At 35.4% G+C, this 144179-nt stretch overlaps 6 protein-coding genes across 6 annotated transcripts in view; 3 read left to right on the forward strand and 3 right to left on the reverse strand.

The window, feature by feature from the left end:
* Positions 1-7600: 7600 nt before the first annotated feature.
* Positions 7601-38012, reverse strand: LOC121382223 (MOB kinase activator 3C-like). The gene is made up of 7 exons (XM_041511750.1): positions 37932-38012; positions 26762-26912; positions 25171-25264; positions 24284-24417; positions 23823-23938; positions 15070-15156; positions 7601-14366 (listed from the first exon to the last, which is right to left on the reverse strand). Exons 1-7 carry the CDS (start codon positions 37983-37985, stop codon positions 14337-14339), a joined length of 666 nt encoding a protein of 221 aa, XP_041367684.1. The 5' UTR covers positions 37986-38012; the 3' UTR covers positions 7601-14336.
* Positions 38013-39835: 1823 nt separating this feature from the next.
* On the forward strand, positions 39836-74342 carry LOC121381096 (RUN domain-containing protein 1-like). The gene is made up of 16 exons (XM_041510206.1): positions 39836-39895; positions 46855-47014; positions 48207-48351; positions 50385-50477; positions 51168-51275; positions 51980-52132; positions 54304-54394; positions 55067-55128; positions 56795-56881; positions 57386-57525; positions 58524-58647; positions 59170-59259; positions 59415-59525; positions 60333-60523; positions 67601-67695; positions 68259-74342. Exons 1-16 carry the CDS (start codon positions 39892-39894, stop codon positions 68363-68365), a joined length of 1761 nt encoding a protein of 586 aa, XP_041366140.1. The 5' UTR covers positions 39836-39891; the 3' UTR covers positions 68366-74342.
* Positions 74343-77484: 3142 nt separating this feature from the next.
* On the forward strand, positions 77485-84820 carry LOC121382140 (di-N-acetylchitobiase-like). Its single transcript, XM_041511648.1, has 7 exons — positions 77485-78140; positions 79559-79703; positions 80661-80872; positions 81356-81527; positions 81994-82091; positions 83036-83197; positions 84126-84820. Exons 1-7 carry the CDS (start codon positions 78012-78014, stop codon positions 84363-84365), a joined length of 1158 nt encoding a protein of 385 aa, XP_041367582.1. The 5' UTR covers positions 77485-78011; the 3' UTR covers positions 84366-84820.
* Positions 84821-86870: 2050 nt separating this feature from the next.
* LOC121381964 lies at positions 86871-100642 on the reverse strand. The gene is made up of 12 exons (XM_041511400.1): positions 100384-100642; positions 97479-98635; positions 96974-97098; positions 95808-95957; positions 95294-95438; positions 93102-93166; positions 92236-92335; positions 91034-91161; positions 90459-90572; positions 89100-89321; positions 88212-88321; positions 86871-87536 (listed from the first exon to the last, which is right to left on the reverse strand). The coding sequence occupies exons 2-12, from the start codon at positions 98578-98580 to the stop codon at positions 87470-87472; spliced, it is 2328 nt and encodes a 775-aa protein (XP_041367334.1). The 5' UTR covers positions 98581-98635; positions 100384-100642; the 3' UTR covers positions 86871-87469.
* A 7801-nt stretch (positions 100643-108443) lies between these two features.
* On the forward strand, positions 108444-118259 carry LOC121381989 (di-N-acetylchitobiase-like). Its single transcript, XM_041511442.1, has 7 exons — positions 108444-108652; positions 110770-110914; positions 111605-111816; positions 113618-113801; positions 115542-115645; positions 116633-116794; positions 117625-118259. Exons 1-7 carry the CDS (start codon positions 108527-108529, stop codon positions 117820-117822), a joined length of 1131 nt encoding a protein of 376 aa, XP_041367376.1. The 5' UTR covers positions 108444-108526; the 3' UTR covers positions 117823-118259.
* A 13073-nt stretch (positions 118260-131332) lies between these two features.
* Positions 131333-144179, reverse strand: part of LOC121382329 (microtubule-associated proteins 1A/1B light chain 3A-like) — a 14402-nt gene continuing 1555 nt past the window's right edge. The window contains exons 2-4 of the mRNA XM_041511913.1: positions 138380-138435; positions 137933-138039; positions 131333-136667 (exon numbers count right to left, since the gene is read on the reverse strand). Coding sequence (XP_041367847.1) covers positions 136502-136667; positions 137933-138039; positions 138380-138435 — 329 coding nt within the window. The 3' untranslated portion in view covers positions 131333-136501. The remainder of the gene's footprint in view (positions 136668-137932; positions 138040-138379; positions 138436-144179) is intronic.

Genomic DNA, 144179 nt, shown 5'->3' on the forward strand with positions numbered 1-144179 from the left:
TAATGTTAGATGTATGTGCATTGTGTTGATGCATAAAAAGAAATGAAACTTCATAACATGAGCTCTGTAGTGCCAAGTTCATTGTTTGTCACATATCTTCAAGTACGTTCTCCAACTTAATCTATTCTTCGCTAAATGTAACACGTGACTGAAAAGAAACAATCAGTATTATTAGGTTTCTTTAATGAAAGGAAAGAAAAGATAGTTTAAGGACACCTGAACTCACTTTAAATTACAGCTATTTGTTGTCTAGTATATCATTACTTCAACACTTGGTAGAGAAAGGAAAAATCAACACGGTATCTATTATGTGCACTTTTTCATAGCCAGCAGAGTACACATATAATGAAACCTCTCAAAACCTCTGTAAACTGAAATTCCTTCAAAACCAGACATTTTTCGTGGCCCCTTTTCTAAATATCTGTATGGAAGAAAACCTCTCTAAACTGGGTACCTCTCAAAACTGGATGTTTTGCTTGGTCCTGAAGTTGTTCAGTTTAGAGGAGTTTCACTGTAGCTTTAATAAGGCATTGATTGGGTTGGGGGGAGAATGAGTCCACTAAACAATTCTTATAATTACAAATAATACAAGGAAGGAAGGAAGGAAATGTTTTATTTAATGATGCACTCAACACATTTTATTTATGGTTATACGGTGTCAAACATATGGTTAAGGACCACACAGATATTGAGAGAGGAATCCCGCTGTCGCCACTTCATGGGCTACTCTTTTTGATTAGCAGCAAGGGATCTTTTATATGCACCATATAACAGACAGGATAGTACATACCACGGCCTTTGTTACACAGGCTGGAATGACAAATAGCCCAATAGGTCCATCAACGGGGGATCGATCCTAGACTGACCGCGCATCATGTGAACGTCTTACCACTGGGCTATGTCCTACCTCCAACAAATAATACAAGTGATTTAGTTAAAAATACACATAGATCAGTTTCTAATGTCCTTTCCTTGACCTAATCATGTCATTTTTAAAAATTGTATCAATGGATAACATTCAGTGTCAGCCAACCAGAATCAAGTAAATTGTATAACAGCAGGAAGTTTGTAGTTATGTTTATTTGATTATATTTCCATGCTTATGTCCATTGAAAAAAAAGGAGAAATTTTCTTTAATGACACTACTAGAGCACATCGACTATTGGATGTGAAACTTTTGGTAATTTTGACATAGTCATAGAGGAAACCCACTAAATTTTTTCATTAGTAGCAAGTTATCTTTTATCCAATAGCTGATGATTAATAAATTAATGTGCTCTAGTGGTGGCGTTAAACAAAACAAACAGGTTTTTTTTATAAACACCGTCCCACAGACAGGATAGCACATACCACAGCCTTTGATATACCAATCGTGGTGTATGTCCATTGAAGGCTGAAGTTTGGTGAAATGGTCTTACATTGCCTCATTTAGCTGTTAGAACTTGCTCTGAGCAGATGTGTGTGCCAAAGGCTGTGGTATGTGCTATCCTGTCTGTGGAATGGTGACCTTAAACAAAACAAACTAACTGTTTCTGATGTACAGGTTCAGTCATATGTAGTTTGAATCCTTGACCTGAACATTGTAAATATTGAAATTACATCATTCTTGGTTGTGAATTATGCATCACTTCTGAACATTTTTGAAACATAATGTTGTTAACTAAACTGTAACATCACAGGAATATATTAATAAATTAACAAATAAGGCTGCTGTATTTATTGAAGCATAAAATATTAGCACACATTAAAATATAACACAGTCTTTCTACACATTTTGCTTTGGGTGATCTACACCCCCCCTTGACTAACATGTACTTGACTTGAACGATGTATTGTACAAATTTTATTTTACTCCTATTGTTTGCTCATGTATTTTAAATTTATTCTCATGCATCTAGTTATAGGGATGTGATCTAGCTCAGTCAGGAGAACACATGTATGAGGTCACAGGATTGAACCTCCTCGGTGGACTCATTCTCCAATTGGTGCTTTTCTTATATCAACCAGTGCTCCATGACTAGTATATTAAAGGCCGTGGTATGAGCTGTCCTGTCTGTGGAAAAAATGCATATAAACAATCCCTAATGAAAAAATTTTGCTACTTTTTTTTAATAAGAGTAACCTATGTGATTCCAGCAGGTTTTCACCCAAAGTTCTTTACATACAGGATTGATCTTTGAAATCCAGTAATCATCAAGCATATAATATACCCGTACAAGAAACATATTCACTTTTATTTAACTAAATGTAAACACCCAAAATTATCTCACAAGACTTGGTCAGTTCACAATAAATAAACAGAAATCTCAAATACTATGAACTGAGTACCAGTTTGAAATAATGGACATTAAAAAAAAGAGACAGAGAAAAAAAAATTGGTTTCCTCACCAAACCATCTTCAACTGACAAAAAAAAAAAGCCCAGCAAAAAACCCCACACACCAACAAAAAAAAACTTACAAAAAAACAACAACAAACAAACAAAACCCACACATTATTTTTGTCACTTTTTTGTTACTATAGGAACCATATACCATATAATGCAAAAAAAGAAGAAAAAAGTAATATGTATGGGAGGGGGGGAAGTCATTTGATTGTATATATATATAATACCAAGTACCATTTTCGATCAAGTTAAAAATCATGACATATTGGTTTCCCCTCCTAACACTGTGTTTTATAATATCAGAACAACATGTACGTAATGCTAATGAGTCAGTTGATGAAGAAGTACAGAGAAGAAGACGACGAAATATAGACAGATGCAATAAGAAACATGTCTGGTGGCCATTGACCCTTCATTAGAGTTCGGACAATAGGTCTGATAACTGTAATAATGCACAATTCTATCAAGCCCAGTCTAACAAATTTAACAAGAAAAATAATAATTAGAGTTAGCTAATTTCACGGCAGATCCAGACATGTTGGCAGATGTGTGTGTATGTGTACATGTATATGTGTGTATGTGTATGTGCATGTGTGTGTATGTGTATGTGTGTGTATGTGTGTGTATGCATATGTACGTGTATGTGTGTGTACGTGTATGTGTGTGTACATGTATGTGTGTGTACGTGTACGTGTATATGTGTGTATGTGCATGTGTGTGTATGTGTATGTGTGTGTACGTGTATGTGTACATGTATGTGTGTGTACGTGTATGTGTGTGTATGTCGTGTATGTGTGTGTACGTGTACGTGTATGTACGTGTATATGTGTGTGTGTGTGTGAGGTATCTCAATATGCAGATTTATTTAATAAACTATTACAATGATTGAAGGAAGGAAACGTTTTATTTAACGATGCACTCAACACATTTTAATTATGGTTATATTGTGTTGGACAAATGGTTAAGGACCACACAAATACTGAGAGAGGAAAGCGGCCCCAGTAGCACCATGCAGTGTGCTACTCTTTTCAATTAGCAGCAGGGGATCTTTTATATGCAGCATCCTACAGACAGGATAGCACATACCACATCTTTTGTTACACCTGTTGTGGAGCACTGGCTGGAACAATAAATAACCCAATAGGCCCATGCACTGACGGGGATCGATCATCAGACGAGTGCTTTACCACTGGGCTAGGAGAGTAGCTCAGAAGAAAAATGCTCACTTGCATGTAGATACAAATTGTTATAGCATCGTTCACTCTTAATAAGACTCAAGATATTATTCTACCCCAACCAGGGATCAAGAGCCAGGTGACCACATGTATGTCAAAAAGGTCAAGAATGGTACTTCGTTCTACACAAACGTTTTTAAAAAAATTGTCAAAAACACCATCACCAAAATTTTGTTCAGTTATATGCTGTTATAATATATGTTATGCACAAGAGTATCATTACTACGAGAACAGTGATATGATGAATAGCAAGTATCAGATTGTGAAGGAATGATAATGGGAATTATAAACTTGAAAAATGTGTCATAACCTATAGGTTACCAGGCACTATGACTGTCATTTATATGAAAAACAATATTGCTTTTCAATGCAGTGGGTTTCCTCTCTCACTGTAGACCAAGCATCAAAATGACCGCATGTCAGATACCAAATCTCTGTGGTTTAAGATGTGCCGCGGAGTTGTCATTAAACAAACATTGTTTTCTTTCCCCTTTACAAGACTGAGAACATGACTTGTCGGATATCGGTGAAAATGACAATTTGAAAAGAAAGAAGGTAATTAACCCCTAGTGCCCACACAGACAGCTGGCGGTCTACGGCAAATGACCCACAAACCACCAGATGCGTTATTGATGACCAGAGCTTAATGTAAACATCAATTTTGCAAAAGAGCAATACCGCACTGTGCAGACGTAAACAGCATGATTTCTATAAAATTGATCAGTCTTAAGAAATATTTCAGCAAGGCAGTATTACAAAACGCGTAAATGTATTGATGAGAAACAGAAAGCAATCATAACATCATTTGTACAAGTGGTAAAGTTATTAAGCACTGTTTATGGATTTTCTTTGATACTCTTGTTTTTAAAGGTGCATAGTAGTCTTGTTATTAAAGGTGCACGGTCCTGTGATAACTTTGTACAGTGACAAGTCTGAAATACTTGTACTTGGGTTATTCTACTACCTAACTGTATCAGATGAAGACTGCTGCTAGAAAGCTGTCATCCTGGTCAGAATACGGCTCTTGTTAAAATATGACTTTTGTTAACAAACGAACAACATGGTCACAAGAATGCTGGTCAACTCACTCTCTACCAACTCGTCCCAAACTTTGCTGTCTGTAAATAAATTGTGACGAAATTATAAATGGATGTCTACAACTTTCGTGTCATTTCATTTATTAATATTACCATGAAACTCCGCTATTACGACCACTTATTAAAATGGCTTTATATCAGGTAAACCTGTCAAGCCTATTTTAACGATGTTTGTGAATTTGTCCCATATATCCTTAAAGGAATGATCAGGCAAGGCTTTTGTACTCCGACTGGTTTGCATATTCAACCATATTTAATCCACATTATTGTTTAAAATATTGGTATATTTAATTAATAAAACGGTAATGATATGAGTGGATTAAACAGGGTGAGGCGAGTTGACCAACAGCTGGGGCGAATTGGTTCTGGGGCGAGTTGACCTGCTCCCGGTCAGAATAAGACTGTTGTAAAATAAGACTGCTGCTAGCAAGTTATCATTATCAGAATAAGACTGTTGTTAACAAACTGTTGAAAAATAAGTCGGCTGCTAGCAATCCAACACCATGATCAAAATAAGGCTGTTGAAAAATAAGTCAGCTGCTAGCAATCCAACACCATGATCAAAATAAGGCTGTTGAAAAATAAGTCGGCTGCTAGCAATCTAACACCATGATCAAAATAAGGCTGTTGAAAAATAAGTCGGCTGCTAGCAATCTAACACCATGATCAAAATAAGGCTGTTAAAAAATAAGTCGGCTGCTAGCAATCTAACACCACGATCAAAATAAGGCTGTTGAAAAATAAGTCGGCTGCTAGCAATCTAACACCATGATCAAAATAAGGCTGTTGAAAAATAAGTCAGCTGCTAGCAAGCTGTTATCAGTATTAAATAGTTTTTTTCTCAGCCGTTTTAATTTTAATTCAAAGCAAATAAGCTCAATTGTTGGCTATTAGCAGTTTTGAATAACACCAAGTTAAACTAGATATGCTGGGGTATTTAACAACTTACTGAAGATGATTGTTATTATGACGTTTTCAACTCAGTTCTGTCTCGTGCTGGTTTTGCAAAACCCTTTTTGGGGAGTTTCAAATATCCTAAAGACAAAGCCAGAAGGATATATTGCACAAGATGAAAAAGTTAATTTGTTTTAACGACATCACTAGAACACATTAATTTATTATCCATTGGCTATTGGATATCTAACATTTGGTAATTTTGATATATAGAGATGAAGCACTTGTCCTAACAGTAATTCATGGAAGCGGAAGGAAGGAAGGAAATGGTTTATTTAACAATGCACTCAACACATTTTTATTTATGGTTATATGGCGTCAAACATATGGTTAAGGATCACACAGATATTGAGAGGAAACCCGCTGTCGTCACTTGATGGGCTTCTCTTTTTGATTAGCAGCAAGGATCTTTTATATGCACCATTCCAGACAGGATAACACATACCACGGCCTTTGATATACCAGTCGTGGTGCACTGGCTAGAGCGAGAAATAGCCCAATGGGCCCACAGATGGGGGATCAATCCCAAACTGACCGCGCATGGAAGCATTAATTTACGGTCATCTCAAATCATTCTTTGGCCTGCTTTGTTGTGTGATAAAATCTTAAAACAAGTTGATTACTAAATTGACAGACATAGATTTTTACAGTTATCACAACAACAAAAAGGTTGTTCATACACAAAGATACCCAAACCAGTTGATTACCAAATTGGCAGACATAGCTTTTTAAATTTATCACAAAAAAGGTTGTTCAAACAAAAAGATAACCAAACAATTCAAGTGAAGTCAGACTGTCTTTATTGAGCTAAAGTTAGACATGTAATTTTTCAACCATATACACAAATTCAGCTGTAGTAAAATCAAATTTTTATATAGCAAAACATTAGCTTGTCAATTATTTGAAGTTTTATATCAAAACAAATTACTTGCAGTTCAGACACAATTTTTCTGTTTGCAAGATGAAAGCTATTATGAAGTTATTTATTTAAAATAAAAAAGATGACATTTTAAATGTTAACCACTATTACATGTATATCAATTAGTAAATGAAACAAAAAAATGCTATTGTTTGTATGATTGTGAATATGCAAAATATACATGTACGGTATATAAGGTGAACTGACACAGCATTCTATTTAACAATATACTCATAAATCATAATAAAAAAACCTGTTTAAAATGACCTCTGACCCTTCAGTACATAACTGGCTGGTACATTTGCAACAAAGCTGCATAACATTCAAAGATCCACCAATCTTACCACAAAGATCACATGCAATTTATTAGCCACCACAAAAATGCTGTAGCAAAATATTTTATCAAAATATATTAGTTAAAAACAGTTGCTACAAAATATTAAAGCAATTTAAAAAGATATGTTTATTCAGTAGTTACAAGCATATTATTGAAAATATTATACTGAACTATTTAATTTTCAAGTGATGTTTACTGTAAGATTTTTGGTATAAAAATCAAAGCAATAGAAATAGGGAGATGGATACAAAATTTAATACATAATCTTACAAGTTGCATTCCACAGAAAAATGAAAAAGTAACAGTAGCATACGAATCATATACCATGCTTCAATCAACCCCTTCCTCCAAATTATTTACTGTCATTCCACAAATACTCATTATTTTTGCCATGAAACTGTATCATGTCTATGCTTGGTTATTAAATACAATGCTAAGTACTGGAAATGTGAGGGACAAGGAAAAAAAGAAGAAAATCCCCCCCCCCCCCCCCCCCCCCAAATAACATTTTATTAATCCACCATTTGGTTTTCACTATATCCAGATCAGGTTTTGTCTTATCAATTTGTGGACATACAGAGTAAACTGATTGCGACTTGGACAGCCTTGGTGTTTTAGATCACAGCTTATGTCTTTTATACCTTTGGGCATTAAAGCATAGCTGGAATTCCTCATCATTTTGTCAATATATATATATATATATATATATATATGTATGTATATATATATATATATATATATATATATATATATATATGTATGTATATATATATATATTTGTTTAAATCAGCATTTCATTTGTTGAAATATGGTGCAAACTTAAACAATTTTTAAATGTGACTGCCAGAAATATATGAAGCATTTTTCACAAATGTTATTAAGCCTAAAAGAAACCCCCCCCCCCCCCCCCACCCACACACAATTTGCATTAATTTAGTACATTGTATATGATGTACAAATACATACGAAAGTATTTAAACAGATAATGAAGACAACAGCATAATGGTACACAAGAAGTCTTCATTTCAGTTACCGGTAAGTTCCCATTATATTCCTTGCTCTGGAGATGTATGCCAGGAATCATATGTGATTTTGAGTCGGACATTGATATTATGATCAAAAGATACATTTGTATTCCCTGATTTAAATTAGGGATACAGATTAAGTTTTAAACAAAACAAAAGGAGCTATATCTGTACAAATATCTTTAAAACAAATTCAAATTTTAATCAAAATATTTATTTAGTGTTCTTAGATGTGATCCTATTAGGATACTGAAATAATTGTTTTTCAGAACTTCTAGTGTTAAGTTAAAAGACTGTAGTCACTTGGAATGAATGACAATTCACAGATATTCTACTGCTAACCGTAATAATATATTTAATCTTTAATCCCCATCATAGTGCAAACCCCCAGAAATACAGCTTCTAAGATATCCATCTCTTGATTGTGTCCAACTCATAATCAGTTTATCCTGACACCTCTGAAAATGCTAGCTGCCTATAGACTTTTGAGTATCATAACACAATCTTGACATAAAGTTACTAACATTAACATTTTCAGCTGGATTAAAACAAAAATCTTTAACTGCTTTTATAGCTGAATAAAAGTACAAGTCTTGATTTCTTACAATGAAAATTTATTGCTATGAAAATGTTTATGAATTACCCACATGCAGTATGAATGCATTAATTTAGTCAATATAACCAATGACTACTTCTTTTGAATTCCAAATGAAAAGGATACACACAAAATACATAAATGCAATGTGTATGAAATGAAATGACATACATAGTAACCATATGACAAGCGAAGTGGCATTATGCTCTCTAAATATATACATATCTGTAATATGCACAAAATGCAGGATTGGGTTGCTGAATTTTTTTTTAGAAAAAAGTCTTACTTCCTTCCATAAATAACTGGCTAAACACTTTATATGTATCATATTCCCTTAAAGGAAGCTCAATTTACTATATTAAAACATATTATACAACAAAGGCAAAATATTTGACAAAAACCCCCCAAAATAAATACTGCAAGTTAATCTTCCATAACAAATATCAGCAACCAACAAACTGCATCATAAATGGTATCTAATAATAAAGTCTTAAGACATATAATATTGTTACAGCACAGCTGAAAGCAAAAATCAATAAAAAAAAACCCCAACCTTGACCATGGCTCAGATTTGCTTCTTTCAGGTTAAAATTATTTACTGCATATCAAAAATATTTGAAAACGATGTTTGTTAAACAAAACAGTTCCAACTTGGTGGTTATGGTAATTCAGCTGTAATGACATCAAAACGCTAAAAATAATTTATAGAAGTCATTCAGTTATCTGTATGTTATGATGCTATCTTAAACCATGATCTAAAACCCCCCCCACAAAACAACAAATAATATATATATTTAAAAAACGCACAACTTACCACCTCCCTCAATTATCCCCAAAACCGTGAATAAAATATAATTATTAAGGTTCATCTTAGTGCTACTTTTATTGAAAGATTATATATAAAAATGTATCCTCAAATAAAAAATAAAAAATATATGAACAAAATTACTTAATGTGTGTATAATTATTTACCCTGATACAACTTTGATAATGTTACTTTAAACATACATGGTTCAAATTATAAATGAGACACAAGGGCTGGTTGTTTTATAGAATTTAAACAATGTTTTAACTAGTTTTAGTGTCAATGATACACATTCTAAAAGAACAGATACAACTAAAGCAAAAGCAAAAGCAAAATATTCAGCCTATTTGTTATAAAACATCAACACAGGCTTCAACCAAACAAGTCTACTTTAAATGCAGTCAATTACAGATAAGTATCCTGATATATATATATCTCTCAACTATATGACTTGTAGCCTATCATATAGGCCTACTGCAGCAAAGATGGACTTGCAGTGTACAGTATCCTGCCAATACATAGCAAAGGCAGACTTGTACATTACAATAAATATCCTGCCAATACACAGTAAATATGGACTTGCTGTCGATAGTATTCTGCAAATACACGGCAAACATTGACAGTCTACAGTATCCTTGCAATACAAAGCAAAGGTTGACATACAGTCTACGGTATCCTGCCACTAAACACAAAAAATGGGACTTGCAGGTCTACCTCTACACAACAAATATGGAGTTGCAATCTACAGTATCCTGCCAATACAGAGAAAAGGTTGACATACTGTTAAAACATAGCAAAGAATGACCTGCAGTATATAGTGTATCCTGCCAAAACACACCAAAGGTTGACCTGCATCCTACCAAAATACAGCAATGTTTGACCTGCATTCTACACCATTCTGCCAATACAGCAAATTTTGACCTGCATTCTACAGTATCCTGTCAAAATACAGCAAAGGCTGAGTATAGTGTATTCTGTTAGTATACTGAACTTGAAATTTTAATTAATTTGAAACAAAAATCAAAAGTATAAACCAATATAAAGTTTTCTTACAATGGCAATTGTCTGTCAATATGCAACACTAACAAATACTTGACAATCACCAATGAAATACAAATGATAAAATATTTTTAAAACTGAAGTCTCAAAACAAAACTCTGACCAGTATATCTTATTTTACAACAAATTTGTCAAATAAATTTTTAGTTAAAACTTACATACAAAAGCATCAATTATATCATTAAGCAAACATAGAAGATTATGTCAAGAGAAACTCCCACTAGCATCATACAAATATTTACATCCAATCAAATTAAAGTTATTTTGCATAATTATACTGTGAGGCCCACTTTCCACAAACACATTTCCAAGTGCGACACATTTCTAATTTTATCAATACAGTAGATAATATTATACATAATACCTTTCAAGTAACTGGTACCTTCAGTGCCAAAAAGAGGAAACAATTTGAGTGATGAGCAGTTTACCCCCCCCACACCATCATGTCCTAGGTAAGAAGAATGTACAGTTCCCTGTATGCCCACATTTCAACTTAGTCATCTTGAAACTGAATTGATGATCTACTAATTTGTTGGAAAGTTATAGAAAAGTAAGGAAGTAATTTTCTGTTCTATAAAACTTTGTTGTGGAAAGTGCTAAAACCACTAGTGAAAATGTCTGCATAAAAATGCACATATTTTAGTGCATAAAATCATGTGTAGCAATGCGTACGTGGAAGGCAAGCATCAGTTAGAAAAGTGTAAACAATGAATGCTCAACACCAGAAATGACCGTGGGAAAAATTCCATGTCAATGAAAGGTGATCCAAGTTGGAGTGATGACGTACAATACAAATGCAAATGAGGATACTGGATTCCTAGTTCAACCACAAAATACAAACAGCATCGATACACTGTGCATGAATATACTGGCAGCTAGAATGATTTATTACACAGCGATCGGAGAGATACCCATCTGATATCTTCCATTTCCCCACATTGTTGGAAACATATCTTTCTAGCATTCATGATCTCCAATCAGCTGATTGAAATAACCACACAGTATGACACTGCATACAGACTATATACATACATATATATAGATTTGATATATGATTGAAATAACCACACAGTATGACACTGCACACCGACTAGTGTATATATATGTGTGTGTGTGTGTGTGTGTGTGTGTGTGTGCGCGCGCGCGTGTGTATGGGTTGGGTAATGCACAATATTTTTGTGTTTTTTTACAGGTCTTACATTCATGGAATATATTGGTAGTAGTGTTTGCATCAACTTCACTACTTGTTTAGTTGGAAATGTCTTATTTTATTCATCGATGCAAGTTGTAACAAATAAAATACTGTACTAATTTCTGAAATAGTAATTTATATTTCAAGTCATTTCTTTTGAACTTTTGCAAGTGATGTAGGACTGAAAACAAACATGCTATAATATAAAAGATTTCTTATGAAGAACTCATTTAGCCTTTTCTATGTATCCTCAAAGTTCTCAAGCTTCTAATTCAGGAGACTGGCTTAATTACTAATTAGATTAATCGACAAAAGCATATGACATTAATCTAATTCTAACTATTTGTTAAAAATAGCTATTTGCATATTTCTATTTTTCCAACCCTTGTACGATTTGTAATACTTGTCAAATATGGTAATTTATATTTACAGTTAGAAATGAAAATATTTCAGTTTTGAGCCTTACATCTGCAAACAAAAGGCCAGTGTTTATAATATCAAGTATTAGGGACTAGATCAACAGTTCATAATAATAAATGTGCAGTTTATGTGCAAAAACACGAACTTAACAAAAAGATGGGTACTGGTTACCATGGAGACTTTTATAAAAACAAAATGTTCTAACATAGGCAAATATAAGGATTTTTTTTGTTTGTTTGTTGTTTTCATTTAATAAAGCCATATTTCAGAAGAAAATGCAATTTTGGACTGAACTTAAGATTAGTAAATGCATATTTGTATTTATGCAGATATTTAAAGGAATAAAAGTTTCAACTGCAGACTGTTCAATGCCAGTTAAATCAACATCATAGATTTCTATCCCATTAATGCACGGTTTTTTTTTCTCCAGTGGATTCTTTGCTATAATCAGTCAAGTTCATGTTCAATGAATGAAGAAAACCACCAAGAATTTTACTTAAGTCAGTTTTGGAGAAGATACTGTCAAGTGTAGGGACATTTCATGGCAAAGAAAACTAAAATTCAACCAACAAATCAAACTGCATAACAGCAAGTACTAACATATTTGTGTAGAACATAATGTTAATTCAATCAATTTATGAACATTTATTTTTTCCAACAAAAGTTTTGGAGACAGCAATAAGAAATGATAGGAGCAGAGTGATAATAGAAGTGCCTTGTCTAAACAAACAACAATAATTCTGCAGCATTGTAGTGAAGTGCTTCAAATGCATGTAAATCACATACCTTCATCGTCTTGCTATTATACTAATACAGTATAAAATTATTACAATTATAGTTTCCTACATACGAATGTATTTAATTTGGCACTTGATCACGATAGTTTCAATATATAATGATAATCCCAGCACATCTATACATCAATTGTTCCACTTAGACAACAATACCAAACAAACCAAAAACCAATTTTATAATTATTATTTTTACCATAAACCTAATCAGCTAAATTTGTTTCTAAGAACTATATTATATAATCATAACGCCTATATAATAACAATTGCACTGCAATTTACGATGTGTGCTTTTGTTATATATTGTGCAATTATATACATAAATAAATAGGTACATATGAGCAAGAATCTTTTTAATTTTGATTTTTCTTCTTTCCAATTCCCCACCAAGACAGAAACTACAAATACACCAAAGAATATTTTCAAACAGAAGCGGACTGATATTATTTTTAGCACTTGCGAGAATTCAGGGTTTTGGCCCTATATTGAAATAATGAGACACCTGCAAACTTCAAGTTGGACTACAGCGTTTTGTTCAAACATAATAAAACAAGAGAAACTGCTCGTTCAATGTCTGTTAAAAAAAACCCAGAAATAATTATTCGAGAAGTCTTTACAATCTTTTGTTAATCTCCAAAACAAAATAAAACAATATTCCATTGAATGCTCCTTTGCATTTTATCAAGACCACGAAAACATTGCATACCTATATATACATATCTGGTTGCTTGCTTTTTTTAATGTTCCCCAATTATTTTGTAAAATATTGTTTGTTATAATAAATATGTCATTATAACAATCTTGTATTAAATTGGGGGACAAAAAGCTTAAATGAATGTCAAAACTAAACATCAAGAAGATTTTACTGTCGCACAAAAGTGTTAAGTTAGACCATCTGTTTTACGATTTTCCCAATCCCCACCACAAGAACAAACAAAAAATTAAAATAGTTTTTAAAAACAAGAATTGTTTTTACATGCAATGAGTATTGTCCCCCATGAATTTAATTATACAAGAAACATCCCCACAAATCTATTATGATTTCATGACTTGTTATGTCTATATAATTCTTTAACATGTTTTAGTTATATTAGACATCTGTACAAGTTATACACTGCCAGATATCTAAAAACAAGTATACGAAAAGATGTGCTGTTGAATTGTTTATACACAAAACTGAAAACAGTCTCCCCCCCCCCCCCATACAAAAAGTTACAATTATTCTTGCAACATATAATTATGATGAAAACATATAAGACAGTAAGACACATCTCCAGTATGAGAACAGGCACAAAATTTTAAGTAGACACCTGTTCACCTGAATACTTCAATGATGGGTCAGAGAATATTACTGAAACAAACTAAAATAAGTCTTCAGATCCAGTGGAGTTGTCTCCAAATAAGTCTTCAGATCCAGTAGAGTTGTCTCCCTTGATGACTGAGAGTACACCCAGTCGTGTACATTGATGTATGCTGACAGCCTGCACACAGTTCTCTTTCCAAAACATACTACAGGCTCACGTTAGTGACATATTCGGTCAGTCATATCCCTCTGAAAAACAGAACAATAAAAATGGTTAAACCTCATTTTGTTTTACTCTCAAAAGATTCCACTGATGTGATTGTTGTTATAGCTCACTTGGCACTTTGTCCGTCTTGTTTAATGTGGGCACAGGACTGGACGCCAACGCATGTCATGCCATTTGTAGTTCATCAGTTAAGCATTGTTTGGTTATCGGCAGGATTAATTTTAGTAAAGCTAGAAAATACTAATTGTTAATTTCAATTTAAATGTTTTTAGGTATTATGACGACAATTTAATTTGATTCCAATAAAAATAAAGTGAATAACAAAGTAGTAAGTATGGAACATGTTTCATTATTGTATTTTGAATTTCTGCAACACAGGATTTCTGGAGAAAATAGAGTTTTTTGTGAACAATAAATAAAATGAGAGAAACCCCCCCCCCCCCCCCCCCCCCCCCCCCCACCAAAACCATGCTAAGATGGCGAGTACTTGACCGTGTATTATTTATAGTAGGTACATCGAAATTTGTGTCACAAATAAATACATGTTAAATGGCAATAAAAGTAATAAGTAAGAAATGTGTAAATTTAGCAAATTCATCAACATATATCAAATTTAGCTTTATATACCAATCTGTGTTAATTGCCTCTTTGTAATGAGTACAATGTGTTAAATATTTATAATTCCAGTTATTCTTAACCACATGAGTAATAAAGTACAATACTTACTAAAGGCTCCAGCTCCTTCTTGTCAACAAGATGGTACTCTGACACGAAGTAGTAGAAATGTTTATAGCACGTGTTTACATGAGCCTCCTGGGGGAAACAAATAATGAAACAAACATTAAACAAAAATAAACCCAGAAAACAACCACGTAATCTTAATAAAATGCATTACTAAAACAGTTCAGTCAACAAGCCTTATATAATGATAAAGATATTAAATACTCACAAAACAATCTCAGCAAATGGTGGTCGATACTTGAGGTGAGAAGAATATATATCAGTCTAGTGAATCATTAATTACTATGGGTATACCAGTTTTTTGTTGGTTTTTTAAATGTGACTTCTTTTTCTATCATAAGTACATATGGGGCGAGATATAGCTCAGTGGGTAGAGTGCTCACCTGAGGTACTTGGGTCATAAGATTGATTGGGTCCCCCCCCCCCCCCCCAACTAACCAGTGTCCCACAACTGGTATATCAAACAAAGTTTGTTTTGTGTAACGACACCACTAGAGCACATTGATTTAGTAATCATCAGCTATTGGATGTCAAACATATAGTTTTAGAGAGGAAACCTGCTACATTTTTCCATTAGTAGCAAGGGATCTTTCATATGCACTATCCCAGAGACAGGACAGAACATACCACAGCCGTTGGTATACCAGTCGTGGTGCACTGGCTAGAGTGAGAAATAGCCAGTGGGCTCACCGACGGGGATCAATCCTAAACCGACAGTGCATCAGGCGAGCGTTTTACGACTGGGCTAGGTATCACCCTTGGTATATCAAAGGCTGTGTTTTAGAAAATGTGTTTCTAATTTTCATTATTATTCATACTTACCTAGTACTAGCACAACAACAATGCTATACGACCCTGAGTTATAACCTCCACTGCAGAATTATCTCCCCTTGCCGGATGTATAACCTACACCCGCGCATGGGTAGACCGTATATCCTCGTTATCGATTCAAAGTCCGGAATGACTGAATAAAAAAAAAACCTCCCTCTGGGAGAGTGGGAGGTAACGGTTGTTGTGGTAGTACTAGGTAAGTATGAATAATAATGAAAATTAGAAACAAATTTTCTAATAGTCTTATTTAACTTACTGTACTAGCGCAACAACAATGCTATAACAGACGTGATATAACACCGTTAAAGCACGAGAATTTAACACTAAAGGGAGGAGGTAAGAAAACAAGGAGGACTTACCCATTCAACCAGTAGTGTTCGTCTCAAGTAATGATACAGTGAAAAAGCAACCCACATCATACGAGGTATAAAATGTCAAAGTGACTTTTAAATTGCAGAACTACAACCCCAATTAAAAGTAAACCAAGTTAACAAGGCGAGGAAACCCGCACACCAAGTAATGGTAAAAGACACTCGACTGCCCCAGATAGTCAACCATCCACCCCCCACTCTCCAAACAGGAGGTGGAGAACTATCTCCCAGAAAGACTGCCGCTAGCGACCAATCGAAATAAGGGTCGCCCCCTACTTGTGGCCCTGCACACCGAAACGACTTGCTGCCCTGCAATGACTGATTGAATCCGCCGAGTTCCATCCGGACCAACAGCCATATCACGGAAATAAAACCGGTCAAACGTGTGTCGACCTTTCCAAAACCCCGCACTCATGACATTGAAAATGTCCAAAGAATCATGGAATTAAGGGAAGCAGAAATCGCCCGAATCTCATGAGGTCGAACGGAGAAATTCTGCAGAACATGATCACCCGCCTTCTCATATGCCAGTTTGATGGTTGCAGCAATCCATCTCGACAAAGCATTCTTCATAATGTCTCCTAGTTGGCACGTGAAAGAGATAAACAGTCTCTTAGTGTTTTGCCGGAGATTTCTAGTATGCTCCAAATAGAATTTCAAAGCCTGCACCGGACAAAGAAGTCTATCAGAATTATCCGCAGAAAGCGTACGAGATAAACACTGAATGATGGCCGGAGGAAACTCTTCCCCTGGCACCTGGTTCTTAGCCACGAAAACAGGATCAGTACGTAATGTAACTGACCCGTCCGTATTGTAATCCACCAAATCATGCAAAAAAAGCATGAATCTCACTAATACGACGGCAAGCCGCTAGTGAGACCAGAAACTAAGTTTTCCACGTCAAATGACGAAGACTGGCGAATTTCAAAGACTCGTAGGGCTTGCCTTTGAGTGCATGCAGAACCAGAAAAACATTCCATTTAGGCAAAATGGAAGGCTTCTCAACCGTGTTTTGCAACGACTTAAGCAAGTCATGCAACACAAGATTCGTTGAGAAATCTCGACGTCCACACTGCCTCAGAGTAGTGAAAATGGACAACCGGTGACTTCTCACTGTTTGAACCTTCAGCTGTCTTTCTTGGACAAGAGCCAGAAAGTACTCAGCTAGCTGCTAAGTCATTAACAGTAGGCGACAATGGATCCACGTCCCTCTCAGTCGCCCAAAGAACTCAAGCGCGCCAGTGACACTGGTAGACCCTCTCCGTAGACTGGCACTTCGAAGAGGAGACGAGCTCAGCAACCCGTTTAGAAAAGCCACGAATGAAGTCGGAAAACCTCCGGCTTCGGATGCCACTCTGTCCGACGCAGTCTCTGAATGAGCAGATCGGGTATCGACGGCAACCGCACCGGCTCCTGCACTAAAAGTGACAGGAGCGGAGGAAACCAGGCGTGAGCTGCCCAACTCAGCGCTACGAGCGTGACACAAGGTTGCCAGAACCGTGCCAAACAGAACTGGAGGGGGAAAGGTGTAAAAATCCAGTCCCATCCAGTCCATGCTCAATGCATCGTACTCCAGTGCCAGTGAGTCTAGTACCGGCGATACAAACACTGGCAACTGACTGTTCAGGCGAGTGGCAAACATATCGAGTTGAGGACTCCCCCACAACTGAAGAACTCGATAAGCCACTGTCCGGTGCAACATCCACTCCGTCTGAACCGGGGAACGACGACTCAAAGCGTCCGCCAAGACGTTCACAGACGAAGGAATGTGTTTGGCTGATAACACCACTCCCCAATCGTCGCACCATTCCAGAATCTCCAAAGCCGCAAGACTCAATGACAGGGATTTGGTGCCTCCCCACCGATTGAGGTACGCAACAACCGACGTGTTGTCCGACCTCAACAAAATTCGACAATGTCGAATAACAGTCCTGAAATGGAGACAAGCGCGACGCACCGCTTCCATCTCCAACAGGTTGATGTGACGACTCCTCTCTGAAGGAGTCCACACCCCTGACAGATGTTGATCCAAAAGGTGTGCACCGAACCCCTCGAGGGAAGCATCGGTAAACAGGACCAACTCTGGAGAAAGTGGGTGTAAAGGAACAACCTGGGACATACACTTGTCCACTAGACACTCTTGGATCGGAAGAATGAACCAAGGCCCCAATGGTACCACCAAATCCCAGCTGAGACCATCCCACACTCGGGACAAATGCCATTGAAGCGGTCTCTTGAACCGTCTGAACCGCACATTCAGCGCCGCCAGCGATTTGAGATGGCCTATCAACACATGGAGCGTGCGCACTGACGCACTTTGCTCCACCAGAAGACACTGCGCCAACGTCATGAAATTGTGAAGTCGCGAATCCGTCGGAAGAACGGACATCTCCACAAGGTTGAAAACCACCCCGAGATAAGTGAAAACCTGCATTGGCACTAATTCCGACTTGACCCAATTGGGAATAAACCCCAATCGGAGAATCATGTCAATCATGAACTCCATGTCCACGAGACATGCCGTCTGTGACGCCGCCGGAATTAACCAATTGTCCAGGTAATTGTGCATCCGTATACCCAACAGATGTACATGCCCCACCACTGCCTTTACTACCCGAGTAAAGACGTGAGGGCTTGTGGCCAATCCGAACGGCAGAACTTGAAACTCGTAAGCTCTGCCGTTGTAGAGGAACCGCAAGTACTTCCAAAAATCCCGATGGATTGGAACATGCAGGTAAGCGTCCTTCAAATCGATGGACGCTGCCCATTCCCCCACCTGAAGCAAAGCGGGAACCGACTGAACCGTCTCCATCTTCATAGATGGAATAATGACGTAAGAATTCAGCGGCTTCAGGTTTAGAATTGGTCGCCACTCGCCATTCTTCTTCTGGGCGAAGAACAGATGGGAATAAAATCCCGGAGTGCCAAATCTACCTCCTGGATAGGTTTCTTGTCGAGAAACTCGACAACCATCTTCTCCACCAGTACTCGTTTGTCGACAGACGGTACCACAGGTAACCGGGAGGGGGGGGGGGGGGGGGGAGAGAGAGAGAGAGAGAGAGAGACAGACACGGGGAGGACGTCAGTGGAGGGGGTGATGAAAACGGAATTTTGTATCCATTGCGGACAACCGACAAAACCCATGGGTCCAGATCTGGCAGTTCGCGCCAACTTTGAACAAAATGGCGCAACCTGCCACCCACAGGAAGATCTGCTAATGGAACCTCCGTAAGCAGATGTCGATTGTCCACGCACCCTCATCCCGGCTGCTTCCCACCCCTGGGCGCCTTGCCCCGAGCGGAACCACGAAAACGTGCCGGCTTCCCACGAAAACGTCCCTGTTTCGATGCACCACAGGCATTACCCGACTGCACGCCCGAATCAGACACCACAGGGATCTAATAAGAAAAGTCGATTTCTTAACAGGTGGAGGCTTAAAAGTAGATGCCGCCTGGCGCTTACGAGCAATTCGGGACTGAGCAGCAGGGACGAATTTCGCCGCTTATTGGTTCATGACCAAGTTAAAATTGGTCCCTTACTGAGCGACTACGAAAGTAGGTTTTAACCACACCCGTCGCTCTCAGTCCCGCCAGGTAGTGATCCCGACACAGAAGTAGACTGTTGGCAAAACATGCCCAGCAAGCTAAGCGATGTGATGAGAGGCTTTAGAAGCCGCCAACAAACAACCCTTAGCCATCGGCGGAAGACCCGTGACTGCTTTATCTAACCCAAATAGGAACGTACCTAAATGGTTATTGACTTGAAAAAAAGAAGTTTAGATAACCTCTCCAAAGTCTCTAAATCCGTGAGTGGCACACTGACATTAGGAGATGGGTGGCAGTCTGCCTTCACCCTAGCGGAAACAACCGCTGGATGTGAAAGGAAGGAAGCTCCCGATGTCTTATACGAAGACGTGGACAAAACCTTCGCCGCAGACAACAGTTTCCCGGTAGCCAACGCTGCCGGAAACTCTTCCACTACCGCCCCCAAAATACGATCGCTACCCGCAATCAAAGCATCAATCTCCGCAAGAGATTCATGTGCCGAAATCCTGCCGCTGAGCGTCCATCGCTAAAGGCCGGTTTCCAAAAGAAACACCCTTGTAAGACTGAACAGCCTCCTTCGATGGAATTGCATCCGCACACACCAGTCGGACCTGTTCCCGTACAAAACCAAGAACCGCCTGGTAATCATAATCGCCGTCTGGCATACCATCGGCAAAAATGGGAATCTCATCGAGCACCGAACCTGGTGCCGACCCTTCCCCCAAACCACACACTGATTCAGGGGAAAAATCCTCTTCCGAAGAAGAAATGTTCTCAAACGATGCGTAATGCGCTGACCGTAACGGAAACGAAACTGCATGGGCGGGACGATGCGGACCGGCTGAATCCACGAACTGGTCCAACCCCGGTCTCGCTGGAAACCCCGGCGGTGGAGGGACTGGTATAGGCGATTCCCCTAGCCAGGCCATGAAATTCTCAAAAAGAGAAACATAGTCCCCCCAAGTCCACCCCTGAGGGCGACCCGAAACCATCGGACACTGAACGGAAGGTTCCGCCCACGCAGTCGAGGGATAATGCCTGGAACCTCTACCCCGATCTGACAGGTCCGGATTGACCATCGGTGTAGACACAGGCGCACCCAAGAAAGCTGCAGTTTCCCTGATCCCAGCTGAAGCAGACAATGGGACTGGTAGTGTCGGTTGAACCGGACCGTCAGGAAATTCGTACACGTACGAATCCTGCGCCGAATTCTGAACCCAACGTACCACGTGTGGATTAGCCAACCCAGTTGACGTAGCCACATGCGAACGATCTAAAAGTTGATGACGCTGTACAGGCGCCCCAACAACAGAAGGAACGCCCACTGGCGTCGCACCCGAAACAACGCCACCTGGCTCCGTGTCCGAGACAACGTTGTGATCACCGAAAGACACGTTGGCCGAAACAGTGCCCTCGGACGCAACGACCAACCCTCCACCAGAAGTCTGGTGAGACGAACGGCGCCGCGAAGCAGACTTCATTCTAGATCTAATCGACCCCTCCACAGAAGGACCGATAACCCTGCCCCCATCAGCAAGATGGGAGTCGGAACTGAGAGACACAGTCGTTCCTGCCACAACTGCACTCCCTCCGACTGACGCCCCCGTTACAACCATAACGGGCGCCGCCTCCACCGACGGAGGCAAAAGCAAATGCCCAGGTGGAACGGAGCCCGACCTGGAAGAAACCTTCGCTGCTTTAGCCGAAGCAAGGAGCAACAGCGCCCCCTCCGCGCCAAGCGGCGCTTCGGGTTTACTGGTATCACCATGAAGATGGCGAACAGACGAGGTGGCGCCCTTGCGCCTACCACTTGTCTGCGAGCTCTTTGAACTGGACACCGACTTGCCGACCGACGGCAAATCGGTATGGAGCACGACCCCAGAGGTTGCCACTGTGCTCCGCCCGTCCCATTCATGTCTAATCATCCTCTTACGCTCGGCGTCTTTTGACAGCTTCTTAGCCTTCCCCTACTTGGCGGGGGACCAATTTACACAGATATGACACTGGCGTTCAAAACAACAAGAACGACATGCCCGACATAACAAATGCTGATCAAACTGGGGCAGTCGTTTCAGACAACCCCCCCTCGGCACACACAACCAACCGGTTGGAGCCCGAGGAAGCCGTGTCAGACATTAACCCCCTGTGTAAATCACCCAAAAGACCTCGTATGACAGAGTAAAACAAAATTACAAATTAATAAACAAATTGCCAATTTGACCAAAAAGATTTACTACAGAACTCGAACACGACTGCAATGGAGGACTGCAGAATCAAAAACGAGGATATACGGTCTACCCATGCGCGAGTGTAAGTTATACATCCGGCAAGGGGAGATAATTCTGCAGTGGAGGTTATAACTCAGGGTCGTATAGCATTGTTGTTGTGCTAGTACGGTAAGTTGAATAAGACTAATGTGATATCCTGTCCATGGGAGAGTGCATATAAAAGATCAAAATTTGTTATTGCAGATCATGAAATGTTTGCTAAAAAGAAATTAATGCCAGAAATGCTGATGATATGTTCATTCAGGGAGTATTTTGTTCAGTATCGCGTTGCTATTCACTGCAAAAGTTTTAGAGATTGCTACACAATTTTAAACATTAAACTAATCAATTTTCAATCGACTAGAAATATTGCTAATCAAGATTTTGAAAACAAAATACCGGCCTCGGTGGCGTCGTGGCAGGCCATCGGTCTACAGGCTGGTAGGTACTGGGTTCGGATCCCAGTCGAGGCATGGAATTTTTAATCCAGATACCGACTCCAAACCCTGAGTGAGTGCTACGCAAGGCTCAATGGGTAGGTGTAACCCACTTGCACTGACCAGTGATCCATAACTGGTTCAACAAAGGCCATGGTTTGTGCTATCCTGCCTGTGGGAAGTGCAAATAAAAGATCCCTTGCTGCCTGTCGTAAAAGAGTAGCCTATGTGGCGACAGCGGGTTTCCTCTAAAACAATCTGTGTGGTCCTTAACCATATGTCTGACGCCATATAACCGTAAATAAAATGTGTTTAGTGCGTTGTTAAATAAAACACTTCTTTCTTTTTTTTGAAAACAAAATGTTCCTGGTCATTCACTGTTTATTTGAATATATTGCTTTCTTCTCGATTTGCTGCAATTTTTAAGATGTTATCGACTAAGAGAGATTTTTTAACGATTGCAATTACATATTAAATATATTTTACTGCATAAAAATATTAGTGGCTGTATATTAAACGTGTTTCTGATCGTTCTAATATTTGTACTAGGTTAAATTTCATTTTATTTGCACAAAAAAATTTCTTCCATACATATGAAATTATTTGAAGACAAAATCCAGTTACAAATATTACGGCGACAAGAAACACATTGAATATACAGACACTGATATTCTAAACAAGAAAATATATTTAATATGCAAGTTTAATCGTAGAAATATTTTATTAGTTGAAAACATCTTACAATGCAGCAAACTCAGGAATGTCCCTTTAAGTTTTGTTTTTAAAAAAAACAAATTTTTAAATGCATTATTATGGTAATTTAAAAATGGAAAGCATGGGTTTTGCCAATAGAGGTATCAATTAAATTTATGTTCCCCAAAGCCCAATTACATTTAATGGTTTACTTCATCATCAGTCAGTTGGTGATAACTAATAATCAATCACGAAATGTCATCCAATTCCCTACACTGGTTTTCATTCATTTTGTGTCACGTATTAAACAGAGCATTGTTAATGGACTAGGTCTAAACATTACTCAGTCTGTAATGACTTTTTCTTAATGTGGTTTAGAGTCGGATTTACAAAGACTGTTTTTCTTAAACATAGGTGTTTAAGCATAGTAAATACATTTAGTAACATGTGTTAGACACAAGCAGGCTTTACACAAATATTTAAACAGAAATACTGAAATACTTTTCATTTCAGTTACCATATTGTGATGAAAGTGATTTAACCATAGTCAAGTTTTGATATTGTGAAGTGAATTTACAAGACAAGACTACTTACTGCACCAATTGCCAGCAACTTGTCAAAATGGTGAATATAAACATGAACAAATACACGGAACAATCGAGTCAAGATCTTCTTCACTACACTGAAGTAATTTTTGGGAAATGGAACACCTGAAAATTGATATTAAAATACATAACAATTTAACGAAAATGTACTTCCATTATAATCACTCAACAGTGACATACATTTATTATATCATAGAGGAAGAAATACCCATTGTTTATTTTATGTTGTTAGAGAGGTAATAAAATATGGCTGATATAAAATATTCTGTAACATTTAGTTAGTTGTGAAAAAAAAAAAAAGAGAAGAAAAAAAGTTATTTGAAAGATTACACCCCCAAACTTCCCAACAACTCCCCAGCCTCAAGAAAGCAATGTAACAACCCACTCCCACCCCAAGAAAGCTGTGACTGACGTTACATACAAGAGATTAGGATTAAATTAATATCTGACCCTGTTTGACTGGGAAAACTGTCTCGTCGTTAATCTGTCCCTCGATCCACTCCATGAGCAAGGCAATGTACTGTGGGGCTGGTAAAGCAGTGGGTTTCTTGTAACGCACATGATCACACCAGTGATATTCATATCTGAGAAAACAAAACACAGCACGATTTTAGGATGTTTTACAAATCCTTTATATCCTTTGCTATAAATCTAAATCAAATTTTTTTTTGCCTCAAAATATATTAATGAATAATAATTATTATTCAACTTGGAATAAGAACATCTGGTTTTAGTTAAAGTTTTTATTATCATCCCTAAATTTAATTAAGGTGCATATGGGGCAGAGTTCAGCCAGACAAAACACAAAAAAAGATTAGATTAGTTTTTGTGCCTCAAATGACAGTAGAGGAACCAATGAAAATAGCATATTGTGCAATGTTATATGGTCTTTGTGAACAAGTAATAAGATTTTCTCTCTCTCAATGTTAGATATTTTTTTGTTATTCAAACAAACTAAATCACTCGCCAAATTCACCAATTGCAAATGTTAAAACAATTGGCAAATTTTATTTCAATTTGGAGAAATAATGTTTTGTAATAATTAGTATTTTGTTAGAAAATAACTAGATTTCTGCCATTTTTGAAGCTTTAACAGATAATTTGGCAACATTTTCTACTTGCCAAGAGCTAGCCCTGTAAATATACACCAAAAAACCCAAGACAATTACTTTAGTAATTAATATATTTAATTTAAAACATTGCAGAATATACCTGACAAATTAAAATTCTGAACAAAGAAATGACTAAAATCTTAGGCATTTATTTATCATTATCTACAGGCCTACTTTTTCTTTAAAGAACCAAATTAATAATGATGTATATCTAACAATACTTACTTTGGACCTCCGGACATTGTCGGACATGTTTGTTCTGTGCAGTGTTCACATATTGTGCCATACAACAGATTGATTCGGTTGAAGAAGTCCACAACTGAAAATAAAGAAAAGAAAATCTATTAAAGGTCATGAAATACAAGTAGGTGTCTAAGTGACCTTTTCAAAGAACATAGAGCATATGCTGTGCAGTTTGTGGAATAAGAACTCAATGAGTTACTGTGACTTACGTGACTTTAGATGTCATAGAACAAGTGTCATACATGTAATTACAAAATATTTTTTACACAAAATAGCCAGTCATCAAATTATGTGGCTAAAACTCCTACCTGCAGCGTATCAATCGACAAAAACACCACAGATATAAATACTACCACCCCTCACACTTAAAGGGAATCAGAAAAAATTGGGGATCAAGCTGCCCATTTCTGAGATAATGGGTAGTGTCTATGACTACCCTAGTTCGGCACAAAATTCGAGTACTTTTTTTTACAGGTACCCCATACATGTTTCAAGCACAAGGCTGCTTGACACATTGGTACTAGATGAAATAAAATTGCTTTTTTTTTATACCCAGATGAAACTATTATTTTTTTACAACCAACACACTCACAGGACTTGTGGTGTTCACTTCTCTATCAAAAGTTGGGTGCACTTCGAACTTTGACCAGCCGGAAGTTATTTGGTTTAGTACTACCTTTAATGATCATTTACCAAACAGAGTCAACAAAACACCCAAAATGTCTGTAAACTTCACTGGTACAGACTGTACAGAATACAGTTATTTTATTGGACTGTTATTTCATATTATCGGCAAGCATAGCAAATAATGGGCTGTACAAAATGTTTTAAATTAATCGCAGTGCTTTAAGGTTTTTGGGGGTTTTATATATACATAGTGTGCAGTCTCACATCGAGTTGGAACATGCTTGTAGCATACTTAAAGATATAATGAAATGTGTTTATTTTTCATTTATTTATTAAACTATAATTTCATACCTAAAAATTAAAATGGAAGAATAACAACATTGGCTAGAATATTGCTTGCAACAAAAATGTATTAAGGGTCACTGAGACATTTCTTTTGAATGATATTAAGTTCACAATCTTTAAAAAAAAAAGCTGGCTGAGCTCCTGTTAAGTATAGCATAATACACTAATGGAAATAAAATTAACAGAACAGGTTTCTAAGCTGATATTTTGAGTAGTGTTATTTGGATTATACGATCATACACTATTATGTACCATGTACCTAACATACAATGAGTACTTGCCATGTTCAGGGAACCATGCAGTGAGTACTTACCATGTTCAGGGAAGCATGCAGTGAGTACTTACCATGTTCAGGGAAGCATGCAGTGAATACTTACCATGTTCAGGGAAGCATGCAGTGAATACTTACCATGTTCAGGGAAGCATGCAGTGAGTACTTACCATGTTCAGGGAAGCATGCAGTGACTACTTACCATGTTTATGGAACCATGCAGTGAGTACTTACCATGTTCAGGGAATCATGCAGTGACTACTTACCATGTTCAGGGAACCATGCAGTGAGTACTTACCATGTTCAGGAAAGCATGCATTGAGTACTTACCATGTACTGCTAGCCAGTCATGGATTTCTTCACCAGGAGGTAATTTGACAACTTCTTTCAGATCTAAGCCGGCATTGAGAGATGCATTTGCCTGCAGGTGCAACTGGTACTTCAGCGTCCCTTGTTTAAAACTCTTGCGTGGACGGAACGTCTATGTAAAAAACAGAGGTCAGGAGAGGAAAGGAATATTTGTTTAACAACATTTTAAACTAAAACTATTTGGAGTCTAACACAGGTGCAATCATTTGTTTAACATTTTAAACTAAAACTATTTGGCGTCTAACACAGGTGCAATCATTTGTTTAACAACATTTTAAACTAAAACTATTTGGCGTCTAACACAGGTGCAATCATTTGTTTAACAAGGGGCGGGATGTAGCCCAGCAGCGCCCTCAGAAGTAGCAGGCTATAACAGTGATGATAGCAGGGGGCAAAGCGGGGGGTCTGGGAGCCCTCCCCAAGAAACATTTGAAAAATCGAACCTTTGAGATGCATTCTCATGGCCATGGTAAGTACTCAACGAAAAGTAGGCGGCGGCAAAAGCTGTTTCAGGTGGCGATTTGCCGCCGGAAACAGGGTACTTTTGAGGGCTCTGGCCCAGTGATAAAGCGTGGTCACTTGATGCACGGCCGGTGTAGGGTCGATCCCTGTTGGTGGGCCCATTGGTCTATTCCTTGTTCCAGCCAGTGCACCAAGACTGGTGTATCAAAAGGCTGTAGTATGTGCAACCCTGTGCATATAAGCTCCCTTGCTACTAATGGAAGAATGCAGCAGGTTTCTGTTCTAAGACTATGTCAGAATTAACAAATGTTGGACATCCAATAGCCGATGATTAATAAATCAATGTGTTCTAATGGTGTTGTTAAACAACTTTGTTGTTAAGTGTTTAACAACACCTCAGCACATTTTAAACAAACCATCCGCAAACCTATGTGACAACGGCTTTGCCGATTCACGGTTTGAGTATAAACTTTTTTGGGGTCATACCCTGATAAATATATATGATGTACTAACACTATGTTGCCAGTCTTTTATGTTAAAATGCAGAATTACACAATTCACAATATTTAGTCGAGTAAAAATATATATGACATTTTATAAAATGCTTACATCAGCAACATTTTTGTAAATTATGTTACTTACAGGATTAGTAACCCAGACATTCATCTTGATAAATGAATAAAAAATAAAACACTTAATGAACCATGGATATGAGATACAATAGATAGGATAGACACAACACTATTGTGTGCACTGAGTGGTGAGCATGGTGACATTTATAAGTGACGCCACTCTTGAGGACTGGAAGTGAAAGCTGTCAACAGTCTTAGGTTTTGGGTGATAATTTTCAGACCTGGATATGAAGGCAACCTCTCTATGGCAACCACTTTTCCCTGGTCCCGTGTATAGCCGCCACAGACAGGTTCGTCTGTATATACTAGTAGCAACGTATACAGATAGGAAATAAATAAAAAAAACCTCCTAATAATAATTTTAAAAAACCCCAAAAACCCTAATAAAAATAAATAAAAAAAAAATAAAAAAAAAGAGAACTTTGTGCATAATTAATTGTGCATTAATCTATACTCCTCAAAAAAAGATGGGGAACCTGAAATATTAATGTTAATATCAACTATTAGACCAAACATGTTTTGATCACAGACATTCTAGTAAAGAACATTCAGGTCTGTTTATCATTGTTTGCCCCGTACACGTGCGTGGGGTGTCACTCTCGATTTTAACAATTTCCAGGAAGGTCCATTAATCACTGTGGAATATTATTTCTGTCAATCGACTTCATTCTGTTGATCATACAGTTGTTATGGTTTTGTTTTTAGTCATTTTTATTGTTTGAACTTGCGATTTACTGATAAAAAACGTCAACTTTCAAATTTCACTTCTGACCCCAATCGTCCTTCAAGATCTTTGGTAGGCATAAAACCTAATGTAATACTGAACTACCGGTTGTAATGTTTGCCCAATTAATTCACTATTATCATATAACCATTCCCCACAGCTAATATACCTTACAAGAGTATATATATATATGAGAGTATCATTGTTTTGGCTTTATACGCAATAAATATATGTGTTGTTACATTTATTGTGTACAAGGAAATGGTTTATTTAATGACGCACTCAACACATTTTATTTACGGTTATATGGCGTCAGCTATTGTGTATAAAGCCAAAACAATGGTATGGGAGGTCCTGCTATCAACATTAGTTACACTATTAAAAGACAGTCTTCACAGACACATTAATAATATGTATGTTATTCATTCATTGTACTGATACTTATATGTATTTGTTATGTTTTATGTTAAAAAAACCCCACAATTGATTGAAGTGTACATCGTGGTGTTTTTGTTTAGTCAGATGTCAACCAAGCACAAAGTATTGTTCAACGTTATCATAATTAAATTTATTAACTTCCTGGTAACCTGAACGATTGTTCTCAATGCATTTATTTCTAATGGTCATAATGTCGATTTTATTACATACGTTTTACATAGGGGCTGTTCAACAATTATGTAATTCAAAATTTATTCATTCTTATACCCTCCCCGATGTAAAGATCTGTAATATGAAGGCCACTCCTCACCCTTAAAAATAAGTAATGCCACCCATCCCTCATTTCCTTGTTACAATTTGATCATTATTATTTGATTTTGTTTAGATTTATGTTTGGCTTAATACTAAATACAAGACAGAAAAATAATCTGTTTTAAAGAAGACTGTTGCATTTTAAGTGATTTTATAAATAAAAATAAGACAATTTTTTGGAAAACATTACATAACTCATGTCAAAAGCAACTTGCTTATCTTGTTCATAAACTTTTGATAGAAAGGCCTATTTCAGAATGTGTGTGTTTGATATTTTGACACCCCAGGCACCCCAACAAGTTGCAACTCGCCTCAGTGTTTGGTCAACTCTATTATTGTATTAATAATGATGATTGTTTGGTGGAGTTTGATAGTGTATTTTATTCTCCCAACTTATGTGTCGGTATCAGGCCTGCACATATTGTACGAATGACCGTTTCGTTTGTGCATCGGTTATGGCATTTTATTTGGCATAACCGATTTACCGTTTGTGTCAACTTTACTGAATGATTAATCCCGGCAATGTACCAACATATTTTTATTGCGAGTACAATCATTAGACTTGTTCCCGATGCAGTGCTTTTTCATAGCGTGTACCGTAACCAGCCAAATTTGTATAAATATCTTGCGAAATAGGTGCATTCCCATTGGTTGTTAGAAGGCGTTATAGCCGAATTTAACCAATCAAAAATCGTGATATTGTGATGGTCATTACAATCTTGAACTGGATCAGCAACCAGGGTAAACCAGAGTCACAGTGACCCTATTATTAACTGTAATTCCGAATCGGATAACGACAGTGACGATGACAAGTGTCAGTGATAATGACAGTGACAGTATCCACTGTTCCTCAGATGAGGAAGATGGCACTGAGTCTCCCACTCACGACTGAATGTCATGACATTATATACACATAAAAGACTAATATTATAAAATTAATGGTAAGCGATTGCCTTGCAATGAATTCTTATTTATTCACACGTTGTTATGCACACATGATGATGTGTTTTATATAATAGGTCAAACCTGACATTCACTATGTTTTGGTAACTTATTACAACAGTTCTAATCATTATTATTATTTTTAAATCTCTTAAGCATTTGTATACATATACTTTTTACTTACCACTGCCACTCTTGTTTCTCAAAATTAAGTATATATATATATTTTTTTTTTTAATTATAAAGAAAAAAACAGGTTATGCAAACCAAAATAGGTTATGCAAAATCTTTTGGCATTACCCCTTTAGAGGTTATGCAAATTTTTAATTTGAGCAGGCCTGCGGTATGAATACAGCACACTAAAAGCAATTTAATTTGTTCATCGATTGTTTTACTTCTATGACACCTTTGAACTCCTAGTATGTTCTGGCGTGAAATACATACATGTATATTGCAGTTTTATCACACCAAATTAGAAATATTGTCACACTTATGGACAGTAAAGTTGGGGTGAGCTTAGCCTGAGTAGTCAGTTAGAGAGCTAGACGGACATCTAGTCAGTTATCAACACTCTCTTATCATCAAGAGACCAATCTATATCAACTCTTCACAATCTCTGCCTACCAAACGGTAGTCAAATATTTTCGCTCTAATACAACAATCCTATGGTATGTATAATGTTCTGGTTAAATACATATTTCCAGGCAGGCCTAAGAATAAGAGGCGAGCGGTCGTTCAGGTTGCCTAAAGGTTACCCAGGCCTTCTAGAATATGGTGGCCCGATGCCCGAGGCCAGTGTTTTTTTTATTCGGGCCAGTGAAAGTTACTTTGTGCAATCCCGATGGCAAGTGATATATATAAAAAAAATATATAAAAAAATAATCTACAACGCTACGTCCTACAAAAACAAAAGAAACATCTATAAAGTGTAAACATTGGAAAAACAAAAGTTCATTGTTTTTGACAGTGGAATCCAAAGATTTGTTACTCTAATACTAATAATATGCAAAATGGTAACCAGTCTTTTATTAGTTTTAAAGGTTGTATGTCACTATTTACAAATACTTTAAATGTGTAAATTATTAATTTAATTTATAAAATATGACATAAATTGCAAAAAAGTTTTTTTTAAAGCTTAAGTACACAGTATCATGAAATAGATAAATTTAACAAAGTACCCAAATTGAAAAATTACTAATATTATGTGTGTGTGTGTGTGTGTGTGTGTGGGGGGGGGGGGGGTTAAGCCTTAAACTGCAATACATGTACACTTTATGCTAATAAAGATTCTTGTTTCTTTTCTCTTTTTGTTTTTTGAGGGGGTGGGTGAGTTCCCATTCAAGTAAATAAATAATGCTGTTAATTGTTGTCTCAGTAACATGGATTATTTAGGTGGTTTTAGTGGAAACAATTAGTTTAAAATTTTAATAGGTACAGTAACTTTTTTCTAAACTGATGAAAATTATTTGCATATTTTTCTAAACAAACCATAAAGCATGCCCTATCTGTTGTGTAAATTGACAAATTCACTAAACATGATTTCAGTATGAAAAATGGGCAAGTGAATTTTTCACCATGGCCAGTGAATTTTCAAATCCACTGGCCCTATCGCAAGTGAATTTTAAAAATATTCTAGAACCCCTGGGTTACCTGACTTCATACTGATGTGACCTAAAAACCGGTCACACAGATTTTGACCAATACATGCACTGTAGTCCTTATTTTATCCCACCCACGCGACATTGAATTTTCGGAATTTTATTTCCTCCAAAAGCACCATACAACAGAAAATCCGGTAACATCAAGATTCACCTTTTTCCCCATCAGTCATGAATAAAAAATAACATGATTAATTTCTGTCATAAATTGTTCATTTTTGTAATCAGGTAACCTACAACAAAAACAGGTTACCTGAAGTGTGATTTAGGCTAACCTAGTTTTGGGTTACTAATTCTCGGAACCGGTGTGACGTCACACGGCCTAGTTACCGATCATCTGGGTCTTTGGGGGTGAAGCAAAGCCTTAGTGATTACTGGTTTACATAGAATAAAGTTATCATATTAACTTTTTACATGCCTTACATATTGTCATTTATTTTCTGTAGCTAACACATAGTTGCAATACGTCTTATGTGTATTATAACAGCTTGGGTTGCCATATAAGAGAAACGAACAATGGGAATCTGAATTAGTATAATCTATATTTAGTACCGATGTGTGTCCGTGTACTTTGAATGTCGAGGGGACAGGGCAGGTTGGGCAGAATATAATTTTTGTTGATTACAATAGTATTATTGTCATATCTTATTATATAGATGTATTCGCAACGGTATAATGTTCCACTGAATACATTATTTTATTCTTAAAACAAAATACAGTTTCTTGAAATAATGAAATGCTTTTGTTTTTACAGATTGCAAAATTACCACATGATGTTGCCCTTCCTTACCGGTTGAATGCAGGTAACAAAAAATAGCAAAAGAAAGAAAGAAATGTTTTATTTAACGACACACTCAACACATTTTATTTATGGTTATATGGCGTCAGACATATGGTTCAGGAGCACACAGATTTTGAGAGGAAACCTGCTGTCGCCACTACATGGGCTACTCTTCCGATTAGCAGCAAGGGATCTTTTATTTGCGCTTCCCACAGGCAGGATAGCACAAACCATGGCCTTTGTTGAACCAGTTATGGATCACTGGTCGGTGCAAGTGGTTTACACCTACCCACTGAGCCTTGCGGAGCACTCACTCAGGGTTTGGAGTCGGTATCTGGATTAAAAATCCCATGCCTCGACTGGGATCCAAACCCAGTACCTACCAGCCTGTAGACCGATGGCCTGCCACGATGCCACCGAGGTCGGTCAAAAAATAGCAATAATAAAATATAGCCATCCTCAGACCTTGACATCTAGGGGGAGCAATATCTCTCTCTACTTACCCATCACACCTGAGATTAGTTTCAAGGAGAATAATATATAGTTTCCTTTGGCATGTGAATTTATATACATGTAGTATCAATATGGTAATATTTTAAATTGCCCCCCATAAACTACATTAGGGAGCAAATAATCAGTTCCCTCAGTTATTTTCATGTCGAGGTCTACAACCTAATAAAACGTAAGTGTTACCTCGTCGAACAAACATGCAAATGTTTTAATAATAGGGTTTAACCTGGTATATTTAGTAATAAAACACAAAAACTTACCTGAGTAAATAATGGTTAATATATATATGTATAACATTGGTGTTATTTTATATCTAGTCAATGGATATTGCAGATATTTTCTTGTTCAGTCTTGTTCTGTATTGGAATTGTTATTGCAGTTCAATTTAAGTATACAGTATACAGCTGGAGAAAGGAGACAAATATGGTTGTTAATAAACTGATCTATATCGGTATGCCTGCTACTAGATTACACATATTTAACCTAAGTTGCTTTTAACCTGGGTTAAATTACCTCATGTAGATGCACTTATGTAGCATATTCAAGGAAAATATATGAATGAGATAGTTAAATGCTATATTCTCCATGTCAAACAGTGAAAACAAATATCAGATATGGCAGTTGACCATTCATTTTATTGCAGGTAATTTCTAAAGCAGATTACACACACGAACACACAAACACACACACACACACACACACACACACACTGAACTGTAGAATACCATAAAACTACATATGTAAAAAGGTAAGTCCTCTAAACTTGAACAAGTAAAATTTACATTGATCCACAATAGAATAGATTTTTATGTATTTTTAGATTTATGTATATGTATGTGTAGTGTTTTCCCTAGCTTGTTTTAGCACGGTGCAGCACCATGCCTCAATAGTCTAGCACCATCTTGCCTTAATCAGCACCATGCTGCCCTGAGATTAAATAAGCCTTTTTCACTAATTAATTCTAAAATTGCCTTTATAAAACACCCAAAAAGGTATTATTAATTAATAAAATATGCCTTTTACATCTTTTGCCATTCATTTATTAAAGCAAGCACATAAATTACATTAATGTTTATTTCAATTAATTTTTGTGTATTTTTATAGAAAAAAAGTGCCCCGAAAATGGTGAAAATGCCCCAAAAGTGTTTGGTCTACCATGCCTTTACAAATTTCTAGGGAAATCACTAATATGTGTGTGTGTATGTGTGTGTATACTGAACGAAATAAGAAACTTCCGCTAACTTTGCTTGCACATAACTTGATGAAAACAAACTGGGGGAATAATTGTTATATATGCGTTTAACCTTCTGACTACTGCAGGCGAGATATCTCGCCCGATGTCACGTCAGTCGATATACTGTGCACTGTATACAGTGCATTCCCCAATTCATATTTCCCGCCGTTTTGCACACGACACTCACCGGAAACGGAAATATAATTTTTAAAAAAAGATTTTTTTTCAAAATGGTGATTTTTGTTTTGATTTTTTCAATTGAAAATACCTTGAAATTTTGAGTTCAAAAAGTGGTTTTTGGCAAGAATTTTCGCTTGACAACAATGGCGGCACGTCGTGGTAATTTTCAGGGATCGATAGCTGATTGTAACAGCTAATTTGATAATAAATTTGATCGTTTTACCAACAACGAAAATTACCAAATATTGCAATATGAATCGTAGTTCGGGTTTTAAAAAACATTCTGGTCAGAAAACCACTGTTATCGGGAATAATGGACATAAATACTGGACAGCTGGCCACAAATGCCCGTAAGTAAATGCAACTTTTTCGATTTTTTGCCTAATTTTAATCACCATTAGCCGATCTAAAATAATAAAAATTACGAAAAAAGACACGAAAATAATACTTACCGATTCATATATGAACTTTATTTCATGTATTTATGAAACATTTAAGTGAATATATGTGAGTAAAAATTATAAACTTGTACCCACTCAACGTGGTTTTTGTTAAAAATTAATCCAGTAGTCTAAAGGTTAAAGAGTGTTCCATGATGCATCGTTTGATGCAAAAATCATGGCCATAGGTTAACAGAAACTGGGAGAAATTTTGACCAAGTGTGGTAGGGGTTAAAAAAACAAACACCTACTTAATAACGGGTATGACCACCTCTTGAATTGACCACTGCAGTGCATCGCAGGCGCATAGACTTGACTAAAGTGTTGATTTCTGCCTGTGGAATATTGTTCCATTCCTGAATGAGCACTTGACGAAGTTCGTTGACGTTAGCGGGTGGGTTGGGACGACACCTCAATCGTCTGTCCAGACTATCCCAGACATGCTCAATGGGGTTGAGATCAGGACTTTTAGCGGGCCAGTCATCAATGAAATCAATGTTATTTGTCCTAAGAAAATTTACAGTGTCTCTAGCTGTATGAGAGGTGGCATTATTATGCTGAAAAATCGAAATGTTGGCGTTGTTATGGAACAGAGGAATGACGTGATGAGCGAGAATGTCATCGCGGTAACGTTAAGCATTTAAATTGCCATCAGTGACGACTAGTGGTGAACAATAACCATGGGCAATGGCTGCCCAGACCATGACAGAACCCCCACCCCCGAAACGATCTCGTTCAAGAACACAACAGTCAGCATAGCGTTCATTTCTGCTATGGTAGACACGCACCCTGCCATCACCACGTTGTAAAGAAAATCTGGATTTATCCGAAAAAAAGAACGGTATTCCAGCGTCGCCGTATCCGAGTGCTCAATTAAGACGATTTGACGAAGACGTTGCGTTAAAACGCATCCGACATAAGGAAAGAAAGAAGTGTTTTATTTAACGACGCACTCAACACATTTTATTTATGGTTATATGGCGTCAGACATGGTTCAGGACCACACAGATTTCGAGAGGAAACCCGCTGTCGCCACTACATGGGCTACTCTTCCGATAGGCAGCAAGGGATCTTTTATTTGCACTTCCCACAGGCTGGATAGCACAAACCATGGCCTTTGTTGAACCAGTTATGGATCACTGGTCGGTGCAAGTGGTTTACACCTACCCATTGAGCCTTGCGGAGCACTCACTCAGGGTTTGGAGTCGGTATCTGGATTAAAAATCCCATGCCTCGACTGGGATCCGAACCCAGTACCTACCAGCCTGTAGACCGATGGCCTGCCACGACGCCAGTCCGACGTAAGGACGTCGTGCATGTAAACCGTGCTCCCGCAGACGATTACGAACACGTTTGCACACTGATTAGGTTATTATGAAGCCCAGGTGTGTTAGCAGCAGTAGCAGTGGCAGTTTGGAATCCATTGCGCAAATGCGTGTTCATGATATAGCGGTCTTGACCACGCGTTGTAACACGCGGATGTCCACGAAGTGGCAAGTCGTTGGTGCTTCCTGTCGTTCGAAATCTTACGCGAAGATTTCGGATCACTTGACTAGAACTCCCAACATGCCTTGCAACGTCTTCTGTCGACATGCCAGCATCAAGCATGTCAATCACCCGTTTGCATAAAATATTGGGTATTTTTGGCATACTAAAACGATGGAATTGTGTATTTTATTTACAGTATAATGTGGGATTTTTATCACTGCACATGCTTTAACCATTTTGTTTGCTAAATTAATCTCTGTTGGCGTCAACAAGCAACAACATTAAAGTCAACATTTTTTTAACATCATGTTATGGTTTATGCAGCCAACTGCACAACATGTGTTAGGCATCGTGACCGTTAACTGTTGTAAATGATCGACCAAAGTTGCCTCATTCCACTATCAAACCATACGTAACTAAGGAGAAGCTTCACCGCGTCACATGATAAACAATGGCGGCCAGGGGTCAAAGTACCCGTATGTTCGGTTCCGAGAATACCCTAATTGTTCCTTAATCTCAGGCCTGATTTCCTGACAGGTTTCTTCCTGTAGTGTGTGTATTAGTGATTAATATGTGAATTTTTTATCACAGAACTCAAAAATGATTGATGTAAAGATATTTAACTCTGGCTAGGGTGCGCTGACCAACCACTGGGGCGAGTTGGTAACTGTTTTGGGGAGAGATTGCTAAACAGTATGGGGCGAGTTGGTTTTGGGGCTAATTGATCTGCACTCATTCTGAACACACAAGAATTGCATCTCATTGATCAGCTAACTCAAAAGATATTTAGCAGATTCCACTCCAAAAATTGAATCAATAGTTGAGAATCTGAAACAACCTGTTGACGAAACATGGTTACTTCATCTAGGCCAACTTTGTCACAAACACTCCGTTTTATACACAGAAATGAATCTGACCTCAAATTCAGTTGACCACAGTCTCAGATATATCAGACTTTCCTGGATATATTATTATTTATCAACAAAGAAAATAGTTAAAACATCAAATTATGAATTTATGGCATCAATTTGTTCTTTACCAAATTAATGTATCTTTCTTCTATGCTGCCCCAAACTAAAATTACTGAATAACTTCTACACAGTTGAAATAAATGGGAGTATATCGTTGGAGACGGCAAGGCTCAAATAACAGGAAGGGTTGAGTCACCTCGAAATCGGCTATTTTAATGTCACTTTTCTGGAGCAACAATTTTAATTCATGCAAAATGAAAGGCGGGGCTTTATTAAGGCAGAAAACGGCCGTTCTAGAATTTTTATTACACAAGTATAGTTGCCAATATTTCCATAGTATTTAATAACAATGAAATTACCTTATCCCTCGCAAAAAACATCTGAAAAGGAGAGGAAGCAGCCATTTTCATCATATGTTTACGTCTACTCAAAAATAGCAACACGTATGAACGCCTGCGACAAGTGGTGGCAGGTTTTAGTGTTTATCGTTTGGTTGAATCTTCAATATAGAGGACGGAATATTATATCGAAAAGAGTCGATATTTTACGAATGCATACTGTACCTCCAAAACAACAACAAAACCCACCCCAAACAAACAAATAAATAAAATAATAATAATAAAAAATAAAATAATAAAAAAGTAAATAAATAAGAAAAAATATAGGAGTATACTACTACTTTTAAGTACTACTACAAGGCCTACTACTAGCGAATACTACTAGGCTACTACTAGCTACTACTACCAGGGTCGTATCCTCCGGAGGCGGGGGGGGGGGGGGGGGCAGTTGTCCCCCTTATAATTTCACATTTTTTTCTTCTTTTTTTTTTTACTCCCGAAAATAGCATACACATCTCAGGGTTTAATCTGTATAGTGTTTCATTTGTTTATAAAAAGTCCCCCCCCCCCCTTCCCGGATTTTGATCAGGGTACGGCCCTGATTACTACTAGTAGGCCACCCTCAGTCATTGCAAAGATAAAATTAAAGGTGTTTTTATGTTTGTATGATGACATAATTAAGAAGAAGGGAGGTGGGGAAGGAACGTATTTTGGAAATATAATTAAAAAATTCTACCTTTTTCATAAAGAATTCTACATGAGTGGCTGTTAAATATCGTATTTAGCGGGCAAAATCGAGTTGGATAAGTTATTAAACAACGAGGTGCATGATAAAAGGTATCTAACGGACACAGCTTCATGTAGTATTCTATTTCTTACATATCGTCAAAAAACCCAGATTTAAAACATTTGTTTTTTTAAATGTCCAACAAAAATTAAGTTAAGGCGCTTGCAAAAAACAGGTCTATGCGTTACAGAGTAATCAGTTTCAGTTTTAACTTCAAAAGCTGTCATTTGCTGTAGTGCCTATTTGATTGAATGGTAAGGGTTTAATGACCTAGGAACAGTCAGTGTATCTTTTTAAATTGTTAAGTTGTTATCTGAACTGAGTTCAGCCAGACTGAGGGGAGAGATAGATACAAGCGATAAAAAAAAGAGACCCAACCCTCCCCCACCCCATCCCTCCCCCCCACCCCCACCCCGTTGCCAACACACATGGAAACTCCTACTGTATTTTGCAAGGGGTATTTTATATGCATGTGACCGGCCTCGGTAGTGTTGTGGTTAAGCCATCGGACATAAGGCTGAAGGCTGTACCAGCTCCCATTCAGAGCGAGTTTTATCGACCACTACACCAACTTCTCTCTCACTAACCACTAAAGCTCTGTCCTAGACAGACAGCCCAGATAGCTGAGGTGTGTGCCCAGGACAATGTGCTTGAACCTTAATTGGATATAAGTACAAAAATAAGTATATATGAAATACATGTATGTATATCACGATTTTTTAAATTTTCAAATTAAAGGACACTTGCTAAAAAAAGAAAAACACAAGTCCACTGAGGGCGATCGATCCCACGATCTATCACACCTCAGGTGAGCGTTCTACCACTAAAGCAATATTCCACCCCTCTAAAGATGAAACCAAACGATAATATTAATATTTAATCAAATCGATTTTCATAAATAGTTTGACAGTGATTCAAAGTACATGTTGTCGTTTCTTTAATTCATTTTCAAAAAGTAATTCTTGTACAGAGCTAGGGTTTGAAAGATAGAAATGCTCCGTTCCGTACGTTCGCTAACGTTTTTTTATTTTTTATTTTACGGGCATTCGTGTTTTATCGTCGACCAATTCTTAGTCGTTGTTTATTAATACATATGTGAAGCTTAGCAAATACTGCAAACCGGTCAATCATTGCGTAGGCTGGACATAAATATGGCTGGAAATTGAACGTCTGTTTAGAGCTACAACGAAATTTATGGGTATAACATTGGATTATATCTTTAATATATACTTTATCACGAACATACATTTATGATACTTAATGCTAAAACTATTTGTTATTTTTTTTGCTTTAGTAATATGCATACGACGTTTTATGTCGACTTCATATGGCTACCAATAATCCCAATTTTCATCTTCCAACATCCCAAAGAGTCGACTTATTTAACATATTTGCATGCTTTTGTCACTTTATATAGTTATACCCTTTATGTTTGACTAAATAAAATGCATGTATTACATTTGTACGTAGGTAGGAATGTAGGCGAACCAAACCATCTCATTTTTAAATTTGTGCATTTTATGATGCCATTATGATTAAGAATTATGAGCATTTTTTTTTAATGAGGGTTCAAACCATATGCTGAACTGAAGGTGTTAATACTATGGTAATAGGATGTTTTGGCCCCAGTGCATAATTAGCCCCAAACCAGTATAGCCCCAGACATGTTATTATGAAATATATGGCAAAGTAATGTTTGTTTATGTAAATATAAACCATAATTGGCATAATTTAGCTACAGTAACATACATCGTGAAAAACCATGAACTGAGCTACCTTATAATCCAGTCTTATTTACCTATCATTTGTTTTTAAGGAATCTGCATACGATTGTACTTCCAACATCAAAATATTTTTGTTGAATTAATTAAGTAAACCTTCCCCAAAACAAAGTATACAAATGAGGATAAGACAAGTAGACATTAAAGGAAACATGACACGAGACCATATTATAGCTCATTTTAAAAGAAAAATGATATAAAAATAATATACAAATAACTTTATAACAATAAAATACGTGTAGTTAATTTAAAATGAAGAAATTACGCTAACCAGTATCAAAGTACGATTTATGCATATTTCTTCGTGAGCGTTCGGAAAAAAAGGGAAGTGACGTCAGAGCCGCTGTACTCTTCCATTGTTGTTAACTGTTTATATATGGAGTAAGGGGCTTACGATCTTTTCAGTCCAACAGTGCCGTACTGCGCGGCCTTCGGGTGTAAAAATAAACAGTTTAAACGATCGGGATTGTCTTTTTATGGTTTTCCAAAGGATTGTATCCGAAGAAAGACGCGTGTATTTTATCGCAAAAGAAAAGATTGGACACCAACACCGCATAGTACTTTGGTGTCCGCCTAATTACAGCCCGGAGCCCGAACGTTACCCGGAGACACAGTACTCGGTTGCGAATGCCGAGGTGTACATTGTACATATTTGGCACAAAGATACACCTCAGCATGATGTATTTATATATGTTAAAACAAAAATGTAGAATTTTTTTATTTTTTTGGAAAAAAAAAGATTTTTCATGTTAGGGCTGTAGGCCTACATAACAAAATCTGTATTCACCGTCCGAAGAAGGAAACGTCAATAAGTAATTAAATATGGCATATACAAACATGGGATTTGGCATGAGGATACATCTCAGTACGATGTATTTAAATATGTTTTTAAAAAACGTGTAGAAAACAATAATAATTTTAAATAATGTTTTTAATCTTCGGGCGGAATACGTCACAAAAACGTTCCTCATCGCCCGAAGCCCCAAAGCAACACGAAGTGAACTTCAAAACTACAAAAAAACCCACTACTGTCGGTGTCGAAATAACTATTATGTTTCATCCACGGGCTGACTTGAGAATCGGAGTGTTGTTTTAGTTAATTGGTCCTTTCTTTCCGTGGCCTGCACATGTGATTCCTGATTGGCAGGTGTATATTGCAGGGTATCGACCAGGTAAGTGATTACCACGGTCTAGACATGCGTACAAAATACGTGCCAGTTTTTTTAAGATCACAGGGTATTGTGGCGTAACCTGTCGCGACTATAGTACAATGTTAATGGACATTATCAGCCGCCCTGCTTCATTACTGTAAATAATGCTGTAAAACCCTTGATTAAGTAGACTTTCCCATCTAAAACTACAAAACTGACCAATTACGTAGTATCGTGAGTGGTCGTTTTTACTCTAACGCACCCTACCAATAGGCCTAATAATATGCTACTTTTTTTTATGAGAGAAAAATACTATAATCCCATTTCGTTCTATTGATGCAAATAGAAATATATTTAGTTTAAAAGTTGATTATACTCTCAAGTCATTTATGTTGTTTTACAAGCCAGGTTAATGAAAGTGAAGCGCCTTGTCGTAAATTAGAGCGTTTGTTTACACTGTGCATACAGATTTCATTATGTACAGCCCGAACATAAAAAATGCGATATTTTCTAAAAAAAAAACAACCCAAAAATGTTTGTCCTACATTTATATTTTTTACATATTTAAATACATCATATCGAGGTGTATCTTTATGCTAAATATGAACAGTATACACCTCGGCATTAGCATCCGAGTTTTGGTTTTGTCTCCGGGTTACTTTCGGGCTCCGGGCTGTAAATTGGTCGACCGGTCTGGTCTGGCACCATCAGTTTCTCCACCCTCCGACTCGCTATCCGTTTTTTTCTTCAGTATCACTGTTGTAAGTAAATGTGTGTCTTTCTTCATTTACTAACAGCTCATATTGATACGGCAAAACGTTTTGCGAACGAACACTCATTGTTTTGGTAAGCTGTGCAAGTCTTAGATTCTTTATGAGTGGTACTGACTAATGCTTTTAAGTGTAAGGCTTCAGATCAAGCGACGCGTCTCTGACGTCACGGACCTCGTGATTGCCCTGCTCATTAAAGATCGGCAATTTCCGCTAAGAGCTCGTATCTGGGGTTCTTTTATGGAGATATTTTAAGTAATTAATTTTTTATAATTTTTTTTTTTTAGGTGATTCAATTTATAATTAATTGTACATGGTTGGTGCCAAATATGGTTTACGTGACATGTTTCCTTTAAAACATGTATAGATGACTACCATTTTGCACTGTACACACTATATTAAATGGTGTGTAATGTTTTACAAGTGTGCGATTTTGAGGAGAGTTCAGGGGCCTGAGGCTCGCAAAAAGCATATCTGACTCTCTAGCTTGGGTAGCATATGAGCCTGCATGGCTCTTAAAAATTATTTGTACAAATTACATTGATTAGACTTCGAAAAGACACAGTCAACATATATATCTCAAAATCCTGGGAAGCCATAGTCTTTTCCATGGTTTCATGCAAAACATTTAGCAGATCTTCTGACCTACAGGATAATCACGGCAGGGCTCGCTGGGTTGGATAAGTAGACTTTCCCATCTAAAATCACAAAACTGACCAATTACATAGTCCCAAAGAAAACAAAACCATCACTTGGGTATCATATGCATTTTTTCTTTGGATTTTTTAAGAGAAAAATACTATAACCATTTCGTTCTAATAATGCAAATTGAAATATATTTAATCAAATAGTTTATTGCACTATCAAGTCATTTATGTTGGTTTACAAGTCAGGTTGATGAAAACAAAGCGCCTTGTCATAAATTGCTGTGTTTGTTTATACTGTACATACAGGTTTGTATGAGCTGACATCACTTCGCCCCAAGCTATAGTACCGGACACCATGAAAACAAAACAAAATGGCTGCCCCGGGCAGGAATAATGACAGTTTTTTTATTAACTCTAAAACTACGAGTTTTTCATTTCTTAAAGTGTCAGTATGTGTTGGTAGGCACATAAGGCTCATGTTTGAGTTTACTTCCCCTTTAACAGTTATCTGCATGATTCTGTCACACTAAACCACAAAAAATTTGCCATGGACGCTGTTACTGGTGTATGTCATTCAGTAAATACTAAACCAGAATATTAAAAATAATATATATTATAGGTGTTAAAAAATTCATTTGTTTGCATAATTTCGACTGTCTAATGGTCTAGGATACATCCCTGTAGGTGGCCATAAGCTATTTCTTGTTCCAGCCAGTGCACCAAGACTGATATATCAACAGCTGTGGTATGTGCTATCCTATCTGTGGAATGGTGCATATAAAAGATCCCTTACTACTAATGAAAAAATTTAGCTGGTTTCTTCTATAAGACTATGTCAGAATTACCAAATGTGTGACATCAATAATTAATAAATCAGTGTGTTCTAGTGGTGTCGGTAAAAACCCCAAACTTTTAAACTTTATTTTTATTTATGCTAAATTACCAAATCTAATTTGTAATTTGCATTGACATGTATATATACTGTATGTAGCTGTAGTTAATAGATACCAGCAGTGAAGATTTTAGCCTTATATTACATCATTTATCGCTACATGCTTGTGGTGTGTGATTTTTGTACCTATAGTACATACCAACCTCGTACAAAAATCTTTTTGCTCAGAAATAATTATCTTGTTGTAAATTTCAACTTGTTGTAAATTTCAACTTGTAAATTCCATAGTATGAACAAAGGCTTTCCCAGTGGGATGGACTATAAATAACAAGTTTTCAGACAATGCTTCATTAATTTTATAGTTTTTAATGAGAATGGCTAAGTAATGCAGCACACATTCTCCAGTATCTTTTATATAAAAAAAAAAAATTGCTTAAATAATAGTGCAAGTGTCTGTGTTTTCAAATACTGGTAAATGTTTTTCATTTTAAAATTGTTTTTAAGTTATTGATTAAAAAAAATTATCTTAATTTTTGTATGTTGCATTGATATGCATGCATCTTCATGTTTCTTTTTTTCTTTCTTTTTAGATAACTATTTCACAACAATTTACATTGATTATTTAGAATTTTTGGTATTAAAGTTTATCATCATATACCATTGTTTGACAGTCAATAGGTAATGTGTTTTTTATACTGGGGTCTTGTTAAAACATTAATTCATTCACAGACCTGTGTGACATTTTTGTAAAATGTATGATTATACAGCATTTACAATGCATGCTTCATATGAAATAAATGTAAGCTGGTAAAACAGATGTTGCTAAGTATAATACATGTGTACACAAAGATATCCTACATCTTATGGTAATGTTTTACTAACACATGTGTTAAAGATGTCAATCTGTTGCTATTGAACAGTAGGTCTATGCAGCATCATTGATTGTGATGTGACCCGGAAGACGTTGTAACACCTGTTGCCACTCTACGTGCAGGGGATGTGAATAAATAGTTTCCTGAACAACACTCACATCTACCACACTGTTGTTTATTGATGCTCTTAAAATTTTTAAACTATTGTACATAGAGTATAACAAAATATTGTTTATTTTAAACAATGATCAAGAAAATAATTCAAAATAATTACTTTGGTCATTTTTGTGATGATAAAATTAGCATTAAAAATAATTTTTCTAAATAATATCTGCAGGTTTTACTCTTCTTTTTTTTTTTTTAAATACCCAAGTACCCTATATATATATATTTTTCATTTAATAGGAAACTAGCAACTTTATTTTTGGCCTAGGCTGCTTGTAAATATTTAAAGATCACATCAGGTTATAGGTCTTGAGATTGGGTTTTCTAGCCAGTGCACCACGACTGGTATATCAAAGACTGTGGTATGTGTTATCGTGTCTGTGGGATGGTGCATGTAAAAGATCCCTTGCTACTAATGGGAAAATGTAGCGGGTTTTATCTCTATGACTGTCAAAATGACTGTATATTTGACATCCAATAGCTGATGATTAATAAATCAATGTGGCTATAGTGGTGTTGTTAAACAAAACAAACAAACACACTTTTTAAGACTGTGTTTGCACCCCAGTACCAACTCCCACACACAAGTTCAGTGACTCGGTGGATAAGGCCACTACACCAACTTTTCTCTTGCTAATCACGAAATACTGATCATTAATAACCTTCTGTCTTGGACAGATAACCTAGATAGCGGAGTCGTGTGCCTAGGACATCATGCTTGAAAATAAATATACAAATAAAAAACTCCATTCAAACGTGTGTTACCATAAAGCGGTGTATTATAGTGAGATCTCAGTTCAGCAGTAAAAAGTAGCCTTTCGAAACGCATGGCTGCTTGATGGTTTTATAAACAACCATTTGTACGTACTACACAGATAGTGATTTGGGAGAATAGCAGAGTGACCTTAGAAAGGTGACAGCTTAAGAGACCAGGTTTGGCTGTATAGTAATAATAATAATGATTGTTGTTATAATTATATATTATGCTTTTCTCTGTCTACTGTTTTATTGTAAAAAGTCTCAAACTATTCTGTGGGGTTATATATACAGTTGGTGTATTATTTGTCCAGTCCTTTGATACATCAATAATTTAATAACAAATAACATCCACATACCGGTATTGCATTTTCAGTTGGGCCAAACTTAAAGAACTATTTGAAACCATGTGACAGAAATGAACCTATCTCATATTGTCATAAATATCTTTGTTGTAATTTATATTTTTGGTTATGTAAGAGATGAAAATGTATGTTATTTAAAAAAAACCCCAAAAAACCATATTTTCTTCACCACTGCTTCAGATACTGAGATAGTGAACCTAATTAGTGGCAGTTTTGTTTTTTAATTTGTGCTTTTATATTAATCATCTTGATAAACCTACTATGTTACATTTTGGAGATAAAAATGCCCAAATGTTTTAGTTGTTTTACAAATGGCTGATACTGATATCAGTTCAGAATTACACTTGCAGGGGTATTTTTAGAGCTCTGTGCCCTGTGTAGTGCCCTTATAATGTAATAGAATAAAACCCTACATTATATATTAGTTCATATATTAGTTCATTACTGTGCCCTGATACATTTTTTAAACCCCTTCTCCAGTTATTTTAGATTAATTAATTTTCCAAAGTCCATGTCATTGGCATCATATCAAATTTTAGAGACCCGGGACCTAATTCACTACACTCTCGCAACTTTGCGATATCGCAGTGCAATGCAAAAATACTTGCAAAGAGAATGCTTTATTGTCTAGCAGAGCCTAAGAGAGCTTTGTGAATTAGGCCCTAATTTTATTTCATTTTGACACACGTGTAAGAGTGATTGAATTTATATAATTTTGACACATATTTAAGACTGGTGTATTATTCTTGATGTTGTAGAGACTTCACCGATAATGATGTCTGAAACAAGCATTAAGACAGAGTTGGATGAAAGTGGCAGCTACGACAGTTTTGATGAGCAGAGCTTTGAACGCCCTGCAGAAAGATGGGCTCCACTTGGGGCAGCCGTCAGCCCCACCCCCTCTCCAGCAGAACACAGGTTAGTGTGTTGATAGTTACTCTTGTGATTTTTAGTATGTGCTGTTGATAGTTACTCTTGTGATTTTTAGTATGTGCTGTTGATAGTTAATCTTCAGATTTTTAGTATGGGCTGTTGATAGTTACTCTTGTGATTTTTAGTATGTGCTGTTGATAGTTAAACTTGTGATTTTTAGTATGTCCTGTTGATAGTTACTCTTCTGATTTTTAGTATGTGCTGTTGATAATTAATCTTCTGATTTTTAGTATGTGCTGTTGATAGTTACTCTTCTGATTTTTAGTATGTGCTGTTGATAGTTACACATGTGATTTTTAGTATGTGCTGTTGATAGTTACTCTTCTGATTTTTGCAGGTCTTGATAAATTGTTTTTTTATTTTGTACTGAATCATTTATGGTACTAAATGCCTTGGCAGGCTTTCAGCAAAATTGATAATTTATTATTATTTATTTATTATTATATTTTTATTTTTGTTTTTAAAATGTATTTTTTTTCCCCTATTGAGCTATTTCTCATTCTAACCAGTGCACCATGACTAGTATATCAAAGGCTGTGGTATGAGCTAACCTCTGTAGGATGGTGCATATAAAAGATCCCTTGCTATTGTAATGTTCTGGTTCAACTAGTAACTCAATGATAATAGTTTCTATATCACTATTGGTATTAATGCTATAAACATTACAGCTACTAATGAAAAATTTAGCGGGTTTCCTCTCTAAGACTTTATATGTTGAAATTTACCAAATGTTTGACATCCAATAGCCCATGATGAATAAATCAAAGTGGTCTAGTGGTGTCGTTAAACAAAACAAACTAACTTTAAAAAAAATTGTCTCAATTGTTTTAATTACAGTGACATTTCTTTTGTTTCATGGGATGGGTGAGATCTAGAGCTTGGTCTTAGTACCTGAGGTACTTGGATCATAGGATTGAACAACCTCAGTAGACCCATAGGGGTTTTCCTCATACCAACTAGTGCTCCACAACTGGTATATCAAAGACTATGGTATGTGCTGTCCTATAGAAAAGTGGATATAAAACTATTAACAAAAAGTGTAGCGGGTTTGCTCTATAAGATTTCATCAGTATATTGTCAGAATTATTAAATATTTGACATCCAATAGCCAAAATCTAATTAATCCTTGTGCTCCAGTGACTTAAACAGACTAAACTTTACGTTTCTTTTGTTTTAGCCATGTTGGTGAGATGGATCGGATGCAGGCGTTGGAGGAGGAGCAGGAACAACTGAACTCGTCCCTCCTGGCTCTGACCACTCACTTCGCACAGGTCCAGTTCCGACTCAAGCAGATCGTCAGCTCCTCACCGGAAGACAAGGAGGTTAGCACACAGCTTAGGAAGTCAGCCTTCTTCACAATTTGGGGTGGGACATAGCCCAGTGGTAAAAATCTCACTAGATGCGTGGTCGATTTGGAATTGATCCCTGTCGGTGGGCACATTAGGCTGTTTCTTGTCACAGCCAGTGCACCATGACTGGTATATCAAAGGCCATGGTATGGTGAATATAAAAGATCCCTTGCTACTAATGGCAAAATGTAGCGGGTTTCCTCTCTATGACTGTCAAAAATGACTGTATGTCCAGAGTAGAAATTTTCACCATCAACTGTCTATTTAACAAATTAATTTTATCATTAAAAAATATATATTAAAATTTTAATATTTCTTTGGAAAACAATAACCATTTGTCTACCTCCTTGTGATAAATTCTGGAAGTCTATGATGTGCGGTCGATTTGGGATTGATCCTCATCGGCAGGCCCATTGGACTATTTCTCGTTCCAGCCAGTGCACCACGACTGGTATATCAAAGGCCATGGTATGTGCTATTCTGTCTGTGGGATGGTGAATATAAAAGATCCCTTGCTACTAATGGCAAAATGTAGCGGGTTTCCTCTCTATGACTGTCAAAAATGACCGTATGTTTGACATCCAATAGCCGATGATTAATAAATCGATGTTCTCTAGTGGTATCGTTAAACAAAACAAAACAAAACTTCTTCACAATTTAATATCTGTCAAGTTTTAAAATTGGGAATGAATAGATTGCTTTAAATTCTTACCGATATCCGTGAACCGCCACATATCCCTCACTGTAAATAATAGCAAATCTGTCCTTTTTTCATCTAGGTTAAAGATTTCATGATTTGTCAGTTACAAATATCAGTTTGATGTACATTTTATGTGTATATTATGTCACTATCATTATTTTTTAATTGTTTGATGTCTTTGGTTTAGTTTTAGTTTTTTAACATCAAACCAGTTTATAGTAAGAAATTTAATTCCATTGTATTCTTTACTAATAAATAAGTACATAGAGGTTATTTGATGGGTTTTTTTTTTAATAGAATTTTATGTCAACGATTGATGTGTGAACACCATATTTTCACAAATAGCAATGCAGTGAGTGAAAATATGGTTTTCACACATCACAAGTTGACATAAAAATTGTATTCAGAAAAACACCATGAAATGGTCTATTTATTATATACATCTTTCCTAATTTTTGACAATATCTTTCACTTTTTGTTAATATCTTTTGCTTATCCTATCGAAAACACGTAACGCCATGATATATTTCTTCCGATGGAACTTATCCAGAAAATTTATTTGACCATAGACTTTTTAAAAGAACTTGTAATAAAAATTATCTTTATTTAATTATTAAATTAACATTTATTTAATAATACTGCTGTGCAAACATACCTGACAAAGCGATCCTCCAAAACACTCCACAAAAACAAAACTAATCGAACGCCATTAAATTTTAACTTAAATTTAATTACAGGACATTGTGTCATCATTATTTAGCTTTGTATTTAATTCATTTTAGATATTTTATTGTAATTGCACTTCATATCCATTTTTTACAGTTTTTTACAAGTACAGTTGTATAAATAAATTTTTCATATATGATCAGATGCATTGGTAATCATCAAACTTAAATGCGAAGAAACAACACAAAGAGAGATAATTTAATCATACTCTCATTTCCTGTCATGCCTAATGGCATTTAGGGCAGCGACGAAGTTCCTTCACGCCGGTCTATCCCTTAATCATACATTTTTACAAAAATATGATTTCTATATTATCACTAACTAATATGACTTTTCACCAGATATCACTTTTATGGTTTCTTTAGATCTATATATTTCATTGCTATGTATATAATAAATATATATATGTTATATATAAAACCTATTGCAGCTGAAAGAAATGACCAGTAGTGCATTGCAGGGACAAATTTGATGATCTATTCCAATTGGTTAAATAAAATAAATCCCCATATCCTTGAGAATTATAGCTTTAATGAAGCTGTCCATTTTAATGACAGATTAAACATTTTATTATATTCAGACTCTTCTTCTGGAACTTGAGGAGTTTGCCTTCAAGGGCATCCCTGATGTACGGGGCTGTCATGTTCAAGACGCACAGCTGCTAGAGGAAATGGTAAGAGAATTAGGGTAGAATTTACTAAATATCAATAAAAAAATGTAGATATGTTTAATAATTTACCATAAGTGCTAGGTGTTTAACCACAGTCATGTGTCTTGTTTTGTCCTTGTTTTTTACAACTTGCACATGGTGCATTGAACATGTTTTGTAAATTCTGCACTTAATGTTTGCTTTGAAGACTCACCAAATCAATAGCAAATCAAATCAAATCAACTGGTTTTAATGAAATTTTGCATATTTACTTAAATACAAAATGTTTAAGTAGACTGAAATTCAACATTACCAGCTTATTAGTATTGTTTTGAAAATAAGTCTTCATTACAAAATTAACAAAATACGATGCTGATTACATGTAGACTGACATGTAGTATTTAAATAACCTTGTGTTTTGAGGTTTTTTCCTGTTATCATTACTAAGTAATATCAGTTGTGCATATGGCATGCGGCCACCTATGTAACAGCAAAATAAGTGTTCTGCGGCTTAAGGATGGATAACTCCCATTTTTTGGTGATCAACCAACTGTTGGTTTTTTTTCACATTAGTAACAAATTAATTATATTTCCTTCAAATGGCAGCCACATTTGTCTCAATATTGTGACATTTTCAACAGAATTTATTCTGACAAAAATTTAATTGAAATGTATGCAAAGGTGATGAGTTGTATTCTGAATTTGCCTCTGCAGAGTGAAAGAGAGCACGAGTCCAAGATAGCCGAACAGAGAGAGAAGCAGCGAGAACTGATCCATCAACTCAAGTCACAGCTGGTAGATCTGGAGACATACGCATATGAGGTGAATGAAAATGTTCAACTACTAGATCTAGAAATTTGTACCAGCACTGAAGTTCTGTAAATGTTTTTCTTGCATTATCAGCAAAAAGACAGTCACGACTGCCTGTCAGATGTCATGGTTTCTTCAGAGCCCTTCCAGAACTGATCATATGTGGGAGGCAATTGTTTTGTATATCCCACCAACAATTTTATTTTTATTTAATCAAATATTGATAATGAAGCTATTGCTAGTTAATATAACAGAAAGGAAGGAAATGTTTTATTTAACGATGCACTCAACACATTTTATTTATGGTTATATGGCATCAGACATACGATTTAGGACCACATAGATATAGAGAGAGGAAATACGCTGTCGCCACTTCATGGGCTACTCTTTTCGATTAGCAGCAAGGGATCTTTTTTATGCACCATCCCACAGACTGGATAGTACATACCACAACCTTTGTTACATCAGTTGAAACGAGAAATAGCCCAATAGGGCCACCAACGGGGATAGATCCTAAACCGACCGTGCATCAAGCAAGCATTCCCCCCCCCTACTATAACAAGAACTTAAATATTAAATCAGCAACTTTACGAACAAATCAAAATCCTATTACTATGCTCATGGATCTTTTTCTGTGACAAAATTCAAGTATTACAAAAACAGACCTTAAACAATAAAATACTTAATATTTTATTTTAACAAATGGTTGTTTTTAGACTGGGGATGCTGAACTACCAACAAATCAGGTAATGGAGAAGCAGAAGGTCGTGATTGATGAACTGCGACACAAACTTGACCTTGACCTCAAGAACTTTGATGTTCTGAGTACAGATGAGCTACGTCAAGTTGTGGATCATGCCATTGGTCAGGTCAGTCCATACACATGATATTTATTATAACTTATTATTTACTCAGAGTAAATTATGCTACAAATAACAGAGGATCACATCTTCATTAATTTTATGGTTTTATGCACCTCTGCATTGGTATAGTAAATATAGAGTGAAATGTTTTTGCCAACAAAATATATATAACTAAGAATTGTTCTAAAGCACTTTTATATAGTTAATCTGTCAGAGATTTGCAACAATTGACAGTTCTGGTGCACATCTAATGATTTACAAGTAGTCATATTTTTTTGCACATGTAAATAAAGATTATCTTTATTAAAATATATCTTTGGTATCATGTCTCATTGAATTGAGGTACTCTTGTATACTGTAAATCATGAAATTAATGCGTCATGAAATTAATGCGTCATGATATTATTGCGTCCGTACATGAGTGAACACAAATGCGTATTTTTATTAATGCGTCGGGCAAAAGTCCACATCACATAAAAAACACAGTTGTGTTCTTATTATAGTTTGGGCTTCATCTTTCATGTTAAAAGAAGTCAGTAGTTGTTTTGACAGCTACTACATAATCTGAAGCTAATCGCATGGTAGGTCGACCAGAAAGCCCTAATTACTTAAAGTAGTGTAATTAGTATAACTACACCTTATTGTTAAGGGTATGCCTCGCACTTTTGTGTGGTGATTGCTTCTAATTAATCCACCAGTAGGAATAAAAGGTAAATGGGTCGCTATTGCAGGGAACAATATTTCACGCGAACGCAGACGTATTATTCTAACAAATATTTTAGACTAATTTTATACACTTGATGCGCAGCACAGGAATAGACGTTAACAAATGCGATATATTGCAACAGTGACAACTTGCGACCAGTCTAACTTAAAATCCCATGTATAGAGTCGAGCCAAATGGTTTGAAGAAATATGCAAGGATTGTTGGTTGCGGTTATATAAGTTTCTACTGTTTCATTTTTAAAGGACTATATTTAGTAATAAAATTTGTTGATGATAATTTTACAAATGTTCAAAACAGTTTAAATGTATACAGTAATCCAGAAGTGTAAGAAAATTTGAAAAATACTCACATCGCAAAATGAACTTTTTAAAAACAAAACATTTGGAACATCACTGTATTATATAACCGCTATGATATTCCAGGAAAGTGAAAATAGAATGGCAACATCGAAACGAAAGAAAGATTCTTGAAGTATTCACAAAACTTAAAATTGTTTTTGTATTTTGTTTCATCTTTATATTATAAAAGTTTTATTTTATTTAGAAGTATTATAGTAAAATCCTGCACATTTTTTGTATTGGGAATGAGACTAAACAAAATGCGCCGCATTTTTCGCATTAATTACTTGCTCGCATTAATTTCATGATTTACAGTAGTTACAAGAGATTGAGGTACTCTTGTATAGTTACAATAGATTGAGGTACACTTGTATAGTTACAAGAGATTGAGGTACACTTGTATAGTTACAAGAGATTGAGGTACACTTGTATAGTTACAAGCGATTGAGGTACACTTGTATAGTTACAAGAGATTGAGGTACACTTGTATAGTTACAAGCGATTGAGGTACACTTGTATAGTTACAAGAGATTGAGGTACTCTTGTATAGTTACAATAGATTGAGGTACACTTGTATAGTTACAAGAGATTGAGGTACACTTGTATAGTTACAAGAGATTGAGGTACACTTGTATAGTTACAAGAGATTGAGGTACACTTCTATAGTTACAAGAGATTGAGGTACACTTGTATAGTTACAATAGACTGAGGTACACTTGTATAGTTACAAGAGACTGAGGTACACTTGTATAGTTACAAGAGACTGAGGTACACTTGTATAGTTACAATAGACTGAGGTACACTTGTATAGTTACAAGAGACTGAGGTACACTTGTATAGTTACAAGAGACTGAGGTACACTTGTATAGTTACAAGAGATTGAGGTACACTTGTATAGTTACAAGAGATTGAGGTACACTTGTATAGTTACAAGAGATTGAGGTACACTTGTATAGTTACAATAGTTTAAGTTTGTCTTTTACATGCACTAGTGGTACAAGCAGATTTCAAGGATTCTTGTTGATCTATTATTTTTATACATCCATAAAATTTACATTTTAAAACAAAGTTGACATAGTTTTTATCAGTAATGTATATTTCTTACCTTACAGATTGTCAACCCAGCTAAAGTGAAAGAGAAACTTGTGGATCAGCTGAAAACACAAATCGGTGATCTGGAACGCTTTATCGACTTTCTACAAGGTGTGATACTAGCTTTTATCAGTTTTCTTTTTTAAAATAATGGAAATGCTTTACAGTTAATATATGAAATACAGCATAAATATACTTGAAAAAATGCAAATGTTATCTTAATCTCTTGTTATCTCATTGGCGCCAGGGTATGTTGAGGTGGAGAAATAGTTCCATGCCATAATTTTAACTAACAACTATTACGTTTATCTCAAGCCTGCGATTGTTGGAGCTATTCAGTTCAAACCTTTCAACATCTAAATAACAGAATTTTAATGCATTTGTAATTTAATGATGCTTTTATGAAAATGTTCATTGTGCTAGTTCACAAACAATAACATCACAGGAATTGGTGGTGGTGATGGCTTGTCTTTCCTTACTTCAGGACCCTAAAATTTATGTTTTTGTCCTTGCTTAAAGGTTACTTTGAAACGACCAAAAATTACTATCTAAAACATTTGGGGAAGGGGTTGTCTTCCAGATGCTAGGTAATCATCTGTAAGGCCACACAAAGATTTAAAAAAATTGTGTTGGAGAATGCCTAACCCCACCAAATAGGTTGAGTTCCCCATCAACAAATTTCCATAAACTTCATAAGGTTAAAACATTTCTGTTTGTGAATTGTGAACATATTTAATTTCTTTTCTGTCGTGTATATCTAGACTGAGTTGTGTTATTTTAAAGGTGAAGCAACCTCTCCAGGGCCTCTTGGTGAGAAGAGATGTGTGTGTACTGTGCATTCAAAGGTAACAGTTTGATCTTTAAAAATTAAGTAATGATTATTAGCTGACTTTCTGTTGAATACTGGTGAAGGTAACATTGTTCAAATGATTTTAAGTTGAGTTAGATGCTATGACTGTAACACATACAGACTTGTGTTGAAATGTTTTTAACCTGTACAAATATAGATGCACTGTTGGTTCTTATATAAAGGTTTTAGACATGAAATAGGTGTGCAAATTAATCATAAATGTACCGTATATTGCCGTGTATTAGCCGACTTTTGAAGTCTAGAAACACTTTTTAAAAAAAGACAGTCGGCTTATACACGGAGGCAACAAATTGGAGCATAAAATTCCGATCCACAATACTACCAACCGTGACTTATAAATTTTGATCAGACCCTTAGCCTTTCACAGATTATGTAACAATAATTTGTGCACAGTATAAATAAAACACTCCATCATGCAGTATTATGCAGTTTTTTGTTCTTGAATGCATTATAAGTTTGATAAATAATAATAAAAAATAACTTATTTTATTGTTATTTCAATGGTAAAAACGTATTCTTTCCAACTGTCCGCCATCTTTGTTTGACCTGTGCTGAGACCAGTCTTTCATATAGCAAATTTAAGATACAAAACGGTGTTTTTTCTTCAAACAAGTATTATATTTCGAATATTATTGTTTTGTTGGGAGGGTGCATTAAACTAAAGTAATGCCATAAATAAATTACGCTCATTATTAACATTACCAACTGAAAAAACATAACATGAATTTCAGGACGATAATTACTCCCACTATTGTCACATGACCATACCATTATACAGTGAACTGCAGTCACGGACCACATCTTTTGTTTTTGTGTGTGTGGTGGGGGATTAAAAATGCCTCAATGATTTTACTTTTTGCTGTCCAGTGAATAAATTAGTTACTTGTGTGCAGTGATATGTTGTTACAGCTTGAATTATTGATTTTTCTGTTATGCTTTATCAGTTCTAAATTATATTTCACGGCATGGTAGATGTTAGCATTGCTGCATTGATTGTGATCACGATTACCGTGTTTGTAATAATTAAAGGGAAAACAAATATAATGAACAAGAAAAGCACAAGTCTATTTGTTGACAGTATTATTGAAATCGATACAACATACAGCTTGACAAATGATGACTTCGGCTTATACACAAGGCCGATGATTTTGTACTAGATATTTAGGATCAAACTAAGAGGTCGGCTTATCCAAGGATTCGGCTAATACACAGCAATATACGGTAGTTCTTAACACCCATAACTTTAAGGTTTATAGGTACTGGGTTTGACATTGGCCCAGATAGCTGAGGTGTGTGCCAAAGATAAATAAAAATAAAAATAGTGTAACCTAGGAGTGAAGATTCTGTTTGGGTTTTTTTTTTCAGTGAAGATATACAAATAGACTTAAATGTTTGAAGAGCAACCAGCTGTGTTTACGGCCAAATTGACCTTTATTAAGTATTTTGTATACACTGACCTCTAAACAACCACCTCTATAAAATACCATTATTATACACCTTCAGGTGGCTGCTTACCACAGGTTTGACAATATTTATTACTGTCTGTTAAATTTTAAAAATATAAATCAGCTAGCATTTCATTGAAAATATTTTCTATTTCTTTACTTGTTTACAAATTTCATTACAATATTTGACTTTAGGATAGCCCAGGGGAAGTAGTCAGCAGTACTAGAGATGGCCACACAGCAAACTGCAGGGAGCGAAACAGAAAGGACAAAGAATCAAAAGTATTTTATGAAAATATTTTTCCAAATTATAAACATTCATTGGACAGATATATTCTTGAAAGTAGCAAATAATAGTTTGCAGAATTCATAAAAGAAAAGTCTTGAAAATTAAAATGAGAAAATTCAAATGTAATAAAATGATTTTCATGACAAAATGGAGAAAGTCCTGAGAGATTATTCTGCCTGTTGGCACAAAACAGTTGTTAATCTTTTATGCAGTGTATATATTTTTGAATAATTTATAAATTTAATGGAACCAAACATAATATTTATTATCATTATTTTTAAACATACATTTATTATTGGAATATAGAGATGAAAATGGTGATACGACTGTCAAACACTAAATATTAAATGTTATAAATATGAAATCTGCCCATATTTATGATCTCCGTTAAAACCGAAGTCCTACCTCAGAAAACAGTATCCATTATCTTGTCCTAAGCTTTACTCTCAGCCGGTAAACTGGTTTGTTTGTGTCTAACATTACATGAATTTTCACAGACCTTGAACGAATCGACAATCCAGATGATGAAGAAAACACTGGCGATAATACAAATCTACATAATCAGTCATCTTGGGTGTGGCAGTCGTGAGTTCAAACGCAACATCTTGAAGAAAACAAGTAAAGGAAATCACTGGGGGTAAGGGCAGCAAGTTATCTATTGGTTTTGTCTCTAACTAACAATAGCAATTGTTAGGTGAAGGGGGCAGGACGTAGCCCACTGGTAAGGCGCTCACTCGATGCACGGTCGGTGTTGGATCGATCCCCGTCGATGGGCCCATTGGGCTATTTCTCATTCCAGCCAGTGCACCACAACTGGTATATCAAAGGCTGTGGTATGTACTACCCTGTCTGTGGGATGCTGCATATAAAAGATCCCTTGCTGTTAATCGAAAAGAGTAGCCCATGAAATGGTGACAGCGGGTTTCCTCTCTCAATATCTGTGTGGTCCTTAACCATATGTCTGAGCCATATAACCGTAAATAAAAATTTGTTGAGTGCATCATTAAATAAAACATTTCTTTCTTTGTTTCTTGTTAGTTGAGAAATAATTGTAATAATCAATAATACAATTTAACTGTTTATATAGTATTTGAATTATTAGTGTAAATTTCTAGGAGTCCGTGTACTGTAAAGGTGGGAAGTAGCCCTGTGTACGGTAGGGTCGGGACGTAGCCCAATGGTAAAGTGCTTGCTTGATGCGCGGTCAGTCTTGGATCGATCCCCATTGGTGGGCCCATTGGGCTATTTCTCGTTCCAGCCAGTGCACCACAACTGGTATATCAAAGGCTGTGGTATGTGCTATGGGTAGTGCATATAAAAGATCCCTTGCTATTATATGTCAAAATTACCAAATGTTTGACATCCTATAGCCGATGATTAATAAGTCAATATGCTCTAGTGGTGTCATTAAACAAAACAAACTTTCTTTTCAATAACTGATGATTACCGGTAATAAATCAATGTGCTTTAGTGGTGTCGTTAAACAAAACAAACTTTACTGTGTACAGTAGGAATTGTATAATCCAGTTATTGAACACCTAAAAGGCTATCAAATATCCATGACCTTTATGTCAGTGCTTACCACTAATTAATCTAGCTAGTGAAATTTAACATTACCGGTATGTGTATTTATAGGGACTTGAGAGCAAAGCTGGAAGTCGCCATTAACAAAACACTGGAGGTGGCAGCTGTGGAGGCTGAACAGAAAGATGAGGAAACTACAACAGACACAGATGACTACTCATCTGATTCAGAGGAGGTAAACTTGTCTACATTATAGTCGTACTCGCAACCTAATCATATAACAGTTATTGTTGAATTATGTTCTGTGCCGATTACTCACCATCATACATAATTCGTGATTACATCATGAAGATATTGTTTTTATCATGGTGAATTAAAACTTTCTTAAGATAAATGGGTAAAGAATTAATTTTTAGAGTGAAATGTATCATGTGAATGGTTCATTAGTGTTGTAAGACATGTTTTAGAAGATTTCATTCTCAGCCTTGATATCATGTTTCTGTGAGACCTTCCTATTTTGGAAAGTCATGAAATTAGCAAATGTCCTTTCACAGAGCTGGACACTGATGGAAATTTGGGACTTGCAAAATGAAAATTGATTGAAATCCACCCCACCTCATTTGAAACAACACAAGCAAAGGGACAATCTGCATTAAATGATGACTGCAGAAAAATCCTTGAAAATCCTTCAAAAAAATAAGAGTCACGAAAAGTAATGGAATTTGATGACGAAGAATATGAACACTGTTTATTTCAGATCCCGCACAACAGCCCTGCCTTAACTCAGTGTGTTCGCAAAAACCTGGCCATGGCAATCAGAGATCTGGTACAGCATGGACTAATGGAGGTAGGTAGCATTTCAAATGGCTGTATGTATAATGCCTTATCTTCTTTTCTTTTTTTACACAATATACACAACTTACATTAAAGCCTACAGACTCTAGTTTTTAGATGGTGTGAAATACTTTCAACTATTACAAAAAGTTTTATGTTTGTTTACAGGTAGGTCAGAGTACATCAGTCATTCCACTGGGATGTTTTCCGAGTCGATCTGCACAGACCACGAAGATGCTTCACGCTTGGGACCTTATGCTCAAGTATTATGACATGAAGGTACAAATGATATTACACACTTAAAAATCTCCTGTTAATATTATTTTTTTACGGGACCATTTTAATTTAAAATATTTAGTGAAGTTTGTTGTCAGATAGCATAAAGTTCAAAATAACTATTATGTTAGACACCAAATAACCGTAGTTTGAAATGTGCTGAGGTGTCATTAAACACGTATTCCTTTCCTAAAGTGGCTTTTGTATAGAATTACAAACAAGCATGTCTGATGTCTAACTTCAATTGTGGTTTAAGACTTCATTATGCTTTGCAAAAATAAAGTGATTTAGTATTTGTATGTATACACACCATGAAAATGTGTGATATATGTCATCACACCAGTGTATTTATTACCTCCAAATAGTAATTGTGGGGATGTACTACAATGGTAGAGCACTACTCTGAGGTGTGATGGGATGCAGGATCCTTGTTGTATTTGTTTGTTTTCCTGCCTAACAGAAAGACCCCTTGCTGACATCAGCAGGTTTCCTCTCTTTTGACCAAGTGTCGAAATAATCCTATGTTATGGCAATAAACATATGGCACCAAATATCCCTAGTTTCTATATATATATATATATATCATACATTAAAAAAAATTGTCATAGTCTTTATCATATAATTACTTATATATGTACACACAAATGTATTATAATTTTATTTTATGTTCTACATTGTAAGACAATGATTCAAGGCTCCCCAACCTTCACATTGTCATTGGGATAACAAAATATAAAAAAATTATTTTATTTTTATTTTAAAAAAAAAGAAGACTATTTTTGGTGCTACTATAAGATATATTGTTTACAGCATGGTCGGGAGTATAATGAATCACCAGCCAGAAAGCTATCGCAGTCGTTTCACCTGGACATTGTTGGCGGTCGCCCCATCACAGCTAAACAGACTTTGCTAGGTGCTATCGACACCGTCATCTCCAGCCACACCCCTCTCAAGAGAAGTGAAGACTCGCACTTCAAGGCTCTCATATGTCTGGCTCTCAAGTGAGTGTTTATTTATGTACATCAGTTACAAGCTTCCTCACCATGTTATAACATCTCCAGTCACACCCCTCTCAAGAGAAGTGAAGACTCACACTTCAAGACTCTCAAGTGAATATTTCTTAGCATGTACTAAAGTTACAAGCTTCATCACCATGTTATAAATATACAGAACTTCACATACGTTGGTTTTACTTCCTATTTATTGCACGAGTTTATTTTGCATGAGTTTATTTTACGCAAGAATATATACCATAAGACCTCATGGATATGTCATCACACCAGTGGTCGAGTGGTATATGCTTTCACAAAATAAACGAGTGCAATAAATAGGAAGTGAAAACAATGTATGTCAAGTTCTGTAGTTATTACATACCTTCTTTTATGCTTTAGAAAAACGTTTTTAATTTAACATCATAAATCTATGATCAAAACGTTAAGAACCTTGCTCTGCGGCAATCTTGTGTAATGTTTCAAATACGATGTGACGGAATTTGTAAATCATATATGACGTCAGTAACAAAAAGGTGCTAACTCCAGTAAAGATAAAAAGGGAATTCCCCATTTGAAAGTTCCAGTCCAGATCGCACATATATGCTATACAAGATAAATTTCTTTTCACATTTACCTGTCCTCAAACAAGGGCACCTCCCCCCACACAAGTGGTCTGGTCCGAACATCCCAACAGCCAATGGGATGGCCTAAATTCTTCTACTGCATACTGCTCTCCAGTTCCGGTCACATGACTGTAACTTCCTTCTTTTTCTCTTCGCTAAAGGGTCTGGACGTCCATTTGCTTGGCTCTGTTTTGGAGTCAAATTTTTATTTTTTATAAGACCTTTGGTTTTGTATTCGTGTTTGGGTGAAATGTTTTTCACCTTCATTTTCGTTAGCTTTCGTATGTCTTTCGCGTATTCGCTTGACTTTCCAAGCGTTTAATTACATGAAATGTTGTTTATATCGCCGGTTGTCGTGTCGGACGCCATTTGCAAAATGGCATCTTTATTTACCGGCTTTGTGTTTGTGTTATGGTTGGTTTTTCTTTCTTTTCACAGATTGAAAAATTATTATTATCATGTCTGATAATGTTCAGCGACTAGTTCAAGCGTGTTTACGCTGCAAGAAGTTTACTGCCGGCGGCGACCCTCACGACTTATGTCCGGGTTGTCGTGTTTCGCGTGGCCTCACTTCAAGATGCGACCTTTGTTCGGGGTTGTCTTATGTCGAGTTCGTGGCTTACCTGAAGGTGGTGTCAGCGAGGACCAAGAAGGTGGAATCTTCGCCTTTGATTGCTGACTCCGTGGCGGAAGTGTTATGTTCAATTCTACCGACCATGCTAAAAGAAACAATGGCGTCAATGGCGACCTTACCCAAACCGGCGGTTTCGGGGTCAGGTCCGGTTCCAGTCCCCTCTTCAGGGGGTGCGGCTTCTTCAGCTTCACCGATACCTAAGACTTCGGATGACAGGTCTGCGGTCTCTACGCAGCCCTCTAAGAAGCCGGCTCATGCAGATAGACGTTCCACGGACTCAAGGCTCACCGATCTTCGGCGGGGAAGTCATCTTCGGCGCATCGGAGCCGGGACTAGCCGTTCCCCACGACCTGCACGGCTCCCTACGGGTTCCATGGATTGTCAGCGCCGACCTTTGATTGATGTGACTTCCAGGGCCTCCGAGGGTTCACCGGCGGCTTCCATTTCGGCAGATCGATTGGCCTGTGCTCGAGTGCTCTGAGACTTTGGGGATGCAGCGCCTACAGCGGTTTCTATCATTGATGAGCCTGACTCTACTGACCATATGACTATGAGGGATTGCTTGGCGGCCGTCTATGACATGTTGCCGTCCTTGCCACATCCACCAATGCCGTCCAAGAAGGGACCGACACCGATGATAGCGACTGATGTCCCTCCGGAAGATGTGGTTATCCGTTCCTTGGCAGCCGGTACACTCATATCCGACGTGGCGACAGATTTAGACCGCACCTTTAAAGAGACGGCGTCCTTTGTCGCCTTCCCGTCTTGGAATCACAGTATGTATCCGGTGTTTGACATGCCATTTAAAGATGGGGCTCTGTCTTTGGATGAAGATGTTCACCGTCTTGGGAAGTCGTCAACTGTGGATTTGATGGACAAACAGGTCCAAGCCATGGATACTGCCCAGAGACGTTGCTTGTTTGTGTTGTCTTACTTGGACGTTTTCCTTGCTGCGATGGCCACCCAGGCAAAAGATGCACGGTGCTACGCGCTGTTTCAACAATCGGCGCAGATGCTGGCTTTCCTGACGTCTTCGGTTACCTCTATGTCATCGATGTTGATGCAGTACCATCGCCAGGCTTATCTGAAAAAATCAACCTTGGATCTCCAGCATAAGGAGCTGTTAGCTCAACCGTGGTCCGCAACAAAGCTGTTTGCAGGCAAGGTTTCTGACGTGGTTACGGCCAATGATAAAGACCAGCAGTCGACAGCAACTGTCAAAGCTTTACAACTTATTTCGACGTTGGAATCCACGAAGCGAAAGTCTACGTTCACTGCACAACCACCATCTAAGCGCTGGAGAGGTTCCTTTCGAGGTCAACCTTCTCGACGGTTTCCGGACAGACGACCATCCGGTCCTCCCGCTCGGACCCAGGGGAAGCCTGGCCGACGTTGACGCCAGCCAACCAGTCTTGGACTACTCAGATTGTCTCGACCTACGCCCGCCCCTGATTTTGAACCAGAACAACGACTCGGTTTTGACGCTTCCGGTGTGCAACACACCGGTCGAAATATCCATGGTCGGAAGTCGACTTCGCTGTTATTGGCAAACTGGGAGACACTTTGCCAAGATCCGTCTGTCACGTCGATCTTGAAGACAGGGTATCGTCTGCACTTGTCTTCCATCCCTCCATTAACCACTTCACCTCGAGAACCGCGGCATTCCGTATCACAAGTCAAGGTCCTACAGGAGTCCGTCAACAAACTGGTGAAGGGAGCTGTTCGCAGCATTTCGGAAGCACGCCTAACACCCGGCTTTTACTCGGACATCTTCCTCATGCCGAAGAAAGATTCACCAGAGCTGCGAATGATCCACAACTTGGCGTTTTTCAACGACCACTACCTGCTTCCTCCTCCGTCCTTCAAGATGTTAATGTTGCGAGATGTTCTTGCCGTGATCAAACCGGGGGATTGGCTTACCTCTCTAGATCTCAAGGACGCCTACCTTCATGTTCCGATGCATGCCGATTGTCATCGCTACCTCAGGTTCGTACTACAGGGTCGGCATTACGAATGGACAGTCCTGCCCTTTGGGATATCCATGGCGCCATGGCTGTTCACCAGAATACGACTCCGATGTCCCGCTTCCTGCATCACAGAGATATATCCTTTTACTCGTACCTCGATGATTGCCTGATGAAGTGCCAGAGCAAGACAGGGCTTACTGCACATGTTGCCTTCATCATGGACTTTCTCAAGCATCTGGGTTGGATTATCAACATCGGGAAATCTCGACTGGCTCCCACACTGTCTCTACAGTTCATAGGCGCTTGGCTTCGACCCGACCTGGGCCTCGTTCAAGTCCCTCTAGACCGTTGGGAGAAGATCCAGACCATGATTGCCATAGCCCTCACCGCTCCAATGACCTTCCACGGTTGGCAGAGTCTCCTGGGTCTCCTCACTTCCGCCCAGGATTTGACACTCGGAGGTGTCGTCTCCAGTTGCAGCACTTGCAGATGTTTCTCAACCCGTTTGTTCGTTTCAACAATCCGGACTTGATCATCTTGCTCCCGGACAATCTACGCTTCAGCCTGCAGTGGTGGCAGCTTCGATCGAATGTCTTAGACGGTGTCTCTATTTGGCCCTTCCTAGCCACACATCACCTGTTCGTCGACGCGTCACTGGAAGGTTGGGGAGCCTATCTCAGCAACCAGACGAACTTGGACTCCACATCAACCTGCTAGAGTTGTTGGCAGTCTACTACGCTATCCTTCATTGGCGACAGATGTTGACAGGGGCCTCTCTCATGGTGGCCACAGACAGTACCACCGCGGCGGCTTATATCAACCGTCAGGGCGGAACCCACTCCAGCAGTTTGCTGCAGTTGACTTATCTTCTCTACAAGCTGGTCGATGAGATTCCACTGCAACTTTGGTCTCGCCATATTCCAGGGGTTTCCAATGTACTAGCCGACATGCTGTCTCGGCCATCGTCTCCACAGCCGACAAAATGGATGCTCCATCCCGAAGCGTTTCGATGGGTGTGCGACAGACTTTGGACACCAAACATCGATCTCTTCGCCACACGATTCAACCATCAGCTGAGGGTTTACGTGTCTCCGGTGCCAGATCCCGAAGTTCTGGATCTCGACGCCTTGGCCATCAGCTGAGAACAGATTGACGCATACGCTTTTCCTCCACCAATCCTCCTTCCAAGGGTGCTTCAGAGGTTTCAGCTGTACCATTGTCGCCTGTTGCTCATTGCTCCGATGTGGTTATCCAGGATGTGGTATCCAGATCTAATACGTCTTGCCGATCCACATCCTTTACCACTGTCAGACTGGGATCATCTGTTGCTGCATCCCACGTCAAGACTATACCATCCACGTCCGCAGTTGTTACAACTGCATGCGTGGACTTTATCTCCAAGAGTTTGAGGAAGAAAGGCTTTTCTTCACGGTCCATGGCGGCCATTTTGAAAGATCATCTACTACTGCGGCTTACAACGTCAGATGACTTTGCTTTCACTGATGGTGTTTTCGGCAAAAACTCAAACCTCAGACGATCCAGATACCTCGTCTCGCTGATTTTTTGCTGTATCAGCGGACCGCTTTACGATTGAAGGGGTCTACCATCGCTGGGTACGTTTAGGTCATCGCTACTGTTCGTGATGTCGCTACTGGAACTTGGGGTTACTCATGACCTTTGTTGCAAAGAATCAGTTACCATACCAAGCGCCTCGTTCGTATGTTGTGCAGGCCCTCTCCTCTATCGTTGGTCCAGCGGACGTTGAGGACTTGGCGTTGTGCCCTGTCAGAGCCCTGCACCAGTACATCGAGAGGACCAGATCTTTTCAACAACATCGCAAGAGACTTTTCCTCTCCTGTAACCAGAGTCGGTTGAGGGATATTACCAAGAACACGGTGGCCACCTGGATCCGGTCTTCTATCCTGACTGGCTATCAGAAGGAGGGTTTACCTGCTGCATCTGCTACTAATCCGCATGAACTCCGTGCCTTGGCTGCAACACACCCATTCAGCACATTATCACTGGTTGTTTCTGGGCTATGGACTCCACCTTCGCCAACTATTATCTGAGGGATATCTCCACAGAGGACGTTGAGGGATTCCATCATCTGGGTCTGGTTGTTGCTGCACAGACTCTGTTGAATACAAGCCGTCCTCGTCGCCGTTGATGTCTGTCGGATTCTGAGCTGCATACTAAGATGTCCATCGAATCGACAGGTGAGGATTGCTTAGACTTTTGTTCTTTTGCACAGTTCACACACTGGTGCCGGAACTTTTGTCTCGATAACCTTTACCCTGCACTGCATGTGGTTATTTGTTGTCGTTATTGAACTAACAGTTCTTTGATGTACTAGACAGAAAACACTCGGGGGGGGGGGGGGGGGGGGGGGGTCTTGTTCTGTTCAATGTTCTGATGGATGCACCTCATTAGGTTGTCGCTTGTTATTGAAAAAAATAACACTTCAATACGTGAGGGTTACCTAACACCTGCATCCCTGGTGGCTACGACTTCCCACCTGTCAGAACCAGCATGAGATGTGGCAGCCGCCTCCTGGTCCTTGTTCTGGGAGCCGTACCTGACACTGCTGACGGATGCCACCATTCTGGTTGTTGTTACTAACATCACCTGTATTGGTCTGTGATGGGCATCCCTAGGAAGAGAGCTTACCAAGGTTGGCCTTATTCTTCCACTAGTCAGCCTCTTTCCGGTTGGGGAGTTATCACAAGCATCTACGGATCTCGGCACCCACCACCATCTGTTGAATGCTGCCCTTGTTTGAGGACAGGTAATGGCTATAGAAATGGAGAAAACTTGGAGTGTTTTCTCTTTTATAGATACATTACCTGTCCTCAAGATTTTATCCCGCCCGGGCCTCCCCACTGCCTGTTCTCCGTGCGATGCGCTCAGGGAAAAAGAAGGAAGTTACAGTCATGTGACCGGAACTAGAGAGCAGTATGCAGTAGAAGAATTTAGGCCATCCCATTGGCTGTTGGGATGTTCGGACCAGACCACTTGCGTGGGGGGGAGGTGCCCTTATTTGAGGACAGGTAATGTATCTATAAAAGAGAAAACACTCCAAGTTTTCTCCATTTATCACACGGTTTGAAAATGTCTTTATCACTATAGTAAGACTGAATAGGTATGTAATAATATCAGTTACTAACATAAATTCAGTTTTAAAACAGGTTGACACTTGACAGTAAGAAAATTAATGCTAATTAATTCTAAATAATTCAATAATAATTTTAAAAATATATCCATAACACTTTAGCTTTAACCTGACCATTTATGGGTAAAGGGGAAAATGCATTTAGGTTGAGAGGTTAGGCTAGGTATTCATGACTAAATAAAAAAAATATATATATATATATTTCTGTGTTGTGAGATAGAGTACTGGTAAAGTGTTGGCCTGAGGTGCACGTAGTTCCTTCTTACTTGTTGAAATGTTTGTGTCCCAATCAGTGCTCCATGATTGGTATATTAAAGGTTTTATTAAAGGTATGTGTTGACAGTCAAATGCCATGCAGATTACTGCAATTATTTTGAATTATTTCAAAAACATTTACGTTTTTATTATTATACTGAGACTGTTTCTGATGGGATATTGCTTGGACTGTGAGTACACTACAAATCTTGTTGCAAATCATTAATTGCTGAATATTAGAACCACATTGCCTACAAACTAAGTATTTGACAGTTTTGATGTTAACAGCAATTAACTGGATGTCCTGGTTTCATGTGAAGTTAACATTATGGACTGTCAGATGCAAGTCAAATGTTATGCTGTAGATTGAAATCAGATCAGTGTACACTTTGAAATGTTAACAAAGTTCTGTAAATGTAATTTCTAATTTCTTTGCAGTGAGAAGAAATTGGTTACATGGTTGAGATTGTTGTTTAGAACACAGTATCTGATTGACACCTATTACCAAGACTGGAGTTACGTGGCTCGCACAGGTAAATTGTTTTAAATTACTTATCATATATTAGAAGATTTTCCACGATAGTTTCATTGAGTACTTTTCTAAAGTTACATATTAAACACATTGTCTTGTTTACAGTATTAGCATCTGTATATACAGCAGATCGCTGAAAATTGCAAGAGTGATGGTTTCATTCGCGCATTGCTCGCTTAAGTATAGTTATGCAGAACCCATTTTTCTTTCACGCATCGAATTAATGACATCATTTACATGGTCATGACGGGTTATGTAAAAACAAAATGGGTTCCCTGAATTTGTTTTTGCATAACCAATATACAGATTTTTAATTCTCAGAGGCCTGTATACAGTGTGTTTCTTGTCATATTGTAATTATAAGTGTATATATTTTGCATACATTGTTAGTAATTTAGTCCCAACATTAAAATCTTCCAACAAAACTGCTGCAGGTGCTATAAAATATTATGACATTTTAAAAAATATTGATGAATTATTTGAAACGTAAATTGAGGGGTTTTAGTTGTTGACACCTTTACCAGATAACCATATTAAACTTTTTTTCTTTTCTTTTTTTCTTAGGTTTTGAGGATGCACTGCGATCTCTGGACAAACTGAACACGATAAACTTCCGACTGCCCAGTGATCTGGCGGTCAGAACGTTCAGCAACATCCGGGATGCGTTTTGATTTCTTTAATATCAAAGAACCCATTATCAAAATAAAGACTGTTCCAGGATTGATCACATGATGGGGTGGTGGTGAAAAAAGACAATTGTTTTCCAGGGATTAAAATAATACATAGAAGTTCAAAAGTCAAAAGTCCCAAGGATAAATCAGATAAGTCCAGTTACAAGTGACATATAATTGACACTTTTTTTTCTAGTATAGGTGCCTATTCAAAAATGTGGTTGCCATTTGTGATAAGGCAACCACTTATTTAACCTCTGGTTTTTAAATACCCTCCACCAGAGTGAAAAAAAAGTTAGTTTTATTGGATTAAAATCCAGCAGCTTTAACACACAATTCCAAAATATTTGTATGCCCAAATTTCAAAGCATCTTTCCACCCAAATTTGAAAAGCCTACTGCCAAAATGTCAAAGCATCTTTGCCATCAAAATTTCAATCTTTCTAACCCCAAGTGATCATTTTTGGAACAGCCCCTTTAACTTGTAACAATTGCATGAATAATGTTTGACTTATTTAAGTGTAAAATACTAATGTTAATTTTACATATGTCTAGTGACAGTCATTAGAGATGCTTTAAATATGGATTTTTAAAAATCTGTATAGATTGGCAATACATTGTGATGTTCACAAAACAGAAGACATTGCTTTTTAATGTAAATAAACATTTCTGGTTAATGTAAAACGGAAGACAATACTTTTAATGTGGATAAAAAAAATTGGTTAATGTAAATAATACTTTGTGTGTAGTATGAGTGTAAAACAGAAGTTGCTTTTAAATGTAGATAAAATTTCTGGTTTATGTACTAGTAAAACAAATTGAGACATCTTCAGATTTATCCATTGTAGTCTGTGATGCAGGCCCCTAGGAATGTTATTATGTCAAGTGGAAGTTGGCACCTGCTGTAGTGGGGCACAAGCATATATTTTTGGTTTATATCTATACACACACACACACACACACAAATGTGCACAGACACACACACACACATGTATATATATATATATATATATATATATGACAGAAAATTAAGTTTTTTGCTTCAAATAGGGGGTGGGGCATAGACCACCTGTGAAGTAAACCAATGCAATTGCTTTGTAAATACAGCATCCAGTGTTGAAATATTATTAGGTACAGACATGCTAATGACTACAGTCAAACCTGTGTTGGGCAACCAAATGGGAACTTAAGAAAAGTGGAGGAAATCTGCTTAGGACAGCTGACTGCTTAGAAAAGGTGGCTGTTAAGCAGGTTTCACTGTGCTCTTTTAGTGTATATAAAGCCGATTAAGTCTGCTATTCTATGATTTATGATGAAAAACAAAAGTCTTCTATTATTTTTTTTGTTGACAAAGGTTTTCTAGTATATACCTGACATGTGCCTTAGGCACTTATTATTTAAAATGAAAATAGATGATGTTGTAAGTACAATGTTTAGATAATGTGTTTAATGATATATGTAATGTAAATGTCCTTTGTTTTGGATCAGTATTTTGAATGCAGTATAGTATTGTTTATTTTCTTTGATTTTTAACTCGTATTGAGAAACTTTTGTATTTTTCTTTTTCTCTCTTCAAATTATAGTTTAATATTTAGAAAAAAATAACTTGTTTTTTTCTCTAGTAACCACAGCATCATATCTTACAAAGAGATGCAACATTTTTCTAGTTTTAGAGGTTTGTTTAAACAAAAAAATCATCTTAGAAAAAGATATAAGATGATTTATGACTTGTCATGTTGAAACAGACATTTGGTTTTCAGGAATGTGGACAATGACCTTGTTTCCTATGCACCTACTTATTCAAAGTGTGCAAACCAATGATTCCTGTTTGATGAAACTGGGAATCAAATTTTTGTTTCCCATTCAGCATTATGAAAAGTGCAATTTTTCACCCTTCTGCACTGTTGAAAAATGAAAGTCTGCTGCAATCAAGTCTAAATTGAAGCAGAAAACTCTGGTATTTATTTATAATGTTTTGATTTTCATTACAACACTGTTACAGAAATGTTAAGAATAGTTGCAACAGGTATGACCTTCATTTATGTCATGATGACACGTTTCTGCCAAAAAAGCCAACAACTTGCTTGCCAAAAAGCATCTCAGAGTTAATAAATCGTATTTCTGTTATGGTACACATTGAATGAAATATTATATAATTTAGTGATTATTTTGTTTCTGTGAATTCTTTTCAGTATACATGTACCTAGGAATTCTTTTCAATATAAATGTACCTAGGAATTCTTTACAATGTACATGTACCTAGGAATTCTTTACAATGTACATGTACCTAGGAATTCTTTACAATGTACATGTACCTAGGAATTCTTTTCAATGTACATGTACCTAGGAATTCTTTTCAATGTACATGTACCTAGGAATTCTTTTCAATATACATGTACCTAGGAATTCTTTACAATGTACATGTACCTAGGAATTCTTTTCAATATACATGAACCTAGGAATTCTTTTCAATGTACCTAGCTTGTATTATGATCTCTCTTATTTGTGGTTTTTGTTTACACTGTTTGGCTGTAAGAATTCCAGTTAACCTTGCATTCCATTCCATTCCATTATTTCTGTTATATTGTTTACTTTTACTTATTTCTACCCGTGCAATTTCACAGTAATGTATTATAATCTGTTATTGATGTTGATATATAATCTGTTATTGATATTAAGATACATGTTGTCTAGCAATTGTTTTGAGTATTTCATTTTATATTTATTTTAAGTTTATCGTTTTACTTTAAAGACATCCCTGACGTGATTGCTTAGCCTGGTAGATGGTGGAATGCTATTAAATCGAAAAGATTTCGGAGTGGGATTTCCCTTTAAAAACAAACAGTTTTCTATATGTTTGAATAGCGAATATTTTTATTCAATGGATAAAATTGTTATCACTGTAATAAAGTCAGTGTAGTTAACCGTGAATGCAGTTTTTATGTATCAGCACTGATTATATAGTAGTATAAGTGGTGTGTGTATGGCAGGCCTTGAAATGTGAGGTAGTCAAACCGGTTGGTCACCTGCCTTTTGGCAGAATGAAATTTTGAGAGCACATTTTTTTTTTATCTCATTATTTAAGCGAACTTCAGAAGGTATTAATTTTTAAAAGGTTTATTATTTAAAAATAAATTATTTTGAATAAATAGAAATAAAAAATGCATGTCTGAATCTACAGTTAATATAAATTTTCCTTGAAATTTAGGGCCATAACTACCATATAGAGCAGGAAAACAGTTTCAACATTTTCGGCTGGCTCGTTTTTTTCTGTCCGTCTGCTAATGTGGCACAATTTTGATGTACTATATCTAATAGCATTTATTTATCTTATATGATGAATTTTTTGTTAAAATAATACATAGTTTGTCATACTTTTGTCACTAATGAATACATGCAGGTTATTTAATTAATCATATATGTAGTATTAATGTTTATTCATATAGTGACATAATAACTCTTATTAAGAGGAATTGTTATATATTTCCAAGGTTTATTGACCGATATTAAGTTTGTATAAAGACTACATTATATATGTGTGAAGTATTACTGACAACTCTTTCAAGTGCAATAATTATAAGTTAATATATTATAATATTGTTGTTGAGAATTAATACATTTGTTTTGATCTTTTTGTAAATAGGTTTCACGAAAGCCGTTATCAGTTTCATTGTTGTGTTTGTGTTGTTGATTTTTGTGTTTTACTCTACAATCTCTGGATTATTCTGTGTGTTATTCATTCTGTTGAGACTGACAGGTCCAAAGTGATACTGACCCCCAATATTATTATGTTCTTCTTTATTCCACATCCTGTACTTTTCAAATTCAACTTTCTTTTTATTCCATATATCATGTTTTACCATTTTTGTCATTTTAAAATGCGTTCTTCTTTTTCAAAAATAATATGTTATCCACCAAAAAAAAAAAAAAAAAAAATTTGTTTAATCACACCTCTCCTGTCGGTGGGCCCATTGGACTATTTCTTGTTTGAGCCGTGCACCACGACTATTATATCAAAGGCCATGGTATGTGCTACCCTGTCTGGGATGGTGCATTAATATAGCAGGTTTTTTTCTATGTCAACATTTGGGTGAGAGTATGAGTCAAGATGAACCCTTTTTTTTTGATAAGAATGTTAAATGAATTTAGGGGATGTTTGTGGAACACTGTATATTTTCCATCTTGAAATTTTAAATGTAAACTTCGATGTGTTTGTCCACTGGATGCACAAATACTTGAGACCGGTCTAGGCCACCAGAAAGTTTTTTCAACTATTTTATTTATTTTGTTTCAAATGACTATTCTAATTGTAATAATCAGCATATATAATTTTGTAGTAAATATTTTGCTACTTTATTTTTTTGTTATGTCAAGCTGGTCTTGCGTCTACAATGTGAAATTCTATATACATTTAACAATTGCATAATATTATGTCTTTTTACATTATGAGGTGCGGTATACAACCCACAACTCCAGTCACCATCACCACCACTTTTGCAGCCAGCACCTAAGTTTTATATGCTTTTAAATAACACAGATACTGTTGGATTTGTTGTTTAAAAAATAACAGTTTGGATGTTAAAATAGAGATAAAAATTACCTTTCTCCCATAAACCACATTAAATGTCCCCTGTGTTGAAGTTTTTGTTTTGTTTTCTAATTTGTTTTTATTGTGTGCTATGTAGCATTTGATATACTAGGTAAGCCATAATGGTAGTGTCATTCCAATTCTGAAAGTGTAGACCATCACTTTTTTTTTTTTTTTTTTTTAAATTATACACAGATTACTGGAGTAGGCAGTTTCTGGTTTTGAAAGTCTATAGAATGAAATGCAAGAGACAGTTGAATAACAAGTACTGGGTGGAATATGTAAAGAAAATGGCTCTTTCTAGTCCACAAATCAAACTATCAAACGGGTTAATTGCAATTTTTTTTTTTTTTTTTTTTTTTATCCAGACTTCTTTTTTTCTTCTAAATACTAATACATTTTAAAAAGCAGTGCTGAAAGTGTCATCAAAACATTATATAAATAATCACCAATATTTATTATTATATAGGACAATCTTTCTTTTTTTATTGTGACCTTAAGTATTGTGAGCCAGACTTGGTGTTGTGTTAGATTGTTTTAGTGTGCCAGGTGCATGTTAAAAGTGTTAGGGAAGTGTCAAGTTGGTCTTTGTTTTGTTTGTCTCTCTGTGTGTTTATTTAGTTGTCAATATTTCCTCTCTGTGACGTGTCCAGACAATCTGTCTACTGTGTTCGTTCCATGCTTCATACTCCAGCACAACTGCAGCATGTCTGTCAGTAGAAGGCTATTGATTGGGTAATAATGTGCATTAAGCCAGACGTAAAATATTTTAAAATACCTGACCCATTTTTTGTTTTCTGTCTTCAGTTTTTCTTTCTTTGAAACAATTTTTTTTTTTTTTTTTTTTTTCCACAATAAAATAAAATAAAATACCGACTTACTGGTAACCCCCCACCCCCCACCTTTTTATTTATTTATTTTTGTTTTGTTTATTTATTATTTATTTATTCTGTCTGTCCATGTATTGTTACTATCTATCTTGAGGATGGCTTTTATGGAATATATTCATTAGAAATCAGTTATCTCTTATACTGACAACAGTTATTTGTAAATATGAGTTCACAATGACATTGATATAAATGTGCTGTATTACAAAATTAACTTGTTTTACTTAGAAACATTTGTTGTGTTTATTGTTAAAACTGATATATTTAGTGGTAGTTATTTCATTGAATATTCTAATTTCATTAATCGTTTTTAAAATTTACTTTTAAATTCATTTTGTTTTGTTGACCATTCCTTTATTTGACACCAGTACACGTAAATTAACATCTTGTTTCTTTTATGCTCAAGTGTTGTATTAAGCAGTGTTCTCATATTTTGCAGGAAATTGTAAATACATGTGTATATACATATTTGCAAAGAATAAAGAAAATATGAATGTAAAAAACTTATTGATGTTATAAAATAATTATTGACCACATTTGGAAAAAAAGGATTCCAAGAAGTCTTAACAATTATGGCATGTTTGTATACAAACTAAACTTGAAAAGGGACAGAACTCTTGATGGGTGTTCTTTAATGTGATTTAATTGGCTGAGAGCTTGCTATTGGAAATATAGACATGTTCTAATCACTACAATGTCTTCATGACTTATGGTACATACAAAAGTCATTACAAGTTCACATTACAAATCGAGTCTTATTACGAGTCGGAATGCTGTTTTAGACTAATTAAAGAATTCCATAATTCACATTGCATCATCTGTTCACTGCATAATAAATTCCTTGTTAGCCTTTTGATTTTGGTATTAAAATTATGGGTGCTTCCAAAATTTTAAACTAGTTAAAGAAGCAATCCAAATATAACAGTTGTAACTGTCAGGTCCTTTTAACAAAATGAATGCTCAAATGGAATTGATAGCAAGCACCTGAAAGTACTTACACTTCTGAATATGCTTCTGTCTACATAACTTAATGTATTCACAAATCATGATAAATAATTTAATGTAAAGCAAACTTACATTTTACTAATTGTTTAAAGGTTATATAAATATATTCTTTAACCTAGTTAAAAACAAACCAAAAACCAGTGTTTTTATACGCCTGTCTATAATGGGTTGTATTATGGTATTTCATTCATCCGTCTGTTAACTTTTTCTAGTCCAGACCATATCTTGCATACAGGGCCATCAAACCTCACATGCAGGAACCACTTGGGATGGCGGTGTGTCGCGTACTATTATTAGGTCACTGTGACCTACTTTTCACGGTCTACTGCACATAAAGGTAAATCATTGTCCGGACCATATCTTGCATACAGATGCATACAGATGCATACAGGACCATCAAACCTCACATGTAGGAACAATTTGGGATGGCGGTGTGTCGCGTACTATTACTAGGTCACTGTGACCTACTTTTATATCTATGGTTTTCCATCAAACTCCCGACAGGTGTATCGTGTACTCTTGTTTCTATATCTGATAACTCATATTATGCAAGGATCTGATAGCACATATTATGTAAAGATCAGATAGACCATATTGTGTAAAGAGCCTATACATTTGGTACCAACATACATTTGTCCATTATACTTTCAATCACTGGGAGATATGTGTCATTAGGGAGGTTACAGTCCCAACTTGTATGATTAGCTAAATTGTAGTTGACTAGGTTGTGTGATACAAGTTAATGGACATGAATTGCACTGATCATAGCTGTTTACTTTCAAGTTTAAACACAAGCTGGATGATATGATAAATATCCATAGATTTTGCATTCATGAAATTCTTGATGTATTCTAGAACTAACATGCCAGATTTCATATTTATTTACCAACTAAACTACACCTATATATACAACATGTAAATTACATTTTACGTGTTTGAAGCAACTTGTAACATGTATATGGAGTGAAGACATTTGACATGTTTCGTTTCTGCATGTACACATTGAGAATTGGATCTTCCCTGTTGATACACTATGGCATTCAGAGCCAGTTTATCCTAGTAGCACATGAAGCACATGCTATGGGCTCCACAGTGATGTGCACATTTATTTTCCCTGGATTATTTTTCCCCTCTTCCCTAGGGGGTTGCAAAATATATATCCTAGGAAGGGGGACCCGCTGTTATTTGTGCTTTAGGCCCCGCAGATCCTTAAACCAGCTCTAGTGGCATTTCCTTGAAGTTTGATACAATATTGAGAGTGCTGTGATACATCATTTTAACTTTCAGTCACTGGCGAAGCCTATGCTATTGTTACAGCTTAAAAATTTTCTCAAGTCTTGTTTACAGTATTGAGTTTATGGTCAGTATTTTATTTATCTTTAGTTTTCTGTAACCTTTTCTTGTGTTGGCCTGGAGCTCTATTTTATTTGTGTTTGTTCCATCTGTCTTTTCATTTAAAAAATAAAACTATTTTTGGCCATATTCATGTTTTGTTTTGTGTGCTCATCTCATATAGCTTTGATATTTTTACCAGCTTATGCCAGTGGAATATATCTTTAGCTGAATCCTCGAAAATAACATCAGTTCAATACTGGTACTTAAAACTCTTCAGACTTGACTGAAAAATTATTTATACTCATGCTAAAATGCCATTTCATCTTTTGATCTCGGTCTTATGCAGTTTAATGAAACTCCAGTAAAAGGTCTAGAACATGATTGGTAAAACCTATGGCAGACCCATATATAATAATTTAAAAAACATCATTTTGCAGGATTTTAACCTACTGCATCACTTAATATGGCATTTTACATTCTACAGTCTTTTGTCTCAGCCACCGAGTCATCCATTATCAAACACTGTTCAAAGGAGATTATTGAAGACATGGTGGCACATCAGTTTTGTTCTAAAAGGAGTGTTTCATGAATTATGTGACTTGAAATATACACCCTACTGTAGATGGGGCGAAAGCTGATATTTTAGAATAACTTGTACACCTGTAGACGTGCATGGGGGAGGGCTTCGGGAGTCGAAGGAAGGAAATGATTTATTTAACGATGCACTCGACACATTTTATTTATGGTTATATGGCATCAGACATGGTTAAGGACCACAGATAATGAAGGAGAAAACCCGCTGTCGCCACTTCATGGGCTATTTTCGATTGGCAGCAAGGGATCTTTTATATCCACCATCCCACAGACAGGATAGCACATACCATGGCCTTTGATGTACCAGTTGTGGTGCACTGGCTGGAGCGAGAAATAGCCCAATGGGCCCACCAATGGGGATCGATCCCAAACCGACCGCGCATCAAGCAAGCACTTTACCACTGGGCTACATCTCACCCCCTCCTAGAGTAAATTTGTTTTTTTCATTTTTTCAAATATACTTTCCGGAGGAGCATGACTCGACACCCCCATAAACTTCAGTGGACCCAGTCTTAGATGTCCCCCTTGCTAAAATTCTTGCACACGTGCCCGACACATGTAGCTATTTCTTGTTAAAACCTTAAAATAATATTTAATAATAAAAGCCATTTTGTGTGGAAACATTTCTTTTGAAACTTTAATAAACCTCTTTGTTCAGAGAATGATGTTCTTGACAAAACATTTAAAGAGAGAGGAGACGTGCAGCCGAGAATGACTTGGACAAACTTCCACATGTTTGTCTGGGAAATTGATTAAGAGGTCAGTTGGCCAAAGATCATGAATGTTCAAATTTACACAAAGACAGTGCAATAACCTGAACAAAACTCTTAGCATCCTGTTGTTTACTTTAGGTGTGTCAAGTCAAAACAACTGATCCAGGCTGGAGGTTCCACAGCCATAAACATTCAGAAAAATATTGACCATTATTAGTTTGTGTCAGTTTAATATTGCCTTCTTTTTGGATTAAAGAATATCTGAGCTGGTAACTTTTGCTACCAAACCAGGTGGTGTACAAAAGCATAGTGTATTTTTTTGCCTCCAGTGGTACAAAAAAATTACTGTGTATTTCATGACTCAAGTGGTATAGAAATCGCTAGGTAGTTTGTGCTTTAAATTATTTAGCCTATCAGTGTATTTTATGCTTCAAGTAGTATAACAAATTGGTGTATTTTCTAGCTCAGGTGGTACGGGAAATAGCAGTGTTAATTTGTGCTGGAATTATTCTAGCGTAGGAAGAAATGCAGATGGAAAATACATTGGCCAGTGTAGGTTTGTTCTGTGTACTTCTTGTTGGAGGATTTGGTTCCCACTGTCCCTGTGAAAATAAAGAGCTCTGTCATCCTATCAATGACACAGCCATAAAAGAGGTGAGCATTTTGTCTTGACTACATCATGTGCAATTGTCTTAAAGGCACTGACATTAGTTACATGTATAAATAATTTGCAACTGTTAATAACTTGTGTTTTGTATAAATTATTTATTTTGGGAAATCCAATAACACATGGGTTTTTTTTTATATTGTCTATGTGTTTACAGTAGTAGGTCAAAATGTATTTTATGCCAAAAAAAGGTAATTATTCCACAAAACAGTCGGTGACTTTAAGACACATTAAAAAAAAACTTGGCATATTTTCCTCTAAATGTATACAATTATTACTTTTATAGATTAATGAAAATGCAGATCAGTAGTTTTCTAATGTAATGAAATAAATCATGAAACCATTTCTGGACTATTCAGACATTGCCAGTAGAATCACCAATTTTAATGTCCGTTTCTTTACAAAATCAGTGTTTGCTACACATAAATACATGGGAGAAAATTTGATGTTGTCATTGTTTCTAGGTAAAATGGCTATTAGACTGGTCTAGCTCAGTCAGTAAAGTGCTCATCATAACACTTAACCCCCGTCCTAATCAGTGCACCACAACTAGTATATCAAAGGCAGTGGTATGTGTCATCCTGTCTGTAGGTAAGTGTATATAAAAGATTCCTTGCTACTACAATTTGGGAAAATGTAGCCAGTTTTCCCTGAAGAAAATGTGTCGGAAGCAACAAATGTTTCACATTCAATAGTAATTGATTAATAAATTAATGTCAAATAGTAACTGATTAATAAATTACTGTCCAATAGTAACTGATTAATAAATTACTGTCCAATAGTAACTGATTAATAAATTAATGTCCAATAGTAACTGATTAATAAATTACTGTCCAATAGTAATTGATTAATAAATTAATGTCCAATAGTAATTGATTAATAAATTACTGTCCAATAGTAACTGATTAATAAATTACTGTCCAATAGTAATTGATTAATAAATTAATGTATTCTAGTGGTGTGGGGCGAGACGTAGCCCAGTGGTAAAGCGCTCGCTTGATGAGCGGTCGGTCTGGGATCAATCCCCGTCGGTGGGCCCATTGGGTTATTTCTTGCTCCAGCCAGTGCACCACAACTGGTATATCGAAGGCCGTGGTATATGCTATCCTGTCTGTGGGATGGTGCATATAAAAGATACCTTGCTGCTAATCAAAAAGAGTAACTCATGAAGTGGCCACAGCAGGTTTCTTATCTCAATATCTGTGTGGTCCTTAACCAGATGTCTGATGCCATATAACTGTAAATACTATGTGTTGAGTGCGTTGTTAAATAAATAAAAAAATTGTGTGTTTCTAGTGGTATTGTTAACAAACTTTAGTAAAGCATAAGCTTAATGGATTTTACAAATGATATTTACTATGACAGTTATGTGTTCTCTAAATTGTAAATAGGTTTTTTTCTGCAGGTGTTTGTGTTTTCGAAAAACCCTGGTGAGCGAATCTGGCGGCAATATGATTGGGACAAGATGACAACCATCGTGGTGGTGGGCTTTGTCAGCTCCTCACTCATGTGCTTCGCTCATGAACACAACGTCCGAATTGTTAGTGTCGGTCAGTACCATATTTACCAGCCATGCAGTGCAAAACAGTGCTGCAATGTCATATACAGTAATATGTGTGTGCTATATACACCATGCAACTACACTAAGACCCCTCTAAACCAGACATCCAAGGGACCATATAAAATATTTGGTATTCAAGGGTATCCGGTTTACTGAAGTTTGTATTTTGGTAAAGGCCTTTGTTGGTACTGTGAAGATGACCTGTTTTGAGAGAATTCAGGTTTACCGAGGATCTTATCTGAGGGATTTCAATGTAATTTCATTAATATCTCACAGAACAATAGGTGTATTTTTATATTAATTCCATATATGAAACTCATTATGGGAATTATACATATATAATTTGTGGCTTTTTATATTTCAGTAAATTGTCATCTTCTGTTGCCAATTATTCTACTAAATGTTTGCTAGGGATATTAAAAAAACCCATGTAAAGCAACTGTATTTATTGTGTCCGATGGTTGATATATCCAACTGTAGTCATCCATTACAATGGTGATGTATTGAACATCCAAACTGCATAGCCTCATTGATCACATGTTGCACATAAGATGTGCACAAATGTTGTATATCCCTAGTAAAAGTTGAGTAGTATATTACTTGTATTTTTTAATAAAAATTTGTGTATGTGTGCGAGAGTAATTTGTCTACCTTGTATTTTAAAAACATCTTTGGCATATAAATGTCTAAAAACTAGAATTTGTCATTATTTTATAAATTTTTACACACATTCCCATTATGATAATAAATTATTGTAACATAGTGTATGGTGACAATGTATGGAGTTAATGAAATATTTTTAAACAGTACCGCTATGATTTTTTAAAATACTACACTTATTCTCAAACATATTAATAAATTTGATATTGTATACTCACTTATGTAGTAATGTTTATGTATGTATTAGATAAAAAGAATCTAAGTTGTTATAACTTGTGATTGCCAGCAACTTTCCAAAAGTCAGACCTGGCCAACTCTACTTTAATAGAAGAGTGGATCGAGAAACAGATAAGTCATGTGAAACGCAAGCATCTGGATGGCATCAACATTGACTTTGAACAACCAATTCCAAAAAACCAGCCACTCTTGAATCGAGCCTTCACGGACATGGTGAGACTGACTAATGAGAAGTTTAAAGAGGAGATGCCATCCTCACAGGTACATAAATTTAAAACATAAAACATAAAGCTGGTAGTTTACGGACTCCCACCCAATGGGGAAGTGTGAGGCTACAAAATGTTCTCTCCAAAAGGTGTAATTTCTATTCTAAAAGTGATTAAGCAGAATTTTTTTAAAAAAGAAATATCTCTTGGACTCTGTTTTTTGCAGGGGTGGGGTCTAGCTGAGGTGGCTGCATTGTAGAATCAAACCACCTCAGTGGACCCATTCTCCGATTGGGAATTTCCCCGTTCCGACCAGTGCCCATGACTGGTATATCAACTGTGGGAAAGTGCACATAAAAGATCCCTTGCTACTACTACGAGTCAAAATTACCAAATATTTGACATCCAATAGATATGATTAATAAATCAATGTGCGCTAGAGGTGTTGTTAAACAAAATAAAAGTTTTTAATAAATTTTTGCAGTCATAGTTTCACTTAGTACTAGACTGTTTTTTTCATTGTTTAAAACTAATTCAGGTGACCGTTGATGTAGCTTGGAGTCCGAACTGTATAGACAGGCGTTGCTATGACTATGCTGCACTGGCTGAAGCCAGTGACTTCCTGTTTGTGATGTCATATGACCATCGCAGTCAGATATTTGAGCGCTGTGTCGCTGGTGCCAACTCGGGGTATTACAAAGCACAGAAAGGTACGAAACAAAAACACAAATTAATATTTTTCAATTAAATTTCAACATAAAACAGAAATGTCAAAACTTGTAGAAATAGTATTTTGGGGGTAGGTGTAGGAGGGCAAAAGCATAATTTAAAATGTTTCGATGATTTTCAATGCGATTTCCTAAAATCTGAAGAACCAAATAGTTTTAGATGACATTTTCCTGCTTATTTAAAGATTTAAAAAAATATAATATATTATACAGTAAAACCCATCACAATTAAGTAAACCAGAATTCCATCAAAACCAGACAGTTCCTTTTTAAATACCAGTACAGGATAGAACCTCTCTAAACTAGATACCTCTTACAAACCAGATTTTTTACTTAGTCCAGTGGGTGGCTGGTTTAGAGGGTTTTACTGTAAAATATAAAAAAGCACATTCTGTGGTTACTCTATATATCATTGTCATTATAAAGAAATTTTAAAATCTTGTTATAGGACTTGAGGATTATCTTGCACTTGGCATTCCTGCTGAGAAGTTGGTGCTAGGTTTGCCGTGGTATGGAATGAAATATCCATGTTTGGAAATAGATGATGTAAGTGTTCATGTCAGTGTGTACTAACTAGATGTTAATATATATATATATATATATATATATATATATATATATATATATATATATATATATATATATATATGTCAAAGTATTATTTCTACTTGTCTATAAAGAGCACCTGTTGTAATTGTTTGGGATGGTACATTTATAAACAGGATGACAGAATCAGTCTTTTCTTATAATTTCTTGGGTTTGCTTGGTTAAATGAATGGCCAACTGCATAAGACTTTCCATAATGAGTGTAAAAGTAATAATTAATGAAATTATTGTGCTGTTACGGATTATTTATCAACTGAGCAAAACAAACATGGTTTAAAGAACGTTTTCATTTTATAAATTATATTAAAGGAAGGAAGTATTCAGAGTTTGCTGCCATTGTAACATACTTATAATGAACAGATTAAAATTATATATTAAAGATATTTTCCTATTTATATCATCATTATTTGTATAAAAACAGTCTTTGTTGTCTTCCTAATGTTTGTAGTAACCCCAACCAGATTTTACCGTCCAATAATTTTGTATGTACAAAAGAATATATATCATATCACAAAGAAAATCAATATTGACCGATACAAACATTAGCACATGACTGCAAACACACTGGATATGCAGACACTGGTATTCAAAAGAAGAAAAAATAGGTAATTTTAGTCGCCCAAAAAGGCTCTGTTAGTCAAAAATATTTAATAATGGCTCCTACCATATGGGCTTCCGTTTTTGTAGAGGGGCAGGCCGATATATACCTGAATTAAATGAAAATACATGGTGAAAAGGTTTCAGGCAAGCCCATTTTGCCCCAATATCCCTATTTTTCCCCCCCGAATATGAGGATTTTCTGTCTTGTACACTTATGAACTTGGGATAGTCCCTTTAATAAATTCTAATGAATATGATGGCAAACATTTTAAATTTAATTTCAGAGTGATGTTTGCTCCATCCGCTATGTATCGTTTCTTGGTGCATTCTGCAGTCAAAAGGCAGGAACACAGAAGTGTTTCAGTGACATCTACCCACTGGCTGATGAGTCTGCATCCGGCCGAATGTGGGACAACAGGTCACTGTCACCGTATTTCATACACACTGTGAGTATAGACAAAACATAATTACATAAAAGGAGTGTTTGACAAAATCCCAGTTCAAATTAGACTGCAGATAAATACACACATTTTATGAAAGTAAGATCAATTAATTAATTTTAAGTATGTATTGGTTTTCCAACGAGCATGCACTTTATGCTTATTTTTTTACTTTACTTTATATTTTTGTGCACAAGTTCATGCTTCAACAATCTCCTTTATAAATGTTTATGATTTAATTATTAAGTTCAGTGTCACTTCATCATTTTTTAGTTTTGATGATTACCAATGTATGTGATTGTATATTTTTTTTTTTTTTTTTAAACAACTATACCAATAAAAAATGTAAACGAAATGCAATAATGTTAAAATATCTAAAACTGACTGTGTAAGAACCAAATAATAGTGACATAATGTCCTGTTGTTGAATGTAAGTTAAAGTTTAACTTTGATTCATGTTTTGTTTGGGTGGTCTATTTTTTGATGATCACTTTGTTAGGAGTAATAATTATTAATTTAACTGTCATTAAATAAAGACTCATTTTGGTTCAAATTTCTTTTAAGAAGTCCACTGTCAAGTACATTTTCTGCAAAGGTTCCACCGGGACATTGAATAAAATATATCATTGTGTTACATGTTTTCGATAGAATAAGCAAAAGATATTAACAAACAGCTAAAGATATTGTCAAAAATTAAGACAGATGTATAGAACAAATAAACCATTTCATGGTTTTGTTTTTTTAAAGAGTAGCTCATGAAGTGTCGACAGTGGGTTTCCTCCCTCAATATCTGTGTGGTCCTTAACTATATGTCCCACGCCATATAAACATAAATAAAATGTGTTGAATGCATCGTTAAATAAACCATTTCCTTCCTTCTTATACCAAATTAGTTGCAGTTAGAAATATTTCATTTCCTTTTACATGTGTACAGGATCCATATGCTGGACAGACATTCCAGTTCTGGTATGATGACCCCGAGAGTCTGTCAAGTAAGTTTGGTTTGGCGTCTCGTCTCGGACTGCGGGGGGTCGGAGTGTGGAGGGCCGACTGTCTCGACTACAGTGACAAGGAAGAGGCGCTGGCCATTACAGACAAGATGTGGGACGCCATCCCCACCTTCCACATACACGACCACGAGTCGTCATCACCCATTAGTTTTGTTTTCAACTAAAACATTCTGTTCAGATTTAAAAAAAATTGTTTGTTAATATGAATGCAGACAAAAAATAAATTTATGCTAGGTTGAGACTACCAACTATCACAACAGAATTGGCCAACTTGCCTATCTCTCGACTTCTATGACTGTCCAGTTGTTAGTCTGAGCACCTTTACAACTCGATTCTCGTTGTACACAACTCCTATGACTGTCCAGTTGTTAGTCTGAGCACCTTTACAACTCGATTCTCGTTGTACACAACTCCTACGACTGATTAGTTGTTAATCTGAGTGCACCCATCGCAAGTTGGGAGTGGGAAAATTACGAAACAACCATCAAGTTAGCCAACTTTGTCGTGAAAGTTGATAGTCTCAACCTAGCATTACATTCATTTCTTTTGGTTTACAACAGTAACTATATTGTATTCAGTAATCTTCTCAGTTACTGGTCAAAATAAAAACTTGAATTTTACTCATTTTGGCTTCTGTTGTTGGTCAAATTCATATTCGTACTCCCAAATCATGTTATTCATTCATTCATTCATTCCCAAATCACGTCAACAAATAATGTTTGTTGAAAACATCGGTATAGAAATATTAACAGTTATAGTACAGAAGCCTAGCCTGTTTCACAAAACATCCTAAGTTTATATTTGTGTCATGCATTTACATGTGTTTGGAATGTTATTTCACACAGTGACAGGATCTAGCTCACGTTTTGGTTGGAAGCCCCAAAACCCATGGTGGACCCATTATCTGATTAGGTTTTTCTATGCCAACCAGTTCCCCCTGACTGATATATATGTCTTGTCTGTCTATGCTGATTTATAAATAAAACTCCACTCATAATTTTTATAATTTCTATTATTACCAGGTATGAGCTACTATGATACTACATTGCACACCAGTGTGAGATATTGCTCATGTCATAACAATCACTCAGTATCTAACTAGTGTAATATTGGCGTGACGTGAGCGTGACGTAGATCACTTGCTGACCATATTCGTAGAAAAATAACATGTAGTAGGTACTTTTGCGTTGTGGCTTGTTTGCAGTTGGTTTGTAATAAATAAAATACTAAACGAGCTTGCCTGTCATACCATTTTTATGAAACTCGTGAACAGTGTTGGTATCTGACTCAGTTTTGCTCATCAGAAACCAAAACTGTTCACGAGTTTCATAAAAATGGTATGACAGGCAAGCTTGTTTAGTATTCTATATATATGATCATGATTATCGGTCTTCAAAAGACAAGTTCTTGTCAAATGAGTGAATTTTTTTTTTCTTTGGTACCAACCCACCCCATAAAAACAATACTCGTTCCTTTTCCCAAAAGCAAAAGACACTAAAACTTGCCAATGTCAATGCTACAAATTCTTAATTAATTATACTGATATTACAGATGCAAAAATGTAACGATGCTGCATCATTCAGAAGTCTGAAAAAACCCAACCCAATTATAACTAAAATTGCTATAATTTTCCAAATTCCACCAGCCATGGGAACCCTGGAGGAAAACCCTTGATATGTCTATGCCTACCCCCAGCCATCTGAGTAAACAAAACTCACTATTTCTTTATTCCTTCTTGTTTATTTGTAACACATGTATCTGCATACATGTACAGGGCTGTTCTGTTTGATACCAGAACCTCTCTTTTGTTCCAAAAAGTTCCATGACTTAATCAAATTCTTACAATTTACATAGTGCAAGGTTTACGAGTATTAAACATTTAGAATAAAACATTTTTTTGGATGCTCTTATCTAAAATAAATAACAAAACTCTAAAACATCATAATATACAACTTTCATTGTAATAAATTTTTGAACTTGATTTTTTCCTAAATGCGAAAATGGCACTAAGGAGATGACCTATTTTTGATGAGTCTTTTACATTTTTGCCTGTAATCCCTCACAATGAACAAACTGGAATTTAAAGATGTAGTAAATGAAGAATAATAATTAAAAAAGTAATGATAAAACGAGCATTCTGAGAGTACTGCCCAACAAATTTCCGTACCTCCTAATTTCAAGGGCCATAACACTGTGAAAAATGTTTAAACCTGGGCTCGAATTTAAGTTTTTTTCACCCACGGCTTATAAAAACCCCAAATTGCTATGGTTGAAACGGCCCACCGATGGCAATTTTGAGCCTGCCTATGTAAATGTTTTAAAAGGTGACTTTTACAGAAAATAAATGTTACATACTAGTAGATGTGGTACACCAGATATATTCATTATGCTATTGTTGAGGAGTTTTACGGACAGCACAAAAGTACCATCAGTGATGCTCCCAACCAATGGCAATTTATATCTCAACGGCGGCAATTGCTCTCATTGCCATCATTAGAGCCCTGGGTAACTCACCTTGAAAGTAAAACCTGATGTATATATGATATATCGAGCTCAATATCTTGAGGTATTCTAAAGTAAAGAAGACTGTTTTGACATTTTTCTACACCAAAACTGCTTTAGTGTAAACATGTGCTGAAAAATTAAATATCTTAAAACAATAATACTAATAATGTATTATGTTTATTAGCACTCAATAAATAATAGAATAATATGTATTGTTCGAGAATATGGAGACATTCGTGTAACAGTAGTAAAACAAAGCTCTTGTCTGACTGTAATATATATATATGTACAACATGTCATTGATAAAAATAATAACTCTTCATAGTTCATTTGGCTTGAGTAAATATTAGCACCCACAAATATCACATCACACTAAGACACTTGTGTATGTTCACATTTGAAAACAAAACAAGAAACTTGTTCAATTATTACCAATTAGTAAACCAGAAGAGAGATAAAACAAGAAGAAAATAAAATGAAATCCAACCTTTAAAGCCAAAATTAAAAACAAAAACTGAAAAGAACAAACTCTGTTCATTAAACTTATATTAAGATATTTTAGAACATCAATAAAATAAATAAAACAAGTAAAACAGGTTGTAATAGCTGGTAATTAAAAGGAACATGATGTTAAAAGAAAGTAAACAAAATTATGGACATCATTTAAAAAGGTTTTTTTTTTCTCTTCTGTAAATAAAGTGGCATGTAAAAGAGGACACCTTGCTGAACACCACATTGATATTGTGATAATAAGGCACAAATACTAGTTTCCTTTCCGCCTGTCTCGTCTCTCACATCTTGGACACAGAAGCTTTTTGGCGTAACAATGTCTGAAAAAGAAGAAAAAAAAGAGAAGAAATTACAGAATTATACAAAATGACCTTGTAACTTTACAAATAAATGGAAAACAAGACTGTTCACTCTTGTCTCGAGTCTATTTTGTAATGCTTTGTTAGTTTATTATTTATTTTATTTGGTCTAGTGAATGCACCTATTTACAATTATGCATTACTAAAATGGCAGACCTCACCATGATTAGGAGCCTTTTAAGATAATACCATACTGATACCATATGAATTCACATGCTAAGGGTAAATAAAAATTACTCTGATTAAATTAACGAGGAGCAAGAGTAACAGCTCCCCTTAAAAGGCAAGGTATGAAATTAACAAGAGTAGATAATACAATTCCTTCTCTCTCTCACTATACTAACCATTAACAATTAATCATTAATCCCTATCTTGGACAGAGAATCCAGGCCCATATTTCTGAAGCTATCTTACGAAACTGTAAAACAACCGTAAGCTGTGACATCACTATGGCATGTGAGGTACAATGGTTTTACGATTTTGTAGCTCTAAGATAACTTCGAAAATATGGGCCCTGATTGCTGAAATGTGGGCCCACAACAATGTGTTTGAAACTTAATTTAACAGAATCATGAAAGTCAAGTTAAAATTAATGATAGATAATTGTAGCCTTTTGTATTATGTATAAAGACGTGCCTGTGCATCACACTGGAACACTGGGAACAGACAACAGCCACACTGTCAAAGGGAAATAACACCTCATTGTCATCACACAGTTCACATATGAACCCCCGGCCTCGACACAGCTGAAACAGACAGTGTTATTAAATGTGTAATGACAAACTAGAATGACAAAGATATGATAACTTGCACCTGTCAAAAAGAAGAGGAAACCTGCTGTTGCAGACTGGACTCATCCTTACAGAAAAGCTGCAAGAGATACACTTTCCCACAGACAAGACACAACAAGGAAGAAAGGAATGTTTTATTTAACAACATACTCAACACATTCTAAATGACTTTACCCTTAATGTCCAATATTTGGTTTTGTTACACTTAAGTGGTTTTGGGAGAGAGAGAGAGGCAGAGAGAGGCAGAGAGAGAAAGAGAGAGAGAGGCAGAGAGAGAGAGAGAAAGAGAGAGAGAGAGAGAGAGAGAGAGAGAGAGAGAGAGAGAGAGAGAGAGAGAGAGAGAGAGAGAGAGAGAGAGAGAGACAGACAGACAGAGAAAGAGAGAGAGGCAGAGAGAGAGACAGACACATAGAGAGAAAGAGATCGAGAGAGAAAAGGAAACCTGCTGCTTCCACATAAGCTACCTCTACTTAAAAATGCACAAAGGATCTTTTATGTGCAGTTTCCTATAGACAGGATACATCAGACATGGAGAAATGCTTGGAACAGGAAGAAAAGAAGATGATTCCACTATAGGTGACTAATTCCATGACCTATCGCACCTCTAACACTAAGCTACATCATGACTCCATAGGAATCAAGAATTAAAGGCAATTAAAGCAACTTCACCATGTTTAAATAGATATTTTAAAATTTGCATCCATGCATCCATACATCCATCCATCCATTTTACCTGACAGTCACTCTTGATGTGCTGAGCCCAGGAGGAGTGAACTGCTGCCAGCTCTGAAAGCAACACATCTGTTTGGATATCCAGCAAGTCTTTCATACTGTAGATGTCCGAGCTATCGACAAAATGCTGTCGAGATTTTATCAACAGGAGGAGTTTGTTTTCCATGGCTTCTGCACAGAGAAGGATGTATTTTTTCATCACAAGCAATTCTTCTCGAAGTTTCTAAAATATTAAAACATGTACTTTAATTTTTTAGACTGAAAATGAATATATAGATGATTCGTCAGGAGTATTTTTTAATATGGAAAATATCAACCAAGTTTTTGTTAATTGGTATTTGTCGAGGCTCTGCTGAGACAAATACCGATTAACTAGATGAGGTTGATATTTTACACATTAATAAACACGAGTAGCAAATTCTATTTATCCTATAACATTTTAATTAAATTTTTAGTAAATGTCAGTACTAAAGTTGCCGCCATCGGTAATATGACGTCATCATGATTAGCACAAATTAGTCTGATGTCACGCATTTTAAATAAATCTTTGAAAACATTACGCTCAGGTATACAGATCTTGTTGGCTTGTAAACAAATGACCCATCCACAGCAACACATTTCCTAGAGACCTTGCAAATTTGCATACCATTATTAACCAGGTTAATACACTAAATTATCACATGGGTTTATTATGACATGGATATCATACTACACATTATCTACCATTTGTCTTATGAGTTGTTTAAACTGAATCTAATGAGAGAAATCAGGTTTTATCAATTTAAATGAGTTGTAAGAGGAACGGTATTTGACAGACATGAGTTTAGTATTCTATTTGCTATAAATCCCGAAGAAGAAAAAATTTAACATAAATTTAAACATCCTTTTCAACTAAAACTTATTACAGTGCTTGCATAATTAACAGGTAGCAATCAGATTTGAACCGTTAGGCTTTGGCATGTAGATCATCATAATGGAGCAGCATGATAGATATCGCTGTTATGGAATAATGATCAGGACATGTACCACTCGGAATGAAGTAAGATTTGTAATTAAATTGCCATATGCGATCTGAGAATAATAACTGTATGATATTGTAAATTTCACACAGTGTTCTCTCAACTGAGTGTGTAACAAAATCCTACTTATAATTCAACTTTATATAACAGAACATCTAATTGGTCAAAGAACAAGCCATACACGTTTAATTTTTCAGAATTATAAAACTGAAAGCAGACCACAAAACTGTGAACTGGAAGATGGCCAAATTATGTCAATGATGTTGGTGTCAACCAATGAGGGTTGTTCTAGAACTGTTCATGAAAGTGAAGTAGGGTGTTAATTTAACAAATCGTCTCACCTTGATCTCATTGAGTTCCTCCACGAAGTTAAACAGCATGGGATTGATATCCTGTATCCTAATAGCAGCGTACGGCAGCATTAGACGTAGAAACTGCTTCGACGCTCGACACACCTGAAATAAAAAGTTTGTTTTATTTTATATAACGACACCACTATAGAACACATTTATTTATTTATTTATTTATTTAATAATTATTGGCTGTCGGATGTCAAACATTTGGTAATTTTGATTTGTGGTCTTCGGAAGGAACCTGCTACATTTTAACATTAGCAGCAAGGATTCTTTTATATGCATTTCCCACAGACACTGGCTGAGACGAGGGAAAAAACCTAATCACAGAATGAGTCCACTGAGAAGGTTTTATCCTGTGACCAAAGCACCTCAGGTAAGCGCTCTAGTGAATGAACTAGATCTTAATAAGCCGAACTGTTCTCTTTATATAAAACACTGTTGACATGCATTTTACCAGCAATTTGCTTATAGATTTCAAATATTTTACTGAGTCAACATTAAAAACACCCTCATTAATTTGTTATTAGTACATGTAATTTTGAATTATTAGTTTAACAGACCTTTCTTGTTTCAAAATCCCAGTTATGTAGGACTCTAGCAGGAATCACCATGAGATCGTTCCAGTGACACGACTCACAGTAATAATTCCCAGAGTAATCACACAGTCTAGGCTCAGGACTTCCTGATTCTACAAAATAGATAGTGAATCTTAGCACATTTGGAGTAAATGCCATCCCAAATACAAACATCAAATACAACTTATTGTATACAACTCAACACTAAACTACTTTTCTGGATACCACAATGTGGTATCTTTATTAAAATATTCATGAATTAAAACATGCATCTATTTTTTATCATGATGATAATTCTTATCTCAACATCATTTATCTAATCATAATAAAAGACGCAATCTGTATTAGAACTTTTAAGTTGTGATCAACACTAAATCCTGTTATATTTTGGTCTTTAACTTACATAAAGATGCAGGAGATTTTTAATGTAGGACACCAATAGGTATGAACAGCCAAATTCAGGACTTACTAAAAGCTACAAAGGTGATTTACACCCAGTACACCAGTAATTATAAACAGCCAAACTGTTTAACTTGCTAAAAGATACAACGGTTAATTATTTACATCCAATAACCCAGTAATTATAAACAGCCAAACTGTTTAACTTACTAAAAGACATAAAGGTTATTTATACCCAGTAAACCAGTAATTATAAACAGCCAAACTCTGTGTTTAATTTACTAAAAGAGACAAAGGTTATTTACATCCAGTACACCAGTAATTATAAACAGCCAAACTCTGTGTTTAATTTACTAAAAGAGACAAAGGTTATTTACATCCAGTACACCAGTAATTATAAACAGTCTAACTGTTTAATTTACTAAATAAAAGTTATTTACATTCAGTAAACCAGTAATTATAAGCAGTCAAACTCTGTGTTTAATTTACTAAAAGATACAAAGGTGATTTACACCCAGTACACCAGTAATTATAAACAGCCAAACTCTGTGTTTAATTTACTAAAAGATAGTTATGAACAAATTCTGACTTTAACATAGTAAAAGATATAGATTTACATTCAGCACACTGGCAATTCTGAATAGTCAATCTCTGTGCTTAACTTAGTAAAAGATATACTGAAGATCTACATGCAGGACACTGGTAGTTATGAATAGCCAAACTCTTGACTTTAACTTATAAAACAATATAGGAGATTTACATTAAGCCAAACTCCGACTTTAACTTACTAAAAGATATAGGAGATTTACATTCAGCACACCGATAATTCTGAGAAGCCAGCCCCTTCTTTGGACAGATTGAAAGACAGTAAGTTGGATTTGCTTTCACCTGAAACAACAACACAAGAATTAAAATTCAAATCAGTTGCAACACCATACAGCTGCACCCCTAGAATTTTAAGTTATTTTACATTTTCTTGTCAACTAAATCTTAAAAGTCAAAGACATATTAACTTCAAATTTGATAAAATACATTTAGACTACATTAAATGACATGCACTTCTTAAAAGGGTGATAATACTGTCAATGAAAGTGAATTGAAAATCACAGATCTTTGGTGGTTTAAAAAACAAATATGTACCGGTAGAATTATCTAAAAACCTGACTATTAATAGGCTGTTACAGTCTAATCCACTTATGAAAACAATATGCAGGTAACAAATACATGAATTCAAAAGGTACATGTCTTTTAGAGACAAACGATTGTTTAAAGCTGGTTCAACTTTATCTATATTGATCTCAGAGAGGGACTACTCTAATGATTTATTCTACACAGTACAAGCCTCTGACAATTGAATATCTGCGTAAACCATTTAACGGTTTCGCAAAAATAAATTCAGTTAACCCATGTTGTTTTTTTACGTAACCCGTTATGTCCATGTAAATAATGTCTTAAATTTAATGCGTGAACGGAAAATAGGTTACCCTAAATTAGATTTGAATGAACAATGTGCGAAAGAAATGATTGTTCTCGCAATTTTTAGAGGTCTGCTGTAACTGCATACATTGCATGACGTGTATCCACATAATGTGAAACTGACCATTGCAATATGTCTAAATAAGAAGTAAGGAAAGAAACGGAGTTTGGAACTTACTTTAACCCTGGCACACGTTCTTGTTATGGATATCAAACATTTAGCATGACAGCAGTATCCACACTCTGCAAGCAATACAAAAAAATGAAACAAACCATGGAAATAAAGAATTCAAACAATATGTGTTTACTCTATCTACTTCATTTTAACTATCTGGATAATCATAATATAGATTTCTATATCATATACAGTTATGAAAGGAAAATTATCACAAATATGGCCACTATCAATCAATATAATATTTTTTGGAAGAACATATATATATATTTTTCAAAACTAAATGCTGTAAATACTATGATGTACCCTCCAATGCACCTGTATAATTTAGAAATTGTTCCAATCTGAAAGCTGTTACTATTATGAGGTACCTACCAATGCACCTGTATAATTTAAAAATTGTTCCAATCTGAAAGCTGTTACTATTATGAGGTACCTACCAATGCACCTGTATAATTTAGAAATTGTTCCAATCTGAAAGCTGTTACTATTATGAGGTACCTACCAATGCACCTGTATAATTTAGAAATCGTTCCAATCTGAAAGCTGTTACTATTATGAGGTACCTACCAATGCACCTGTATAATTTAGAAATTGTTCCAATCTGAAAGCTGTTACTCACATGAGGTACCTACCAATGCACCTGTATAATTTAGAAATTGTTCCAATCTGAAAGCTGTTACTATTATGAGGTACCTACCAATGCACCTGTATAATTTAGAAATTGTTCCAATCTGAAAGCTGTTACTATTATGAGGTACCTACCAATGCACCTGTATAATTTAGAAATCGTTCCAATCTGAAAGCTGTTACTATTATGAGGTACCTACCAATGCACCTGTATAATTTAGAAATTGTTCCAATCTGAAAGCTGTTACTATTATGAGGTACCTACCAATGCACCTGTATAATTTAGAAATTGTTCCAATCTGAAAGCTGTTACTATTATGAGGTACCTACCAATGCACCTGTATAATTTAGAAATCGTTCCAATCTGAAAGCTGTTACTATTATGAGGTACCTACCAATGCACCTGTATAATTTAGAAATCGTTCCAATCTGAAAGCTGTTACTATTATGAGGTACCTACCAATGCACCTGTATAATTTAGAAATTGTTCCAATCTGAAAGCTGTTACTCACATGAGGTACCTACCAATGCACCTGTATAATTTAGAAATTGTTCCAATCTGAAAGCTGTTACTATTATGAGGTACCTACCAATGCACCTGTATAATTTAGAAATTGTTCCAATCTGAAAGCTGTTACTATTATGAGGTACCTACCAATGCACCTGTATAATTTAGAAATTGTTCCAATCTGAAAGCTGTTACTATTATGAGGTACCTACCAATGCACCTGTATAATTTAGAAATCGTTCCAATCTGAAAGCTGTTACTATTATGAGGTACCTACCAATGCACCTGTATAATTTAGAAATTGTTCCAATCTGAAAGCTGTTACTCACATGAGGTACCTACCAATGCACCTGTATAATTTAGAAATTGTTCCAATCTGAAAGCTGTTACTATTATGAGGTACCTACCAATGCACCTGTATAATTTAGAAATTGTTCCAATCTGAAAGCTGTTACTATTATGAGGTACCTACCAATGCACCTGTATAATTTAGAAATCGTTCCAATCTGAAAGCTGTTACTATTATGAGGTACCTACCAATGCACCTGTATAATTTAGAAATTGTTCCAATCTGAAAGCTGTTACTATTATGAGGTACCTACCAATGCACCTGTATAATTTAGAAATTGTTCCAATCTGAAAGCTGTTACTCACATGAGGTACCTACCAATGCACCTGTATAATTTAGAAATCGTTCCAATCTGAAAGCTGTTACTATTATGAGGTACCTACCAATGCACCTGTATAATTTAGAAATCGTTCCAATCTGAAAGCTGTTACTATTATGAGGTACCTACCAATGCACCTGTATAATTTAGAAATTGTTCCAATCTGAAAGCTGTTACTATTATGAGGTACCTACCAATGCACCTGTATAATTTAGAAATTGTTCCAATCTGAAAGCTGTTACTATTATGAGGTACCTACCAATGCACCTGTATAATTTAGAAATTGTTCCAATCTGAAAGCTGTTACTATTATGAGGTACCTACCAATGCACCTGTATAATTTAGAAATTGTTCCAATCTGAAAGCTGTTACTATTATGAGGTACCTACCAATGCACCTGTACCATGCTTGTAAGACACCCCAGATGACAGCATTGCATTTCTCACAGTAATGTTTGGAGCTGCGACTGTTTCGCTCCTTAAACTTGTGTCCAACAACCATCTTGATGTCTGGTAAAACTGGTTCTGGACCGTCCTGTAAACAGGGAACATTATTACTTTCACACAAAGTAATGTTACCTGATGAAGGGCACAATATTTCACATGTACCCTTATTCTCTTTGCATGTCACATTATGCAAATGTTTTTATAAATTCTGTATTACAAAAATCCATATATTCCAAAATGTTCCTGACTAATTTTTAGACACTCAATTATTTAAGAAAAAGCATTTTATTCACTCTTGTCAAGTATATTTATAACCACTTTCAGATCAAGCAATATGTACAGCTAGATGAACTTTGTCCAAGTGCCCAGTTGTTCTGTTCATCTCTATTACCAGTAAAATTCGAAGTTTATTGTATAATAATATTAATATAACTAAATGTTCCTTTGAGTTATTTACCTTTAGTTCCTGTCTCTTCATTCTCAACTGAACCAGTTTTTCGACCAGATTTTTTTGCTTGTCCGAGTTTTGAGGCACCATTTTGATGATTTCCACACAGTTCTCTATAGCAAGATCCAACTCCTCAGTACTGCTCAGACCAAAATGACCCTGTTCAAATGCAACAACATATACACATAATAACCTGCTTCTTTCAGTTCAACTAAAACTATGTTCATATTTTTACATGGATATGTATGTGGATATGGATACGGACATGGATACGGCAAAAATTACTAGATCTTGTTTTCAATGGACACGCATACAAATATCGCATAATGATATGGACACAATTATTTTGATTTCCCCACATATCTTGAAATTGTTGATAAATATAGAGCTCCTGCCAAAATGATGTGTATCTGAGCAAGTCATTATGTTTGGTAAGACCTCTTACCATTTGTATATTGTATTTATAATTGTACAGATGTAAACACTACGTCTGATTATTGGTTTCCATTTCCATATGACTATGATACAATAACAAGATGAAAAACTGAGTGAATAATAATAAAGCATAGGGACAACACAAAGAGATGATACACAAATTACAATACAGTCTGTGCTTTAAAAAATTAATACTATTAGTGAAAATACAAGAATAATAAACACTAGAAACCAAAATTCTATAATCAAACGATCATCGAAATAATTTGTAAGATACAGTGAAACCTCTCAAAACCGGATCCTCTGAAAACTGGATTTCCCTCAAAACTGGAAGTTTTTTTTATAATCCCTTTTTAAATAGCTGTGTAGAAGAGAACCTCTCTAAACCGGATACTCTTAAAATTGGACGTTTTACTTGGTCCCGAGGGTGTCTAGTTTAGAGGGGTTTCACTGTATAAAAGATTTCCAGATAAGCCATCTTTTGCTGCTATTTAAGAGTAACCTGGGAGTAATAAGCAGTTATGTGCTTGTGTGTGTGTGTGTGTGTGTGTGTGAATGTTTGTGTGTGTGTGAATGTATGTGTATGCATGTGTGTTTGCGTGTGCATGTCTGCCTGTTGGTTTCTCTTTTGTGTTATAATAATCACAATATGTTAGACACCAACTAGACAAAGCTTAAAAGGTGTTGAGGAGTGGTTAAACAAATATTCCTCTTTATTTCCTGACAAGTCACCAACTTACATCTGGCTGTGAGAAGTGATCCTCTGCAAGACCAAGATCAGCATTGGTGATGTCATCATAGTCAGATAACCCAGACAGTCGGCGACTGCCCATGTCTGTCCACGTGTCAGCTGTGGACACTGACACTAACAAAATAAAGCAATTGTACACAAAATTTGATATACATTCCAGTTGAACATATCAATTTTTGAGGTGTTTTTTTGCTCAATCAACAACATTGTTACCTTCTATATGTTACAAAATTTATGTCCTAAAGTTAAAAATATATATCAGATACTTTGACTTACAGAGGATGTGAAAATAAAGACAAAATAGAAATAGTGTAATGTTTTAGTACCAAAATTATTACATTTTATGACTTAATGAAATCCTATTAATCAGACTTCTAGTGAACATTAAAAAAAAATCCTTATTTTATTGGGGTAATGTGATGATCTATTAATTTTTACATAACCCATTAATAACGACACCTAATTTTATGTCATAAAATTATCAAAACAATTACCTGGAGAATGGTTACTATCACTTGATAAATTACGATGATTTGTGAAAAGGTTATTCCCAGTGTCGGAGAAATGGTCATCTTCAATTTGAATATCTCTGTCAAATGGATTGAATCTTTCTTGCACATACTTGTCTTTAGCTGGGCTAGTCTCGGACTTGGCCAGCACATTGGACGTTGTTGTGTTCACTGGGGAATAACTTGCACTGGATGTACTTGAATTTTCTGTCAAAACATCTGACACTTTGACACCATGACGATCATGGTACTCGAACTGGCTGCCATAGTTTTCTGGTGATGGCACTTTGTTCCCACGAATTACCGTAACCTCTTGTGTGCCAGTACTGCAGGCATCACTTTTCTTTCTGCCACTGTTTATCTCAGGGGCACTATGAAGTGCCGTACTTCCTTTGGAATTTAACATCAATTTTGTATCACTTTGCTTAATTCTTGAGATTTTATTTATATCTCTTGGAGTATTTGATAGATCGTCCACATGTATGATATATTCTTCTTCTTGGTCAGATGAATTTAACTGTTCTAAGCAAGTTTTGTGGTCACCTACATGATAACTGGCCTGTTTATCACATGGCTCATTATTGTTAGCAGCATATGACTTTGTCAAATCATTTGTTGCTGTAACTTGAGCTTTTCCAAGGTTTGATTTATTACCTTTAACAACAGACAGTGATCTCAAATCATTCTTTTCAGCTGTTTCGTTTTTTTCAAAATTTGACTCATTACTTTTACCAACAAGTGATGATCCTGATTCATTCTTTAATGAATCTTCTGCCTTTTTAAAGTCCGATTCATTATGCTGATCACCATAACACGGTGTTACATCCTCATCTTTCACAACTGGATCTGTATTATTCTGAACTTCTGAAGCAGACGTTGATTTGCTTCTGTCATTTATTGATGTCTTTAGACAAGTCTTAGCTTTCTCCACATACTCTTGTTGTTCTTCTTCTGAGTCAGATTCAAACCCAGTAAACCTTCTCACACCAGCTGACAACCGCACAGAAGCAGTTTCTGTTGATGATTCAAACACACTGGATTTACAGTCTGTCACCCCAGTATTATTAACACTATAATGGTTCATCATTGTAGATGATGACTGTGCTGCTAACTATACCAATATACACCTTCAAGCGATGGACCTGAAAACAAAAATATAGCTTTGTAGATGTTCAGCTATAAAATATCACTAATAGCTGTACACAATGGGAGTGCTATTGATAACCTGAGGTCAGTCAACCCAAAGCAATCCTAATTGTGAGATATTGCAAAGAAAAATGCCCTGGCTTCTATACAGGAACTACTCTTTTAACTATTAATTAATTTACCTGGTACATCTTGGCATCTCATATTTTAATCCAGAAATTAAAATTAAACTGTTTAAATTAAGGTCAGGTTCTAGATTTGTTTTGTAAGTAGGGTTGCTTTTGGGGTTCAAAACATTCCTCTTGCATTCTCATTTTAAAGTGCATTTTTTTAATGCTTAAAAACATTGTATTCAAAAGGTATGTGCACCCATGCATGCCACCTCTGGATTGTCCACGTCCAAAGTTGATAGCTTACAATATTAATGTTGTGTTTTTGTCAAATGAGATGAACAGTAATCCAAATGCGTCATTTTAAACTAGTCCTGGAAAGGTTATCATTTTAGTTAATAGTTTTGTCTTAGATTCCTTAAAATATATGTTGTTGTATGTGATGAGTATTAAAATGAAAGTACACTTAGTAAATTTGGTTCATAATATGATAATGTCCGCAATAAATATCACAATAATAAATAATGGGTCTAAATATTTAATATTGATGAACTAATCCTTCCAATGTTCCATCGGGTTATAGCTAAAACTGAACCGTGCCAAAACGGCACCAAGCGAAAACGGAACCAAATTGGACAAAACGGAACCTGCGTTGGATAAAACGGCACCGAAATTTATGGCTAAAACGGAACCTACGATGGCTAAAATGGCACCATAATTGAATTTTATTTTGAAGAATAGTAAATAAGACAAAAAACCCCAACAAAACAGCTTAACTCAAATGAAAAGTTATTAAATAAATAATTTATTAAAAGAAAAAATAAATGTTTTTGTGTCACTTCTGATAGTTGCACAAACAATCTTCAGGTCAGGTAAATTTATTTACGTGCTTCCATCAGATAACTGTTCAAGCACGCTCCCATTGGGAGCCGCCTCTGACAAGAGCCAGACGCCAATCTTGCTGAGGAGAGCTCAAGTATGTACAAAGAGTGAAGTGTACCAATGTAAAAAAAAAATCAAAAGGAATTCAGACATAGAGGGGGCAGAGGAGGGGAAATGCACTTGGCGCTCTTAATTTACGTATTTACATCACGTTATAATCTATTAATATGTATTATTAGTAGTAAAATTACATAAACAGTGTGGCCAGTCTACGTCATCAAAATGGAAAGACTTCCGAATTCACCCCCCCCCCCAACCCCTATTCATCGCTCTGAACCATAACCCTAATCTTGAAATTAAAAATAAAATAAGTTATATATATTTATATATGGTGCCGTTTTAGCCATGATAGGTTCCGTTTTCGCCAACAAAAATGGTTCCGTTTTCGCCAAAGAAAATGGTTCCGTTTTGGCATGGTTCCGTTTTAGCCTGTACCCGTTCCATCCACCCCCAATGTTAACAATTAAATATAATTTAAAGTTAAAACAATTAAGTCACTCCCAGGCACACACATATTAATCAATATTAACTGTTTTACTTGTGTTAATTTTATTTTATTCTATTCATGGATATGATATTGTGAACAAATAAATACTGAATCGGACACTAACTGGTTTGTCATTGTTGACAAAAAACTGCGTCTGTGGGACAACGAGGTAAAATAAAAAAAAAGTTAACAATAAAACACACACTTATTTCCTGACATGCTGATTCGTATGTAGTTCCAGTGAAATGACCTCAGTTCAACTGTCAAAACTATTCTCAGAATACTTCCATCTTCGTCGAATTAATGCAAACCATGGTATCATCTTTGTCGATTTAACGTTTTCCTCTTGTGACCAAAACACGGAAGTAGAACGCAGCTGATGTATACCGAGCGAATTCTAGCACCAGGCTCAAACTACCAGCCACTAAGAAAATTAGCAGCCAGCAGTCACTAACTTTTTGCAGTCATCCGCATTGACTGCCGATCAGCGATTCTAGCAGCCAATTTCTAGCAGCCATTTACGCTAGCAGACAATTGCAGCAGACACACATGGCGACGTTCTAAACACCGGACTCGTACGCCTTTCGATTGTTACTTATATTTTCACACTTTTTTTTTAAGTACACTGTTATCCTAATTATTAGTATTCACTATAACTTAAGAACTTAACACAAAAACAAACCAAAATTAATTTTCATAGTTTTATTGAAGTTTTTACTATCGCACCTTCTATACAAAATACACATATTTCTCGACCGCTCTGTAATAAGAATCAAGTAGCGTTTTAAGAGCATGTTTGTTCTATACTAAGAAGGGTGTCACTACTATCCTCCTGCCACGGAACCCACCACTGGCGAAGTCAGAGGTCGGATCCGTGGTAGGCGTGCCTGAAACTTCGTGGATATGGGCACGTTAAACGAGTTTCCATTCCATTCCATTCTACTATCGCAACTTCTATACAAAATACACATATTTCTCGGCCGCTCTGTACTAAAAATCAAGTAGCGTTATAAAAGCCTCTATGGTCTATACTAACATGGGTATCCCTTCTATATACCCATATAGACCACACCCCGTCAAATTCTTTATAACGGCTAGCAGACACAGGGTGAAGTTTCTACTATCGCAATTTCTATACAAAATACACATATTTCTCAGCCGCTCTGTACTAAAAATCAAGTAGCGTTTTTAAAGCCTCTATTGTCAATACTAAGATGGGTATCCCTTCTATATACCCATATACGTCACACCCCATCAAATTCTTTATAACGGCTAGCAGACACAGAGTGAAATTTTGAATATCACAATTTCTATAGAAAATACACATATTTCTCGGTCGCTCTGTAATAAAAATCATTTAGCGATTTAACAGCCTGTATGGTCTATACTAAGATGGGTATTCATTCTACATACCCATATAGGCCACACCCCGTCAAATTCTTTATAACGGCTAGCAGACACAGGGTGAAATTTCAAATATCTCAATTTCTATACAACATACATATATTTCTCGACCGCTCTGTAGTAAGAATCAAATAGCATTTTAAAAGCATATATGTTCTATACTAAGATGGGTATCACTACTAAATACCCATATAGGTCAAACCCAGTCAAATTCTTTATAAAGGCTAGCAGACACAGGGTGAAATTTAGAGTATCGCAATTTCTATACAAAATACACATATTTCTCAGCCGCTCTGTAATAAGAATCAAGTAGCTTTTTAAAAGACTGTATGTTCTATAGTAAGAAGGGTATCCCTACTACATACCCATATATAGGCCACACCCCGTCAAATTCTTTATAACGGCTAGCAGACACAGGGTGAAGTTTCTACTATCGCAATTTCTATACAAAATACACATATTTCTCGGCCGCTCTATACTAAAAATCAAGTAGCGTTCTAAAAGCCTCTATGGTCTATACTAAGATGGGTATCCCTTCTATATACCCATATAGGCCACACCCCGTCAAATTCTTTATAGCGGCTAGCAGACACAGGGTGAAATTTTGAATATCACAATTTCTATACAAAATACACATATTTCTCGGTCGCTCTGTAATAAAAATCAAGTAGCGATTTAACAGCCTGTATGGTCTATACTAAGATGGGTATTCCCTTCTACATACCCATATAGGCCACACCCTGTCAAATTCTTTATAACGGCTAGCAGACACAGGGTGAAATTTCAAATATCTCAATTTCTATATATTTCTCGACCGCTCTGTAATAAGAATCAAGTAGCATTTTAAAAGCATATATGTTCTATACTAAGATGGGTATCACTACTAGATACCCATATAGGTCAAACCCAGTCAAATTCTTTATAAAGGCTAGCAGACACAGAGTTAAATTTAGAGTATCGCAATTTCTATACAAAATACACATATTTCTCGGCCGCTCTGTAATAAGAATCAAGTAGCTTTTTAAAAGACTGTATGTTCTATAGTAAGAAGGGTATCCCTACTACATACCCATATATAGGCCACACCCCGTCAAATTCTTTATAACGGCTAGCAGACACAGGGTGAAGTTTCTACTATCGCAATTTCTATACAAAATACACATATTTCTCGGCCGCTCTATACTAAAAATCAAGTAGCGTTCTAAAAGCCTCTATGGTCTATACTAAGATGGGTATCCCTTCTATATACCCATATAGGCCACACCCCGTCAAATTCTTTATAGCGGCTAGCAGACACAGGGTGAAATTTTGAATATCACAATTTCTATACAAAATACACATATTTCTCGGTCGCTCTGTAATAAAAATCAAGTAGCGATTTAACAGCCTGTATGGTCTATACTAAGATGGGTATCCCTTCTACATACCCATATAGGCCACACCCTGTCAAATTCTTTATAACGGCTAGCAGACACAGGGTGAAATTTCAAATATCTCAATTTCTATATATTTCTCGACCGCTCTGTAATAAGAACCAAGTAGCATTTTAAAAGCATATATGTTGTATACTAAGATGGGTATCACTACTAGATACCCATATAGGTCAAACCCAGTCAAATTCTTTATAAAGGCTAGCAGACACAGGGTTAAATTTAGAGTATCGCAATTTCTATACAAAATACACATATTTCTCGGCCGCTCTGTAATAAGAATCAAGTAGCTTTTTAAAAGCTCTATAGTAAGAAGGGTATCCCTACTACTGGGTATGTGGTAGGGATACTCATCTTTGTATAGAACATACAGGCTTTTAAAGTGCTACTTGATTCTTATTACAGAGCGGCCGCGAAATATGTCTATTTTGTATAGAAATTGCTATAATAGACACTTCACCCTGTGTCTGCTAGCCGTTATAAATAATTTGACGGGGTGTGGCCTATATGGGTATGTAGTAGGGATACCCTTCTTAGTATAGAACATACAGGCTTTTAAAACGCTACTTGATTCTTATTACAGAGCGGCCGAGAAATATGTGTATTTTGTATAGAAATTGCGATAGTAGAAACTTCACCCTGTGTCTGCTAGCCGTTATAAAGAATTTGACGGGGTGTGGCCTATATGGGTGTGTAGTAGTGATACCCTTCTTAGTATAGAACATACAGGCTTTTAAAACGCTACTTGATTCTTATTACAGAGCGGCCGAGTAATATGTGTATTTTGTATATAAATTGAGAGAGAGAGAGAGAGAGAGAGAGAGAGAGTTGAGAGATAGAGAGAAAGAGAGAGAGAGAGAGAGAGAGAGAGAGAGAGAGAGAGAGAGAGAGAGAAATATGTTTATTTTGGAGAGAGAGAGAGACAGAGAGAGAGAGAGAGAGAGAGAGTGTGTGTGTATGTATGTGTGTGTGTGTGTGTGTGTGCGCGCGAAGGATTCAAAATAGCTTAACTACAGTTTATATTCTGTACTCTGTAGGGGTAGGTATTTAAGTATTTAATTTTTTATTTACTCAAAATTAAAAGTTAAATACTTTGTTTTACTCCTATAGAGTACCAAATGTAAAAAGTATTTAAGCTATGTTTAAATCCTCGTTTACACACTGAAATGGATATATATAATAGATCAAATGTAACGAACATTACTTCTTCATGAGTTATCTTTTCCCCAAACTGTTCATATTTCCCTTTTTAGTCCCTCTGTGGACTATTTAATATGCAACTCTCGAAGAAAGTCAACAGTGATTGTGTGGACAAGATCATGGCATAAGAACTTTTTAAAAAAGAACTTTAGAAATGTCCAGGTGGAGAGGATAGCTCTGGAAGGTAACATATACAGACTATTATGTATCGAATATTAGGTAAATGTGTTCAATGGTCTTATGCTATACATTGCTATACAGTACACAGCATGACTGTAATAAAAGACTAATTGATATTATTGAAGCCTATAATTAGAAATTTCACCCTGTGTCTTCCGGCGGTTTTCTAGATGTGTCCAGTAACTTAAAATGTTCGTATTTATTACAGTTATTAATGGATATCGGCCTAGTTCACTTTTACATGCGATATTTGTTGCATTGTTTCCTACTTGCTAGTTGTATTTGCAGAATTTTGTATGTACTTTTTCAAGAGGTTTCCAATATGTCTAATAGCTTGTCTCAGTTGTGTCTTTGTTTTATTATTTAGTTCTGTACCCCAGACTTCGTAGTTATAGAGTAAGATCGGTTTGATTAGTGAATCGAATAGTTTTGTATATATTTGGGGTGGTGGCGGTAAACCAGAGAAGGACTTCTGAAGACTAAATAGAGTTTTAGGTCCTTTTGTTGCAAAGTCTGTTTTGGTTGTACCTAAGTTTCCATTATTAATAATTGTGCAGCCTAGTGTATATTTATGCATTTATGTTATGTGTTTCTTCCATTTCACCATATTGGAATGTAATTTGCTTTGGTTTTTCATTTTGGATATTCATAGAGTTAGTTTTTTCCAGCTTAACCATTAAATGACATTCTTGACAGTAGGTGTGTAACTGATCTAGTAGGTCTAGTTGAGTTTCAAATATGAGTACCAAGGGACGAAGTCGTCTGCCCATATGGTATTCTTTTATTCTGTAAATAGGATAGGTCGAAGTTATTGAAAAAATTTCTTATATTTAATGACGTCACGCCACTGTCGTTCTGCTAGTTAACGTTAGGTCTCACTACACAGATGTCATCTGCCATTGAAACCCATGTTAAACTGCCCAACTTCAAGCGAAGATTGCCCATAGAACGGGTTCTCGTTGGCACTAACAACATACACCATTGTGAACATACATTATATAAGCATTTATTTTCACTCCAAAATTGAGAACATTTCCGTCTGTTTTTTGCTATATGACCGCATCTGGCTGTAGTACCGGTCCGAACAGGTGGTTCATTAACCGATTCACTCCGGCTGTCACTTGCGCTGTATACCCATGTCCCAAAAGGTCGATGCACAATATTACAAAATAAAATGGGCAAAATACAGCCAGAAGGCTTACCATTAAACATGCATATTGTTTTAATTCTTCACCATTTCCTAAAAGTGAATATGTGAACCATAACATGTGTCACAATTAGGAACTATAGTGGAACGTCATCAATGAACTCTCACCCGAAAGTCATCTGTGTAGTGAGACCTTAACGATTCCACCACTGCTCAATATAATGGCACTGCTTGCGGTAGTCAGATTTCCCCTTAAATTAGTTAAAAGACTTTTTAGAAATTTACTAGATGCTTGTTATAATGAGGATGACAAAAATCTGTAATTATAATTTTATAGATATGGCGATGTTAGAAACTTAAAACTGTGCCTGCTGACCGTTGTACAGTGTGATATGGTTGAAAGCTATAAGGGTGTTTAGCTAGATATGGTGTTTAATCATTAAACTTTGGTGTATTTGCTCCCATGAGCCTTCAAAAGTTCTGAACTTCCACATTTTTAGTATCAAAATAAAAAAACAGAATTTGCGGTTTTTAGAAATGTAAATATTTCAACAAAAGTGCCAAAATAAGAGTTAACACTCATTTTATGTGTTTGTTTTGCAGCGTTGTATTTTACATTCTACTTGAAGGGTCCACTGGAATAATCTGTGATGTCGCATACTTATCTTTATTTGTTTTATTAAGAACCTAACCATATTATGATGTTATAAACTGAAAAGAAGATTTGCTAATTTGGAATTAAATACTTTGAAAACATCAGCATTTAATAGACATCACAGAGGCCGATATTTAGATGGGTTACAGTATTAAACCCGGTAGGTACTTGGAGAAAAGTAAACTGCCGAATAGCACACCAACAAAGGAATGTAATGATGAAAATTACCGAAATGTGACATCACAGGTTATTTCCGTGGACACTCATTTGTATTACAGATGATTTGAATAATTTCAATATTTGAAGAAGTCTACAATAAAGATCATGTGTGTCGTATAAAATGCATTCATTGTTTTGTTATTATTTAGGCCAAAATGGTCAGGATGAGAAAAGGAATTCCTTCGTCTGCTGGTAGTTATATAGAGTGCGACGGGGTGTGACCTACATGGGTATGGAGCTGGATCACCAATCTTCCCCGAGGACATAGGAGTTTCACAGGGTTTGGCCTAGGTCTATATGGATTCGTAGTCTGGAGAATTATCAGAAGCCTTGTCTAAGGACTGTAGCACAACAATAGCGTGTGCTGGTCGATATAAAGAGTGGCGGGATATGTCCTATGTGGATATGTAGCAGTATCACCAATCTTCCTTGGGGCCATTTACACTTTTAAAATGGTATTTGATAGTAAGTACAGAGAGACCAACAAAAGCGTCTATATTGATAAATATGGCGATTTATTTTCCAATCGCTACATTAATTGACACGATATGATGACCAGATAAATTTCTATATTTTCATTCACATAGAATTGCGATAGTAGAAACTTTACCCTCTGTCTGCTTGCTGTTATAAAGAATTTGACGGGGTGTGGCCTATATGGGTATGTAGAAGGGATACCCATCTTAGTATAGACCATACAGGCTGTTAAATCGCTACATGATTTTTATTACAGAGCGACCGAGAAATACGTGTATTTTGTATAGAAATTGTGATATTCAAAATTTCACCCTATGTATGCTAGCCGCTATAAATAATTTGACGGGGTGTGACGTATATGGGTATATAGAAGGGATACCCATCTTAGTATAGACAGAGCGGCCGCGAAATATGTCTATTTTGTATAGAAATTGCGATAGTAGAAACTTCACTCTGTGTCTGCTAGCCGTTATAACGAATTTGACGGGGTGTGGCCTATATGGGTATGTGGTAGGGATACCCATCTTAGTACAGAACATACAGACTTTTAAAACGCTACTTGATTCTTATTACAGAGTGGCCGGGAAATATGTGTATTTTGTATAGAAATTACGATATTCGAAATTTCACCCTGTGTCTGCTAGCCGTTATAAATAATTTGACGGGGTGTGGCCTATATGGGTATGTGGTAAGGATACCCATCTTAGTATAGAACATACAGACTTTTAAAATGCTACTTGATTCTTATTACAGAGTGGCCGGGAAATACGTGTAGTTTGTATAGAAATTACGATATTCGAAATTTCACCCTGTGTCTACTAGCCGTTATAAAGAATTTGACGGGGTGTGGCCTATATGGGTATGTGGTAAGGATACCCATCTTAGTATAGAACATACAGACTTTTAAAATGCTACTTGATTCTTATTACAGAGTGGCCAGGAAATACGTGTAGTTTGTATAGAAATTGCGATATTCGAAACTCCACCCTTTTTCTGGAAGCCGTTATAAAGAATTTGACGGGGTGTGGCCTTTATGGGTATGTAGTAGGGATACCCATCTTAGTATAGAACATAGAGACTTTTAAAACGCTACTTGATTCTATTCTTAAATACGTTTATTTATTTTTTATAAATATTAATTTCATCCATCTGCTGTCCCTTTTATGTGTGTTGCGTTTTGGTCTATACGAAACTTGTTGGACACCCCATATTACCGTAATACAGAACGATTTTAAAGTGATACTTCAGATATTAAAGGGACATTTGTATTTATACGGATATTAGGAACAATAAGACTATGAAAATGAGTCTTGGTAGTTATTTTGTTTTTGTGTTATTTTTTATATAAAGATACTCTTTAAAACTCTAAAATTCTTAAGTTACAGTCAATGCTAATAATTAGCATAACAGTTTGTTTAAAAAGTGCGGAAAATACAGGTAACAACCGAAAGGCATATGAGTCCGGTGTTTAGAACGTCGCCATGCGTGTTTGCTGAAATTGTCTGCTAGCGTAATTGAATGCTAGGAATTGGCTGCTAGAATCCGCTCGGTATATCGCATTCGATTGGGAAACTGGTTGTGGTTGCGTTAATCGAAAGTAGGCTAGGAATCGCAAAAAAAAGAAAAGACGAAGAAAATGATTTTGCGTGTACTGTTCTTAGGTTTATATTGTGTATTTTTAAACAGTTCTGTTGTAAAATCTCAATGTCCATGTGAGACCAAGCAATTATGTGAACCAGTGAAAAATACAACGAGAAAAGAGGTGGGTGGATCAAAAGGTGGTCAAAACCGAACCGGAATTTGGACTGGAACAATACAAATGTTTTATTACCGTGCTACATGTGATTTATACATAATTGTTTTGAGATATTTTATTGATAAAAAAAGAAACAATAGGCAGAGCCTATATAAGTGCTCTCCTAAACAAAATGGACATCAGACAATATTCATAATCATATATATCTAAAGCATAATAACAATGTCTAATGGCATAAAATATTTAACATAATTAATATTTTTTAATATATAGTAATAAAAGGTAGAGAATAGATAGAATAGAAATGGGATAGTTAAGAAAAAATATGATAGTAATGATCCTATTGTTGGAGCTAACCTTATATGAGGCAGTAAGATCAGAATAATAAGTTAATTCAACTCAAATCTCTTACTTTCAGCAATATATTTACATGTATGTACTGCGTTAAAAATTAAATTGTTTTCTTCAATTGGTAGGTTTATTGACACGGATAGTAGTAGATCAATGTCTAAGATATCAAGGTAATTCCGTAACGATGCAAATAAATCATATCTTTGTCTGATGAACAGAGGGCAGACATAAACATAATGAAAATTATCTTCACAGTTATCTCCACATGCACAGCTTGGGCTATCAGAAAGATGGCTTAAAAATAAATGATAGTTTAAATTGCTAGCATAGTTACGAAGCTGACAATGGATAATGTTACATTTATGATTTCCATAAAGATAGAGAGTAGATGAAGGATTGGGATTTCCCTTTTTTATTAATTTTTTATAGGTACGCAGACATGGTTCATTTTGAGTTAAACTGTCAAGATCATTCCATAACTCCATTTATACATAATGTTACATATAATAATTGTATAGATATAAAGACAGTCTGGTGACTCAGCAATAATAAAGCTAATGATAAGAATAATGAACACCTAAATATATACATGATTAAACAAAATAAAATAATTTATAGTTATAAAAAAAAAAAAACCATCACAGTTATTTAACGTGTTACTATGTGTGTCTGTGCACACTATCCTTATTTTTCCATTAACACATGCTTTAATTTTTGTAACTTGTTTTAGGGTTATTGTTCAAGCATGCTGCCATGGCACACACTGTGTTGCCTGTCCAGGACAGTGGGTTAATGGCACACTGTGTTGCCTGTCCAGGACAGTGGGTTAATGGTTATTAACTGTTGGTGGTTACTGAGAGAGAAGTCCGTGTGTGGCCTGTCACTTGCCCACTGAATATACAGTCACTGATAACCTAGACAATAAAATGTATTTAATATGTAATAAGGGTGGATGCTGGTACCAGAAATGGTCATGGATGTGAATCTCGATATGGCAATAGATTATCAACCATACGTACGTTTGATGTTTTAACCACTAGACTGACACCATCCATCATCAGTGGAGTACTGTTAATCAAGATAAACCTCAACATGTGTCGAATAACTATAGACCATGTATTTAGAAATTTATAACAGGGCAAGGCCATTTGGTCTAGGTTGATGGAGATTTGGTGTGTGTGTGGGGAGGGGGGGGGGGGGGGCTTTATGGATAGAAGGCCAGACCATTAGGCAAACTTCATTAAGTTTCTTAATATAAGACAACAGCACTCAATCAAAATAAACAAGTATGCACAGTTTCATGTTTTTGTAATAAAGCAACTTTCAAGAGTTGTGTTCAAGTATAATGACCAATTACTAATGCTGAACTCAGACTACCAACTGTCAAGAAGGAGTTGTCCAACTCAACAGTTGCATTGTAATTTACCCCACTCCCGAATTATGACTGGTGCCCTCAGATTAATAACTAATAGGGTGTAGACATTGTATACAATGAGAATAGAGTTGTAAGAGTGTTCGGACTAGCAACTGAACCGTTGTAGAGATCGGCCAACTCTGTTGTGACAGTTGGTAGTATGCACCTAGCATAATATGCAAAATTAAACAGAAATGTTTTTAGATTTGATAAATGATACTCTGTTTAATTTTCAGGGCATTGAAGAATATGACTTGGAAATTGTGGCAATTTGCTTCATGGCCGCCATTAAATTCAAGCTCTGGAACAAAGTGGAATGTTACTAGTATAATACTAAGTATTTGTTTTTTATTTCCAGGTTTTCATGTTCTCTCTACATGACATCAAGCAGACATGGAGTAGGTTTGACTGGACGAAGGTTACCACAGTGATAATGGTGGGCTATGTTAGTCCACAGTTGATGTGTTTTGCTCATAAACATGACGCCAGGGTGGTTACGATAGGTGAGGATTTGAACAGGACACAGTTATTTATTTAACTATGTCATATGATACTTTGATTAATCAGACATTTTTGCGGATCAATTTTTCTTGGGTTTAGAACAAATAAATAATTGTTCCAACAGCTTGTCCATCTGGACAAGTCATCTGAAAATTAAAATATATAAAAGATCATTTAGTTGTGAATATAATGTTGTGATATATATGTTCGATAGGTTTATTTTAATTGAGCATATGTTTCGTTGACCAAAGACAAGTTGATGTTGAATGTTTATGTAGAGTTCTAAGTTTGGCACAAGCAGAATAGTACATACCATAGCCTTTGACATACCAGTTGGTTGGAATGGGAAGTGGTGTGATTATTTGATCCATTTTAACTCCAGCTAGCACTCCACTTCATTGTCCCTAAATTCACCAATATATCTAGGGTGTACCAGTTGGTCTAGACCTGGGAGGTGAGGGTTTCGAATATCAACCTGGTGGACCATTTTGTCGACTGTACATTATTCCTGGATATCTATGTAAATAGCTTAAACACTTTTTACAATTAGTCGGGATGGGTGGAGTGGGGGTTTCTTTAAAATCCCCACACCCCACCAGGACTACATCTTCTTGATACATTTTCTGGAGTCCTATACATAAAGTTTTCTTGATATGGAGAGCCATATGTTTTACTATATTGTTTTATTTTAGGAAGTCTTCCTGTCAACAATTTGACAAATGTAGACGACAGAAAAAGGTGGATTTCCTCGCAGCTCAAACTTGTTCGGGACAATTTTCTGGATGGAATTAATATTGATTTTGAGTCTGCCATTCCACACAACAAACCAGACCTGAAACAAGCTTTCACCGACTTGGTTAATGAAACGAACCAGGCTTTTAAGAATGTTTTGCCAAACTACCAGGTAAACATACATCATTCATAACTAGCTACTGGTATTTTAGCTGCGTGGTTATATACAGTTCAGAATGTAGTATGAGAGTTATTTATCCTGCAAGCACCGTTTCTATTGACAGAATATGATGATGGATAAGGCAAAGTAATATTCTGCTAGACTTTGCCTCATATGACATCACATGCATAGCTACATTACCAAATCATTCATTTGACCTCCTGGTCATAGTACATTGTGGCAGAAATAACAGAAATAATAGCTTTTCCGCTTAATTTTTATGGTCTGCAGGAGAAAGATAATAACTAGTTAATGACGTCATATCCTGTTCGGGCCAAATGAGAAATTCCACTCAGCAGAATTTCCCATTCTTACCTTCACAGGATAAAGCCAATATTTGGTGTCATTAACTAGTTATTCTCTTTATAATAGTATTACATATACAGTGAAACCTTTTAAAACTGGAATTCCCTCAAAACTGACATTTTCCACGTCCTTTTTTAAAAATCAGTAAAGAACTTTACCTCTCTAAACCGGATACCTCTTAGAACCGGACATTTTACTTGGTCCCAAGTGTGTCCGGTTTAGAGGGGTTTCACTGTAGTTTATTGACATACTTGCAATTTATACCACATGATTTTAAAAGCTTTTGACAAACACTTCTATGGACCCATTGGGCTATTTCTCGCTCTAGCCAGTGCACCACAACTGGTATATCAAAGGCTGTGGTATGTGCTATCCTGTCTATGGGATTGTGCATATAAAAGATCCCTTGCTGCTAATCGAAAAGAGTAGTCCATGAAGTGGCGACAATAGGTTTTCCTCTCTCAATATCTGTGTGGTCCTTAACCATATGTCCGATGCCATATAACCGTATATAAAAATGTGTTGAATGCGTCATTAAATAAAACATTTCCTTCCTTCCTGATTCCTATGATTCACCCTCCCCAGAGCATCATATAATTGTTGAGTGGCCTGTAATGAATGAAGGAATCAAAAACATTATCATATTAAAAAACAAATTGGTATGTATAAAATTAATGTGTGAAACATCAAAAATATTTAGTGTCACTATAACAAATAAAACATTTCATTTCATTTCATTTCAACTTATTTTATGCTTATATCCAATTAAAGTTCAAGCATGCTGAAATGGGCACACACCTCAGCTATCTGGGCTGTCTGTCCAGGACAGAGGGTTAGTAAGAGAGAAGAGGGTGTAATGGTCTTACACCTACCCATTGAGTCGTTAAAACTTGCTCTGGGTGGGAGGCGGTACCGGGCTGCAGACCCAGTACCTACCAGCCTTATGTCCAATGGCCTAACCATGACCACCACCAAGGTCGGTATAAATAAAACATTTTTCTTTTCAACAATATAACATGTTTTGCTATTAAATGGAATTTACCACTTTGTTTATTTCATTTTTTTTGTCAAATATGATTTATATCTCATCAAGTGAAGTTTGCAATCATATCTCATGAGTCGCGCTTGCGCTATGAGTGTGATATGATTGCAAACTTCATGAGGTGAGATATAAATCATATTTGACAAACAACATGAAATTTTCTATTTATTATATAACTTTTGGCAATTTACCTTTATTTTTAAAATGCCAGCAGCAAAATAGTTCCGGCCTTCTTAGTGAAGATAACACTTTCTACAGTGATGATAACACATTTTAGAGTAAAATAGTGAACTTTTTACTCTAAAATGTGTTATTGTCGCTAAGTGACTGATAACACTTTTATTTCACTGATATTTTAAGATATGTAACTAAATGTTCTATAATAAATATTTTTCATTTATGTAGGTCACTGTAGATGTAGCATGGAGTCCCTTGGACCATGACAGGTGTATTGATAATCGTTGCTACGACTACCCTGTCCTGTCAACAGTTAGTGACTTCCTGTTTGTAATGTCATATGATGAGCAGAGTCAGATATTAGGTGACTGTGTAGCTGCGGCAAACTCAGGATTCTACAAAACACTGACTGGTATAGTCTATTCTTACACATATGGGCTAAAATAAGGGGGTTAATGTTGTTTCGATAAATGCTTCTCAGGGCTAGCAGGGTTTCCGCCAGGAAAAATAATGTGGGTATGTAGTTATGAGTTTGTGACTGCAGAGCTGGCAGGCGAAGGCGCCTTATTGGGAAGGGAGTCTGGGCCATAGAAAAAATGGATTTGTAGATGTCCGGAGAAGCGATTTCCCGGCACTTGGAGTCTGAAATCCGGGCCAGCTCATGGTGATATTTTCCATGTTTCATAGGAGAATGAATGATGAATGTAACAGTCGGCAGGAAATTTGTAAACTGGCCTTCATATTTTTGAATTAATAGTCCCGATTATTCATGAAGTAGGCTGCGTTCAGCAACAGCGAATGATGGAATCTTTCCCAAACTATTTTGACTGTTCTCGAAACGGTCATTCGGTGTCACGTGTTGAGTAAAAAAACAAAACAAAGTCTAGCACACGTAAGCCAGAAATAGTTGGCTGAAATTTAACCAATGGGATCAGGTTAAAATGGAATTACTACAAAAAAAATGAACCATTTTCGTTGGCGAAAATGGAACCAATTTGGCAAAAACGTACCTCAAAGTATTGGCTCAGTATGGTTAAAATGGTAGCCTACCTTTTAAGCATATTCTTATTATTGCATATAATAAACAGGAACCATTCATAACTACCAATCCTGCCCTCTCATGTGCAGGTCTACACCGAAATACAATTATTTAACGTTTTAAACAAACTCATTTTTATTTTTTATTTTACCCTAACCCGGACATTTTAGCCATAGATTTTGGTGCTGTTTTAGTCAATGCTAGGTTCCGTTTTGTCTCATATTTACACTTGCGCATTTTGTGACTCAGTTGCACATAATTTTTCTCCAAGTCTTTGTTGGAAACTTAAAACCCCAAAGTGAGAGATTGATATGGTGCAAAAAAAAAAACCAAAACCAAAAAGGATTTATTTTGGGTACGTAATTTTACCCTAGAATTATTTTTGGGTATGTAATTATACCCTTTTACCCTGATGGCAGAAACACAGGCTAGCTCTGGGTGAGTAAAAATTTTCGCCAAATTGTCTTTAAAAAATACAAATCTGCAGTTATTTTCCAACAAAATATCAATATCATTACACTATTTTTGTTTGCCAAATTAAAATAAAATTCACCAATTATTCTTAAAATTTGTAATTGGCGAATTTGGTGAGTGGCAGAGCTACATGCCACTGATTGGCTGGCTTGAAAATGATGATATTTCATTGGTTGTTCACTACCACTGGAACAGTGGCATGTGCAGGAAGTTGTGCAGGGAAGCATCTAGACTGTACATAGTGAACAAAGTTTTTAGGGGGATTGGGTCATGCTCTTCCAGAATATACATTGAGAAAAAGAAGATTTGCCTGGAGCAGGGGAGATTCCACCCCCCCAAAATCCCCTCTGTAAACATGTCTGTGGAACATTATTATCATGCATTAAATGTTTCCATTTATGAGTCAAATAAACACACATTATACAATCTACAGAAAAATTTGACCAATTTGTTGCATAAACATGAAATTGTATAATTATATATCTGGTATTTTTTGCAGTATAATAATTACTTTCTATGATGTATATTAAGATAGTAGTTTACAAAATAATTAATAGACAACTTGATTAAGCAAATTAGTGTATTCACCTATTCGCAACTGTAATCTATATCAGTTTCAACTTTGTTTAACCTTTTCAGGACTTCAAGGCTATCTGAAGTATGCCCGGATTCCACCAAATAAACTAGTTTTAGGTGTTCCGTGGTATGGCTACAAATACCAGTGCCTGAACTTTGACACAAAAGTATGATTATTTTATTTCTTTTTAGTTTTCTGATTATCTGGCAACCTTTTCTTTGATGTTTATCTCCATCTAGAGTTTTGATTCTATTGTTCTAAAACTTGGGACAGGAATTTTCTAGAGCAAAAAAGGACAGGAAAGGAATATTTGTTTAATGACACCTCAGCACATTTTTCAACTATGGCTATTTGGTTATTTTAACACTTGGTTGAGAGAATGAATGAGTTCAACCCTGATTATATTAAAGCTTATTTGAAATTTTTTAAATAATTAAAATTGATGGTTAACATTAAACATTTTACAGTCCATCACCTCCTAGAATTTTGATTGGATAGTTCTGACACCTAGAATTAAAAAAACTATTCTATTAACTTTAATAATCTTTAAAAAAAAAAGAGAGAGAGAGAGAGAAAAAAAAGAGAAAATAGCAGAAATTTCTGTGCTAACAGGCTTCTTGTTTAATTTCACGTTAATATTGTTCACTCAACCTACTTTAAGACAGATATACTTAGTTTCTTCATTAATATGCTTGTTATTATTTGTTGCCAGATAAGCTAATTTTAATCAGGCAGCTCAGATTGTGTAACCAGCCTGCATTTACCCGGTGACTTGAAAATGTCTAATTAAATGGCTGAGCTCACATATGAGGTGTTATATAGGATTGACTTTTCACCTTTGATGTTAAACAACAACTGACATATCAAAAGCTGTAATATATGCTATCCTCTCAAAGAAAGTGTATTAAAAAAAAAACCTTCTGCTGCTAATTGAGAGTATCCTGGAATCATCTGGTTTCTTCTCTAAACATACGTCACAATTGCTAAATATTTGACAGTTTAATTCCTAGATAAAAATTTTTTTTTAATCATTTTCATTTTCTATATTTGCTTCATTTGAAATTTAAAATATTGCAAAATATAGTAGATTTATTGTTTGTTCTAGATTATACTTTTGTTTAATGTTCCTTGTGTGCACCTGGTAATATTTCAGACCAAAAAATGCGAAATTGCCAAAGTTCCTTTCCGTGGTGTGAATTGCAGTGATGCGGCAGGGAAGCAGTTTGACTTTCGAGTCATTATTCCAATGATGGAAGCATCAACATCCAAGAGAATATGGGACAAAAATACACTAACTCCTTATTTTTACCAAAAGGTACAGTTACCTTCTATGGTTATTAAAATGAATCTGTCGATCTTTCTGGCGCCTAATTATATTGTAACACATATTAGGAAAAAACATTTCTTTTTGATAGAAATTGAAGCATACATTTATTACTAGATTTAATTATGTTAATAAATAAATAAAAATATTAATTGTCTTTATATTATGTGAATTTTAATGTTATATTTAACATTAATATATTGCTTTGAAAATAGTTTTGATTGTTAAAACATTTCAGTTTGTTTGATACATAAAAAGAGTCTATATCCTTCGGTTGATTATCACTGTTAATATAAGACTCCATGATATGTGGTCATGTGGGATAGAAAAAAGTACATCCAAGGTCGTGGAAATTTCGACATAGGATGAAGACCTAGTCCCAGAGTAGAAATATTCACCATGAACTGTCTATTTAACAAATTAATTTTATTATTAAAAAAAATATATTAAAATTTTAATATTTCTTTTGAAAACAATAACCATTTGTGATAAATTCTGGAAGTCCTTATTAGTTTATGATGTGCGGTCGATTTGGGATTGATCCTCATCGGCAGGCCCATTGGGCTATTTCTCGTTCCAGCCAGTGCGCCACGACTGGTATATTAAAGGCCGTGATATGTGCTATCCTGTCTGTGGGATGGTGAATATAAAAGATCCCTTGCTGCATTAGGAAAAATGTAACGGGTTTTCTCTGATGACTACTTGTCAGAATTACCAAATGTTTGACATCCAATAGCCGATGATTAATTAATCAATGTGCTCTAGTGATGTCGTTAAACAAAAACAAAATTCTTCCCTTATTCATTTATTCTCGTTGACAGAATACAACAAGTGGCGAGTATTACGAGGTTTGGTATGATGACCCGGAAAGTCTCTCTCTGAAGTACCAGCTGGCTGACAAGATTGGTTTGAGAGGTGTCGGTGTGTGGAACGTCGACTGTCTGGACTATGGCGACACACCGTCTGCAATCAAGTGGCGCACCAAGATGTGGAACATGGTCCCGAAATACCCACGTTGAGCTTGGTGCTCAAAATTAGTGCCTATTGTTTTGCTATTGTTACATTTATAACCAGCCTCGGTGGTTCCAGATCATATCATCCACTATTTTTTTCATCCCTGGTCATTTCATCCACTTTTTTCTTTCTTTTTTCTATTTTTTAATTTATTGCCATTTAAGTTCAAATCTTTAAAAGTAATAGTATTTGCATTATAGTTAACAAATATTTATGTGACATGTATACAGATGATAGATGAAAACATTCTGTTTCATCTATTAAAATGTTATCACAGTTGGTAATGCAACCCTAACTGGTAATTAGTGTACCTGTGAGCTACAACCGGCCTCAGTGGCACAGTGGTTAAGCCATCAGACTACAAGCTGGTAGGTACAGGGTTCACAGCTCGGTACCGGCTCCCACCCAGAGTGAATTTTAACAACTGAGTGGGTAGGTGTAAGACCACTACACCCTCTACTTTCTCACTAACCACTAACCCTCTGTCCTGGACAGACCAGATAGCTGAGGTGTGTGCCCAGGACAGTGTGCTTGAACCTTAATTGGATATCAGCATAAGTTGAAATGGAAATGTATATTGTGTACAGAGTTGTGTTCAGTACATATATAAAACTTCACATACATTGTTTTGGCTTCCTATCTATTGCACGAGTTTATTTGTGCAAAAATATATACCACGAGACTATGTAGCGGTTGAGTGGTATGTTCTTTTGCTAAATTAACAAGTGCAATAGATAGGAAGAGAAAACAACATATGTGAAGTTCTGTATTTATTACATACGTTCTTTTATTTTTTACAATTTTTTTTTTTAATTTAATGTCATAACTACACTTTCTTAAATGTATTAATAAATCCTCCTTTTATGGATTTTTTTAACGTTAAGAATCAACACTCTGCAGCAATCTTGTGTAATGTTTTAAATATGACGGGACGTAATTTGTAAATCATACATGACGTCAGTAACAAAAAGGCGCTAACGCTATTGAAAATAAAAAGGGAATTCCCTATTTACAAGTTCCGGTCCAGATTGCACATGTGTGATGCAAGATAAATTTATCACATGGTTTGAAAATGTCTTTATCACTATAGTAAGATTGAATAGGTATGTAATAAAACTAGGTTCTTGTCTTTTCAAATGTTATAAAATTGGACAATCCACTAAATTGGCTAAGTTGCCTATTTCAGCAGCTAGAGACAGATGATTTGCAAAATAAAAACATCAAACGTGTTGGTAACATCCGTCTGACGTAATATTATAGTGTTTTCCTCCTATGAACATGCCAAGTTTCATTAGTCGTCCTCTAAAGATTCCCTATCAAAAGTTGTTTTCTATCAGAAAATTAAATTATTTGCTTGCAATTTTAAATGAGTACCGGTATATAGTTGAAAGTATAATGTTTATATTTCATAGCAAATTAAAGTTTAAAAGTTTACAACTTGAGATAGCACCTTTAATACTGCTTGTTGATCAGCTTCTTATTAATTATGTACTAACACTTTAATATTGTGTATCTTTAAGGGCTATTCCAGAGTAGATCACATTAAAAATCAATGAATTAATGAATATTTAACAACACCCCAGCACCAAAAAATAAATCAGCTACTGGGTGTAAATACATAAATGAACTGATCATCAACATCAATATAAAGATTCTAAAGTTAAGTTACAACACAGTGTAAAGAGCTGTGAAAAATGGCACGAGAGACTTTAATTATTATTTCTTTTTTTCTTACTTTAAACAAAATTTAGTTTTGTGGGTAATGGGTGAAACCCCCCCCCCCAAAAAAAAACATTGCCTTCCCTTTCATGTGAGCAATTCTGAAATAGCCCCGAGAAAATGTTTACCTGGTATATATGTCGAATCAAGCCAGATATATTGTTTAACTTTTGTGTTGTTGAAACATTTTATTATTATCCTGATAATATTATGTCCAACCATCCAGTGAAAAAGTAATCGTAAGTGCCGTGTTGTATTGCAGTATCATTTGGCTGCAGATGTTTGATAACAATTCTTATCATATAATATCTTACATTTTCAGTACAATCAAAGTATGTGATATTTTTAAGATCACATACTTTAAGATAACTTTTGATAACTTTACAAATTAGATTTAAATTAATCGAGGTCACGACACTATGTTTATTGACATTTAAGCAAACATACATGTGTGACACTCCATAATTGACGTATGCATTCATAGTTATCGAATAAAAACATTTCAATGGCAATTTGACACTGAAAGCTGTCCAGCGTTCAGAAAACAAAAAAACGTTAAGCCCTAGTTTGTTTTGATGTAAGGACATCCAAAATGATGTCATTCGAGTTTGACTTCATTTCCATTCAAAAATACACAGCACCACATATTCTTACGTCATTTGAATATCTAGTAATGGTAAACTGGAATTAAAGTTGCATGTACAGTTTACAAAAACATGTTGTATTAAGCTTGAGATTATATGATAAAGAGATTATTACCCTCACCAGAGGCTCGCATAATACAATTTTTATTCCTAATACATGATATTGACGATACTGAAAAACACTCTGGTAATAACCTCTATATATTTTATTAAATAGATTGATGGATGATCAATTATTGTATTTACTGTACTTTATTACATTCCTTTAACTAGATGTAACAATTCATTGTTATAGTAATTTGTGTGGTAGTGCTTTTACAGTACCGGTATTATACAGTATATACTTTATTACATTCCTTTAACTAGATATTAACATTTCATTGTTATAGTAATTTATTATACAGTATATACTTTATTACATTCCTTTAACTAGATGTAGCATTTCATTGTTATAGTAATTTGTGTGGTAGTGTTTTTACAGTACCGGTATTATGCAGTGTATACTTTATTACATTTCTTTAACTAGATGTAGCATTTCATTGTTATAGTAATTTGTGTGGTAGTGTTTTTACAGTACCGGTATTATGCAGTGTATACTTTATTACATTCCTTTAACTACATGTAACATTTCATTGTTATAGTAATTTGTGTGGTAGTGTTTTTACAGTACCGGTATTATACAGTATATACTTTATTACATTCCTTTAACTACATGTAACATTTCATTGTTATAGTAATTTGTGTGGTAGTGCTTTTACAGTACCGATATTAAACAGTATATACTTTATTACATTCCTTTAACTACATGTAACATTATACCGTAGTAATTTGTGTGGTAGTGTTTTCACGGTATTATACAGTAATATACAGAGTATTTTATACTGTCAAACTGAACTGTATTTAGCAGTGCAATCAAAAAACAAATAAACAAAATTGACAAGAATTAAGTGGAAACAAATATTGATTTTTTTTTTTATATACTTATAAAATGAATCCAAACAGTTTCCTGGTCATTTTCCAATGTAATCAAATTTTGTACAATGTATTATTATTAATGATACGTGAAATCATAAGAATTTTAACATGTGAAGTGAAATATTATTCTAGTATTGCCTTCAAATTTTATAGTTTAGTATTATTTTACCATTAAACTGGTTACTGTTGAGGATCAATGGCCTTTTAAGAAAAATAGTCTTAAAGGAAGAGACAATCAAGGCATTTGACCTGGTATGCATATTCAATGATATATAATGCACATTATTGCTTAATATCAACAAGTATAATCGTATAGTTATTTAATAAAATGGTTAAATGTGATGGCTATTATATATAACGGGTGCGGCCATTTTGTATCATCCCAGAGAATACGCCCTCTGGCGAGCTGGTGGTTATGTAATACCTAACGTGTCACATCAGGAATTAGTCTTCGAACTGAAGTAACAAAACATACCTGATTTTTGCGGATGCATCGCAATATTCTGTAATAATAGTCATCCCAGTAAGCCAGCAACAATTATATATTATTAATACAAAATAAACCACCATTGTCAAAGTGTTGAAATAACTGTATTATGGTTTGTACATAAATTAACCCACGTACTTAAATAATAATCAGAGTGTTTTCTTAGTTAATTGGTCTTTCTTTCCGTGGCCTGTACCTGTGGTTCCTGATTGGCAGGTGTATATTTAGATGGTCCCCAGACACTATGTCTAGATACACTAAAAATATGTGCCTCTTTAATTAAGATCACAGGGTATTGTGTTAACCGCACGGACACCCCTCTAATTGTAATCGATCAACCGTCCTGCTTATTACTGTAAGTAATTCTGTAAAACCCTTGATTAATTAGACTTTCCCATCTAAAATCACAAAACTGACCAATTACGTAGTCCCAAAGAAAAGAAAATTATCACTTGGGTATCGTGCATGGTTGTTTTTGCTCGAACGTAGCATACCAACAGGCCTAATAATATGCTTTTTTTTTTTTTTTTTTTTTTTTTAAAGAAAAATACTACAACGCCATTTCATTCTATTGATGCAAATTGAAATATATTTAGTTAAATAGTTTATTATACTATCAAGTCGTTTATGTTGTTTTACAAGTCAGGTTGATGGAAGCGAAGCACCTTGTCGTAAATTAGAGTGTTTGTTTACACTGTGCATAGAGCAGATGGACGGAGCTGACATCACTTCGCCCCAAGCTATACCACCGGACGTCACAAAATGGCTGCCCCCATGGCAGTTAGCAGGAATAATGGCCTCAGACCACAATTAATTTCGCTATATGTTTCTATATAGCCTTAGTGGCTATAACATTTTTATTAATATCAGCAGGCCCGTGAAGTTTTGTATGTACCTTTGCCTGCATGGGGGACACATACCCTGAAAAGGACAACCCCTGTTGTCCAGCTCTTTCTCCCAGCATATTGGTTTAAACAGACACACCCTCTAAACCAGGCCGGAGTACACCCATTTTACACAAAAAGCACTACTTTTGCATGGGCCGGAATTACCACAAACAAGTCTTCAATGTCAACAAGTTACACATGTTTACAAACTACATGCTATCCCCTGTCACTTCAGTCAAACAGTTGCCACTTCATAGCTGTCTGCCATGAAATAATCACAGTCAAACAGCAGACTACTTGCGCGGTGAAACTTCCGGATTTTGGACAACCAGATGGGAAGATAACTGTAATCTGAGGCCTAATCATGTTTTTTTATTAACTCTAAAATTACACATTTTTCATTTGTTAAAGTGTCAGTATGTGTTGGTGGTCCGGGTATGCATCTTTCCAAGACATAAATCTCTTGTTTGAGTTTACTCTACTTTTAAGATGGTAGTGGACATTTCTGTCAGTGAGCTCAATTTCAGTGCAACAGTATTCATACTTCGATTTCCACCCCACTGAAATGCACTAATTTAAGAAACCAGATATGCAAATTGCTTACACCATGAAAACCATGTAATGCATACTAAACCATTCTAATAGACATGGCAAACTTTTGATAATATATTTTTGATACATGTATTATATGTTTGTTAATGATTATTATGAAATTATGTTTACAATTTTAATAATCTGTTATGTAATTTAGATATACATGTATATTATTATATATTTTGTTAAAATAAATAAACTTTCATGGTATGATTATTATTCTGTAATATGAAATACTAATGTGTGTGTATGCATGTGCACATGTTTGTATCGGATTCATTTTTGCTTTGCCATTATATATATATATGTATAAACAGGCATGTGCAAAAATTTGTGGGGGGTGGCGGTTAAAATGTCGCAAGCAAAATTTTTAGGGAGGTCGAGTCGTGCTCCCCTGCACAAGCACTTGATAAAATCAAGATTTTACATTAACATGTTAAACCATATTATTTTATCATGTACATTACACTTTTTCCCCAATCAAAACTGACATTTCTAACATTGGTTTCCAGAAAAATATATCAAAATCACAATTAACCCACTGTGATTTTTCTAAAATATGGATTAAAAACTAAAATCTACCACTGGTTGAACACAAAATATCCATAGAAAATAGAATACAAAACCAATGCAATCATAAATGATTTAATTATCTATATTGAGAGAATACCACATGAGTATCCACCAGACAAGTTTAAAATTCTATTTCTTACATATCCTCACAAATGAAGCTGAAAAGAATTTTAAATGTCTTTTCCAGCTAAAACTTATTTATGGCACTTATGCATGCAGTTAACCTGTATGTCACAAGCAATCAGTTTCAATTTATCTTATATGTTACAGAGCAGTCAATTTTGGTTGTGCTCATTTCATTGGATGATATATCTGTAGCAACTTGGTAATCTAGAAGCAGCCAATTACATCCTTAAATTGATGACACATTTGATTGTCTTATGATCTCACACACACACACACACACACACACATTGTATATATATATATATATGAAGAGTTTAGGCGCAAAATGTGATATATCCATTTTTCATTTTCAGTAAAAGTGATTTTTTTAATTGGTGTATATTGCGTTTTGATGAGAAAAAACAGGATTTACCCAATACAATTTCATAAGGATCAATCGTGTTTTGTGGCAAATCAGCGGGCCTACGATTAGCCCTTACTGACATACAATAATGGCTTTAACTAAAAACAAGAAAGAAAATGGTTTATATCGTGTTTTGCACCTGAACTCTTCATATATAATTTAAAGAAATAATATCCTTTTACATTTCAATTACTCATCATCAAAGGGAACTGCTAAATATGACGTCATACATATCATGACATTACTGCAGTAGAAGGGGATTGATAATTACTTAATTATGTAATGATTAGGAGATCACCATATGGAGTTTTTAGATTTGTGGGCATCAAATAGACAATAACACCTGCAAATCTAAAAACTCAATATGGTTATGTCCACAGTAAACTGAATAATTTTTCTACGGAACTAACTGTATATTTGGTATTTCTTGAAAAAAAATACCTGGCTACAATCTAACTGTAGACCCTTGAATCGTCAACTTCGCCTGTTCCAATTGCTAATGACGTCACTTTTTAATGATGTCATTAGCTTTCCGGGTGTTATTTTCCTTTGATCCTGAAAAAATAATGTAATTAACCAAACACAATACAGAACACACTCGCCATCAGTTTACAAGTGCTTTTATCTAACCAAGATCATTAAGAAGTGGACAAAACTTTCTAATAAAATAAATTCTAATAATATGTACTGCCTTTTCAAAACTAATTTCCATACATGACGTCATATTTAGCAGTTATTTAGCAGTTTCTTTCTGATGATATAAAATTGTTTTTAAATACATATATAATGTACACTTCAAAAGTTTTCTTTTATCATTTTTATTTATGTAACTGTGGTGTACAAGATGAAATAATGCCGACTGCACAAAGTCAAGGGGAAAAATATATCAAGATAAAAGTTTGAAACTTTTAACAGATATTAGTGAAAAACTTAATCATCTGTGATTAAATAAATACAGTGACTGGACTATTGTGCGAATCGCATGATACACTAATCAAAGATGCCATCACAGAGACTGAAATGTATCGACAAAAGTATGGGAGATATTATAACTAATGCCATCAACAACTTCAAATGATGATGAACAGGAAATTCCCAACTCAATAAAACAAACATGGATGAGACAATTAACTCAAAGGAGGAGAACATCTAAGAAATGAAAAATTTGCAGATGTCCTAATACACTGGTTAAATCATGACGACAAAATTATTCCTCTGAAATATAAGATCCCAGAAATTTTTAATGAACTTGAAATCCAGACGAGAAGTCAGGAATTGCAGGCATTTCAACATCTTGAAATTGAAATTGAACTCATGAAAATGAGATCACAAAGTCAAGAAAAAAAAGAAAAGAATATTGATCAAATTATGATACAAGATATTGAAAATAAATCTCAAGGCAAAATTAGAGAAATTCTGTTACAGAAATGGAGATCACAGTGTGACAAAGAAGAAAAATCTATCAAAAGATGGGAAACATCAAAACAATGGCTCCTGAAATATGAAGACGAATTTCATACCACTGTACAAAGACAGTCCCTGGCTAAAACCACGTCTGCAAAATAACATGACTGGAGAAACAACTGTCATTAAAACCACACTGATGAGCAAGAGTCAACGTATAGAGAACATCCGACATACTCTAATCACCAAAGAACCCGCCGATACGCAACATACATTGGACGAAAAACACAAAATGGCCATATCCTTCGAAATAACAACAATACCGAGCATCATAACAGAACAGCATTGAGCCAAAGGCAGAGAACAACACCCTAAGAAATTCAGACCATAGATCAGTTTCGTGGAGAGAATCAACATCAATGTCACAAGCAGTATAGAGAACAGACCACTGAGAACAAGAGTCAAACCATTTTGTAGCCCACAGCAGGAGCTCAGAACAGACAGGTTGGCAGAAAATCACCCATATAATAGGAGGCGGAAAGAAAAATAATCAACTTGTCTTATCGGAAATTCACTGATACAGAAACACAGGTTTTAGAAAAGGGTTTGAAATTTACCCCTACACCAAAGAATAACAATATAGAAGAATTAAAAGAAGATATTAACAAGTTCTGTCGCCAGTTGAGAAACATTGAATACTTTTATGAAAACGAGTTCTAATGATGATTCTATAGTCAGGAATAAAAGTTATTGGAGTGTGATAAAAGGTAGGAATAGAAATCTAGATGATTATATTGAATTAGTTTCAAAATATCCTCTCAATAACAATTTTAAATCAAATTCAAATATAAAAGATTATGAATGAAAATGTTTATAAAATTTTATCAAATGATAAGTCTATTGTTATTAAACAAGCGGATAAGGGTGGTGCTATTATCATGAATACTGCTGAATACAAACAAAGGATTTTACCTCTGTAATTTCTATGTAATTATTCTGATCTTCAATTAAACAACTTAAAACATTTATTAAATGATATGAAGAGAATTGACCGAAAAGGAATTTGGTTATTTAACAAATTTTGAATGTAAGGAGAGTAATTTTTATGGCCTTCCTAAAGTACATAAGAGACATAAGAGCCAGATTATTAATTCTATGTGCAGAGAAGCACAGAAAAGTTATGTAGAATTATTGCATCCTAATGATTTACAGTTATGACCAATTGTAGCTGGCCCGGCGTGTGCAACTCACCGGCTAAGCAATTTCATTGATATATTGTTGAAATAATTTTTATTAAAAGTAACTAGTTATACCATAGACACTATGGATTTCATCAACAACCTGCCAGAAAAGACAACGGAAGAAAGTGTACTGGTAACATTTGATGTAATAAAACTATATTGTAGCATACCACATGACCTTGGAATCACTGCAGTGTCATACTGGTTAACCAAATATCCCAAACTTTTGCCAGAATGAATTTCAAAGTCTTTAATTCGTAAGGTAAGTGGCAAATACAACCTAAAAGATCTTTTTTGCATATTCAGAATTGCCATACCCGATTACATATTGTCACAAACAATTGTAGCTGTGTCCCTAATTGCATCGCTTATACAGAAGGATTTAAATGATTGTAAGTCAATCACAGATACCAATTTGCACGAAAATAGACGTAACTGACACATACGACTTTCCTCCGATTTGCTTGCTGTCCATCATGTGAACACGACTGGTCGTGTGTGGTAGATACACCATTTTTAAATACAGTTTGTTATATAATTACGTCTGACATAGGTTGTATGTGCCAAATACGACACATATGTATTCTTTGTTATCGGTCTGTGATAGAAATCACAAATACGAAGTACAATAGAGCATGCATTATGTCAATATTTTTATGTGCTTGAATCCTAAAAATAATATGACTTTTGTCGTTGTGAGAACCCGGTCTATTTAAGAAAAACATTTGATACTGCATGCAACGAACCATTTGACAACAGACAAGAATGGTGTCTTTATATATAAATAGGAATTGCAGTAATATTAATATTTGTATGGTTTGCTATTTTATGTGCACCATAATAATAATAATAAACATGTTTTGGTGAATTTTCTTGAAAAACAAATATCTATTTTGAAATGTTTTTAATTGAAGAAAAGTTTCCAACATGTAATTTGTATATGTAGATACAATTTTAATTCATAATAATGTTGTATGTGGCATATACATGTACGACCAAAGTGCAAGCATAATCACACTGATTTTTGATGTACATGTATTTAATGATATGTTACGGTGATCAAGTTCCACCTTTCAGCTGCCTTTGAAGATCTACAGGATTGTCATAATGTAAGCATTATGGATTAACAATATTCCACATACAAACGTCATTGTAAGTTATCCAGAACAAAGTCCAGTAACAAAAGACAGTGTAATCAGACGTAAGGTTAAAAGTCGAATAAAGTGAATGTGGCCTCAACATAAACAATAGCAAGATCTGTGAACTTTAATTAACTTTACAATTCACAAATATTTGCAACAGAATATCCCTGTCCTGAGTCAGACCCTCTATCCTATCGGAGACTGGACTCTGGATAGGCGTGTTTGAAACCCTAGTGGTATATGGACTATGGGCACATTAAACCAGTTACTAAGCTAAGCTAAGCAACATAATGTTGAATGTGAACATGACACAACACACACACCAAAACATTAGCACAACATAGCATGCACAACAGAAGCTGAACATGACATAGCACACACAACAGGACATGAAATTAACATAGCTCACACAACAGGACCTGAACATGATACATGGCATACACAACAGAACTTGGCATATCAATGACCACAAGACCTGAACATAACATAGCAAAAAGATGAACATGAGAAAATAATCACCTTTGAAAAATGAACGTGACATAGCACTTGCGACAGTTTATTTGTTTGTTTTGTTTAACAACACCACTAGAGCACATTGATTAATTAACGTCAAACATTTGGTAATTATGACTCGTAGTCATCTGAGGAAACCTGCTACATTTTTCCTAATGCAGCAAGGTATCTTTTATATGCACTTTCCCAGACAGGACAGCACTTACCATGGCATTTAAAGAACACAGAACGAACACTGCACACAACATGACATCAGCTTTTCTGATGACTCAACAGGAACGAATACTTGCCTAGAAAAGAGGTTTTGTATGGACAAGTCGTCTGATTCTGATGCACCATCATCAACCAACGAACATGGAGCACTACCACCACAGTGTTAGAATTTTTTTGGTATGGCTCTATGGAATTGAATGCAACCACAGTCAACAGAGATATGGAGGGGGTGGGGGTGGGGGGTCCTCCCTCAGAAAGAAAATGGGTTAAGTTTAGGGTTAGGATTAAGAAAATCGTACAGTAATGATAAGAGTAATTAATTTTGTCAAAAAGTTAACTTACAAAAATTCTGCAAAAATATTTGCGTATGGTACCATACCCATTTTACCCTCTGGCAGAAACCCTGCACCAGATAAGGTCACACAAAATCAGGGGTGGGTCAAAGAAAACAAGGATTTCACGAGTCAGAGTAGTTTTTTTCACATTATTATTTTGTTCAATTACCAATTTTATTAATATGTACTTGTATTCCTTTTTGAATGTTTGCTTCTAAATATTTTCTATTTACTAGCTTTCTCTTTTTTAAAAATAAATATGTGATTTGCAAAACTGAAATGTTTTAGAAGTGATGGTTCTTTTAGAATAAATATTTAAATTTACTTCATATACTGTTGGTCGTAAATGACGCATTTAATTTAATCATGAATAATTGTCGTAAATACAACTATTTAAGCAAATAACTGAACACCTAATATACTATAAATACCACAAATATACAAAGAAATCATAAATATGTTCAGCTTTCATTGTCATTAAAACAAATTCGACATCTTAACTACTGATCAAGAAAAACAGTTTTCCTTCATTATCTCAGCTTTTTAAAAATTAATTTTGATGCACTTACATCCTTCTGGCTCTCGCGTGACAAATTATAGAAAGCATAATATATGTATTGGAAAAAAGTATATTTTACTTTGATGGGAAACACTACAAACAGATAAAAGGACAGCAATGGGTACCACAATGGCACCAAACTATGCCACACTGACTTTAGGTTACCTAGAACAAATATTAGAAACTAAAATTGCAAATATATTTGAATCAACTTTCAGCTATATTTCAAGAAGAACTGGAAAGTTTTCTAGATACTGGTTTCATACTGTAGCCTTTGTCCAAAAACTGTTTGCAATTATTTCATGAGTTACATAACACATTGAATAGTAACAAACTTTACTGTGGAAACAAACACAAATAAAATTCTTTTTGTAAACAATTTAGTAATCCAGTGTGGACACATAATAGAAACCGATGTATTTTACAAACCAGCTGATAGCAAACAGTACCTTTCTTTCTCATTCTGTCATCAGAGTCATACAAGTAGTATACCATACAACCTAGCACAGCGTATCTGTATGATTGTGTCAAATATACAAACACATGATCAACATCTCCGGGAACTCAACATGTATCTTAAAACGTGAGGCTATCTAAAACAGCTAATTTCAGATAGTATCGAAAAAGGTGGTAGTATTAGATAGAAAATATCTTAAAACTAAAACAAATCGTTACAGCATTTGTATCCACCCATAACCTGCAGAACCCCAATATATATAAAACGATCTTGTCAGAACTGCTCATTTTAAAACAAAATGAAAAAATGTCATCCATACTAGACTATTTCAATTATAAATAGTAAGAGATGAAGCAAAAACATGAAAGAGAAAAGCACAATTTGAATATGCAACAGTAAAACATAAATGCAGTGTTAAAAAGTGTAACCGAAGTAACTGTGGTACATGCCAACATATTTTAGAAGGCACACACATAGAATTCAACCACAAAAGTTTATATTGGGTACATAGGGATATGGATTGTTCGGTTAACAATGTTATTTATGTAATTACATGCCACGGTTGCAAAGAACAATACATTGGTCATACTACTCTGCTGAAAGCCAGAGTACGCGTACACAAACAGCAAATAAAACAACCAGAAACAAGATGCATACCCGTAAGTTCACATTTAAATATATGTGCGGCACAAAAAGATATTAAATTTACCATTTTATCACAGATATCAATGATGAAATGAAAAGAAAGACAAAAGAAATGTATTTTATTAGAAAGTTTTGTCCACTTCTTAATGCTCTTCATTAGATAAAAGCAATCATAATGTAATTAAGTAATTATCAATCCCCTTCTACTGCAGTAATGCCATAATATGTATGGCATCATATTTAGCCGTTATTTCGCAGTTCCTTTCTGATGATGAATAACTGAAACATGAAAAAGGATATTATTTCTTAAAATTGTTTTTAAATACATATATACTGTAGACTTGTTTCTTTTATCATATATATATATATATATATATATATACACACACACACACACACACATATATAGATATATATATATATATATATATATATATATATATATATTGGCATTACAAAATAAGATAAGACCGATTTTATCCCCATAGTACTCTATATACGTGGTCCTAGTTCAAACCCAACTGACTGAATTTACATGTAAAAATTAACAGTCAGAAATATGTTATAACCAACAAATGAAAAACTAAACAAAAATAAATTTAAATTTATTTCATCTTTATTTATTACATGTATTCAAGTTTCCCAAACACAAGGTACATGTAATTGTTTATTATTAAATTAATGTTCCGACTGGTTGGTACAACATTAAAGAATACTTTAATAATTATATTTATGACATAATAGTAGTTTACATCACCAGTATTATAAAACAACAAAGTTCATATATATAATAAAAATGAAAAAAAAAGAGTTTTTTTTGTTGATAAATACCGAAATACTGTCTATGTATTTGTTGTCATAGATATAAAGTGGATGTTCAACAATTACAGTTACGTAATGCTCTAAGGAAGAGGGGTTATGGGATAGATTATAAAATATATGGGGAAGGGAGGGGCTCTGTATAAAACATTATGTAATTTTAAACTGATAGGTGAATACAACTAGTTATAGCCAATTTATTCCAGTATAGATATTTTTGTTTTTGTTAAATGAATAATTAATTATTTAAAAAAAAAACCCCCCAAAACAAACCAAAACAAAAAAAACAAAAAAACAACAACAACAACACACAAATATAAACAGAAAACCTAGTAATATTTGTCAATTTCTATCGCAGTAAAAGTTAAAATGTGTATTTGTAGTTTGGTGTGATACATTATTGTGTAATTTTAGAGGTTTGCAGTACAAAGTGTTGTATGGGGCAGCTGGTAAGGGGAGATGGAGGATTCTATAAAATGCAAGATTTTGCATTACATAATTGTTGTGAAGGGACTAAAATCTTCAAGATTATGCAAAAAAAAGTTAATTTACTTTGATATACACACAACTGGTGTAAAATACAAACATGATTAATTCTGGATTTGTATTTGACGTCTAACATTGTGGTTTAGTGGAACAACTTTCCCTCAACAACGATGTTAAAAGTTATAGAAAAATGTACAGATACTTATAGTGCACCTCTAGCTCTGAAACCTTTTATGTATTTTATTACTTTTTACACAGAGAAATTAACACTGAAGTTCTGAAACAAAATTTACACAAATATATTCCTACATATCAAAATTAAATAGCTACAAACTAAATGAACTATAATTAATAAATTTATCTACACTCCACATGGCTGGGCTCAATCTGGAACAGGAATCCGGGAATCCAATTCCTGTAATATCCACATAAATGATTCCTATAACAACCCCCAAAAACCCCCAAAACAACCAAACAAACATCTGGTCCAACATCCAATATATTCACACTTATTACAAAATATAATTAATTCCATTTCCAAATAATTAAAATAGTAGCATCAAATTCCTAATTCACTAATCACTTGCAAAATTTGTTAGGAAAACAACTGGATTGTCACAGATTCCGATGATGTAAAGCTATCGACATCCAAATGGATACTGGTAGAACTTACACAAACATTTAGCCTGTGTGAGATTAAAAAAACAAAACATTCTTGTTAATGTTGGAAATACTTGTTGGAAGGTACAAATAATATGGTAACTGAATGCTAATTAGTGAAATTACTTCCTTATATCCGTAGATATTTTTAAATTGAATGTAAAAATAATAAACTTTTAAAAATAACCTTAAGATAAATGCTAATAACAAGAACACAACAAAACAAAAACAAGTAGAAATGGCCAAAAATGCAATATACACGTACACCTCAAACATGTTCATCTATATTAAAACAATTAACATATATTTTTGTAATTATAAAAAAATGCTGACCCATAAAACAGCCCAGTAATTAGCTCAACTAATGACATTTGTAAGATTCGCTGTACTGTACATTGTATATAGTGTTTGAAACGTTATCACCACCAATAGATTACATGTAATAGTAAATTACAATGTTACAAAGAAAACATCTTAAAACAGATTTCATCACGATTTGTGTTTTGAAGTAAAGTAAATACCTTTGTTTAGTTTTGGGACTTTTTAAAATAACCTTTATGATTCAAGCTAGGGATTTTCAAAGCTATCTTAGCACTATGAAATTGTAAAACCATCGTAGGCTATAGTGATGTCATAACTTATGATGGAAAAATTATTTTGTAGCACCAATACAGCTTCAAAAATATGGACCCAGAGGTCTATTCCAATGACTGCAAACTTCAGACAGCCTCTTTAATAACACACTAGTTGTCAGTAGTTTAATAGTCACCAATAAAAACAAAAGGTGAAAATAATGATCTGGAAACATTGCGATGTTATAAGACTTATGACTGGGCCTACACATTGTTTAAAAGTGACATCTAACTGTTCCCATAGTTTAAATTAACAAAACAAATCTGCCAACTAGTTCACCTAATGTAAAACTAGTTTATTATTACCACATTAAGACTTAAAACATTTCAAGAAAATAAACAAACAACCCTTCAAAAATGTGGACACGTAGTAGATAGAAACATTGTTTTTAGTGAATCAAGCATTTTGATTGACCATTCACAAAGGTAAACATGTTATCCATGTATTCACACGCAGTAAGATTATTTTCAGAATATTCTTGATTAGTTCACCAACCCCTGTAAATTACCCACGACAATCAGCAATGCCGTGGAGATATGCGTGGCGCTTTTTTGCTATGGACTATGTTACAATTTTTTGGCATGGCATGTTTTTTCCCCCCCATAGACATTTTCTTAATTACAGGGGTTGTCCACTTAGAACAAGGCAACTATGTTAAAATTAACAAATATAATCATAAAGTTCCACTAGCTGCTGCAATTATAATAATAAATTCACTGGGAAAATATTTTTGTCACTTAATTTCACTACAACAACCAGTCTGCCCTGACTGAGATGCCTGCAGACAAATGAATATTGCACCTGCCTTTAATTTGCTGTCAACTGCCTATCCACTTAGCAAGATATTTAGTTAATCTTTTCAATATTAAGAGAATTGTTTCAGCTGAAACTAAATCAGGGCTCTCTCCTGAACTGTTTTTGGATTAGCCAATTTTCAGAGATATTGTGTATTTCCATGAACATTATTTAAAATATGGTTAATTTAAGGAAATTTTGTATTAACTAAAGACGAAATGTTGGAGTCACTGTACATTAGCAGTTGGCTAATTTGGCAATGGACAGGATGAGCCCTGTAAATTCAGAGATTACATAAGTACTACCTTCTAAGGTCAGATGATCCAGTGAAAAGTGGTTTTTTACATGACTACAAACTGAAATGAAACTTCACAGTTTGCTACAAAGAAACAAACGTTTTAAAAAATGTAAAATATACTTTACAATGAACATCGCCTGTTCTCGCTATTTTTGTTCTTGAGGTAATATTCTCTAATTCACAAGTCTGGCTCATACACGGCTAACCACTGTGTTAAATTGCAGCTACGTGGTCAGCCAAATGTCGGCTGCCAATTGGATTTAATTAATATCACCTCTTGAATAAAACTTAAGAGACATGTATACATACATATATACATAAATCAAACATTCATGTTTTTGGTGTTGTAATAATACACAGAGCAAGCTCTGGTTGAGCAGAAAAATTTGCCAATTGATCTATTTAAACTTGAAAAATTGCATAACCCAGTTATTTTCTAATAAAATAACAATTATTACATAAAATTTATTTGCCAAATTAAAATAAAATTTGCCAATTGTTTTTAAACTTTGCAGTTGGTGAATTTGGCAAGTGTCAGAGCTAGCCCTGATCCATAACTGATACACTGTATGCCAAGAGGTCAACAACATGTTAAAATAACAAGCAAAAATCAAACACTGGACCAAAACCATTGAGATGTGACCCTGACACCTGATGTATGAAAATGATTGGTTATATTTAAAAACAACCTGACTTAACTGTTTGCTGCCTGACTTAATGCTCTGCATTTTAACAAAAAGTATTAAACAACCCAAACACTGAGATGATAAATTGTTTAAAGACATGCAGTGTCTTTAACCACTTAGTCTCATAATATCAGAGGTGTTTTATTCACATGTAAAACCAATTAACCTAGATTAAAATCCCAGTAGATTTTTTTTTTACCTTTATTGATGTAATCTTAAAATGCTGACTGGTACATCAAAGGTCACGGTATATATGCTATCCTGTAGGGGAAGGTGCATATATAACAGATCAATTGTTGTGTGTTAGGATTTCTCTTTCAACAAGTCTTGTCGCAATAAATGTATGACATGAAACAAAGGTAGTTTAAAATGTGCTGAAGTGTCATTAAAAAACACATTACCATAATTTCAATACATATTTAGTGCCAAATTCCAATGACAAGATATCTTAAAGCAGACTTATCAATAATGTCAGAATTTGTCAAAGTGTATTTCAGTTACTTTCATAGATCTGTGTACCATTTTAATGTAATAATGTTATGCTTTCAAAACAAATATACTGAAAATATTACTAAAAAGAAAACAAGGAATCAATATCTTCAGAACATTTTCCAGACTAGAAATCCAACTTTTGAAATATAACTTTGTAAATACCACTTAAATTATTAATTATATACCAACATATTATTGCTGTTTGTGTTAGACAATGTAATTGTCACGCTGTGTTGTTTTCCTTTTCTACATTCTTTTCTAGAAGTTGTTGTGAATGCCGAAAGGTATATGAAATCATAAAATGATCCAAGCATTGTCCGCAGTTATTGGTAAGAGTTATGAAAGGAATTTGCCACAAAATATCCAGGGTGCTCACAATTCTGCTTTTATAAGCACTATAAGTATTAGCCAACTTTGTCATCAAATAACATAATTTTATTTGCACAGTAAAAAATTCAGTCTCTGCCTTGAAAAAATGCTCAATTCCCTTGTCATGTATATCCCTATCTTATATGCTGCATGATAACTATAAGCAATATATTTTTCATAACACAGTAATATCCACTTTAGAACTCGCTTCCATTAGTTATCCAATGTACTCTGGAAATGTGACAGGATTAAAAGGAAACAATTGTTTATTTCAAGGGCATATATACCGTAATATATTATTTATAGAATACCAGCAAACTATATTTAATATTATGTGATCAAAACCCATACAGTCAGCAAACTTGGTTTAAAGTTACATGATCAAAACCTATGATTTCAGCAAACTTGGTTTAAAGTTATGTGATCAAAACCCATGAGGTCCGCAAACTTGGTTTAAAATTATATGATCAAAAGCCAAGAGGTGAGAAAACTGGTTCCGTTGCGACTGGTGACAGTTGTATTCAGTTTGCTACGGTCCTCCAAATACTTCCTGTGACGCGTAGACGACGTAGAGGAAGCCGTCCTCGTCCTTGTTGTGTTCGTAGACCTCAGATATGGGCGCCGTGTTGCTCACCATGCTGCGGTTGTTCACCAGCAGGTAGAACGCCTGGGTTGGGTGCAGCTGAAGGCGCCGTCTGGAAAGCAGAAGTCAACATAATTAAGTTATATAAAAAATGCTGTTATGGAACACACACCCTCCTCCGAAAACCATTGATATGTTCTGCAGGACAAGCACCTAAGAACAGTCTGACTGGTTTTCATGCACTCATTTAGCGTTGGGCACAAAAAAAAAAACCCCAGTCTAGTGAGCAACCATAAGAACTTGGCCTCCTAACATGTGAACATGTGTCTGACAATTGAAAACTTCAAATCCCCCCCCCCCCCCCCCCGAAAACATGCATTGTAGTAATACTAATGTCCTTTATTGTTAGAATTTGTGAACTTAGTAGGACTATAGTATAGCACTGACATAGTCGAGAATGGTTGTTCAGGTTACCAGGAGGTAATGAATGAATGAATGAATGAACTAACAAACAAACCAATGAACGAACGAATGAATGTTTAATGACACTGTAGCACAAAAATACGCACCAGCTAATATTGGGTGTCAAACAACAGTAAGTTACCATATATCAAGAAAGTCGAGAATGGTACTTCGTTCTCCATAAAATCTTTTGAACAAAAACACCACCAGCTAAATTTTGAGTAGTTGTGTGCTTTTTTAAAATATAAATTACACCAACAATTACAATGAGAACAGTGATATGAAGAAACAAGCATTCTGAGAGTACTGCTAAAGCAATACATGGGGCCCAAATATTTGTTGTATCGCCTACACTTAAGGGCCATAACTGTGAAAAATGGGTAGATCACTTTGAAAGTAAAATTAAAATCTGCTACAGTACATAATAATGCTATACACAAAATTTTAGCTTAGTATCTTCAGACATTACAAAGATAAATCTGGAAAACAAATGTTCATATCTCCCACGTTCAAGGGCAAAAATAGGTAAATCGCCATGAAAGTCAAACTTGATCTGCAACAGTACAGTATAAAGCTATACACAAAATTTCAACTCAATATCTCAAGGCATTGTGAATAAAAGATCAGGAAAAAGTATGTGGGACAGATGGAGATAAAACCTATTATCTCCTTTGGTTTGGCCAGTAGGGGACTAATGACAAAGTATCAGTGTGTTTATGAAAGAATGATAATGAGAAACTGTTAACTTCATAAATGTGTCATAACCTGGTGGTTACCAGGCCCGTGATTTATGGTAACGTGTACATAGGTTACCACTCACTGTGCTCATTTCGATGCCTGCTAGTAGCTTTGAAAAATAACAAACACTAACTAAACTTAAAGAAGTGAACACTGCAACAAAATGTGGACATCCACCTGATAATCTTGACCAGTTCACTCATGTTGACGTTGCTTGGCACCAGGAACTTGGTTTTGTCCAACATGGGAAGATTCTTCTCGTTCATGTAGCGTTCTATAATAACCTATGAACCACAGAACAATATTTTTAACAGTTCAGACATCGACAGCAGTGTCTTCAAACACGAACATGTTATACTATGTCATACAGGTTAAGTTTTAAATTTTAATCCAATTATGAAATCAACTATTTGTTCCCACTGTTTACATTACAACACACAAAATCTTCATCCAATCACCAAAATGACAATGGTTTCAAATTTATTGTCCTATATGTACACAAGATATACTTTAAATTATTTTATTCTTAACCTTGTTTTCATACATATGGCTGTCACAGCAACTGACACAGCAGATTTAACCTACACTCCCCCCCCCCCCCCCCCAAGAAAAAACCTCACTTACTGGTATCTTATCTTCATGTTGACTTCTTATTGCTTCCACGTCTTTCTTTCTCTGAGCTATATGTATATATATAAATAAATAAATAAAATTATACAGTAATAATACATTCAATTAAAATGATATTGATAAATACCCATATCAATGCTAGCAACAAAGGCAGTGACAGAGCTTGAATTTAATAGTAGCCATGAAGCAAATTAAAAAAAAAAATTTAAACAAATTATTATTATTTTTTTATTTTATTCCACTGCCCCTTTCCTTCCTCTCCTTTGACTTCCATCTCATTTCTTCCCAATGTAAGCTTCTATTGTTCGACTTCTTTTGCTGTCCACCTCCACATCTTAGTCCTTGTCTCTCCAACCGGTTTTTGTTTCTTGTGGCTATCCGTGCCACACACCTGCCACTTCCCATCAACCTTAGCTGTGGGCTTAGTCTGATCACTTTGGAGAGTGTTCAGTAGTTAGTTCTGGCATTGTTAAGAGGCACTCGTAACCTCCTACTATACTCCCCTACTACCGGCAGTCATCAGTGCCGTGGATCAGACCAGCTTTATTAGCGACAGGGAACAAGGATGCCAGGTGGGTGCAGGGAAGTACAGAGAGACTACACCCATGGAGGAAGATGAGACAGTTAGGCAATAGTGTCGACAACTCAGAAGACAGAGTCGGATGAAACTGACAGATAGGTTTAAAACAGATTGAAATCGTGGGAAAAATTAGATTTTTTTTTTTATATAGATAATGAGAATGATAGGCAGAAGGTGAAAGATGAATGAAAGTGTAAGCCAGCTTTGATGGGATTTGAACCATTATCGTCGGCTTGATTATCCAGCAGCTTATCCACTAGACCACAGACCTCAATGCCTTGAAAATTAAACATATTAAACTGGCCTTGCCTGATTTTGCTAACTGGTCATCATACTCAAACATGACTCCTGCAAGTTGTTTATTATGAAAACATGAAACTGTTCACAATTCTTTATTCTGAAAGGGCGGGATGTAGCCCAGTGGTAAAGCGTTTACTTGATGCGCAGTCAGTCCCGGACTGACCCCTGTCGGTGGACCCATTGGGCTATTTCTCGTTCCAGCCAATGCTCCACAACTGATGTAACAAAGGCCTGGTATGTACTATCCTGTCTGTGAGATGGTGCATATAAAAGATCCCTTGCTGCTAATCGAAAAGAGTAGCCCATGAAGTAGCGACAGCAGATTTCCTCTCTCAATATATGTGTGGTCCTTAACCATGTGTCTGACGCCATATAACCGTAAATAAAATGTGTTTAGTGTGTTGTCAAATAAAACATTTCCTTTCTTCCTTCTTTATTCTGAATGTGTGCTGTTGTGTTAATATTAAAACACTGCTTTCTGGCTATAATATCCTAAACAAATCTCCATCTGGCATCTGTCTAGGCCCCATGGCCTTGCTCTGTTACTTAGCAAATTTGAAGCCTGTAGTGATGTAATAACACTTTGAATTATCAGATATGAGTTATCAGGTTACAGGAAGCATATTCATCATTATGATGATCATGATCATGGTTGTATCATTACATTATTTTAAATACTAATGATTTAAAAATAATAATAATAACAATAAAAAATGTGTAGCCTATTTGTAACTTCACTAAAAATATGATACTCTCACATTTACAACAACTGAAAGTCCATATTTATCAATAAAAATATACGAATAAAGAAACTATTGTGCTGAAAATTTAACCCAAACCTAGTTCACCAAGGTAAACATCTACGGTCCGTTTTTTAACATTTTGACATTTATTGGACCTCAAAGTTTAACAGCAAAAACAAGCGTGCGCTTTCTGCCCAGATTTTAGGCGGAATCGATACAATCATGGAATTAATTATTTTGTGGTGAAATATGAGGTGTACCAATAAATATAAACACTTACTGTATAAAGAAAACTTTCCGAGTTACGTTTTACGCATAAATAGACAGTTTGTCCAAATAATAATCCTGCATTAATCCAATTTTCAGTTCCGAACAAAATCTTGAATATTCCCGCGGAATAGGATTATTTTTACAACTATTCGTCTCAGGTTCACGATTTTCTTCCACAATATACGACATTTAATGGAATATCACGTTTAATAACAATAATAATAATATAAAATAAATAATAATAAATAAACTAATTAATTAATATTTTAAAAAAATCAATTAATAAATAATAAATTAATAATATTAATAATAAAAACTAAATAATATCATAAAATTAATTAATACTTAATTGATAAATAATAAAATAACAATAAATAAATTATTGATTTAATAATAATAAATTAATTAATTTAATTATTAACTAAATAAAAATGTGCTTTTTTCATTTATAAATGTTTCCTTCACACACATGTACACACACACATGCACGCATATGCACACCTTTTCCCAGAACTTGCTATAAAAGATTAATAGAAATATTGTGAAAGACTAATGAAACTATTATAATCAAAGATTTTTTAGGTTGTGGGGTTGGGGGTTGTGCAGGTTTATTAAAAAATATTTATAGTAATTTTTTTTTTAATTGAATAAAAACCTTAAAATAACTTCTAATAACCAGTAATTATAACTAAAAAAATTAAAACAAAAAAGAGCAAAAATTAATAATAAATAAATAAATAAATAAAACCCTTAAAATAACTAATGACCTGCAATAATAATTAAACAAAAAAAAGGAGAGAAAAACCTTTGAAACACATGTAACCAATTATAATAATATTTAAAAAAATTCTAAAGGATATAATAAGTTTGAAAAAAGTAAATAAATGAAAACCTTAAAATAAGCAATGACCTGTACTGAGAATATTTTTTTTTTTTTTATAATAATAAAAAACAATAATACCCCCCCCCCCCCAAAAAAACCCCCAAACCTTTAATGGCATAAATATTAATAATGCATATAATGCAACCCACACAAAGCACATATATAGAAACAGTTCCGAAATATTTCTTTTTATTCTTGGAACCGGCGTGACGTCACACGACCTAGTTACCAATCATCCGGGTCTTTGAGGGTAAAGCAAAGCCTTAGTGATTACTATTTTACATAGAATAAAATTATCATATTAACTTTTTGCATGCCTTGCATATTGTCATTTATTTTCTGTAGCTAACACATAGTTGCAGCATGTCTTATAAGTATTATAGAAGCTTGGTTTGTCATATAACAGAAGCGAACAACGGGAATCTGAATTAGTACAATCTATATTTATTACCTACGTGTTTCCGTATAGCTAGTATATCGTGGGGATTTGACTAGAGGCAGGTTGGGCAGAATATAATTTTTTGTTGATGCAATTTTCAGGTAATATTAATTATAAATTTAACAACTTTGAAATAATAAGATAATTATTAATATTATAATAATTATGTCGGCTACAAAATATATAATTTGTATGTATAATAATAAAATGTGTATGCATGATTCAAGATAATTCTTTTTATGATATAATTAAACAATTCCAAAGTTGTTACTTTACAACTTTAAATTACAGTATTATTATTGTCATTTTATTATATAGATGTAATGGCAACAGTGAAAATGTTCCACTGAATATATTCTTTTATTCTTTAAAAAACAACCCAGTTTCTTGAAATAATGAAATGATTTAGTTTTTACAGATTGTGAAATTATCTCTTACCGATTGAATGCAGGCGAAAAGAAAATAGCAATAATAAAATATAGCCAACCTCAGACCTTGTCATCTAAGGGGAGTTATATCTCTCTCTAGCTACCTATCACTTCCCTGAGATTAGTTCAAGGAAAATAATATATAGCTCCCTTTGGCATGTGAATATTAATAATATTTTAAATTGTCCCCCATAATCTAAGTTAGGGGAGCAATTAATAACTCCCCTCAGTTATTTTCATGCCACGGTATACAACCTACTAAAATATAGTGTTACCTCATCAAACAAACATACAAATGTTTTAATAATAGGGTTTAACATGGTATATTTATTAATAAAACACAAAAACTTACCTGAGTAAATAATGATAATATATATATATATTAAGTGGATATTGCAGATATTTTCTTGTTCAGTCTGTACTGGAATTGTTATTGCAATTAAAATTTAAGTAATACATACAAAACTAATTTTTGATAATATACAACTGGAGAAAGGAGATGGAGGCAAATATCATGACTGTTAGTAAACTGATCTATATCAATATGCCTTCTGCTAGACTACACATATTTAACCGCAGTTGCTTTTAACCTGGATTAAATTACCTCTTGTATAGATGCACTTATGTAGCATATTAAAGGAAAATGTATTAATGAGATGGTTAAATGTTGTATTATTCTCCATGTCAGTGTTTTCAGAAAGGAAAACAAATATCAGATATGGCAGATGACCATTTTATTGCCGGTAATTACTGAAGCAGATTGTACACAAACGCGCACGCGCGCTCACGCACACACACACACACACACATATATAACAATTTTAAAGAAATAATTTCCTTTTTTCACATGATCCATGTAAAAGGTTGTTTTTTTTAATTGTTTTAAATACATACAGTGATACACATGTACACACTGTACACTTGTTTTCTTTTATTATATATTATATATTATATTTATTATAAATTATATATATATTCTGACACAAAGGCACACATACATTTTCCCTCTGAACCAAGTAAATACTAAACACAGTCCATTATTTTAGTTTCAGAGATACAAGTATACCTTTTTGTTTAATACATTATACATTTGGGCTATTACACATCCGTAGGAACAATATCTGGAGTGAGGGAGGGGCAAAATCTCTAATAGTAGGGATAGTCTTGGGAGGGTGGGGAAGACGCCATATATATATATATATATATATATATATATATATATATATATACTCTTCAAAAGAAGAAACGCAAAACCACATTGTCGTAACATTTGGAGAATTGATTTAATTATTGAATGGGGAGTCCGATAATTACCAAATGTTGCAGGATTGTTCACAATTCACTCTAGTCCATTGTGAGTAAGTGATAGGACACACCACCAAGGTCAAGGTCATCTGGAGTCAATACCGGGTGTGACCTCCGCGTGTGTTGACAACTGCCTGGCACTGCCTGCCCATTGAAGCAACCAGAGTACGGATGACGTCCCGGGGGATGGTGGCCCACTCGGCCTGCAAGGCTGCTGCCAGCTCGGGCAGGGTCTGGGGCTGTGGTTGTCGCTGTCGGAGGCGTCGGTCCAACTCGTCCCATAGATGCTCAATTGGGTTCAAATCCGGTGATATCGATGGCCAAGGAAGGACATTAATGTTGTTGTTCTGTAGGAAAGCCGTTGTGAGACGTGCTGTGTGAGGCCTGGCGTTGTCATGTTGGAACACTGCGTTGGCGTTGGCCATAACTGGAATGATGTGTGGCCGGAGGATCTGGTCAATGTAGCCCTGTGCATTCAGGTTGCCCTGCACGTGGACCAGGTCAGTTCTGCCAGTGTGTGAGATGGCTGCCCACACCATGACACTACCCCCGCCGAATCTGTCCACTTCCTGCACGCAGTTTGCCACATAACGTTCACCACGACGCCTATACACGCGACATCTTCCATCATGACGTCGGAGAAGAAATCGGGACTCGTCACTGAACCACACCTGTCTCCATCGCAGTTGAGGCCTTTGTCGATGAATCTGGCACCACTGCAGTCGGAGTCGACGGTGTTGTGGTGTTAAGATGACACCTCGAACTGGACGTCTGGCACGAATTCCTACCTCACGTAGGCGGTTCCGTACGGTCTGGTCGGATATCCTGCGCAAACCTGGTATTGCT

This window comes from Gigantopelta aegis, chromosome 9, assembly GCF_016097555.1.
Source record: "Gigantopelta aegis isolate Gae_Host chromosome 9, Gae_host_genome, whole genome shotgun sequence".
In the NCBI taxonomy this organism is placed as follows: domain Eukaryota; kingdom Metazoa; phylum Mollusca; class Gastropoda; order Neomphalida; family Peltospiridae; genus Gigantopelta; species Gigantopelta aegis.

Coding starts and splice junctions, on each gene's coding strand:
- LOC121382223 (XM_041511750.1), bottom strand. CDS start 37,985: ATGATGAAAATGGCTGCTTCCTCTCCTTTTCAGATGTTTTTTGCGAGG. Junction 24,418..25,170: donor ACAATGTCCGGAGGTCCAAA/GTAAGTATTGTT, acceptor TTGTTTTCTCAG/ATATGAATATCACTGGTGTG. Junction 15,157..23,822: donor AGTTGCTGGCAATTGGTGCA/GTAAGTAGTCTT, acceptor TGTTTCCCCCAG/GAGGCTCATGTAAACACGTG.
- LOC121382140 (XM_041511648.1), top strand. CDS start 78,012: ATGCAGATGGAAAATACATTGGCCAGTGTAGGTTTGTTCTGTGTACTT. Junction 78,141..79,558: donor ATGACACAGCCATAAAAGAG/GTGAGCATTTTG, acceptor TTTTTTCTGCAG/GTGTTTGTGTTTTCGAAAAA. Junction 82,092..83,035: donor CATGTTTGGAAATAGATGAT/GTAAGTGTTCAT, acceptor ATTTAATTTCAG/AGTGATGTTTGCTCCATCCG.
- LOC121381964 (XM_041511400.1), bottom strand. CDS start 98,580: ATGATGAACCATTATAGTGTTAATAATACTGGGGTGACAGACTGTAAA. Junction 95,958..96,973: donor ATCACTTCTCACAGCCAGAT/GTAAGTTGGTGA, acceptor GCATTTGAACAG/GGTCATTTTGGTCTGAGCAG. Junction 91,162..92,235: donor TAAATCTCCTATATCTTTTA/GTAAGTTAAAGT, acceptor TCTATTTTGTAG/AATCAGGAAGTCCTGAGCCT.
- LOC121381989 (XM_041511442.1), top strand. CDS start 108,527: ATGATTTTGCGTGTACTGTTCTTAGGTTTATATTGTGTATTTTTAAAC. Junction 108,653..110,769: donor AAAATACAACGAGAAAAGAG/GTGGGTGGATCA, acceptor TTTTATTTCCAG/GTTTTCATGTTCTCTCTACA. Junction 110,915..111,604: donor CGCCAGGGTGGTTACGATAG/GTGAGGATTTGA, acceptor GTTTTATTTTAG/GAAGTCTTCCTGTCAACAAT.
- LOC121381096 (XM_041510206.1), top strand. Junction 51,276..51,979: donor TGGAGACATACGCATATGAG/GTGAATGAAAAT, acceptor GGTTGTTTTTAG/ACTGGGGATGCTGAACTACC. Junction 56,882..57,385: donor GAAAGGACAAAGAATCAAAA/GTATTTTATGAA, acceptor GAATTTTCACAG/ACCTTGAACGAATCGACAAT.